This window comes from Erinaceus europaeus, chromosome 7, assembly GCF_950295315.1.
Source record: "Erinaceus europaeus chromosome 7, mEriEur2.1, whole genome shotgun sequence".
Classification (NCBI taxonomy): domain Eukaryota; kingdom Metazoa; phylum Chordata; class Mammalia; order Eulipotyphla; family Erinaceidae; genus Erinaceus; species Erinaceus europaeus.
The window spans coordinates 84,067,674-84,192,738 of record NC_080168.1 but is presented as its reverse complement, the minus strand read 5'-3'; the positions used below and the strand labels follow the sequence as shown (position 1 = coordinate 84,192,738).

The 125,065-nt window shown below is 44.0% G+C and overlaps 2 protein-coding genes and 1 non-coding gene across 6 annotated transcripts; 1 reads left to right on the top strand and 2 right to left on the bottom strand.

The window, feature by feature from the left end:
- Positions 1–4,445: 4,445 nt before the first annotated feature.
- On the bottom strand, positions 4,446–21,363 carry ALG11 (ALG11 alpha-1,2-mannosyltransferase). Of its 2 annotated transcripts, XM_007521571.3 has the most exons (4): positions 21,280–21,363; positions 19,045–19,275; positions 11,820–12,751; positions 4,446–7,142 (listed from the first exon to the last, which is right to left on the bottom strand). In XM_007521571.3, exons 1-4 carry the CDS (start codon positions 21,321–21,323, stop codon positions 6,850–6,852), a joined length of 1,500 nt encoding a protein of 499 aa, XP_007521633.1. In that variant the 5' UTR covers positions 21,324–21,363; the 3' UTR covers positions 4,446–6,849. The 2 variants fall into 2 exon arrangements, with proteins under 2 accessions (XP_007521633.1, XP_060050866.1); XM_060194883.1 differs by lacking the exon at positions 19,045–19,275 and having other exon boundaries at positions 21,280–21,348.
- Positions 21,364–21,640: 277 nt separating this feature from the next.
- Positions 21,641–99,610, top strand: ATP7B (ATPase copper transporting beta). 3 transcript variants are annotated; one of them, XM_060194882.1, is made up of 22 exons: positions 21,641–21,896; positions 22,131–22,236; positions 52,510–53,743; positions 63,291–63,557; positions 64,185–64,348; positions 69,676–69,837; positions 71,938–72,014; positions 75,400–75,574; positions 77,392–77,625; positions 78,630–78,721; positions 79,787–79,914; positions 80,031–80,185; positions 81,718–81,852; positions 85,683–85,877; positions 88,153–88,335; positions 88,807–88,960; positions 90,177–90,320; positions 92,193–92,335; positions 93,975–94,178; positions 94,259–94,376; positions 95,538–95,640; positions 97,541–99,610. In XM_060194882.1, exons 2-22 carry the CDS (start codon positions 22,186–22,188, stop codon positions 97,812–97,814), a joined length of 4,392 nt encoding a protein of 1,463 aa, XP_060050865.1. In that variant the 5' UTR covers positions 21,641–21,896; positions 22,131–22,185; the 3' UTR covers positions 97,815–99,610. The 3 variants fall into 3 exon arrangements, with proteins under 3 accessions (XP_060050865.1, XP_016042966.1, XP_007521632.2); XM_007521570.3 differs by lacking the exons at positions 21,641–21,896; positions 22,131–22,236 and adding exons at positions 34,471–34,616; positions 34,719–34,965; XM_016187480.2 differs by lacking the exons at positions 21,641–21,896; positions 22,131–22,236; positions 90,177–90,320 and adding exons at positions 34,470–34,616; positions 34,719–34,965.
- LOC132539630 (U6 spliceosomal RNA) lies at positions 84,948–85,051 on the bottom strand. The gene has a single exon (XR_009550968.1). It is a non-coding gene; the product is annotated as a U6 spliceosomal RNA (small nuclear RNA).
- Positions 99,611–125,065: the final 25,455 nt, after the last annotated feature.

Below are 125,065 nucleotides of genomic sequence, written 5' to 3'. Positions count from 1 at the left end.
ATCACCAATTTTTTTTCAGAAAGTTTTATTAACCTCTTTGAGCCTCAACTTCTTTCTAAATCAGTGATGATGTCTCCTTAGATATTAGATAGGTGCTACATGTATAAAGTACAAGTGGGAGGAAAAGATAAAATAAATAAAGTACCTGAGGGCAGTGGCTAGCATACAGTAAGGGCTCAGTATGTGGCAGCCACGTTAGTCTTTTTCCTTTCTCTCCTTTAAACACAAGTGCAAACTGGTATTAATGCAATAATAAAATCTGTTGGACATGAGTCTAACTAGACAGAATACTTGAGATTTTTTTTTCAACATATAGTTGTTATCATCCTTAAAAAAAAACTAGACTGAAATAATTATTACAAATTATTAGGGTGAATATGTAACTTCCATGTTGCTCATGTGGGGGTAGGGAGTGGTAAGATAAACCAATTTTTCATATATATATATATATATATATATATATATATATATATGTTCTACAATATTCTGATATCAGAAAGTTAACTTTTTATTATTATTTCAGGAATTTTGAAGAATCTGAAGATGAGCTGAGAAATGAAGTAATTGAGTCTCTGGAAAAACTTGCTACTTCCAAAGAGCAAGAAAATAAAGAAGAGGTTACTGGTTCCTCTGAAGGTGTTGGAAAGTTAGGAGAACAAGAGGGAATAAGCACACAGAAATATGGAGGATTAAATGAAGGGCTAACAAGCATTTCTGCTCCATCTAATGAGAAAAGGTATACTGTTGAAGATCAAGAAACACCAACAACTAGTGAAATTGTATAAGTGTGATTATTATATTTTTCTTCAGGAATTAAGTTAGGGTCTAGTGGTGATAGTATTTGGGTACAAGGCATGTCTTAAGTATGCAATTGTCATCAGTTTTCCAGTAACCTCAAGGATTTGTTAATTTTTCTCTTCTAACTCACATAATAGAACAATGAATGTTTTTACATTTTTCTATTTAGAAATCTCTCAGGTGAGGCAGCACTTTAGATAAAGCATTGGATTCTCAAACATGAGGTCTCAAGTTCAATCCCCAGCAGCACATGTACCAGAGTGATGTCTGGTTCTTTCTCTTTCCTCTTATCTAATAAGCAAATAAAAAATCTTTTAAAATTAAAAATAAAAAATCTCTCAGGTAATAGAAATGGTAAGCAGAGTAATGTGGCTCCCTCTCCCACAACAAAGATGTAAATATATTGTTAGAAGGCAGTAGGGAATTAAGATTACAGATGAAATTAAGACTTCTTTTTTTAAAGCATATTTTATTTTGAGAGATTGGCCAGAGTACTGCTCAGCTCTGGTTTATGGAGGTTATCTTGGATTATTCATGTGGGTTAAATGCATTCATGAGACTGATAGGAAGGAGAGAGGAGGGAAGGGAGAGAGGGAAGGGGAGAGAGACAGAAAGATATGCAATGGCAGAAAAGAGAACAGGACAGATGGCTGCAGACTAAATCTGATCTGATGCTACTGTCTTTGGAGATAAGGGAAAGGGCCATGAGCCAAGGACTACAAGTAGTTTCTAGAAACTGGGAAAGGCAAGGGAATAGACTTTATCCCAAAGCCTGAAGAAGGAATATAGCCCTGCTGATTTTAAGGCTAGTGAAATTCACTTTAGATTGCTGAACTGTGTTATTTTAAATAGTTTTGGGATAACTTGTTAGTAGAGCAATAGGAAGCTAACACAATATAAGACTCACTTAAATGAATGAATCTGCCACTTGATAAGACACTTTGAAATTTCTAAAATTAAAAAACATTTTTCTCGAATCAGACATTGACACAGGAAATTAGGCAATAGAGCCAGGGCAAGGCAAATGATGTTAATTATGCCCTAAATAATTTTTTATGTTTTACTAAATTATTTTAAGTATTTTTAGTACTATAATAATTAATAATAATAACTTAATTACTTTTAGTACTTACAAATTGTATATGTGGTAAACTTTTTGAAGGCAGAAAGATATAGTTTATATCACAATGGTCCTTTTATATATAGTCCTTATTAGCACAGTACCAGAAATATTCCTTTTTATTTATTTTTTTACCAGAGTACTGATAAGCTATAGCTGATCTGCTGGGGACTGACCTGGGACTCTGGAGCCTTAGGCATGAGTCTTTTTGCATAATCAATACGCTATCAATCCTGGTCCCAGAAATATTCCTTGAAAAACTAAATAAATGTAACACAAATAAGCATATTGTATAAATGTAATACCATTTGCTCATTAAGACTACAAGTTCCTTGAGGGAAAAAAAAACTGACTTAAAATTTTTTGTATTGATTTCACCAATCCTGGTGTTGAATATATGCCGAATGTTTAATAGATATTTATCAATTTATTGTGTTTATTACTACAAACAACAGGATATATATTTGCCACCAGGGTTATCACTGGTGCTCAGTGGCAGCACTACGAATCCACTGTTCCTGAAGGCTATTTTTCCCATTTTGTTGCTCTTGGTGTTGCCCTTGTTGTGGCTGTTATTTTTGTTATAACTATTGGATAGGACAGAGAGAAATCGAGAGAGGGGTGGAGACAGAGAAGGGAAAAGATAGACACCTGCAGACCCGCTTTACCGCTTGTGAAGTGACTCCCCTGCAGGTGGGGAGTTAGGGGCTCGAACAGGGATCCTTATGCTTTTCACCATGTGCACTTAACCTGCTGCGCTATCACCCTGCCACCGGTGGTTATATTTCTTTTTTTTTTTTAATTTTTTATTTAAGAAAGGATTAGTGAACAAAAGCATAAGGTAGGAGGGGTACAACTCCACAAAATTCCCAACACCCAATCCCCATAACCCACCCCCTCCCCTGATAGCTTTCCCATTCTCTATCCCTCTGGGAGCATGGACCCAGGGTCGTTGAGGGTTGCAGAAGGTAGAAGGTCTGGCTTCTGTAATTGCTTCCCCGCTGAACACGGGCGTTGACTGGTCGGTCCATACCCCCAGTCTGCCTCTCTCTTTCCCTAGTAGGGTGTGTCTCTGGGGAAGCAGAGCTCCAGGACACATTGGTGGGGTCTTCAATCCAGGGAAGCCTGGCCAGCATCCTGGTGGCATCTGGAACCTGGTGATTGAAAAGAGAGTTAACATATGAAGCCAAACAATTTGTTGAGCAATCATGGATCCCAAGCTTGGAATAGTGGAGAGGAAGTGTTAGGGAGGTACTCACTGCAAACTCTAGTGTACTTCTGCTTTCAGGTCTATATTTTGCAGTATTTTATGGATACGTGTGCACATAAGCTCTCTCTCACAGAAACTGGTGTATATCTAGGTTATGGGACTTTGTTAGAAAGTGAACTACCTGAGATGAAATTAGAGTGTACTATTAAAGGAAAGGTCTCACCCGAGTAATGAAGCTGAAGGGTTGTCATTCCACACGTGAAGTCTCTGGATACAGTCTGAGGTGAAGCATGTTGAGGTGGCAATCGTTGCTTTGGTTATGTTGTGATCGGCGGATGCAATATTATTTGGTTTGGATTGGGAGATGCATATGGGAAAGTGGGCCCTATCGGTGGTTATATTTCTAAGTGGTAGAGTGTTCTATGATACAAATCAGACTAAAATGGCACACTGAGAAGCTGAAAAAGCAAAGATGAGGAAGCACTGGCCAGATTACTTCTAAGGTCTCCTTAGTATTTGTATTTGATATAATCATATTAAGTTCGGGGGGAGGTGCAAGGATCAGGACTCTCCTAACAGTGGAACAGTGAAACAGTCCCCTTCTCTGAGATTGAAAGAAAAAAAGAAATCTGCTACTTATAACATTCTCAGATTCTAAGTGAGTAAAGAACACTAGAATACTGAAACTGATGCTTTTCCCAACCAAGAGTGACATCAGATTTAGGATGAAGAAGGAGGAAAAGAAGCAGAGGAATAGTGGAAGAGGAGGACAAACTATAGGGGCTAATTTGATAATGTGTATTAAGAATGTAAGAAAAATCACTTTTTTTTTTTTTTTGCTGTGCCCACTGATAGATCAGCACACATTTATTTATTCATATTGTAGTGCTGGGGCCTAGTATGCATTATATAATTAGACACAAATATTCTGAAAGTACCCATAGTCACATTGGCCTCTGTTGAAATTTTCATTTAAAAAGGTCTGCTGCGGGGGGTGGTGGTGGTAGATAGCATAATGGTTATGCAAAGAGACTCTCATGCCTAAGGTTCCAAAGTCCCAGGTTCAATCCCCTGCACCACCATATAAACCAGAGCTAAACAGTACTCTGGTAAATAAACACATAAATAAATATATCGACCTGCTGATAGTCTACTTTTCTTGGGTACCACAGCTAAGTCTTGTTTTATCTGTTTATTTTTTTCCTCTTCATTAAAAAAGCACACACACACACACACACACACACACACACGCACACACACACACACACCCCTTGGTGTGTGGAGCTAGCAAATATTACTAAGGATGACACTTCAGGATTGGGAAAATGGATGTTTATTAAAGGCACCCTACTAGGAAAAGAATTCAAGATAATGCAAAACATTTATTTAGATACAAATATTTTGCATTAATTAAATCTAAATCATATTTAGGTGGAAATAGATTACAAAGAACATGTAACTTCCTAGTAGTGGAACAATTCCTTTCTTTTTCTCCTATGTATTTAGTATGTACAACTGGAATTAAGAATGTGAATCACCACTGTTGTGAGTCCAAAGCATAGTGTATTCGGATCCCTGAAAGGCAATGTCTGCTTATCTTTACCAGAGCATTGCTCAACTTTGGTTAATGGTGATTGGGGATTGAACCTGGGACACTTGGCGCCTCAGGCATAAGTCTATTTACATACTCATTATGCTTTCTCCCTAGCCCTTACTTGTTTTTTAACCAGAGCATTGCTCAGCTTATAGTAGTGGGGGGATCAAACCTGGGACTTCAGATCCTCAGGCATACAATTCTGTTTGCCCCAAACTAATCCACACCTGTCCCTGATCCCCAGGCAATGTCTTATAATAGTTACTCAACAGAAGTCCATACAGACAGTAGCTGACACATTATTGGCATACTTTTCATGGCACTAGTCATTAAGAAAACATACATATAACATACAACACATTAGCAACAATGAAAGTAGACATAGATGTAAATTATGAAAATATTTAAGAAACCAACTTTAAAAATGGTGTATGGAATTCCAAGATTCTGCTTCCTTTACTAATACTCTGCTTTTATTCTGTCCATTTCAATTTTTTAACTAATCCCATGCTTTTCTTTAGTTAGATGAGTAGGACAAGTGAGCAAAGACTAGCTTTCTGGTAAGAAAAAAACACTGGGCTGGGAGTCCCCACACCCATTTAAACAGCTTTGTGACACTGAAGGAATCCGAGTTCTTTGATTTGTTCTTGTCTGTAAAGTTGAAAACAAAACCATATGAAAGAATTTGTGGGGTCCTTAGCTCCAGTTTCTACCAGTCTTCTCTAAATTGAATCATCTAACATAAAGCTATGTTGATATAAACCAATAAAATTTGACTAAAAAAAAAAATGACAAAAATGAAACTAACTTCCATCCTCCAATATAAGGAAATGTTAAGGAATAATGAGAAGCCGAGTGCAAATGTACTGATAGCAATAAACAAAGAACTACTTCTCAAATACTAAAAGTACCTTAAGCTTCTACATACGTCCACAGAGAATCAGAATCAATCTTTTGATCAAAGTTTGAGAACATGATTAAACCTGCTTAAAGTTTCATTTTCCTTTTAAAACAATAGTAAGGTATATTCTACTGGGTTTGAGCCCTGGAAAAAACAAAGGCCATTTACAATATTGTTTAGAATTTAAATGCACCTGAATTTTTCTGTCTTTAGTAGGTCAAAACAATTCTAAAGTACTAATGGATTACCAATTAAACACTTCCTTTAGGTTAAAAGAAAATTTTCTTTCCTGGTTACTAAAGTAAAAAGATAGGACAAGGGTGGGGGTATAGCATAATGGTTATACAAAGAGACTTTCATGCCTGAGGCTCTCAAGTCCCAGGTTCAATCCCCCACACTGCCATAAGCCAGAGCTGAGCAGTGCTCTGGTTTAAAAAAAAAAAAAAAAAAAAGTACAAATAGCATTTGAAAAACATGAATTCTTGGGTTCAAGTCCCAGTCTACAACTGCAGTGGGGGAAGCTTCACAAGTGGTGAAGCAGTGCTGTAGGAGTCTCTCTTTCTCCCACACATACTCTCTCCCCCCTTTCACTTTCTCTTTCCTAACAAATAAAAACAATAAAATCTATTAAAAAAATTATTACTTTCCCTTTAGATCTATATTTTTCAGAATTTTAGACCAAAACTAATCCATATATATATGGCATGGATAGATAGCATAATAGTTATGCAAAGAGACTCTCATGGCTGAAGCTCCAAAGTGCCAGGTTCAATCCCCTGCACCACCATAAACCAGAGCTGATCAGTGCTCTGGTAAAAAACCAAAGAAATAAACAAACAAACAAAAAACCACAAAAACACAAGGCTAATATATACATATTAACAGGACAGAGAGAGAGAGATACAACATTCTAGTACATGCAATGCCAGGGACTGAACTTAGGACCCCATGCTTTTAAGTCTAGCACTCTAGCCACTGTGTCATCTCCAGGACCAAGCTACTCTAAATATTTTACATTTAAATTATGTAAGATTCCTTTTACCATTTAGGTGATTCTACCTTTTTTTTTTCCATTAACATAAATAATTTACCTATATTCATAATACTCAGAACACTGTTTAGGTTGACTTTGTAACACCAGGGAAGGAGTTTAGAAAAACATTAAGGTATGAAGGTAATTAACCATGTTTTATATATATATATATATATATATATATATAAAATCTTTAATTTGTACAGACATGGCATTTCTGGAATAATTTCTCCACAGATGACAGGAATGCTACTTCAAACTCCTGATCTGAGAATCTGCTTATTGAGGCACGAGCATTGCTTCTGATTTGGAGTCTCTTTTCAGTTGACATAGAAAGAATCTGAGCCATAGCGTCAGCATAGCCTTCTTCACTTTCAGCCAGAAATCCAGTGATATCTCCTTCGTGGGGAACCACAATGTCAAGCTTTGGGCCCCCTGAATTGTGTGCGAGGATAATTGTGCCAGCTGCCATACACTCAACAACTCCTGAGAAAGAAATAAAAACCATGTCATTTTTTTTTACATTTCTGAGTGTGTTCACAGCACCAGGGTGAGCACAGCCCTTTAATAATTGCTAAGACTCTCAAGAGGTAAATATCCATATGTTTATAAATCTGCACAAGAAAACATTTCATTTTATTTCTTATTGCCACCAGGGTTACCGCCAGGGCTCTCAGTGCCAGCACTTCAAATCCACCAGTCCCAGTAGTTATTATTTTCCTTTTTCCCCCCTTTATTTTTGTTTTATTTGATAGGACAGGAAGAAATTGAGATATGAGGGGGAGATGGAGAGGGAGCGATAAAGATATATACTTGCAGACCTACTTCACTGCAGGTGTGGAGCAGGGCCTTGAACCAAGGTCCTTGCCCATGGTGATATGTGCACTTAACCAGTTGCACCATGGCTGGCCCCAAGGAAACACATTTATAATTTTTTTTTATTTTTCAAAACTTTATGGTTATACTGCTACATTAGTTAAAACAGAATAGAAGATAGTTTATTAGACAAATATGCTGATAGTATGAATGAGGTGCACAGGAGAAAAGCTAGGTTGTCAGGACTGCTAATTTAACACTGGGTAAATCTTTACAGAACAGAATTTTCTGCTAATGCGGAACTATTACTTGAAAAATAGGCCTTAGGGCCCCTCTTCTATACTTCAGATGCATATTAGATACATACACTGACATGTTTCATAGACAATTCAAAAATCCACATGCTAAATTTGTTCATCAACTCCCTTACATCTTGAATGCCATCTCCAGGTGAAGTCATCAGCATTCACACACTTATCAAACTGAAAACCATTGTCCCTGACTCCTTTCTCCTTGATTTAACACAACCAAATAATCATCAAGTCCTGCTAATTCTACTTCAAACTCTCCCTTAAGCATGCTCACCTGTCAAGTTCAGAGTGCCAGCAATAGCCCTCATACCTCTGTTCCTCAACAATCCTCTCATCCTTTGGCAGCAGTAGTACATTTTAGACAACCTTTCAAATCCAGTACTTAAAATCTGTCCATCTGGGAGTCAGGCGGTAGCACAGCAGGTTAAGTGCATGTGGTGCAAAGTGCAAGGACTGGCTCAAGGATCCCAGTTCGAGCCCCTGGCTCCCCACCTGCAGAGGAGTCACTTCAAAAGCGGTGAAGCAGGTCTACAGGTGTCTATCTTTCTCTCTCCCTCTCTGTCTTCCCCTCCTCTGTTTCTCTCTGTCCTATCTAACAATGACAACATCAATAACTGCAACAACAATAAAAAAACAAGGACAACAAAAGGGAAAATAAATAAATATTTTTAAAATATGTCCATCTTTTCCTTCTGGTTTGACAAGTTCATGTGATCTGACCCCGGGTCACCTCTCCATTCTCTTACTCTCTGGAAAGAGAAGGTACCTGTAGCTTCTTTTGTCTCACAAGTGGCAATGCTGCTGCCTCTGCTGGGTAGGCTCCTCTCCCTCCTTTGCACGCCTAACTCAGGTCAGGTTCCAGCTTCTCTATTACCTCATTTCCTGGATCAACTGTTCTCTGACCCCACAGATTCATGGTAGGTATTGCTCTTAGGTACTCTTTTATCACCTGGCACTTCCCTAGCCAAGCACTTAGCACACTGGATAGAAAGTGCTTGTTCAACTTGTCTGTATCACTCACAGAACTGGAAGCCTCTGAATAACTTCTATTTTAGTCTTCAGCTCAGTATCTGCCCAAGTGCCAAGCACAGTTAAGCTCATTAAGTCTGTGTGGAAAGATGGACAGAAAGAGCTGGCTTGGGTCAACAAGTTTTTGGAATATACCTGGGTTTAGTACTACACTACAGAAGGGATAGAGGAGTACAAAAGAAATTAGAGCCTTGATATAAGAAACCTCAGTTACATTTTCTATTTTCTCCTAACACCTTGCAGTGTGAGGCATAAAGGAGGCACTTGAGAAATGTGTTAATCAAATTAGACACAGGATTAGTATTTAATACCAAAAGGCATACATAAACAGAAGTCAGAGTAAAGACAGGAGTTTATCTTGGAAAAAAACATGAAAAGTAAAAGGCAAGAAGACTTATACTGAACACTTATGGTGGGATTTGGCAGAAAGAGGAGGGACAGCCATTCCAATAATGAGCATAGCATAAAAAAATCCAAAGAATTAACTATGAGACACCTGAAGACTGCTTCTTGGCTTTGCATTTATTTATTTATTTATTTATTTCCCCCTTTTGTTGTCCTTGTGTTTTTTATTGTTGTTGTAGTTATTATTGTTGTTGTTATTGATGTCATCGTTGTTAGATAGGACAGAGAGAAATGGAAAGAGGAGGGGAAGACAGAGAGGAGGAGAGAAAGACTTGTGAGTCAACTACCCTGCAGGTGGGGAGCCAGGGCTCAAACCAGGATCCTTATGCTGGTTCTTGAACTTTGCACCAAGTGAGCTCAACCCGCTGTGCTACCACCTGACTCCCTAAGCTTTCCTTTTAAAAAATATTTTATTTATTTATGTTCATGAGAGATAATACAGAGAGATATACAGAGAAAAGAGGAAGGGGAGAAGAGAAAGAGAATGAGAGAGACTAGAGCACTGCTCATCTCTGGCTTATGATAATACTGAAGTTTGAACCTGGAACTTTGGAGCTTCATGCATCAAAGTCTTTTGCATAACCATTGGGCTGTCTCCCCACCCCACCACTCAGCCACCCAAGATTTTGGCAAATACCCAGAGATTCTGATTTGGTCTTTCAGAGGGATTTAGGCCAGGGACTGTGATTCTGTAGCTGCACATAGATAACATAGGGTTAGGGAAAAGAATATGTGACACTTAACAGTAGGACTGTCTGAATTAGAAAGTCCTAATGGGGTGAGGCGACAGCATACTGGCTATGCAAAAGGCCTGTCAAACTGGGGTAGCAAAGGTCCCAGGTTCAATCTTCAGCACCACCGTAAGACTGAACTGAGCAGTGCTCTGGTAAAAATCAATCAATCAATCAATCAACCCATATATAGAAGAAACACTACCTCTTACTGGATGACTGAACTTGGGCAAGTTATATATGCATCTTTATAAAATTCAATAGACTGTGTACATTTAGATCTGGGGACTCAGAAGGGAGAAGGCTGTGGGTTCAGTACATATGGTGGAGAAGGAAGAGGATGATTTGGTGGAGGGTGAGGCAGCACCCCCTTCCACCCATCAGGCAGCCCCTCTCCGCCTACCAGGCCTCCCCTCAGCCTCACACTGGCCCTTAATACTCTCACTCATCGCTCTGTCTTATTGCAGTTCTTTTAAAAATGCCTGCATGATATCATTCAGGTTTCTGCCCAAAAAGGTTTCTATTCACCCCTACACTACTATTCCTCTGACAGAAATGGAGTCTTTTACAGACATTGACCCATTTAAATATGGCCATTAGATAAAAAAGAAAGGGGGAGATATCAGGAAATTGTGAGGATGTGGTAGAGGCTGGCAGGGCTTGACCTGAGGAGTGTGTCTATCCTGTCAGTCTGTCTACTGAGAGGTTGAGCAAGGAGGGACTTTGCCCCATCTTATCAGACTCCCTGCCTCACAAAGCACTGCACATTGCTGATACTATGGTCATTAGATAAAAGGGAGATGTCGGGAAATTGTGAGGATGTTGTTGAGCTTGGCAGGGCTCACAAAGCACCCTGCATTTCTGATACTATGGCCTATCTACATAATCATTGTTGTGCCTGAAAGATCCCCACCCATTCCATTCCTTTGATCTGTCTTCTTTCTACCCTCAAAACCCTCTCTGCCTGCAGGGTATTATTAATCCTACAGTTAAAACCCTCACAACAGTTGCTAAGGAAGTTCCTACCTTTCCAGCTCCTTTTGCCTTTTTCCACCCCTTTCCTAGCCATTTCCAGTTCCGACTTGCCACTTCCGGTCTGCCTTTTAAAAGCCTTGGCTCTCTGATCAATAAAAAATTGCACTGCCCTTCCCAGTTCGATCCCCCGGCTCCCCACCTGCAGGGGAGTCGCTTCACAGGCGGTGAAGCAGGTCTGCAGGTGTCTATCCTTCTCTCCCCTGTCTTCCCCTCCTCTCTCCATTTCTCTCTGTCCTATCCAACAACAATGGTAATAACCAATAATGGTAATAATAATAATCACAACGAGGCTTGTTGAACAAGGGCAACAAAAGTGGGAAAAAAAAAAATTACACTGCCCTGCCACGAGTCTGTTCCTGAGTCATCTCCCTCCCTTCACTGAATGAGCAGCAGCCCAGGCTGGCTCCAGTCGAGTTCTCTCCAACCCAGAGAGTACGCTCTCAGGAAGAGGCACCCCCATGCTAGCCTGGCAGTATACTGACACTTATTTGCGGGAAGTATACGCCAGTGAGAACAACCTTGTAAGTCAATACTTCCTCAATAAAGTGATATTAAGGTTACAAAAAAAAAAAGATGTAATTAAAGGAAAAAATGGAATGAATTAAAGTTCCAATCAAGTAGAGTTTTAGTGAAGATAAAATCAGTACTTGTAAAGGCCTTGAAAGTAACTCTATACAATGAGTAATTAATCAATATTAGCTACTACTGTTCATTATAGGTCTTTTACTTGGTGGAAGACTTAGTGAAACTTCTAGAGTATCTTCATTTTTATCAAAACAACCCCAAATGGATATCTATCTCATGGCAACAAACAAGTGTTTAAAGGACAAACTCACCAATCCCAAAATGCTCATTCCACATCGTGTGCAGACCAATAGTTGCTTTAGACAAATAATTCTTCAACTCCTCAAAGGGAATGTTTATTCTAAATTCCACATGTTCTTGAACACCCAGATCTTCAGAAAGTTTTCTCAGTTGGTCTACCCTAAATTCATCATCTTGGTTACGACAGCCTCCAATAAGGATAAGCTTAAGAGAAGGAAATGACTTAGCCACCTTCTTACTTAGCAATTTGGCAAAGGCTTTGATCTGTAAAGCATGATTCTTTTCAGGTCTGAATTGGCCAATAGAAACCAGTAAATGTCCCGAGGCCATCTTTTTTTCATGTAATGGAATGTCCAGAAATGTTTTCACATCACAAGGTGGATAAACAATGTTAGTGCAGTCCCCAGTCTTCCAAAGCAAGAGGATATGGTTCAGTGTCCAAGAAGAATTGACCATGACTATGTCACTGCAGGAACCAACAAGCCCATAAACAAAAGCAAATAAGTAGTAATAGATGAGCTTGAGTTTGCTGAGGAAAGGGTTTCTAGTAATGAAGGCTGCATTATTAAACCCAACATTTTGATTCTTCACTACAGAGAGCATGTCAGTACTTATAGTAGGGTAATGAACATAGCTTCCAACGTGGCAGCCACCTAAATATTTAAACAGAGGAAGTGTGAAAGCGTATCCCATTGAATCAATGTAAATATCAGGAACACACTGCAGCAGGGCCTCCCAGCCAAGCAAAATGGATCCAAGGCTTTGGCCCAGTAATGTGAAGTGAGGGTAAAGTGAATCTTCTACAAGATAGCGTTTCTTTAAGAAGACAAACTTCACTGGGTGAATTAATTTGATGTTAAATCTTCTGAAAGCACCTTCTAGTATCTGCTGACCACTGACATTAGTATCACCAGTATAAACCACATAAATGGCTCCAGGATACCTAAAATGAAACATCAATAAAATGCTCATAAGAATTAAAGTTCACTGTTATCTTTAAATAGGATAATAAATGCTAGAGCTTTATACAGTATTTTTTACTCAATATTTTAAATCTGAGAACCATAAAAAGCTAGATCCTGTTTTTGCTGCATCACAACTAGATATAATTGTAACAGAAATATGTAAAAGTTTCCTCTTAGAATTTATAATGTTTTGGTCTCTGTGATTAGGTTTATAGTTTTGTTGTTGTTGTTGTTTTGATTCAGAAAATACTAAGTATCCAGTACAAATTACTAGGTTCTGGGGACTCTGGGGAAAGTCTCTATCTTCAAGATGCTCAGTTATATAAACAAATAGCTATAAACTTCATAATCTTTCAATAAAAGATCACCATTGGGACTTCTTTTAGTCCCCAGCAACCAGAATGATTCCTTTGAAATGTAAAATTAGAGGAAAATATAGGCAGGGGCAATTATATATAAATGTAGGCAGATAGTTATAAAGGTGATGGATTGCCCATGTCTACAACTTTAGGGGAAGTGTGGTGGATTGCAGTGGGGCGACTGAAGATTCAGCACCCTGGTGGTGTGAATGGTATGGATTTAAACCTCTACTGAGATGTAATTTTGTAAAATTAAATTAAATTTACATTTAAAAAAAGAAATATAGGCAGTTAACTCTGACAACCCTTCTGATAATAGTTTTTTTGGATCTGATATCAAAAGCAAAGGCAACAAAGACAGAAATAAACAAGTAGGACTACATAAAAAAAAAAAGAAGCTGGGGCAGAGGGTAGATAGCATAATGGTTATGCAAACGGACTGTCATGCCTGAGGCTGAAAGTTCTAGGTTCATTCCTCTCCCCTTCCCCAACCACAAGCCAGAGCTGAACAGTGCTCTGGTAACAAAAAAAAAAGCAGCACAGCAAAGAAAACAATCAACAAAAAGAAAGGGGGGGAAAATACTTACAAATAATTTATCTGATAAGGTTAATATATATGTGTGTATATATATATATATAGTATACCATCTATATGTGTGTGTTTACACTGTTTATGTCATGTTATGTTATATTATACAGCTCAACAGAAAAGTCCAAGCAATCTGGTTTGAAAAATGGGCAGATCTGAATGGATGTTTTCCCAAAGATATATATGCAGATGGCTAAAAAGCATATAGAAAGGTACTCAACGGGAGTCGGGCTGTAGCGCAGCGGGTTAAGCGCAGGTGGCGCAAAGCACAAGGACCGGCATAAGGATCCCGGTTCGAACCCCGGCTCCCCACCTGCAGGGGAGTCGCTTCACAGGCGGTGAAGCAGGTCTGCAGGTGTCTGTCTTTCTCTCCTCCTCTCTGTCTTCCCCTCCTCTCTCCATTTCTCTCTGTCCTATCCAACAACGACAACAACAATAATAACTACAACAATAAAACAACAAGGGCAACAAAAGGGAATAAATAAATAAATAAATAAATTTAAAAAAAAAAAAAAGAAAGGTACTCAACATCCTTACCCAGGAAAGTGTAACTCAAAATGATGTGCTACCTCATACCTGTTTGTATGGGTACCATCAAAAAGTCAAGAAATAACAAGTGTTGAGGATGTGGAGAAAGGAATGCTTATTTACTGTTGGTAGAAATGTAAACTGGTGTCACCACTAAGGAAAAAAAGTATAGATGTCCTTCAAATAATTAAAGATAGAATTTAAAGTACTTAAAAAAAATAGACTATGATCAGTAATGCTACCCCTGAGAATTTATCCATGAAAATAAAAATGCTAACTTCAAAAGATATCTAAACTGTGATGACTACAACATTATTTATAATACCCAAGATTTTTTTTTTTTGAGGGGACATAACTAACCGTTAATTTGTGGATGAATAGACAAAGAAGAAAATGTGGTACTATAGTTAGTTCATTACCTAATGACAGAGACAAGTTCTAAGAAATGTGCTGTTAGGGTTAAGGAGATAGCACACTGGTGGCACATCAGACTTTCATGCTTGAGGCTGGAAGATCCTAGCTTCAATCCTCGGCACCACCTAAGTCAAATCTGTTCAGTCTCTAACTAAAAATAAATATTTGCAAAAATCTATATTTTGTGTCATTGTTGTGCCAGTGTCAAGAGTATATAATTACACAAACTTGGAATGTATCACCTACTACACACCTAGACTATATTGTATATCCCACTGTGACCACTGTATAGATAGTTATTGACTAAAATCCTGCTAAGTGAAGTATGACTGTATGTATATAGTGGAATATCATTAAGCCATCAAAATGAATAAAATCTTGGCATCTGTATTATGCTAAGTGAAGTAAGTTAGAGAAAGACAAACTGCAGGATGACAGTTTATATGCAGAATCAATCAAGTGAATGACTGGATGAAAAGTTTATGTTGAAGATAAAATGATTTTTCCCAGAAAAAAAAGACACTAAATGAAAAGGCAGGGATTTATAGAGCATGATGCTCCTACTTTAGTATGTTAGTTTAAAGTATATGTGAAGGACTGGAAGGGATGAGGAACACAATGTAGGCAAGAGCAAGATGAAAAAAGTTATCTTGGGTAGAGGGTAGATAGCATAATGGTTATGCAGAGACTTTCATACCTGAGGCTCTAAAGTCGCAGATTCAACCCCTCTAACCCCATAAGCCAGAGCTGAAAAATGCTTTGGTTAAAAAAAAAAAAAAAAAGTTAGGTGGTGGCGCAGCTGGCTGAGTGCACATGTTACAATGTGCAAGGACCTAGGTTCAAGCCTCCTGTCCCCACCTACAAGGGGAAACCTTTGTGAGTGGTGAAGCAGGGCTGCAGATATCTCTCTGTCTCTCTCCTTCTCTGTCTCCCCCTTCCCTCTCAATTTCTGGACATCTCTGTCCAATAAATCAATAAAGATAATAAAATTAAATAAAATAAAAGTCAACAAATGTTATCTTCTATGATAGTTATTTAGAGTCTTTTCTGGTAGGTGAGTTAACAATGAGGGCTGAGGAGGAGTATGTGTATGGATATCGTGACACCTGACCACTGTCTACTAGAGAGAGATAATCCAGTTAGAAAGACAAAGCCAATACATACAATATTAAGAAGGGAAGGATAATATGAATTAGTGTGGGAAGGTCTTCAAGGAGGTGGAAATGAAGTTGAGATTTAAGATAATTCTTTGAATTTAGGTAGTTAGAGAAGACGATGGAAGAAATACTGGGTTGTTGGCTGGAAGTCAGGATGGGCCAATAATGAAGACATGCAGAGCTAAGGGAATTATGTGCTAAGTCTTTGGAACTAAATGAAGGGCATGAACCAGTATGTGGAAGAATATGTTTCCTCACAAAATGAGACAAAAAAGAAGCCTACCTGTAATTTTAAGGGAATCATAAATGCTTGGGGGATAGACTGGGAGAATGAAGTAAAACATTAACATCAGATTCTTTTAGACATAGTAACTTACTTAAAACTATCCCAGGCATGCAAGGTTGGTTTAATATATGTAAATCAATCAATGTGATCCACCACATCAACAAAAGCAAGACCAAAAACCATATGGTCACATCAATAGGTGCAGAGAAAGCCTTTGACAAAATACAACATCCCTTTATGATCAAAGCACTACAAAAAATGGAAATAGATGGAAAATTTCTGCAGATAGTGGAGTCTATATATAGCAAACCTACAGCCAACATCATACTCAATGGTGAAAAACTGGAAGCATTTCCCCTCAGATCAGGTACTAGACAGGGCTGCCCACTATCAATCACCATTACTATACAACATAGTGTTGTAAGTTGTAAGTTCTTGCCATAGAAATCAGGCAGGACCAAGGAATTAAAGGGACACAGATTGGAAGAGAAGAAGTCAAACTCTCCTTATTTGCAGATGACATGATAGTATACACAGAAAAACCCAAGGAATCCAGCAAGAAGCTTTTGGAAATCATCAGGAAATACAGTAAGGTGTCAGGCTACAAAATTAACATTCAAAAGTCAGTGGCATTCCTCTATGCAAACACTAAGCTAGAAGAAAATGAAATCCAGAAATCAATTCATTTTACTACAGCAACAAAACAATAAAATATCTAAGAGTAAACCTAACCAAATAAGTGAAAGACTTGTATACTGAAAATTATGAGTCACTACTCAAGGAAATTGAAAAAGACACAAAGAAGTGGAAAGATATTCCATGTTCATGGGTTGGAAGAATTAACATCATCAAAATGAATATACTACCCTGAGCCATCTACATATTTAATGCTATGCCCATCAAGATCCCAAGCACATTTTTTAGGAGAATAGAACAAATGCTACAAATGTTTACCTGGAACCAGAAAAAACCTTGAATTGCCAAAACAATCTTGAGAAAAAAGAACAGAACCGGAGGCATCACACTCCCAGATCTCAAATTGTATTATAGGGTCATTGTCATCAAAACTGCTTGGTACTGGAACATGAATAGACATACTGACCAGTGGAACAGAATTGAGAGCCCAGAAGTGAGCTCCCACACCTATGGACATCTAATCTTTGACAAAGGGGCTCAGACTATTAAATGGGGAAAGCAGAGTCTCTTCAACAAATGGTGTTGGAAACAATGGGTTGAAACATGCAGAAGAATGAAACTGAACCAGTGTATTTCACCAAATACAAAAGTAAATTCCAAGTGGATCAAGGACTTGGATGTTAGACCAGAAACTATCAGATACTTAGAAGAAAATATTGGCAGAACTCTTTTCCGCATAAATTTTAAAGACATCTTCAATGAAACGAATCCAATTACAAAGAAGACTAAGGCAAGTATAAACATATGGGACTACATCAAATTAAAAAGCTTCTTCACAGCAAAAGAAACCACTACCCAAACCAAGAGACCCCTCACAGAATGGGAGATCTTTACATGCCATACATCAGATAAGAGTTTAATAACCAACATATACAAAGAGCTTGCCAAACTCAACAACAAGACAACAAATAACCCCATCCAGAAATGGGGGGAGGACTTGGACAGAATATTCACCATAGAAGAGATCCAAAAGGCCGAGAAACACATGAAAAAATGCTCCAAGTCTCTGATTGTCAGAGAAATGCAAATAAAGAAAACAACGAGATACCACTTTATTCCTGTGAGAATGTCATACATCAGAAAAGGTAACAGCAGCAAATGCTGGAGAGGGTGTGGGGTCAAAGGAACCCTCCTACACTGCTGGTGGGAATGTCAATTGGTCCAACCTCTGTGGAGAACAGTCTGGAGAACTCTCAGAAGGCTAGAAATGCACCTACCCTATGATCCTATAATTCTTCTCCTGGGGATATATCCTAAGGAACCCAACATATCCATCCAAAAAGATCTGTGTACACATATGTTCTTGGCAGCACAATTTGTAATAGCCAAAACCTGGAAGCAACCCAGGTGTTCAACAACAGATGAGTGGCTGAGCAAGTTGTGGTCTATATACACAATGGGATACTACTCAGTTGTAAAAAATGGTGACTTCACCGTTTTCAGCCAATCTTGGATGGACCTTGAAAAAATCATGTTGAGTGAAATAAGTCAGAAACAGAAGGATGAATATGGGATGATCTCACTCTCAGGCAGAAGTTGAAAAACAAGATCAGAAAAGAAAACACAAGTAGAACCTGAAATGGAAGTGGCATATTGCACCAAAGTAAAAGACTCTGGGGTGGGTGTGTGGGGAGAATACAGGTCCAAGAAGGATTCAGAGGACCTAGTGGGGGTTGTATTGCTATATGGGAAACTGGGGAATGTTATGCATGTACAAACTATTGTACTTACTGTTGAATGTAAAACATTAATTCCCCAAAGAAAAAAAAAAGAAAGAAAAAAAAAAAACTACCAATATGATAGCCAAGTAGTTGCTTTAACAGAGACTATTTTCTCCCTTGTTAATTTCTTAATATTTTTTTTTCCCCAGAGCACTGCTCTGCTGTGGCTTATGATGGTGTAGGGGATGGAATCTGGGACACTGGAGCCTCAGGCATAAAGAGTCTCTTTGCATAACAGAAACTATTTTCTGTGTGTCACCACTGATGAAAAAGTACACGATAGCTCTTGACATATTTCAGTTTATTATTCAATCTCTTCTGCATACAATTTCCCAGAGACACAGTTATCCCTCTTAAATTATGCCAGAAAAGGGCAAGTGCTTTCTTTTTATATTATTTTATATTTTAGTTATCTAAATAACTAAAATTCAATAGGATTCTGTTAGGCAGGTTAGCGTAACAGAAAATATTTCCTTTTGAAGAATTGCTAAACAAACTAGCTAAGAGAGATGCATACCTACTTTTTCTGCAGAGCTCTTAAAGCACACCATAAAACTCTTTCTCCTCCACCGCCGGCATTACAGTATGGATGAAAGAACGCAATCACTTTCTGACTTGTCCCATCTTTGCTAGTCGATGCTGACTTTTTCTTTTTCTGTAGCAGTTGCCTGATTCCACAGAGGAGAATGACCAAACACACACATAAAGTTCCACATACAATTAGCCCAGGGAAGAATAATGAACAAAATAACCTGAAGCAAGAGGGAAAAGGTGTCAATCAATATAATGCCCATTTAAACAAAAATAAGACTAAAAATTAAATTATACTTTTACATATCCACTTTATATACATATATATATATATATATATATATATATAAAACACAATACTTCATTATTAAAATTCTAGTGCTGGGGGGAGGGTTCGGATCTTGGAACATGATGTCAGAGGACCGAGAGGGGGTTGAATTGTTATGTGGAAAACTTAGAAATGTTATACACGTATAAATTACTGCATTTTATTTTTTTGTTACTGTATTTTACTGTTGACTGTAAACCATTAATTCCTCCAATAAAAAAAATAAATTCTAGTTTTATAAAATGACTAATGTCAAAAGTGCAAGTCCTTTTAATTCTAGTATCTATAGCATGCTAGCAATTTAAAATTCTTATTTTTTTAGTCAGCAGTAAAAATAAGTGTTGCAGTCTTTGATGTGCTAAAAGGTTAAAAAGAAATTTAATTATTAACCTGAAAAAGACATAGTTAAGAATGAAAAAATGGGTGGCGCAAAGCGCAAGGACCGCATAAGGACCCTGGATTGAGCTCCCAGCTCCCCACCTGCACGGGGGTCTCTTCACAAGCGGTGAAGCAGGTCTGCAGGTTTCTATCTTTCTCTCCCCTTCTCCGTCTTCCCCATTTCTCTCTGTCCTATCCAACAACAACATCAATAACAACAATAATAACTACAACAATAAAACAGGGTAACAAAAGGGGATAAATAAATAAAAAAAAAGATTGACAAAATGACAAATTTATAACCCAAATAAGTCTTCTGAATCATCAATATTCCACTAGTTAAAGGTCTGGTGGGGATAATAAGCCATCTGTCTTGTATCATTTCACCTCATGTTTAGCAATCAGGTATGAGGAACAGTATTTAGATTTCTCCCACTTGATTCCAAGTTCTGTTTTTTATCTGTTTGCATGATTCTAAAATCATTGGTAGAGATTTCTATTTTACTGCCTTTGAGTTGCCAAAAAGGTACAGATGTTCTATTTCATGAAGGCTAGGAAACTTAATTCCAAACATACTACTGAAAAATTCTTTATCACTCTCCCAAATGCTTTCTATTACTAAAAAGTTCTCCGTTACTCTCAGGCCTACCAAAGTTCATCAAAGGCAAAGACCCAGGCTTGCACACCACTTTGTTCCTATGCACAATGCACCATACCTGACACTGAGAAGGCACTCAATACTTGTTGACAAATTCAAGTTCTTGTTACCCCCATTGCTTCTTTTACTGTACCTAAAATATTTTATGCAACCTTACATCAACTAAACAAACAAACAAAAATGTCTACTGCACCAAAGTAAAAGGCTCTGGTGTGTGTGTGTGTGGGGGGGCCCGGTTCAGGTCCTGGAACATGATGGCAGAGGAGGACCTAGTGGGGGTTGAACTGTTATGTGGAAAACTGAGAAATGTTGCATATGTACAAACTGCTGTATTTTACAGTCGACTATAAGCAATTCCCCAGAAAACAAATTTTAAAAAGACCCATGCATAAACTATACTTAAAGTGACATATGTCAGGGACAATTTTAATGCATGAAAAAGGAACAGCTACGACAGACGATTAAAGGAGGGGAGCATAACATATCTGAAGTGAATTTATGGCTCAATTATAAAACTTAAGTGATCAATCTGAGTGAAAATGAGGGATGAGCATGAACAGGCCAATTGGAGAGAGAATAAGTAAAGAAAAAGGAAGAAAAAAAAAACTGAAGCGGGGAAGGGTGTGTGTGACTCGACTCATCAGACAGCAGCGGGGGCAGTTTTAAGCGCTCGCCCCAGTCGGCTCTCGGTGTGTTAGAGGACCCCCAAAGAGAGAAGAGCGATCTCTCTCACTCGCTTTGAGAAGATAGCCCATTTTCGTGACAAGAAAATCCCGTTTTCTTCAAACTTTAGTTGCACTGGGCCGGCAGTACCAATGCGAAACATAAATCGCCCGCCGTCTGCATACCCTGACGCCTCACCTCAGCAATTCGCACAAGTACCAGCTCCCGGTGGCAGCCGCCATCTTCCGCCGACCCCCGAACTCAGGAAGCGCTTTGCTGTCTCTCTTTTCTATTGGTTCCCGAGCAAGAGTGCGGCACACCCCCGACCCGCGAGGGATAAACTCTGTATTTTCATTGGTTGCAGATAGCTGCTTCCCACGGTCTCTTCAGCCAATAAAACCTATAGAGGCGTGGCTTACTTGAGGCGGGGCTGGCATACACAAGCCCCACCTCTGTGGGCAGGACCTTAGCAGGAGAGGGCGTGGCCTGTGATGGACAGCCGGCGCCCCCGGCTTCCCTCCCCTATCGAGAGCCCCCTTTGGGATGCTCCCACCCCCAGCCCAGAGCCCGCCGCCCGCCAGAGTCCAATGGGAGTTCCAAGCGCGTCTCAGGCGAATCTCCACCGAACAGAGCTCAGTGGGACTTGCGGCTGCCGGGAGCAGGGCACTGGGGCGCGGGGAACAGTGCAGAGCGGACCCGCCAGCGGTGGGCGAGCGCTGGGATCTGCATCTGTTGCCCGGGGCCGCGCGGCTCGCCGTCCCACTTCCCTCCCAGCTCACGCCGGGTGCCTAGTGCCTGTAGCACAGCGACCTCAGGTAGAGCATATCAGGAGGATGCGTATCCATCGCGGGTCCCGACCTCGCTGTGCATCGTCTTTGGGTGTGGGTGCGGGTTCGAGGCCCACTGTCTCTTCTAGTGCTCGAGCCAGGGTCGGGAAGGCAAGCGATTCTGAATTAGTGCTGGGACGAGGACTGCGGTTGTCCAGACTGGGAGTGCATGGGGGTTGGGTCGCAGGCCCGGCTTCACACCACTCTCTCCTCCTCCCGCAGGTGACCTTTGTGCTCCGGGTCGCATCGCGGAGGAAAGTGCTTCTTCCGGGGAAGGATGCCTGAGCCACAGAGACAGGTTTCAGCCAGACAAGGGACCAGTCGGAAAGTAAGTTTTCTTCTCCTCCACCCTACCCATGGTGCCGCATGCGGATACCTAGAAGCTTCCAGTTCCCACCTGCCGCCCTGCTAGGTTCCTAGGGGTGCGGAGAGCAAGGTTTCAGGAATGATTTCAAACCCAGAAATTTTCTGTTCATCTTATGCTGGAAAATGAGCTGGAAAGTGACTGTTCAGTTATTAGTTAAAATACCGATTGCTGAAAGCCATCTAATTAGTTACCTAGAAAAGTTTTTTAGACTTGGTGCGCGAATCCCCTCTTTCTTTCTTTCTTTCTTTCTCTCTCTCTCTCTCTCTCTCTCTCTCTCTTTTCTTTCTTTCGACCAGGGCACTGCTCAGCTCTGGCTTATGGTGGTTGAACCTGGGACATTGGAGCCTCAGGTATGTCGAATCCTGCAAATCATATCCCCCCGAAGATTTATTTATTTCATGAACGTGATGGGAGAGTGGGTCACGCATTGGGCATAAGCTGGAATTGAACCTGGTACATCAGACATGCAAACCCAGTGCTCTATCACTGAGTCACCTCCCTAACTACCAGGATTTTGTTTTTCCTAGAACTTTTTGAGACACTCAACAAGTTTTTTAAAAAAAATGCCTTGCCCTGCATGAGGCTCGGGGTTCGACCCCATACCCTATGGGAGCTCCGTGGACAGCACTAAGGGAATTCCATGGGTGGTGGAATGGTGCTTTGGTTTCTTTCCTTCTCTTCCTACTCTTTCTCCTCCAACCCCTTCTCCCTTCTCTGTCTTCATTTCTCTCTAAGAGTATAGAATAAAAACATATTTTCAATTCACCTTAATGTCATCTCTTAAGAATGTAAAAAAAAAAAGAAAAACTTGGATTGACCTGACAATGCCCATTTTTATCGAGGAAGCAATTACAGAAGCCAGACCTTCCACCTTCTGCATCCCACAATGACCTTGGGTCCATACTTCCAGAGGGCTAAAGAATAGGAAAACTATCTAGGGAGGGGATGGTATGCGGAGTTCTGGTGGTGAGAATTGTGTGGAGTTGTACCCCTCTTATCCTATGGTTTTGTCAATGTTTCCGTTTTACAAATAAAATAAAATAAACCCATACGCAGATATTTACTATACAAAGCAGCTTCTTTTCAACTGTAAGCACTTATAATGACTCTCTGAGATGTTTTCATCTCTCAAGTAAAGATTCCTGTATCAAATGTAGAACAAAGTCATCATGTTGAAAGTAATTATTCTGTGACTTAAAGTATTTTATTTATTTCTCTTCTTTTTTTTTCTTTATTTATTCCCTTTTGTTGCCTTTGTTGTTTTATTGTTGCAGTTATTCTTGTTGTCGTTGTTGGATAGGACAGAGAGAAATGGAGAGAGGAGGGGAAGACAGAGAGGGAGAGAGAAAGATAGATAGATACCTGCAGACCTGCTTCACCACCTGTGAAGCGACTCCTATGCAGGTGGGGAGCTGGGGCCTCGAACCAGGATCCTTACACCAGTCCTTGCGTTTGCACCACATACACTTAACCCACTGCGCTACTGCCCGACTCCCTATTTATTTATTTTCATGATGGAGAGAGAGAGAGAAAAACAAAAAGAGAGACAGAGGCCAGAACACTGGTCAGCTTTGGCCTAAGTTGTTGCTACGTATTGAACCTGTAACCTCTAAGACCTCTGGAAGTCTGGTGCTTTATCTCTGTGCTATCTATCCTATCCCACCTGAAAATCATTACTATTTACAAATCTTTTTCTGTGCATGGAATGTTTATTCATTAGGCAAATATTTATTGAAAGTTTTTTATATTTGAGGCAGTGTTGAAGAGCTGAAAATACGATGATTAACAAGCTATATCTAGGTATCTCCAGATATTCTTGGGTTGTATATGTGTGTAGTATTTATTTGTTTGACTAGAGCAGTGCATAGCATTGGCTTATGGTGGTGCCAGGGATTGAACCTGGGACTTTGGAGCCTCAGACATGAAAGTCTTATGTAAACTACTGTGCTATCTCTCAAGGCTTATAATTAATTTTTTTAAAATTTTGCATTAATAAGACTATAGTGTGCTTTCTCCAGACTTTTAACCTATCTTATTCCATTTAACTTCTGCACAGTCTGGACATACCTGTGCATGTCTACCTTTTCTGCTTTTTTTTTTTTTGCCTCCAGGGTTATCTCTGGGACTCAGTGCCTGCACTAAGAAGCCACTGCCCCTGGAGGCTATTTTTTCCCTTTTGTTGCCCTTGTTGACTATCGTAGTTAATTATTATTGTTGTTGTTCTTGCTGTTGTTCTCGTTGGATGGAACTGAGAGAAATCGAGAGAGGAGGGGAAGACTGAGGGGGGAAAGATAGACACCTGCAGACCTGCTTTACCCTTGTAAAGTGACCCCGCTGCAGGTGGGGAGCTGGGAGCTCGAACCAGGATCCTTATGCAAGTCCTTGTTCTCTGCGCCATGTGCACTTAACCCTCTGCACCACCGCACAGCCCCCCTTTTCTGCTTTTAATATGATTTTTCTTTCTCTTTATAAGTCTCCCTGTATTGGACCTCTCTCTCTCTCTGTGTGTGTGTGTGTGTGTGTGTGTTTGTTTTACCAGAGAACTGCCTCAGCTCTGGTTTATGGCAGTATGAGGGATTGAACCAGGGACTTTAGAGCCTCAGGCATGAAAGTCTCTTTGCATATCCACTATACTATAACCCCACCCTTCATATATAGTTTTAATGCTGACTGCTGCCACCTGATCCTTTCTATAGACTAAATAGCTACCCATAGATTGTTGGGTGGAAGAGTAGGCTGTGCCTTTTCTACAGATTTCTGGATTTAATCCACATTCATATTATTGTTAATATTCACATGGTTGGCTGTCCTTTTATGAAATTGGTCTAGGTTCTGGTGGTCTGGCAATGAATAGTAAGTGGGTTAATGAATGAGCAGAGAGGCTGGTTGGCAGGATATTTTTAGTGTGAGGACTAGTTTTGGACTTGGGGGGTTGTTTCTGAAGAGCACTTGTGTGCGCATTGAAAACTTTAAATGTCTGCTATGTCCCACCTTTTTTCCAGAATAAAAAAAAATCCTTATCCTTCCAGATAAGTTCAACCTGCCTCTTCTTTGAAACTGCCTCTGGCCATGTTGACCACACCCGCTTCTGGACTTCTTGATAATAGTATTAGCCAAGGACATTGTATGTCTGCATTCTAGGCACTCTGATAAGCACTTTATTATCCTCTGTGTGCATTGTGACTTAAGTCTCACAAAACCTTTTGAAAGTAGTATTTTCTCGCTATCCCCATTTAGTCAACAAATATATATTATATAGCATATAATGTATGTAACAATATATTATTGAAAGAGATCAAGCACTGCTTTACTGTTTTATGTGGTGCTGGGGATTCAGTTCAGGGCTTCACACAATACAAGACATGCCATGTGCTCTACCACTGAGTTATCTTCCCAGTGCTCAACAATAAATTTTTCAACATCTGCTATATCTCAGGTATTTTAGGCACCTGGGGTTCAGCTGAGACCTGGACCCTGCCCTCAAGGAATTTACCTCCTAGTGGGAGATTGCAGGAGGCAACAAATAGTATGTATCAAATATCACTAAGTGTTTTGAAGTAAATAGATAAGTCAGTATAGGGACATTGGGAATGACATGGGATGGGGAAATCACTATTTTAAGCTGGTAGAGCAGGTGGTGGTCTTAAAGTAGAGATCTGAATGATCAGATTTGGGGTCCATCTTAATGGCTGAGGGGACTAAAGGTGCCAGGGTGCTAAGGTGGGAGTGGCCTTTATGTTTGAAGAGCAGTACAAAAGCTAGAATGGCAGGGGAACACAGGAATGAGTAGCCCCTGTTCCCTGGTAACTGACAGCCATAGGAGCTAATTCACAGGCAGGGATGGCGACCTTCATTGGCAGAAGCTGAGCATTGGAGGGAGAGAATTGGTAGGCAGAGCCCAGATGTGAGAGGTCCAGGGAATGGGACCCTCAAGTGCATCTGTGGGGACTCTAAGTGGCCTGGGCAGACAGAAGAAGTAGTTGTGGAAGACTCGGGTTTCTAGGCCAGGGCTTTGACCCTATGACACAAAGTGCTGGGTGATATTCCTGAAAGGAAAGAGTAAACTGGCATGGAGCTGCTGGAGGCTAGCTTGAGGTTACTGATATTGATGTCCCAGGTTCCCAGATTCCACACAAAGGACTGAAAAACCTGGAAGTTAAGGCTGTTCTGCCTGTATAACTGTTGTCTTCACAGCTATAACAGGGAACTTGCAAAAGCCACTGGCCAACAGGCTGCAGACATGGGACAGCTGGATTATGAATACTTCCTTGTCTGATTTACATCTCATACTTCATTGATGGGACTGAGAGGACCCAGTGATATGATTACCATTCACTGATACCATAGCACAGGTATCAAGGAAGTATCTTTGCTCAAGTGTGTACAATATACTATTATTATTTAAAAATATTTTTAAATTTATTGGATAGAAACATATGGAAATCAGTAGGAAAGGGGAAGGTAAAGAGGGAAAGAGAGACACCTGCAGCACTGCTTTACCATTCATGAAGCTTCCCCCCACAGGTGGGGACCAGGGGCTTGAACTGGGGTTCTTGCACATTGAAACATGCACTCAACCAGATGTGCTACAGCCTGGCTTCAATCTTATTTTTAACCTATAGGACGGAATCATTGCCAAAGTAAATTCTGGATGGTGATTATTTTTGTTGTTGATATTCAGACTTAAAGATGAGAGGATATTTACTTATTTCATAAGTGAGATTTGTAGGTAGACAGACCAAGGCTGGAACACCACTCTGGCATATTCAGCAATGACGATGAACCCCAAGGCCCCCATGTGTGTAAGTCTTATACTCTCTCTGATGAGCCACCTGTCTGTCTGCCAGACTTTTAAAAAATAAATAAATTGATTAAGTTAAAGGAAAAAATCTGAGTAGATCAAGAGTTGATGAGATAAAGTAGAGAGCAACACATAGTAGCTTTTTCTTGTGATATAAGTAACGTAGCAAAGAGGGTTTTTAAAACACCACCAGTTGTGAAATCTCTGGTTTCAGAGTGTAGCACTTTTACTGGAGCCTCAATTCCCTTCTAGAAACTAAAACTTCTTCTGTTTTGGGCATTAGAAACTTTTAAAACTAAAAAAAAACTATGATAATAAAAGCTATTTGACTCTATAGCAAAAGTTGGCAAATAGAGACCAAAGGGGAATATTTACTTGTATTCCTACCACCCTTTGGATGATTGTTGAAGGCATAATTGTTAACTTCTTTCACTGTTCTTTCTGTCTCTTTATTATAAAAATTAATATCTTGTTATTAATTTTAATTTTTCATTTAATTTTTTAAAATTTCTACTAGAGTTATTGATGGGACTTGGTGCCTGCACAATGAATTCACTGCTCCTAGTAGTCACTTTTCCTTTTATTTATTTTTTTCTTTCTTTTTCATTTGATAGGACAAATAAATATCCTGCTAATGCTGTTTATTTGTTCTCTGTGCACTCGCTTTTGTCTGTCCATTCTGTTCCTCCCATTAATCTTTAAATGTGACTCAATGGGGAGGGGCCTGAGTGGTGGTACATCTGGTTGGGCACACATGTTATAATACACAAGGACCAGGATTTGAGTCCCTAGTCCCCCCTACAGGGGGAAAGCTTTGCTAGTGGTGAAGCAGGGCTGCAGGTTTCTCTCTGGCTCTCTCCTTCTCTATCATCCTCTTCCCTCTCGATTTCTGGCTGTCTCTCCAATAAGTAAATGAAGATAATAATAACGAAAGAAAGAAAGGAAGGAAGGGGAAGAAGAGGAAGAAGGAAAGAGATAGAAAGGAAATAGATGCCACTAATCACTGGCTATGATTTTCTTTAATTTTTTGCTGTTAAAATGAAAAATCATCCAAATAAATTTACTTAGACACAGGGACTGTCCCATCTGGCATGTCTCAATAGAAAGGCTATGTGATGTATAAGAAGTGGAAGGCTTTTATAGTCTGAAAGGGGTGGGGTGAGGTTATTAGCAAAAGAAAGAAAGGTGATTTCAAATGGAGCTTCTTTCCCCTAGAGCAAGCAGAGGAGCCTCATAGAAGCTGATTGTGCACTGCTGAGAGAGTACATCAGAGAGCCAGACATTGTCACTGGCTTTGCAAGAAGCGAAAGGCTTTATTGCAGTCCAGAATGGGAAAGCAGATGGAACAGTGAATATTTATTTACATGAGTAGTAGAAGGGGGGGGGGGAATAACCCTTTACCATGTCTGTTTCTTGAAAAGCAGGAACTAAGTCTCAGGATGAATAGGATGGAGATCTTGAGAACATCAGGTAGTCCTGTTTCCAACAGTGATGTGTTTTCTGTACATTTCTGTCTACCTAAAAACAGAAGTTGGAACTGGTCTTGGGCTCTGTTGACTCTTTAGAAGGTAAAAGACACGTAGGAACATAAGGAATGAGTTAGTTGTCTGAGTTTCTTCATGTTATTTCCTGTAAAATAGATAATGTAATAGCTACTGCTTCTGCAAAGCATTCCCTGTCATTTAGAGGGCAAAAGCATTACCTTTTGTCTATATTTATCAAGGTCTAGTAGCTTTTCCCTTTAGGACCTTGTTAGGCAGCCTCTTTTCTAATGTCTTTCATTCATTTCTGATTCTAGTAATTTGGGGCCTTCTTTCTTTTTCTTTTTTTCCTTTTTATTTATTATTGGATAGAGACAGAGAGAAATTGAGAAGGGGAGAGGAGATGGAGAGAGAGACAGACACCTACAGACCTGCTTTACCACTCATGAAGCTTCCCCCCTATAGGTGGGGGGGGGGGCTTGAACACTGTAATGTGTGCCCTCAACCAGGTGCACCACCACCTGGCCCCAGGACCTTCTTTTTTCCTCCTTTCTTTCTTTCCTTCCTTTTTTTTTTTTTTTTTCCCTCATTCTAGGTATAGGTTTGTTATTTTTATGAGCTTTAGGTTTTGGTAATTTTTCTGTTAACTTTTTTATTAATTTATACTCTAAACATAAGTATTTTCTTCTGTTATAAGTTAAATTGTGGTCCCCCCAAAGCTATGCTAAATTCCAAAGCCTGTTGAATGTGATATAGTTTTCATGTTTTTCCTATGCAAAAATGTGCCATGACTTCTACAACCCAATAGTTATTTAAGAGGAGGTACCCAAAAGCTATACTGACGTCCAAAGCCTGGTGAATGTGATATAGTTTTCATGTTTTTCCTATGCAAAAATGTGCCATGACTTCTACAACCCAATAGTTGTTTAAGAGGAGGTGTTGTGCCGGGATAGCCTGAGGGTACCTCTTTCTGAGCACGTGCTCTCTGGGTTGGAGAGAACACTACTGGAGCCAATCTAGGCTGCTGTGTGGGAAAGGGATCAGGAACTTGTGTTGGGCTAGTTTTGCAGGAGATAAACTCTGGGACTCTCGGAGCCAGAAGGCAATCCAATGTGTGTTTAATCAGAAAAGAAGATTCTTTTATACATCCCAAGAAGGAAGTGGTAGGGTGTGACTAGGAGAGGGGGTGGAGTGAAAAGAGAATGCAAACCAGTGGGATTAAATGGTGGAAAACAGGGTGTGACTAGGAGAGGGGGTGGAGTGGAAAGAGAGTTAAGCGGTGGATAATAGGAGAGGGGGTGGAATGAAAAGAGAGTTCGAACCAGTGAGATTAAACCAGTGCCCTGCAGGCACGGCGGGTCTCAGGTAAAACAGTGATTATGTAAATAGACCACAGCGTTAAGCAATGGAGCAGGGGGGAGCTGGCGTACTGCCCAACATCGTTGGATAGTGGTATGTCATAATTCCTGTCTATGAAGTTCTTTTAAGAGCATCATGTGAAGATGCAGAGATATAGGTGGGAGTAATGCTTTTGTAAACCAAGAAATGCTGTCTACTGCCAGAACCCATCGGATGTGAAGAGAGAAATGTAGCAGGATTCCCTTTCAGAGCCACCCGGCAAAGGAACTTTTTAACTTTCTAGGCTCCAAAACTGTGAGAGGATAAATTTCTATTGTTTAAAACCATTTAGTTTAGGACCAGGAAATAGCGTAGTGATTATGCAAAAAGACTTATTTTTTTTTCATTTTATTTTATTTTAATGAGAGAGATGGGAGTGGGGTGGGGAGAGACAGACCCCAGAGCTAAAATAATACATAAATAAACAAATAAGAAAGAAAAAGATAGTTGCATGAACAAAACAAAGAAAAAAACCCACTTTCTGATATTTACTATATTCCTAGCAATCCTAGGAAATAAATGTACTTTCCTTCCGCTTGCTTTGGTTTTCGTTTAGTCTTTCCTTTTCCCATTGCTGCTTAAGACAAAAGGTTAGATCATTGATTTGAGATAAATTACTGAAGCGTGGAGTCTGGGATTTGCTGGCCATAGGAGACAATTCTGCTGAACTGCAGTGATGCCTCAAGAGTGAGTACAGACCAAGAGGACATCTGCTAGCTGAGCCACTCAGCACTCAGACATGATGGGGGGGGGGAGGGGTGGGTGAGGGTGGGGGGTGTGCTGTCAGGCTCTTGTGAAGCTTCTGAGGAGCTTTGGGAGGTTAGGAGGAAAGTCGGGAGGGTAGCACTAGTGCAGTCAGTGGACTTTGGTTTTTGCAGATCTCTTCCCATTGCTCCTGCTAGCTCGCTGTAACCCAGAGTGAGCATGGGGTGGAAAGTGGAGAGCAGAGGCCTGAGGAGTGGGGAAGATGCTCTCTAGGGAGGAGACAGCAAGGGGACAAGGGAGATCACTAGACTGTTGATGGCACTGTCACTGAGGTGAGTGTGCTGTTTTCACGGCTCACATTCTCTTTATGGGAACCTGAGGACCCACCACTTCCCAGCCTGCAGCTTAGTGTCAGGTTCTGGACCTGCCACCTCTGCTAACTCCGAGCTCAACCCAGGATTTTTGCTGAGAAGCCCTGCCTGGTGTGAGTCCGAAGCTGGGTGGAGCAGGTAATCTTTGTGAGTGCAGGAGCATTTGAACCTGATGTTCCTCCTCCACGTAAGGGGGCCTTTGTCCTGGAGGCTCATGGAAACATGAGCTGCCCATCTGCCTTTGGGCCCAGGTTTCTCAGGTTGCAACAGGATTGTTTAGAATCCCAACGAGGGTTTTATTTCTATTAAAAAAAGAAGAAGAAGAAAGAAAAGAAAAGAAAGAGAGAGAGAGATCCATAGAGACTGGGAAGGAGACAAAGTGACTTTCATTTTGGAAAACAGCTAGTAAAATTTGCACATGTGGGAGGCAGAATAATCTCATGCAAAGCGACCTTTGAAGACCTCTTGCTCTAGAAAAAAAAAATCTGTGAGAGGCTAATAATCTGTCCTTGGTGTTATAAAAAGGAGGCAGAGCACCACGACATTCTCAGGACAAGCACATTCTTCCTTCTGCAGTTCAGCTCAGCATGTGTTTGTTTCACAGCTGATATCTGTTGATCATCTTGATAGCAGGCATTAGGTGTGAGGGAAGATAAGAAGTAAAGGCCCTGACTTCCAGAAAGCCATTTCTTTGTTGAGCACATGCTAAATGCCAGCTCTAAGTATGGGCTCACCCAAGAAGAGTTGTCTTCTGCTGTCACAGGTGACCTGAGAATTCATATCTGTGGGAGTCAGGCAGTAGCACAGAGGGTTAAGTGCACGTGGCGCAAAGCGCACGGACTGGCTCAAGGATCCCAGTTCAAGCCCCCGGCTCTGGCTCTCCACCTGTAGGGGAGTCGCTTCACAAGCAGTGAAGCAGGTCTGCAGGTGTCTATCTTTCTCTCCCCCTCTCTCCTCCTTTCTCCATTTCTCTCTGTCCTATCCAACAACAGTGACATCAGTAACAACAACAATAAAACAACAAGGTCAACAAAAGGAAAAATAAATAAACAAACAAAAAAAAAGAATTCATATCTGCAAGATGACCCTGAGCGATGGACAGGGAATGTGTGTATGTGTGTGTGTGTTGAGGGTGTGTGTGTGTGTGTGTGTGTAAGGTGTCTGACTTAAAAGATGAGGAATTTTAGGAGTAGCCAGGGGTCAGGCTTCAGGATAGGGGAAGGAGCCAGAAAGTGTCTGGGAAAGTGACTTGTGCACAACTGCTGGGTAAATCTCTTAGATTCTATGGAAACCGGAGAATCTGCCGTTTTCACTCAGATTCATGCTCTTACCTTCCCTTCTCACCTCTGTTAGACTCCAAAGGCTGCTGTCATCCTCATGTCCTTTCTGTGCTGCCTGCTGTGGTCACTTGCCACTGAGCCTGAAGGCCCTCCTCACTGTTTAATCCCCTGTGCTTAGTTTTCCTGCTCTTTGTAAGCCTGCAGTCAGCCTGCCTCTAAGTCTGCCTTCTCATCCTCCCTGAATGGAGTTTCTAAGCCACCAAATCACATAGGTCTTCTACTTAAAATCTCCAGGTGACTTTCATACCCACCATCCATAAGACAAAGGCAGCACTCTTTCTAGTCTGGTCCCACCCTCTTCTGCTGCTGTGTTTTGAGTCTGAGTGATTGCTTAGGAGAACTAACAGTATCTTACAGTGTCATAATTTTCCACAACCCATGGTGCGAATAAGATAGACTATTCAGAAGCTAACAGATGCTAATAGGATAGAGTATTCAGATAGACTATTCACTCTGAACATATGGTTTCTACATACTTTATTGGTCATCAGTAATTATAACACAGGAGCTTTTTATTTATCATGACAGCTTATAATCAAGGAAATGTTGAAGTGCGCTTGGTGAATCATTTTAAAAGGCAGCAGGACAGTAAATGGCATCTTTGGAGATTTCTACCCCAAATGGCTAAAACAGAAGAAGAGGAGAAGGACAAGGGGAGGAGGAGGAGGGGAGAGGAGGAGGACCTGGTGCCTACATGGGTATGGACCTCTGTGCATGGATCCTATACATGGAAATACCAGGCTCTCAGCCTTGGAATGGGACCTGCTTCTCAGAACCTGCCCCTGTGAAGAACCTGGTTTGGCACACCCCCTTAGGGTGCTCAGTAAGCCTCCCAGCAGTCAGAGGCAGATCCCAGTAGCCCCTCAGAGGCAGAAGGCTGTCAATAAACTCAAGTGGCCCTGAGAAATCTGCTCTAGGCTAGTCTTCAGAGGTGCCTGCATGCATGGGGCTACAGCCAGAGGCTCCAGGCTACAAAATATCATCCTTTCTGAGTCACCCATCTGAACAGCATTTCTTAGAAGTAGAGGCATTTCCACCCATCTGAACAGCATTTCTTAGAAGTAGAGGCATTCTCCATGTGATAAGAAGGTAACCCAGAGGTGCTTTGGAGTAGTGTTTCAAGGATGGAAGCAGACAAGCACTCTTGAGTAAATGACAGGCAGGACTCCAGCTGCCCTCCCTCAATGTAGGCAGATCTTTTAGCCAGGAGTTCTTGGGGACAGTGATGACAGTTTCAAAGGAGTCCCTGTGGGCAGCCCATGGAGAGGCAGAGTCCTTCTGCTGAGCTTGAGCAGAAGAAACTGTCTCCTACATGTTGTCCTTGAATGCATACCCAATGACAGGCCAGTGGCACATCAGCCTTGGTGAGCAGTGTAGAACAGAGCAACTGTCTCACTGATTTGGTTTGGTCTGCGGTGTGGACACACACTTGCAGTGCGAGGGGCTGCCAGCATCAGTGGCTGTGGGAGCTGTTTCTGCCTTGGAGGATGTGGCTGCCTCTTTCCTCCATGGGAGTAGGGAGGGGAGGGAGCTGCCCAGATTACCACACCATTCTGTGTCTCCTTTCACTAATCCTCCCAGGGAACAAGGGCACCTCAGGAGCTGAATGAACCTCATGTGTGCTGCTTTCCTGCTGCTCTGCCACAGGCAAGAAAGATGAGTCTTGCATCCAGAGCCTCTGCAACTAGTTGCTGCTGAGATCAAGCCTTGGGTCTCAGAGAAAACAGGGTTGCAGGGAACATGGGACTATCTTCTACCTTCTTGAAAATGCAAGTCATGTCTCCTAGAAAATACTCCTTTTCTCTCCTGAGGGGGCTGTGGAAGCGGCAGTGGATGCTATTCCAGGAATGCACTAGAAGTTTGTTGGTGAAAGGAAATGGCACTTCACTGCTTCTGGGCTGGGTTTCTGGGAGTGCAAAGGACTTGGAGGAAACCTGGCTCAGATTTGGAAGGCGATTGTGTGCCTGGTCCTGACAGGCTGTCAGGGCGTGTGCAGAGACTCCCAGCACTGAACGCAGAGTAAGAAGGTGCCAATTGGTTGGAAGGATGTAGATAAACAAGAGCAAATATATATATACACAGCGTGTGCAGCCTGCCTGCGCTCCTGACGCTGGCCGCTGGCCTGAAGCCTTGGCTGACCGCCTCTCCCGGGCTGGCTAAAGAACAGAGAGGAACCTGCTGGACAGAGAACAGCCTCGAAGGGGGACACTTTGAAAACATTTCCTTCTCAGGACCAAACAATCTGGTGTGTGTGTGTGTGTGTGTGTGTGTGTGTGTGTGTGTGTTGGGGTGGGGTGGGTGGTGGGGGCGTTGTTGATTTAGTGGCTAAAAGTGTGACTCTGAACAGGGTCATGGAGAAGACCCAGGGTGAAACACCCCTTGGGAGACTGGAGCAGACCTTCCTGGCAACTCTGAGTGACCCACAGGTGACTCTGCTGTCTGTCCACAAGCGGCTGTCCTTCAGGAGGAGCCCAGGAGCTGGGGGCTCTGCCAGGCCAGTGTCCTCAGCGGAGGAGGAAAACTCTAGGCCATCGGAGGAGGGAGACATCTCACTGAAGGTTTTGAATGGAGAACCAGGGACTGGTTCCAATCAGGTCAGTGCCACTACAGGAAGGCTAGGAAACCCAGAGAGGGGTGACCTGGCTCACAGAAAGAGGTTTCTCCCTTGTCTTTACTCTTAGGGGCCCAGGGCAGGGATCTAGGGAACCGGTCTTATTTGGAGAGTGAGGGCATGAATGCAACACAGCGCCAGGAAGCAGAATTAGTTTTCTAGAGATTAAGTCTGTAAAGCCTCGGTTTTATTGCTTCATATTTTCAGAAGGTCTTGTAACCCTTCTGAAAGTTTTCATGGAAGCAAAAGTCATACAAAATAAGGATTTCCTCCCCTTTGCTTTTTTTTTTTTTTTTTTGAAGCCTGTACCTGATTTTGTTAATTACCTCATTTTCTACTAAAAGAACACTTGGGAAAGATTGCTGCAAAATGAAGCTGTTCTTCTTAAACAAATGGAGTGTAGTTAATGCAAAAATTCAGAGCAGGGCAGTTTATGAAAATGACACCTTTCAAAAATATTTCTGGGGGAGACGAGTGGTCTGTGTGGAATCTTTCTCATTGACATGGGTGAATGGAAAAATACTAATTAGATATAAAAGAAAGCTTTTTAAAATGCTACTCATATACATTTATTTATATAAATATATTTCTCCATATTACAGTAACATAAACTGAAATTAGTAATAGACACTTTTGAATTTTCTCATACAAGCAGTAAATAACTATGTATATAAATCAGCTATTGAGAAATAATACTTATGTTTCCAATTTGTATATATATATATTGTTACTTTTAAGGTTTATGGTCTAAAAATTAAGAAAATTTTTATATGCATGTTGTTAAGAAATACCACAAACTAAAGGCAATTGTGTGAAAAGCACTTTTTGAAATTTTAACAGGCACAATAGTTTTGTATACAGAAGGCTCATGTTGAAAATATAAACTTTTAGCCAGGATATAATTCGTCCCTGAGCTAGGTACTTATTTGACAACAATAAAAATATATTTAGATATATTGAATTTGTGGAAAATTCCAAGAGACTCCTTCAGAGTTTTTTTTTTCTCTAGGCAAATGTAATAACAGGAAGTCTAGGATCTTTATTCAGTGGCTGCCAGTTTGGGTAGCTTTTATTCAGATTCAGATTAGAGTTTTGTGGGGTTTTTTGGGGGGGGTGGGGTGGGGTGGAATTTTGGTGGCTCTTCTCTTGAGAAGAGCCAGGTGTAGTCCAGCTAACTGTGTGTTCTGTGCTGTTTAATTACATCACTTTCTTTTTAAAAATATTTATTTATTTACTCCCTTTTGTTGCCCTTGTTGCTTTATTGTTGTAGTTATTGTTGTTGTTATTGATGTCGTCGTTGTTGGATAGGACAGAGAGAAATGGAGAGAAAGATAGACACCTGCAGACCTGCTTCACCACCTGTGAAGGGACTCCCCTGCAGGTGGGGAGTTGAGGGCTCCAACCAGGATCCTTATGCCCCTTATGCCGGTCCTTGTGCTTTGTGCCATGTGCGCATAACCCGCTGTGCTACCCACCCCCCCGGACTCCCATCACTTTCTTTTTTTAAAAAATATTTATTTATTTGATAGGACAGTGAGACATTGAAGGAAAAGGGAGGTAAGGATAGAGAAAGAGAGACAACTGTAGCACTGCTTCACTGCTAGTGAAATTTTCCTCTTGCAGGTGGGGACTGGGGGTTTTTACGCAGGTCCTTTTGCACGGTAACGCGTGTACTCAACTAGAAGCACTAGAAGCACCACTGCCCGATTCCCTAATTGGTTTGTTTTCTAGAGCAGGTGTATAGTTTTCATCTTTGTTTCTTTAAGCTACATTGAACAGGTAGTGACTGAGATAACTTATTAAACCTTAAAGATATGCAATAACAGCATTTAATCTGGCTTCATTGGTTGCTCTTTTATGCAATACAAGGTAATATATCTTTTGACTGAGTTCAAAATGACAGATTTTTAGAGGATATGCCTTAGTATATTTCTTTTTAAATGTTCAAACTATTTACAAAAACTAGCCTATGTCTTTGATATGTGACTGTGAAGTGTCTTGCTGATTTATAGTGGCCAGTGCCAATCTGAGGGGAGGAGGGTTGCACCCTGAACCCAATATGGGGAGCCCTTCAGAAAGCAGGGTAGGGGTGGGACATGGCAGCTGGCATTGCCACTAGGTCTACTTCATGCTCTGAGAATGCCAGACTGTGGCATCTGACAGATGAGTCTTGGACAAACTGAACCTCAGATTCCTCATTGCAGAGTGCAGTGATGAGTCCTGCTTCCTAGGACTTCGTAAGAGTTGGAGAGAGCTACATCATCACAAAGTGGTATTTCTCTGCCAGAATTGTGACTTTCAGTGGAATTCCCAACACAGAACTGTTATATATATATATATATATATTTTTTTTTTTTGCCTCCAGGGTTATTGCTGGGGCTGGGGGCTGGCACTGTGAATCCACTGCTCCTAGAGGCCATTTCCCCCCCCATTTTTGTTGCCCTTGTTGCTCTTGTTGTTATTATTTTTATTGTTGTTATCTACATCATTGTTGTTGGATAGGACAGAGAGATGAGAGAGGAGGGGAAGACGGAGAGGGGAAGACACCTGCAGACCTGCTTCACCGTTTGAGCCGGGGGCTCAAACCGGGATCCTTATGCTGGTCCTTGTGCGTTGCGCCAGTGTTTTATATTCTATAATAGACCTCTGCAACTCAGTTAACCTATCTAAGCCCAGTAGCATCTTTTTTTTTTTCTTAAAACTCTGGTTATAAATGTATACCTAATCGTTACACAAGACAAATTTAGGATGGGACAAGAAAGATATGAAGTGAGAGTAGAGAGATTGCATAATGGTTATGCAAAAGACTTATTCTTAAGGGTCTGAGGTCCCAGGTTTAATCCCCAGAGCATCACCATAAGCCAGAGAGCTGAGCAGTGCTCTGATATCTGTCTCTCTTTCTCTGTATCTGTCATTAAAATAAATAAAATTAAAGGAAGGAAAAGTATAAATTCTAAGAAATGATGAAATCTTTGCTTTTGCTGAATCTTGGATAGAACTTGAAGGAATAATGTTAAGTGAGGTAGTCAGAAGGAGAAGGACAAGTACCAGATGACCTTAGTCATAGGTAGAATTTAAGGAAGAAAGAGAAAACACAGGGTGAAACCTAACTTAACTGTGGTCTGTTGCCTCAGAGTCAAGAATGCTTCGGGGGAAGTGGGAGTGAGGTTTGAGGGCTTTGGAGGGAGACTTAAGTTGATAGCGGGAGTGAGCAGTGTATAAAAATATTCTACAACCAAATAAACACCTAATATTTCCTTTCCCCTTTGAGAATACAGGTAAGGTCATTTTTAGCCTAGGAATGGATATTTGTATGCCTATGATGATCTCACTAATGACAGTGGCCATTTTTTTTTTAATGTTTTGATAGAAGATGAGAAAGAGAGAGAGAGAGACTTGCAGCATTGCTTCTTTGCTCTTGAAGCTTTCCCCCTACAAGTGGAGACTGGGGGTCTGAACTTGTGTCCTTGTGCATGGTAGCTTGTGTGCACCACCTTTCAGACCTCCCTGAAGATTATTTTAAGTAGCAAATTTCTATTGTGCATTTATGAGTAGCATGAGTTATAAACTTTAGCTTTATAGCTAAGTCTTTCAATGGGGATATGTTTGTTTTATTGTATACAGCTGGTCATACCTATAATTCTAGGCAGAAACTACTACATTTACTAGTCACTATAGTATAAATTTTTGTGTGACAAAATATAAAATACCAACCACATTATACTATCAAGTTTGTCTATATGTAGTGTTTAAACAATAAAATAATCCCAAGAGGCTGGACAGTACACACCCAGTTGAATGCAAATGTTACAGTGCCCAAGGACCCAGGTTCAAGCCTCTGGTCCCCACCTGCAGTGGGGAAGTTTCACAAATGGTAGACCAGTGCTGCAAGCCTCTCTCTCTCTCTCTCCCTCTCCCTCTCCTTAATTTCTCTGTGTCTTATCAAATAATATAAAAGAAAAAAATGTGTGTCTGTGGTGTGGAGTGGGGAATGGCCGCTAGGATTGGTGGATTCTTGTGCAAGCACTAAGCCCCAGCAATAACCTTGTTGGCAATAAACAACAAAACAAAGCAAAAACAATAAAAATAATCCCAAATTCACTGACTTTGCCTATAGTAGGACTTCCTGAATTATCTTTGATTTGACAGTTCTTCTAACCTTTCACTTATCTAATGTAGAGCTTAGGCTTAAATTCTTACTTAGATTTTTTTTTCATTAAAATATAAAACGTTGTCTAAGATATTGACAACTGCTTCATAGTGACAGGGCAGTTTTTTTTTTTTTTAAGTTTTTGTTTCAAAGACATTTGAGATAATATCAGAAGCTTGGAATAATGTCAGAAGATTCTAAAGCAGAAGAAAATACTGTTGTCTGATAAGAGTCTGCTGGAATAATTGTTAAGGCATAAGTTAAAAGCAACAAAATCCTTTGGATTAGTCTTTAATACAGCTAAATAGAATGATCATCAATGGATTTTGAGACTATTGTGACATGCTTCTTGGAGGGGTTTTATAGTTTGTGGACTTCTAAGTTTTTGTTTGTTTAAGTGTAGAAAGGAACATACTGAACTGTGGAGATAATGTAATAGTTATGCAAAGGAACTGCCATCACTAAGGTACCAGCAGTCCTAGGTTCAGTCCCCAGTATCACCATAAGCTAGAGTTGAGCAGTACTGTGGTAAGAGAGAGAGAGAAAGAGAAAGAGAGAGAAAGGAAGAAAGGAAGGATGAAAGAAAAAACTGGATGGTGGTACACTTAACCACATGTTATCATGTGCACATATCATCATGCTCAAGGAACTGGGTTCAAACTCCTAGTCCCTACATGCAGGGTGAAAGCTTCACAAGTTATATAGCAGTGGAGCATATATCTCTTTGTCTTTTCTCTCCTCTCTGTCTCCCCCCTCCCTCAATTTTTCTCTGTCCTAGCACATAAAATAAATTTTTAAAAAATTAAGAGAGAAAGAGTAGAAAACAACGTACTGTTATGTCTATGTACTGAGACTTGTTCATTTTAATCACTTATTTCCCCTGGGCAAGTAAGTAGTGGCTCTGCTATACCCAGTTTCTCTGTAAGGGTTATTCTTTTTGTGTGCTGTAGTCAGAGAAGCGAGCAGACAGCCTAGAGTCATTTGTACAGGACTTCTCAGAAAGTGTGCCTCCAACACCCGGGGTGGGGCTGGGGTCCCTGCAGGGCAGAGATCACAGACAGGGTCACATATGTGCACGGCACAAGCTAGCTGTAGCCCTCCTGTGTGTCTGAATGAATCACTGAGTTCTGGTCACCTTGTTTTGTCAGTAGATAGAATTTAAGTGATTACTGTTGAAAGTCCTTTTTGAACCTTTGTGAAATAATACTAAAGGACAGCCTAGAGGGCGAGGTGTGGAGGCTGGGTGAGTCCGCCCATAGGCTTCAGTGATTATCTATCCTTTATCTGGAAAACAGTGGCAAAAGTTAGCTTCCAGCCCACTGCTGAAGACCAGGTGAGGCAATGTTTGTCCCCAGAGTCATTTCTTTCCAAATATTTGTCATGTTATTGGCCTTTTAAATCCTCTTAGCTCTCCCTACGGACTATAGGTGAGCATTGTTATTTGCCTTGTTTTATTACTTTAATTATCACACTAAAAATTTTTATTAGTGATTTAATAATGATTGACAATATTGTGGTATAAGAAGGGTACAATTCCATACAATTCCCACCACCAGAGTTCCATATTCCCTCCTCTCCATTGGAAGCTTTCCTGTTCTTTATGCGTCTGGGAGTATGAACCAAAGGCCTTTATGGGGTGCAGAGTGGGAGGTCTGGCTTCTGTAATTACCTCTCCACTGGACGTGGGCATCGACAGGTCTATGCATAACCCCAGCCTGTTTCTATCTTTCCCTAGAGGGGCAGGGCTCTGGGGAAGTGGGATTTCACGACACATTGGTGAGGTCATCTGCTTAGGGAAGTCAGGTTGATGTCATTACTTACCACATTTCACCTAAGAATATTGACATATGCATTTGCTCAGACAAGTCAGAAATTCACAGTGGGTAGGAAAAGAGAGCTGTTTAAACAAAAATATGTGAAACCATTATTTATAAAAATCAAGGTTGCATATCATCAGTTCATCATTTTTTAAAAAAGATTTTTTAATATTTATTTATTTCCTTTTTTGGTTGCCCTTGTTTTTTATTGTTATAATTATTACTGTTGTTGTTACTGATGTCATCGTTGTTGGATAGGACAGAGAGAAATGGAGAGAGGAGGGAAGACAGAGAGGGGGAGAGAAAGACAGACACCTGCAGACCTGCTTCACCGCCTGTGAAGCGACTCCCCTGCAGGTGGCTTCATAGGGATCCTTATGCCTGTCCTTGCACTTTGCGCCACCTGCGCTAACTTGCTGTGCTACCGCCCAACTCACTCCCAGTTCACCATTTTTATCATCTTTTTTTCAATTATTGTATAAATGTTTATATTGGCATGGCTTAACAACACATTTTCTTCCTTGCCTTAGGAAAAACCAAACAATCGTGCACATTTGTTTCCTGTGTAAAAGTATTACTTGCTTCCTAAATAAAAAAGTAAAAATAAAAAAATCTCTGTTATCATTGAGACTTCATAGCTATACATTGACTTTTTCAGATTGAAACAGAGAGGTGAACTCACCACTGCACTGAAGATACCCCCAGTGTGGAGGTGGGTGGTGGGAGGAAGGGAATCATGAACCTGGGTCCTATGCATGGCAAAGCAGGCACACAACCAGGTGAGCTAATTGCTGACCCTCTAAATTGAAATTAAAAAAAAAAAAGAAAACATATTGCAGTTCTGCCAAAATAGCATACTTGGACACTTTGCAGGCTTTGTCATGTGCTTGACGTTGGTCCGTGCCTGTCCCCCATCACACTGGGAATGTCTTCAGTACTGTGGTTTCTTTTATTTGTTTGTTTGTTTGTTTATTGTATAGAGACACCCAGAAGTTGAGAGGAAGGGGGAGACAGAGAGGGAAAGAGGCAGAGAGACACCTGCAGCACTACTTCACCACTTGCAAAGCTTCCTCCCTGCAGGTGGAGGCTGGAGGCTCAAACTCGGGTCCTTGAGCACTGCAACATGTGTGCTCAACCAGGTGCACCACCACCTGGCCCCAATACTGTGGTTTCTTTCCCTCTCTCTGTCTTTATCTGTTTCTATCTGGAAAAGGTGAAGAACTGACGATGACCAAAAAATGAAAAGAAAGAGGAAGGAAGGAAGGAAGGAAGAAAGGAAAGAGGAAGGGGAAAATATATTGCAGACAGTCAAAGCCAGAATTTTATAGCTCACCCAATGATCACCTTGGTCTTGTGTATTCTTACTACATAAGCATATGCTTCTGTAAATCTGTCTGTGCATAGGTTCAGTATGCAGGTATTGATTCTTCATCAGTTGGGGTTCTAGAAAACTCTGGTACCCCTCTCCCAGGTGGTACATGCGGGGTTTTTTCTGAAGGCAAACTGTCCTTTTTTGTCCTCTGTGACTCTGACATCGAGAGAATTCTCAGGTCAAGCCCCCTGGCTAGTCAGACGGAAACACACACACACATACACTGGAGGGAGAATGTGGTTCAGGAACACACACACACACACACACACACACACACACACACACACACACACACACACACACACACTGGAGGGAGAATGTAGTTCAGGAACACACACACTGCAGGGAGAATGTGGTTCAGGAACACACACACACACACACACACACACTGGAGGGAGAATGTAGTTCAGGAACACACACACACACACACACACACTGGAGGGAGAATGTGGTTCAGGAACACACACACACACATACACTGGAGGGAGAATGTGGTTCAGGAACACACACACACACACACACACACACACACACACACACACTGGAGGGAGAATGTAGTTCAGGAACACACACACACACTGGAGGGAGAATGTGGTTCAGGAACACACACACACACACACACACACACACACACACACACTGGAGGGAGAATGTGGTTCAGGAACCTCTGCTGCCTGTGTGTGGGAATAGTGAACCAACCAGCTAGTGCTGACATTTTGTTCTATTCTTCCTGAAGCTCCGGGGATAGCTAGAGGTGGCAAACACTGAAGACTCAGACTGGCCACTGCTCTGACCTGCCTGCAGGCTCACTCACCCAGATGTTCAGGTGTTACTTGGCAAGTCGATGTGGTTGCTTTTTTGTGTTTTCTGCATTGTAGCTTCTCCTTGTAATTAACATAGCTAAAAAGAAAAATAGTCATACATTGCAGGGGTAGATAGCATAATGGTTTTGCAAAGAGGTTCTCATACCCAAGGCTCCATAGTTCCAGGTTCAATTGCTGCACCACCATAAACCAGAGCTGAGCAGTGCACTGGTGGGGGGGAAAAAAAATCATAAAAAGTCTTCTGGGTGCGGGTGTTTGGATTTGGGTTTTTAAGCAGAGAATCTGCTGGACTTTTGATCTGCATATTTAAATACCAGCTCTGTTATTTATATTGATTTGTGATCTCAGCTCAACCTCTGAGTCTGTATCAACAGTCAAACGGAGATAAGAATACCTGCTAGCAGAATTACAGTGTCATCCTCATAAAACAACACTGAGAATCATTAACCACTTGCTATTAATGGGTCTGTATATACAAAAAGAGAAAAGAAAGAAAGAAAGAAAAAAAGAAAGAGAGAAAGAGAAAAGAACCAACACTTTTTGTATATCCATGAAAGTTCAGATATACAGAGTTGGATGAAATGGAGTTAAGCACTGGAAAAGTTGCATACATGCAGTAGTAGCTTTTGCCTCATAAGTTAAGGGTGTTACATGCCCTTTGAAGTAAAAGAAGTCTCCAGGATGGATGGACAAATGGCATGGGATCTAAGAGACGTCAGGAGAGTCTGGTACTCTTTCTGCTGTCCATAGTAGGATCACTCTTTCATTCAAAGATAGTCTAAAATAAAAATAATATGCCTAAGGCATATTATTTTTATTTTAGACTATCTTTGAATTATTTTATTTAAATGCACCGCTAATACCAGATTGGCAGTTTGTATTCTTTTACCTATCTCCTTTTCCCCTCTCCCTTTCCCTTTCCCTCTCCCTCTCCCTCTCTCTGTCTCTTCTCTGGGCTCCAGGCTAGCTTTTTCAAATAGAAAGACAGACACAGAGAGTGAAAAGATACCATAGTGCTGAAACTCCCCCCCCCCCCCACCCAGTGCTTTGGGTGCAGGACTTAAACATGGCTTGTTGACATGAGAAAGCAGGTAGACTCTGCAGGGGAGCTATCTTGCTGGCCCCAAAGACTGATCTTCATTAAAGACATGCCCTCCCCAAGTAACTACATGCATGTACAATTAAAAGCAGCGACAGCTCCTAAGTCACCAGATACTCTGGTGTTTCATAAAGCTGTGTTATTTGCAGAACTCAAACTTCTCTACATTCTTGTCCTTAGAAACCTGCTTGACTAGAAGTTGGGGAGGGGCTCTCAATATTCTTTTCTACAAACAAATAGCTTCTATCATTTCTTCAAACCCTCTTGGCAGGAGCATAGAATCAACAACCAGGGATTAAGAACCAGCATTGTGATTAGGGATTTTGGTGAGCTGTACTGGTAGCTTGGACCAAGAAAAATAAGTTGGGTAGTAAATCATTAAGTATTTGTTTTTCCAACAGACATATGTGATTGAGGGTTATGACTTATTATAAAGAGGCAATTTCTGTTTACTAAGATATAATAGTCAAGTGAATGTTCTTAAATGTCTTTTTGTTTTTCCTTTATCCTGTCAACTAAACAAGTCTTTAATTGATGTCAGCTATAATCAGGTTGCTGCTCTGGGTCTCTTTACTTACTGCTGATGTTACTTTGTTTCAGTTTTTGAGTCACTTGTTTTATAATTTGGTAACTCATGTGCATTGCACAATAAATTGTGAGGTGAAAAGTGACTCTTGTTCCTTCTGTACTCCAACCACCCATTCTCCCCAGACTCTTTACCAGTTTGTAATACAAAAATACCAGAGGTGGGGCTGGGTGGTGGTGCACCTGGTTGAACGCACACATTACAATGCACAAGGACCCAGGTTCGAGCCTCTGGTCCCCACCCGCAGGGGGAAAGCTTTGCTGGTGGTGAAGCAGTGCTATAGGCATCTCTTGGTCTTTCTCCCTCTCTGTCTCCCCCTTTCCTCTCAATTTCTGACTCTCTCTATCCAATAAATAAATAAAGATAATAAAATAAATAAAAAAGAAGTACCAGAGGTAATTTGTGCATAGACAAACATCTGTGTGTAGAATATTCTCCCCCCCACACACACACACATAGTATTTGCATACTGTGATCATCTTGCCCTGCCTGGAACACTTCCTTCTCCTCATCGTCCCCCCCAACACCCCCCCAACCTAAACATCCTTGTGTTCAAGTCCTTGGGTAAGCCCCTGCCATGTTGGTTGAGCCTGGCTCTGTGACTGACTTTGGCTTTTGCCAAAGGTGAATTAGCAAATGTGATGTAAGTGGTAGTTTCATCACTGTTTCAGACTGGGATTTGTTCTCTGGGAATGCCCACTATTGTGACACTCCTCTCAGAACCCTGAAGCCATCAACTGGGGGATACCCAGCCTAGCCACACTGAGGGACCACATGTAAAAGAGCCAAGGTCCCTGCCGATTTCCATTTACCAATCTGAAAACCATCTTAGAGCTGAAACTTCTAGCCCTCTCTGGGTTGCCCCAGACAATGCCATATGGAACAGAGACAACTCTTCTTTCCCTGGTAAATCAGATCCAAGCTGAGCAACTGTGAGCTATCTTTATGAACCACTAGGTGGGGCAGAGGGTAGATAGCATAATGGTTATGCAAAGAGACTCTCATGACTGAGGCTCCAAAGTCCCAGGTTCAATCCACTGCACCACCATATAAGCCAGAGCTGAACAGTGCTCTGGTTAAAAAAATAATAATGATAAACCACTAGGTGTAGCTTGTCATATATCAATATATAACCAAAACTTTAGACATTGTACCTTGCCTTTTCAGCAAGCATGATGCTAGATGTCAATTTATTTCATTCTTTTAAGGGCTGTGTAGTATTCTACTATGTGTCTGTATAGTAATTTAGCTATTTAACCTCTTACTGATGGGCCTCTATGTTGTTTCCAATCCTTTGAGACACTTAATATCTTTGTCATATGCTTCTTTTTGCACATCAACAAATAGGTTTATTGAAAACATTCTTAGAACAATTGCTGGTACAAAGACTGTTTGCTTGTTGGTACCCAAGGTCAAACCCAGGGCCTCATACATGCAAAGTGTATGCTCTACCACCAAGCTGCTTCTCTAGCCCCAAATATGTCTTGTCCTCAAATATGTAATAAAGCAGATTTGTTTATTTATTATTCATGTAATTGAGAAAATGATCAGAAAACTACTCCAGGGGCATCCTCTACACAAGATCTCACACACTACCCACTGAGCTACCTCTTGTCTATTAGATGTGTGATTTTACCGATAATACCAAGTTATTCCCAGAGAGTCAGTGGGGCCAGCATGACTGGTGGAGGCTGCAGGCTAGTAAGGTTGAAATACTACATTTTTCTTTTGATACTATGTTTTCATGTATTGAAAAGCTATTTGTATTTCTTTTTTTTTAACATTTTGTTTATTTATATATTTATTTACTAGCTAGAGATAGAGAAATTGAGAGGGGAGGGGGAAGATAGATAGAGAGAGAGAGAGAGGTGGGGGGGGAAGAGAAAGACACCTGCAGCATTGCTTCACCACTCGTGAAGCTTTCCCCTTGCAGGTGGCGACCAGAGGCTTGAATCTTTGTCCTTATGCACTTTAACATTGAGTGCTTAACCAGGTGCGCCACCACCTGGCCCCTTGTATTTCTTTCTTGATGAGTTGTTTCCTTTTTTCCCCCTGTTTGATTGTTGCCCTTTGTTTTAGGAGGACCTCTTTTTATATTATGGAAGTCAGCTATCTGCATAATGTGAAGCAAATCCACCCCCTTCCCAATTTCTTCTTTATCTCTAGACTTGACTTGAACAGACTTTATTTTATTGTGGTTAGATGGGTCTGTCTAATATCTTTTTTAAGTCTCATTTTACTTGACTTTTAAAATTTTATTTATTTATTTATTTATTATTGGATAGAGACAGAGAGAAATTGATGGGGGAGAAAGAGAGAAAAAGAGACAAAGAGACACCTGCAGCTTTGTTTCACCACTCCTGAAGCTTTCCCCCTTCAGGTGAGGAACAGGGGCTTGAACTTGGGTTCTTGTGCACTGTAATGTGTGTGTTTAACCAGATGTGCCACTGCCTGGCCCCTCAGTCTTATATCTTATAGCTTCTAAATTTTTAAAATTTATTGTCACATTTAGCTTTCTCTACTCTTTGATAATTATATTCTATTCAAAGCATTTTTCAAGTTTGCATTCCTGTCTTTTTAAATATTATATTTATTTTAATGAGAGAGAGAGAAACTGCCTCCCTGCTCACGTCTGGTTCATGGTGGTGCTGGTCATTGAACCTGGGACACCAGAGCCTCAGGCAGGAAAGTCTTTTGTATCACCACTATGTTATTCTCTTCATCCCATATTCAGTATTTTTATCATTGCATTTTTTTTTGCCCTTGTTGTTTTTCATGGTTGTTGTAGTTATTGTTGATATTGATGTTGTCATTGTTGGATAGAGAAATGGAGAGAGGAGGGGGAGAGAAAGACAGACACCTGCAGACCTGCTTCACTGCTTGTGAAGTGACTCCCCTGCAGGTGGGGAGCTGGGGGCTTCAACCGGGATCCTTATGCCGTTCCTTGCATTTTGTGCCACATGTGCTTAACCTGCTTCACTACCACCCGACTCCCTTATCATTGCATTTTTATATATTTATCTTTAACTTAATTTGAAATGCTTTTGATATGTGGATTCCAAGTTTATATTTTTGCAAATAAGTGCCTCAGGTGGCCTTTGTCATTCACTAGTTCTCTTACACATGCCACCTCTTGTTTTTCCCTCCCCCTTTCTATTTAATTTGATAGGACAGAGAGAAATTGAGAGGGGAGGGAGAGGTAGAAAGGGAGAGGGGAGGGAGAGGGAGACACTGCATCATCTCTCGTGAAGGGTTCCCCCCTGCAGGTGGTGAGCAGGGGCTTGAACCCAAATCCTTGCACATGGTAACTGGGTGTGCCACTACCTAACCCCTTCACAAGCCATTTCCATATATAATCTTCATTTACTTATTATTGGACAGAGCTAGAGAGAAATAGGGAGAGAGAGACATACACATCTGCAGCCCTGCTTCACCACTCATGAAGCTTTCCCCCTGCAGGTGGGGACCAGGGCCTTTAACCTGGGTCCTTGTGCACTGTGTGCACTTAACCAGGTGCAGCAACACCTGGCCCCACCACTTCTTATTATCACATACTGTATTACAAATCTATGCCAGATAATTCCAGCAAATTTACTTAATTCAACAAACTCAAAAATATTTATTTAGGGAGTCGGGTGGTAGCACAGTGGGTTAAGCGCACGTGGTGCAAAGTACAAGGACCAGTGTAAGGATCCCGGTTTGGGCCCCTAGCTCCCCACCTTCAGGGGGTCACTTCACAAGTGGTGAAGCAGGTCTGTAGGTGTCTGTCTTTCTCTCCCTCTCTCTGTCTTCCCCTCCTCTCTCTATTTCTCCCTGTCCTATCCAACAACGATGACAATAAGAATAACTACAATAATAAAACAACAAGGGCAACAAAAAGGGAATAAATAAATAAATATTTTAAAATGTATATTTAGTTAGTTAATGAGAGAGAGAGATTGAAAATGAACACCAAAGCATCACCTGGTACACTTGCTGGGGACTTGAACTGGAGACCCTATGCTTGCTAGTCCAAAGTTTTACCTTCTGCTCCATCTCCCAGGCTGCCAACTCAGCAAACTGTTTTGAATCATTATCCATAAATTAACCATTCCTCCTTGCTCTACTGTTTTAGGAAACTCTATAGTGAGTGTTCTCAAAGACATTTTGTTTTTGTAATTATTCACCACAAACTAGCTTATGACTTCCTGTGAGGCCTATTTTTTTAGTTATCGGAATTTTTAACCTTTTTTTTTGCCTCCAGGGTTATTGTTGGGGCTCAGTGCCTGCACCATGAATCCACTGCTCCAGGAGGCCACTTTTTTTTCTCTTTCGTTGCCCTTGTTGTGGTAGCCTTGTTATGGTTATTATTGTTATTGATGTCATTTGTTGTTGGATAGGACAGAGAGAAATCGAGAGAGGAGGGGAAGACAGAGAGGGGGAGAGAAAGAAAGAAACCTGCAGACCTGCTTCACCGCCTGTGAATCGACTCCCCCACAGGTGGGGAGCCAGGGGCTCGAACCCAGGATCCTTACATCGGTCCTTGCACTTTTTGCCACGTGCGCTTAACCCACTGCGCTACCACCCGACCCCAATTTTTATCCTTTTGAGCTGCTTAAAAGTCAGACTCGGAAAGCTCTCTTGTGTCTTCACATACAGGCACACAAAGACAGCTCACACTGTTGAGTCCCACTGCAAGACAAGATGGTTTGTGTGGGTCTGAAGAGTGTTGCGAGGGGTCAGGCAGGCAGTGGCACACTGGATTAAATGCACATAGTATGAAGCACAAAGACCCATGTAAGAATCACAGTCGAGCCCCCTGCTTCCTGCCTGCAGGGGGGTGTTTCATAAGTGGTGAAGGAGGTCTGCAGGGGTCTATCTTTTTCTCCCCCTCTCTTATCTTCCCATCCCCTCTCAATTTCTCTCTATCCTATCCAATAAAACTGAAAAAATGACCACCAGGAACAGTGGATTCAAAGTGCAGGCACCAAGCTCCAGCAATAACCCTGGAGGCAGGGGAAAAAAGTGCTGTGCTTTTTATCATGGACCACACGTAGGTCTGCACCAGGCTTCTGCAGTGTGTAATAGTGCTGATGTGCTTACTGACACAACCCAGGGTGTTGTGAGTCTGGGACCTTGTGAAAAGATGGTTCTGTCTTGTTAATAGAGTAGTCAAGGACACATCATTATGGCAAGCAGTCAGGAAATTATGTGTGTACTCTGGTGCTTTAGGAAAATGGTGCCCTCAAATTTGGTGATGCTCTTGTAATTTCAGGTAATGACAACTTTCCTGCTGGCCCAGGAGGCAGTGACACTGTGGAGGCTGAACTGAGAAATTCTGTGTGAACCTCAACTTCCTGTTCTTTCAGTTTTTTCCTCTCCTGCCCTCCTCAGCCCACCATTCATGCTGGCAACCCCAACCCCACCCCCAAGCAGCGCACCTTCCAGCGTACAGGTGGCTAAGCACACGGGATGCCTGCCAGGAGAAAGAAACAAACACTCCCAGAAAGACACACAGCGCTCAGGTGTTTCCTGCTCTACATTTTTACTTGGCAGCAAGATAAACAAAGGGCTATGATTTGGGGGTGGGGGGGACTTCAAATATCATCTATTGCTGGGAGAGGCTCCCTGGGCCTGTACTCTACTGTGGGCCCACTGTACTCTCTGCCTCTGCCCAGAGGCCTGTCCCCAGATACTGGAGACTATATTGTTTCCACCTTCCCTACAGAAACCTCCCACCCTGTGAGCCTTTGGAGTAAGAGAGGCATTTCATTCAGTGGGGCACTTGACCCAGAGTCACAGGCTGCTAGAGCTAAAGGAAACCTGCTCAAACCCTTCTGTTTTGTCTTGTCCTTCCTTTCCCTTCCCTTCCCTTCCCTTCCCTTCCCTTCCCTTCCCTTCCCTTCCCTTCCCTTCCCTTCCCTTCCCTTCCCTTCCCTTCCCTTCCCTCCCCTCCCCTCCCCTCCCCTCCCCTCCCCTCCCCTCCCCTCACCTCACCTCCCTTCCTCTCCCTTCCCCTCCCCTTCCCTCTCCTTTTTTTTTGACATTTTATTTATTTATTTATATAGAGACAGATATTGAGAGGAAAGGAAGAGGTGGAGAGGGAGAGACAGTGTGCTGGGTGATAAGCTTGCCTATTTGAGCACACAGGCTACCATGCGCACAGACCCAGGTTCAAGTCCACACCTGCATGAGGGATGCTTCACAAGTGGTGAATCAGGTCTACAGGTATTTCTCTCTCTCTCTCTCTCTCTCTCTCTCTTTTATATCATTTTTTCTTGCCACTAGGATAATTGCTGGGACTTGGTGCTGGCACTACGAATCCACTGCTACCCATGGACATTTTTTCCTTTTTTCTTTCTCCCTCTATATTCCCCCATCCCCTCTCAATTTCTTGTTGTCCTATCAAATGAAGAGAAAAAAAAAAAAGAAGACAAAGGAGAAGGAGAAGGAGAAGGAAAATAATGGCTTCCGCGAGCTATGGATTTGTTGTGTAGGCACCGAGCTCTAGTGATAACCCTGCTGGCAATAAAAAAAGAAAGGAAGAGAGACACCTGCAGAACTGATTCACTACTCATGAAGACCTTCCCCCTGCAGGTGGAGACTGGAGGCTTGAACCCTGGTCCTTGTACACTAATGTGTGTGCTTACCCCGGTGCACCATCATGTGGCTCCATATCCAAACCTTTCCGCTCTTGACAGTCATTTTTTCCTTTTTTAGAGAGAGAGAATTTGAGAGGAATGGTGGTGATAGAGAGGGAAAGAGACAGTCACCTGTCGCACTGCTTCACTGCTATAAAGCCTCTCCCTTGCAGATGGGGACCAGGGCTTGAACCTGGATCTTTTTTTTTAATATTTATTTATTTATTCCCTTTTGTTGCCCTTGTTGTTTTATTGTTGTAGTAGTTGTTGTTATTATTGTCATCATTGTTGGATAGGACAGAGAGAAATGGAGAGAGGAAGGGAGGATAGAGAGGGAGAGAGAAAGATAGACACCTGCAGACCTGCTTCACCGCCTGTGAAGCGACTCCCCTGCAGGTGGGGAGTGGGGGCTCTAACCGGGATCCTTATGCCAGCCCTTGCACTTTGCACCACCTGTGCTTAACCCGCTGCGCTACCACCAGACTCCCCAACCTGGATCTTTAAGCATGGTAACACGTGTGCTCTACTGGGTGCATAGTCCACCCTCCCCCAGCCCAGTGTTCTATACTTTAGTTTTGTAACAGAGAGTGGGAACCAGGCCAGAGAGGAGAGACACTGTAGCATTGCTCCACCATCCGTGGAAGAGCCCTAGTGCATCCATAGTGCTCCTGTGTTGTGCTGAGGCTTAAACCTAAAGCCACCTGTGAATGTGGAAAGGTATATGTTCTAGCAGATGAACTGTCTCCTGGCCTCCATATGGCTTTCTTTCCCTGCTTTCTTAGTCCTTGCATGTACTCTGGGGGGTATTTGACATTCTAACTTGGCTTTCTGTTTCTCTGCCGCCAGACACACTGAGATACCATAGAAGATAATGAGATAAAAAATGTTGCGTGGGCGGGGGGGGGGGGGTTTGATAGCATAATGGTTATACAAAGAGACTCTCCTGCCTGAGGCCCTAAAGTCCCAGGTTCAAGCCCCCACACCACACCACCATAAGCCAGAGCTGAGCAGTGCTGATAGAAAAGAAAAAAAAAAAATGTTGTGTATTTTTCCCTTTAGGTCCCCTCTCAGGGGTCTTTGCCTGCTCGAGCCTGGGACCCAGCGATGAAGCAGAGTTTTGCCTTTGACAACATTGGCTATGAAGATGGTCTGGACAGTCTATGCCACTCACAGGTGGCCAGCAGCATTCTCAGCATCCTGGGCATGACCTGCCAGTCGTGCGTAAAGTCCATTGAGGGCAGGATTTCCAGCTTGAAAGGTGTCGTGAGCATCAGGGTCTCTCTGGAGCAGGGCTATGCGACCGTCAAGTACATACCCTCAGTCGTGAGCCCACAGCAGGTTTGCCGGCAGATTGAGGACATGGGCTTTGAGGCGAGTGTGGCAGAGGGCAAGGCCGCCTCTTGGCCCTCCAAGGCTGCGCCTGCCCTCGAGGCCGTGGCCAAGCTGCGGGTGGAGGGTATGACTTGCCAGTCCTGTGTCAGCTCCATCGAAAGCAAAATCGGGAAGCTGCAGGGTGTGGTGAAGGTCAAGGTCTCTCTGAGCAGCCAGGATGCCATCATCACCTACCAGCCTCACCTCATCCAGCCCCAAGACCTCAGGGACCACATCAGTGACATGGGCTTTGATGCCACTATCAAGAACAAAGTGGCCCCCTTGAGCCTGGGACCCATTGACATTGGACTGCTGCAGGGTGCCCACCCCAGGATCCCATCATTAGCTTCCACAAACCAAAACTGCAACAACTCAGAGAGCCTGGGAGGGGCTGGGAGCCAGACAGCTACCCTGCAGCTGTGCATAGACGGTATGCACTGCAGGTCTTGCGTCCTGAATATCGAGGGGAATGTGGGCCAGCTTCCAGGGGTCCATAGCATCAGTGTGTCCCTGCAGAACAGAACAGCCCATGTACAGTACGACCCTTCCCGTGTGACTCCAGGTGCCCTGCAGCAGGCCATTGAGGCCCTCCCACCTGGGAACTTCAGAGTGACCCTTCCTGATGGGGCAGAAGGGAACAGGGAAGAAAGCAGCCCTACACCGGATCACTTGCCTGGCCCCAGCCAGGGGCCTCAAGTGCAAGACGCTTGCAGTACTGTGACGCTTGCCATTGGGGACATGACTTGTGCATCCTGTGTCCAGTCCATTGAAGGTCGGATCGCCCAGAGGAAAGGGGTCCGGCAGGTACTTGTCTCCTTGGCTGAAGGGACTGGGAGGATTATCTACAACCCTCTTGTCACTAACCCAGAAGAGCTCCGAGCTGCAGTGGAGGACATGGGGTTTGAAGCAGCAGTCATTTCTGGTACGTAGCTGATGTGTGTGATGTGCACTTTGGAGTCACCCCCTTTCTTTGTGTCTCTCAACGTGATAGTCACAAGTTGGATGGGTGGCCCACGATTCTTCTCTCACATGTCCACTGTAGTGGTGAAATTCTCCTGTGAAATAATATATCGTTGGTCATTTGCCTATGAGAGGTTTTCTGACAGATTGAGAACCCTGACTTCAGGGCCCATCCTAACATTTACTCCCATTCTAGATATGTCGTGATAGAATTTTTAAGTTTTGGGAGTCAGGTGGTAGCGCAGTGGGTTAAGCGCACGTGGTGCAAAACACAAGGACCGGCATAAGGATCCCAGTTAGAACCCCCGGCTCCCCACCTGCAGGGAAGTCACTTCACAGGAGTGACTTCTTTCTCTCCCCCTTTCTGTCTTCCCCTCCTCTTTCCATTTTTATCTGTCCTAACAATGACGACATCAATAAAAACAACAATAACTACAACAGCAATTAAAAAAGGGCAACAAAAGGAAAAATAAATAAATACAAAAAAATTAATAAAAAAAAGAATCGTTAAGTGTTTAGATTTTGCCTTTCATGTAGGGAAACTAGCATGACAAGCTCAGATGTTCGGCTTCTTTTCCAAAAAGAATTATGATTCCTTCCCCCCACTTTTTCTCCTTCCCTCCTTCTCTGCCTTCCTTCCTTTCTTCTATTCTTCCTTCCTTCCTCCCTGTTTTATGGGAACATCATATTTTTGTTTTTGTTGTTGTTTTTATTTTTCCTCTCTCCAAAGGAATCGTTTCTCTGTTAAGCAAAACAAAAGATCTGTCTGGGGTCTCACCACCCCAGAGCCTATTCTGTTGAAAGTAGGACTTAAAGAACAGACTTGTATTTTCAGAGCCAGAGCTTTGTCCATGTGTGAATTCACTGCTCCCAGGTTGCTTTTTCTCATTGGAGGTATGTGTAAGGGGGGGAGAAGACATCAGAGCAGCAGAGCTTCTCCTGGTGCCTGGCACTCCTGTGGGGCTTGAGCCTGAGGCACACATGTCGCAAGGCATGCATCCTACTTTGTGAGCTAGCTCTCCAGCTTTAGGGTAAGAATTTGAGGAATGTTTCCTGACCTTTTTTTTTTTAATCGAATTTGAAAGAGACCATAGCGTACAAACTCCCTCCGATTTGATGGATGGCCAGGCTCCGTCTTGAATCATGTGCATGGCAAAGCAGCTCACTATCTTAGTGAGCTATATCCATGGCCCTCTTGACTCCCCTAACAGCTGTGAGATGAGGGCTGGTATGATGTTGTTCGTCAAGCCCTGTGCCCACTGAGCTGGGTATCTCATCTGTCACTAGACACTTTCCATGGTGATGGCAGTCTCTGGCCTGCTAGCAAGTAGCTGGTCACTTGCTACTTTCCCTGATTAACTCACATTGTGAACTTGTGTTGTTGGGACCTTAGCAGTGCACCCAGGTGGGGGATGCTGAGCCATCCATGGAGCTGAGTAGGGTGAATAGGAATGAGCCCTTGAGTGGCAGGGTGAGGCTGCCAGGAGCTTTGAGGACCCAGGATACAGCACTGAGGAAGCCGCATGGGGGGGTGAGAGGGGGGTGTCCCCCTGAGTGTGAAGATTTGAGGAAGAACAGTGAGTGGGAGGGCTGGGGAGATAGTATAATGGTTATGCAAAAAGACTTTCCTGCCTGAAGCTCCAAGATCCCAGATTCCGTCCCCTGTACCACTATAAACCAGAGCTTAGCAGTGCTTGCTCTCTTCCTCTCTCTCTCTGTCTGATTGCTCTTGCATTAAAAATAAATATTAAAAAAAAAAAAGAACAGTGGTTGGATAGGATAGTCAGGTGAAGCTTTCATGTCAGGCACAGGGTAACCACTGTGATTTTGATCAGAGGCAAAGCACACCTGGTTTTATTTTAGAAGGATCATGGTGTCAGGTGTGGTGTAGATTGAATCAAGGAGGCCAGTGAGAAGGCTGGGTGAGAAACCCCATGAGGTAGAAAGCAGGGCATGGATTTGGAAGATGTCTCATAGGCCAGCTCCATTGAGCAGTGCTGGATCCCAGGCATGTGTGTGACAGGGAGGTTCACCAGGGCTTTTCAATGGGCCTCTGGCTGCAGTGCACATTGGGAAACCCTGGCACATGAATCTCAAATTCTGGAGAAAGTGGGGCTTAGTGGGAGCCTTGGGAAGTGACAGCAGCTGGGAAGGGGCATTGGAGAAGGGGAAGGAACACAGGGTGGTTCTCTGGTGTGAAGGAGGAGGAAGACTTCACCCACCAGCAGTGGGGCTAATGGGTGGAGCCTGGAAATAAAGGAAGATACCTCAAGACCTCAGTTTATAGGGTCAGGTGGTGGCGCACCTGGCTGAGCACACGTATTACAATGCACAAGAATCCAGGTTCAAGCCCCTGGTCCCTACCTGCAGGGGGAAAGCACTGCAAGTGGTGAAGCAGTGTTGCAGTTGTCTCTCTGTCTCTCTCCCTCTCCCCTCTTGATTTCTGACTGTTTCTATCCAATAAATAAATAAAATGATAATAAAAATTTAAAATAATAATTAAAAATAAGCCCTCTGCTTATTTCACTGCAGAGGCCTGGGGTGAGCTTGGAGGAAGCCACTGGAGGCTTGGCAGTAAGAAGTGAGCCCAGGACGACAGTGAGGAGGTGCAGGCCTACTTTACTAGCTTAAGCCAGCAAGGGCTGGTGAGGGCAGGGAGTAGACAGGGATGGTGAGAGAAGCTGAAGGAGAGAAAACAGGCCTTTTATGAGGGGTAAACATGTGAATGGCAGCAGTAAGCTATTTGGATCCAGGTCAGTATGAAGCATGGCCTGTTTCCTCAGCCTGCAGGCTGGATTTTAACACTGGAGCAGGGCAGCCAGCCTGGCACCAACAAGAGCTCATGGGCCAAGCCCAACTGTGAACTTCCACTGGCAAAGGAGATAAAGTATATCTGTTTGAAAAGTAAGCTCTGGGGGTGGGTGGTGGCATACCGGGGTTAAGCACACATAGTACAAAGCTCAAGGACCTGCTCAAGAATCCCAGTTCAAGACCCGGCTCCCTGCCTGGGGGGGGGGGGGTCTGCTTCACAAGCCATGAAGCTGGTCTGCAGGTTCTATCTTTCTCTCTCTCTATTTCCCCCTCCCCTCTCAATTTCTCTGTCCTATCCAATAAAAAAAAAGTGAGGGGGAATGGCCTCTAGGAGCAGTGGATTTCTAGTGCCAGCAATGAGCCCCAGCGATAACCTTAGAGGCAAAAAAAAAAAAAAAAAAGTAAGCTCTATTGTGATACTTTCATGCACACACTACTTGAGGTAGTGGGTGAATATGTGGTGTGGCATGGAGGCCCAGTTCTGTACTTTGTATTTTATACCATGTTTCAGGATCCCCCCACCCCACTTTTTTTTTTTTTTTTTTACAAAAATCTATAGGGAAGACACAGTGTAAGAGTGAGTCTTTGTGCAGAGGAGATAGTTTAATGGTTATGCAAAAAGGCTCTCGGGGTCAGCCATTGGTGCACTGGGTTAAGTGCACATAGTACAAAGAGCAAGGACCCATGTAAGTATCCCAGTTCAAGCCCCTGGCTCCCCACCTGTAGGGGGCTCACCTCACAAACCTTGAAGCAGGCCTTCACATGTCTTTCTGTCTCTCTCCCTCTCTATCTCCACCTCTCCTCCTCCCCTCTCAATTTCTGTCTGTCCTATACAATAAAAATGAAAAATAGCCGCCAGGAGTAGTGAATTTGTAGTGCCGGCACTGAGCCCCAGAGATAACCCTGGAGCCAAAAAAACAAAAACAAAAAAAAACCTCTCATGCCTGGGGCTCTATGGTCCCAGGTACACTCTCCCACACCACATAAGCCAGAGCTGAGCAGTTCTGGTGCCTCTTCACTTTCTCCTCCTCTGCTTCCTCCTCCTCCTTCTTCTTCTTCTCTCTCTCTCTCTCTCTCTCTCTCAGCAAAACAAACAAGCAAACAAATAGTGACTCTTGTACTTAAAAAGATGAGAACAGCATAGAATGATCCTCTGCTGTAGTGTGAGGTCTAATGGTGGATCATTTGTGTTGAACCATGTAATGAGACTGGGTGTGACTTAGTCAGCCTGGAAATGAGGAATGCTTTTTATTGGGCAGAGTTATTACTGTGTTTAAACCAAGACATATCATGGTATCATACTTAGCAAATGAAGGTATATGAAAATATAGGACATCTCATTAAATATGAATTTCAGATAAACAATAATGTTTTCATATATATCTCATGCAGTATTTAAGACATACTTATCCTAAAGTATTTCTAAGTTTAACTGAAATTTAAGTTGTTGAGCTAAAAGTCTTGTGTTTCATGTGAAAACATTTTGTTCCACCTGCAGGGACACCGGTATGATCCCACCACTTTCCAGTGGACTGGTTTTTCCCATTTTAATTTCAAATAAAGATAAGGCGCGGGGGGGGGGGGGGGAGTAAGAGAGATACCACAACCGCAGGACCTAGCTCCACCAGTCATGAAGCTTCTTCTAGTACTGTACATAGTGCTTCTATGTGGTGTTGGGGGATTGAACCTGGGTCCTCACTCCAGGTAAAGTGTGTACTCTTCCAAATGAGCTATCTCCTGATTCCTCATGTGATCACCTTAGTTTAGGAGCAGCCTGTTTGTATTTTGATGATTATCTGTTATAGCCTCTTAAAAAGGCATTATTTGTATATTATATTGTTTGCACATCATATTTTACATTTATATTCCCTACACTTATATTTGTATTTCATCTTTATAGTATTTATATTGTATATTATATTCGTTGTATATGATGGAATATAATGGAATAACTAGGCATTCCATGTGCTTTGTTTTATCTTTAATTCTGGAGCATTCAGCACATAGTAGCCTTTTAAATGTATCAAATATTTATAATAGATTCATTTTTTGTTGTGAGAGAGAGAAGAGAGGCCAGAGTGCCCTGGTAATATGTGGTTTTGGGGATCAAACTTGGGGTCTCATGTATGCAAACCATATACTCTGTCCACCAAGTCACCTCTCTGGCGCTGTGGTGCGTTTGTGAAGGAAATGAAAGAGAAAGAAAATAGTGAGCTCTGAGAGGTGGGGTCTTGGAGTAGCACTAGAGGGGTTTAATCAAGGGAGCTATTTATAGAGATGTTAAGTAAGTAAGAAAATTAAGAGGGTCCAGGTGGTGACACACCTGGTTGAGCGCACATTACATTGCACAAAGACACAGGTTCAAGTCCCTGGTCCCCACTTGTAGGGGGAAAGCTTTGCAAGTGGTGAAACAGTGCTGCAGGTCTCTCTATTTACCCTCCCCTTCTCGACTTCTGACTGTCTCTATCCAATAACTAAAAATATTTTTTAAAATAGAGAAAATTAAGTAAGAAGCCAAACTGGGAATGGGAAGGAAACCCAGGAGATTAATAAGTAGTAGCACAGGATGGGGCTGTGGGAAGTGGGAGCTGAGGTCTCCTTGTAGGGCTGCACCCACTGGCATGATGAGGGGGAGGCCAGGAGCTGGGCTCACAGTACATAAGTGGGTGGACACTTGGACTTTTCCCTCTTTCTGCTCTGTCCTTTCTCACCTGTTACTGCTCATGTGACAAATTTCACCAAAAATCAGCTGACATGGGAACCTGGGAAATGTAGTTTGTTGGGTCAGTCCCCTGTGGTCTGGGAGCAGAGTGAGTGAGGGGCCATCAGAAATAGAATTTCAGTTTATTTGACAGTTAAAGCATATTCACTCTTGGGTTTATCTGGAGGGCAGCTCTGCATTTGTTCACTGGCTTGCATGATAAGTTTTTTTTTTTTTTTTTGATGAATGGGTGAGTATATAGATGCAGTGTGAGGAAAAGATATCTGTTTAATGTAACATGCTCCCCTCAGGCTGGTAGATAGGCCATTCCCTCCCAGCAGTCCTCTCCCCCTAGTGCATGTTGAGGGTCTTCTGGATTCCTGGTGTACTGCAGGCAGCCGTGAGGCAATAGGAGGCAGCCCTGTACCTGTCTCTGTGTGAAGACTCTATAGGGAATCAGGGCGAGTGACTAAATACCCACGACAGGTTAGAATAAATGCAGCAGAAAAGGTGCAGGTCATCTGGGAGCCAGAAGGTAAGGGAAAAAGCCAGCATGTGGTGTTTTTTGTTTTTTCCCTGCATCATTTCACCATTCCCGGCAGACTAATTTTTCAAGATCAGATAAAGAGGAATAGAAGAGAGAGAGACAGAGAGAGAGAGAGAGAGAGCAAGAGAGAGAAAGAGATAGTACTACTCTTCTGCTCGTGAAGCTTTCTCAGCAGGTGCTCCCATGTGGTGGCCTGGTGACTTTAAACCCAGTCCTCACACTTTAGGTACAGAGTGTCCTCTACTTGTTGAACCATCTCCTGACTCACAGACTAATTTCTTCTGACCCATTTCTTAATTTCTAAAGTGGCAGTCTTTCAAGTATTCACCACATGGAGCCATTTTAAGAATTAAAGAAGGCCCCACAAGTATGCTTGCGCAGTGCCTACTGAGTTGTTACTGTTACCATCTTTATCTATTGAGAGCATCCGTACAACCAGAGCCGTCTATTCTCATTTGCCTGTAGTTGTCTCCCTCAGTGGGGAAGGAGAGACAGTGACAGAAAACACCAGTGCTCATGTAACCTCACTAAAAGTTTTTGTCTGAGTATAGTCGAGCTTGAGCCTTCTGTTCTGGGGTAGGGGCGGAGGGGCAGAGATTATATTATGGGACCAGTGGGTGACACACCTGGTAAAACACATACATCGCCATATGAAAGTACCCTTGTTCAAGCCCTTGGTCCCCACCTGCAGGGGAGAAGTGTGAAGCAATGTTATAGGTCTCTCTCTCTCTTCCTCTCCCTCTCTCTCTTCCCCCTCATCTTTCTCTCTCTTTTCTTTCATATTTCTCTCTCCCCTTTCAATTTCTCTATCCAAAAAAGAAAAGGAAAAGAAAGAAATAAAGATAGAAAATGGGGAACAGGCAGTTGTGTACCTGGTTAAGTACACACATTACAGAGCATAAGGACACAGGTTCAAGCCCCTGATCCCCACTTGCAGGGGGAAAGTTTCACGAGTGGTGAAGCAGTGCTACAGGTATCTCTCTATCTCTTTCCCTCTTTATCTCTCACTCCTATCTGTTTCTCTCTGTCTCTAATATAAATAACAAACAAACAAATAAAAATTTAAGAAAGAAAGAAGCCCCCAGGGAAGACGTGAAACTCTAGTCTTATCACTATTTAGTCCTATCAATAGCAATACGACATGTGGGAGGGGTGGATAGATTTAATATCTTAAATTCCCCAACTGCCTAGACTATAACGCTAAGCACAAATACTAGCTCTTGCTAGTAGTTATTTCTGCTAATAGTTATTTTAGATTTGCAAAATGATCATACTCTGATAAGGGGATTAATTGTTTATGGATCTCTAAAAATGTATAGGAAAATAAAGTTCTGCAAGCATCTAAATCAAATACAGCTTTAGGCCAGATAGGTCAAGACCTTTTGACCTTGTAAGTATTTAAAATACGAGGAAGTTCGGATACCGCTAGAAGCATTCAGATCATAATGAAGTCAAGTATAATAACACAGGTACTTAGCCCCCCAACTCATCTGGCTATAATAAATAGTTAATTATATTTTAACTTTCTCTAAGACTGTAAGAAACCCCTTGCATCCTCTTTAAGACCTGCATTTCTCCTAGTCCTGGTACCGCTAGGATATGCCCATACTTCTTGAAATTCCTTTTCTGTGATTCCTTACTGCCATACCAACCCTGCCAACTTTAACCAAATTGCTACTGGTGTTGCCACCCCGCATTATGCCTCTATTGAAATCCTACTGTGGACTGTAACCTGAGATACCAGCCTGAGAAGTCAACCTAGCAACTCTTCAAATCTGGTGCCCTACTCTGACACCATTCTCTCAGACAATATTCTCATCCAACCTCAGCTTAGTTACCAAACTCAAGCAAAGCTATTATAGTTGTATGCCCCCAGGAACATGCCTAAAATGTTTTCCCTAGCTTTCTTCTACCCTAAAATCCCTAATCTTATCTGCTCTGATTCTACTTTCTGGCTGCTGTTCATTAACCATCTTGTCTCAACCTAGGTCATACCACCTTCCAGATACCAGGCTGCAGATGCTACCATGACTCCACCCCAACTTCTCTGGACAGATGATCTCACCAGTGTGTCCTGGACCCTTGCATCTCCAGTGCACTGGTCCACTAAGGAAAGATAGAAACAGGCTGGGGCCCCAGATCACATCAAATCGATGGGGTTCACAGTCAACAATATTTATACCCCTTTCCCATATTTGGGAGCTACTCTCTTCCCTGATCCAGCTTTCTGGTCCTTTTTCCAGCCATGATATCATCTCCCCAGACAATAACTTGGATCCACCTGCATATCAGATGTCAGGCTCAGGGGAAAAAAGAAAAAAAAAACTAGTATAGCCACAGGCCCTTTGGAATATAACTAAAATATGCCTACTAGCTATCTACAAAATGGAGGACCCCCCCCCCAACTCTTTATCTGCACTATTCCAGCCTTTAGGTCCATGATTGGTCAACAATTCATTTGGCTTTGCATGTTAACTCTTCAGCCACCAGGTTCTAGATGCTAGCATGATCCAACCAGACTTGCCTGGACAGATAACCCCAATGTGTCCTGGAGCTCTGCTTCCCCAGAGCCCTTCCCCACTAGGGAAAGAGAGAGACTGGCTGGGAGTATGGATCGATCAGTCAACAGCCATGTTCAGTGGGGAAGCAATTACAGAAGCCAGACCTTCCACCTTCTGCATCCCACAATGACCTCGGGTCCATACTCCCAGAGGGTTAAAGAATAGGAAAGCTATCAGGGGAGGGGATAGGATACAGAGTTCTGGTGGTGGGAATTGTGTGGAGTTGTACTACTCTTATCCTATGGTTTTGTCAATGTTTCCTTTTTATAAATAAAAAATTTAAAAAAAATAGGCAGGGGTATGGAACAACCTGTTAGTGCCTATGCTCAGTGGAGAAGCAGCTACAGAAGCCAGAACTCTGACCTTCTGCTCCCCATAAACAACCTTGATCCATACTCCCAGTGGGGGTGAAGTGACAGGATGAAGATAAGGGGACTCTGCACTCCAGCTCCATCAGCACCCAGAGAGAGAGAAGGAAAAGGAGAGGGACATATGGAGGTAGCTTTGATGTCATGAGTGGTTTAGAGGGAAAGAGAGAAGTGAATCAGGAAAAGAAGAGGTAACTTTGTATAAATGTGGACAGATAATTGTAGAGAAGATGGTTGGCTCATGTCCACAACATTAGGGGAACTGTGGTGGATTGCAGTGGGGAGAGTGAAGATTCAGAACTCTGGTGGTGGGAATGGTGTGGAATCAAACCCCTGTCGATATGTAATTCTGTAATTTAAAAATATAAAAAAATAATAAATTTTTAAAAAGAAAGAAGGAGGCCTCCAGGAGTGGTGGATTTGTAGTGCAGATACTGAGCCCCAGCAATAATCCTGACAGCAATTTTAAAAATCTGTTAATTTATCTCTAATTTGAACAATTTCTGACATTTTTCTTCTAGAAAACCGTCCTAGCAACCAGGCTGACAAGCATAGTTCGGGACATTCCATGATGCAGACCACAGCTGGCACATCAACACCCCCACAGGCGGTGGCTCCCCAGACTCCCCAGACAGGGGACTCCCCTAAGAACCAACACCCCAGCCGCTCCTCAAAGGCCCCACCAGCCTTGGCTACAGTAGCCACTCAGAAGTGCTTCCTTCAGATCACAGGCATGACCTGTGCATCCTGTGTGTCCAACATAGAGAGGAACCTGCAGAAAGAAGCCGGTGAGTGGTCCTGGGGATCTAGTGGCAAGTTCACTCTCTGACAGTGTGAGCCATTATCTGGTTGGCATGGGTCCCTGACAGTCTCTCTTCAGAGTAGCGTTTTGTTTGTTTGAGATAAAATGTGACTGAGTCAGTTAGAAACACAGTGTAAAGGTCACATTCCATGGGTAGTTTCTGTAATTAACTTGACCTACATGTAGTTTTTCAATCCCGGCAACCTCTCACTATGAAATTAATAGCTGGACCCTGCTTTGGTGACCTTCCAATTTAAGATGCACAGTCCTGTTGTACCTACAAACTAGAGTGTTGTCGAAATGGCAGTTGGGTGGTATTTTTAACTCCAACAGTGATCCTCACCTGGCTTGGCTGTATTTTAGCCTCAACTGGGAACTTTTGAAGCATTCGTAGTGCTTATCCTGAGAGTGTGATGAAATTTATCTGAGTTAAGCCCCTCGGAGCCCCTGGTAGACAGTACACTTTACCATGCTTGAGGGCTTGGGCTCAAGTCCTCAGCACCATGCACAGCACCAGGAAGCTTCTGGGGCAGACATCTTTATTTGTCAGGTTGAGCTTGTCATCCCAGAGACCTTGCCTAAAAATATTCAAGCTGTGGCCTGGTGGTTTCAGGTATTGTCTCTGTGCTGGTGGCCTTGATGGCCGGGAAGGCAGAGGTTAAGTACCACCCAGAAGTCATCCAGCCCCTTGAGATAGCTCAGCTCATCCAGAGCCTGGGCTTTGATGCCACAGTCATGGAAGACTATGCAGGCTCAGATGGAGACCTGGAACTGATTGTAAGTATGACAGTGGGGCTGGAGCTGGGGGCCAGCATGCTGTATGTCTCTTTACTTCTCCTTCTCCTCCTTCTCCTTTTTTTTTTTTTTTTTCCTCCAGGGTTATTGCTGGAGCTCAGTGCCTGCACTCAAATCCACTACTCCTGGAGGCTATTTTTCCCTTTTTATTGCCCTTGTTTATTGTTGTTGTTATTGCTGTAGTTGTTGTTGGATAGGACAGAGAGAAATTGAGAGAGGAGGGGAAGAGAAAGTTAGATGCCTGCAGACCTGCTTCACTGCTTGTGAAGTGACTCCCCTGCAGGTGGGGTGCCAGGTGCTCAAAGCGGGATGCTTGAGCCAGTCCTTGTGCTTCATGCATGTGCGCTTAACTCGCAGCACTACAGCCCAGTCCCCCTTCCTCCTTTTCTTCCTTTCTTCAAATTCACTCTTTTTTATCTTTTATTATTTTATTTCAGTTTTTTTAACATAGAGACAGAGAGGTAGAGAGAGTAAAAGAGACCACAGCACTGAACTTTCTTTAGTGCTATGGGGTCTGGGCTTGAACCAGGGTCATGCACATGGCAGGGCAACACACTATCCATATGAGCTATTTCTTTTTTAAGAAAAAAATTTTTAACTTTTAATTTTATTTATTTATTTATTACTGGATAGAGACAGAGAGAAATTGAGAGGGGGTGGGGAGATAGAGAGGGAGAGAGACAGAGAGGCAACTGTAGCCCTGCTTTACCACTTGTGAAGCTTTCCCCCTGCAGGTGGGATTAATTTTTGTTGTTGTTGTTGTTTTTACCAGAGCACTGCTCCACTCTGGTTTATCATGGTTTGGGGAGGATTGAACCTGGTACCTTGAAACCTCAGTCAGGAGAGTCTCTTCGCATAAGCATTATGCTCTCTACCCCCTCGTGTGAGCTATTTCACTGGCCCTCTTTCTTTTTTTCCTTTTCTTACTCTTCTTCTTCTCTCTCTCTCTCTCTCTTTTTTTTGTCTTGTTTTTTTCTTTTGTTGTCACCAGGACTTCACTCTTTGGGCTTACTTTTTTCAGAGACAGAGGGAAAGACACCATAGCATTAAGTTTCCTCTAGCATGGTACGAGTCGGGGTAGAATGTGGGCAGCAGGTACTGGAGCCAGGCAAGCAATCTTGCCAGCAGACCAGGGCCTCTTTGGTAACCTGCAGATGCATACTGGCAGCTGCCTTGTCTGCAAGGGGTGCTCCTTCCTTGCTTCCTTATATCCTGTGTGCTTCTTTCTATATCAATAAAGGGAGCCTTAGAAGAAACCCACAAGGAACTGAGTAACACCATTTTACTGAGATGAAAAGGCCTTCTGTTTTCTTTATTGTGTGTAGTCACTGCCATTAGTGGTGAGTAAATGTTTGAGGAAAAGATGTTGAGGACATGAGTGGCACTCTGTGCTGTTGATAAGTGGTGCTATTTGTAGAACCAGCCCTTGGTGGAGGGTGGGCCTCCATGGGAGCTCAGGGACCACGGGGAAACTCCCATCCAGATGTGACCACTGCTACCTGTTCAGACCATTATCATGTGAAATATTACTGAGAAAGGTAAACCCTACTTTTTTTTAACAATATTTATTATTAAGTGTGCTTTTTTTAAAAAAAATCGTAAGTGGTATCAGTAGTTAATATTGTCATCTGCTGACTAGGGATTTTATTAGACATTTAAAAATACTTATTTTTTTGGATAGAGACAGAGAGAAAACTTAGTGGGGGAGAGAGAAAGAGACACCTGTGCCACTACTTTACTGCTCAGGAAGCTTCCCTTCTGCTGGTGGAGACTGAGGAGTTGAACCTGTGTTCTTCTTCCGGGTAACGTGTACTCTATTGGATGCACTACCACCATAATGATCTATCTCTCTGTATATATTTTTGCCATTTTTTTTTTTCCCTATGGCTCTGTCTTCTCTTCCTTTCTAAGTCATACCTACACCTGTTACTACTTCCAAAGGTCTTCCTTTTTTCCTCTTCTCTCTCCAGGTCCTGCCTCTGTCATCTTCTATCATCCCTCCCCTGCCTCACATCCCCTGATATGAGTATAGACCACAAATGGATTTGGGGGAGCAGAAAGAAGATGGGGGTTCTGAGTTCTGTAATTGTTTCTCCACTGGACATGGACATTAGCAGGTCGATCTATACCCCCAGCCTATTTCTGTTTTTCTTTAGTGGAGTAGGGCTCTGGGGAGGTGGTGTTTTGGGACACATTGGTGAGATCGTCTGCCCAGGGAGTTCAGGATAAAATCTTAGTAGCATCTGCAGCTAAGTGTCTGAAAGGCAGTAAGATATAAAGCAGGACAAAATGTTTAATAAAGAGGAACCAGGAAGTAGGAATAGAGCAGGCAAGAATAGGGATGTTAGGGTGGTAAGAAGCTAGGAAATCTATTTTAGGTAAATACCTAGATTTCTAGGGGTCCATGACTTTAGTAATTTTTGCTTGAGTTTGATAGTTAATGTGGAAGTGGACTAAGAATATTGTCTTGGAAGATGTAGTCAAAGTTGAGAATAGAACTAGAAAGTGGAATGAAGGCAGAGAGAAGCTTCCAAACCTGAAGAGAATATATAAATACAATTAACTATTTACTACATCAGTCTGACTCAGGGCCCATGTATTTAGCACAGTAACCTGTATAACTATAACTCTGTCAGTCTGAGTTAGCAGTTGATGATCACAGCACCCACCCCCTTTTTTAGACATTTGATGACTGTGTTTCATTAGTATTTAGGAAATACTGACCACTGGTCACTCACCAGAGTGAATTGTCTGGTTTGCCCAGTGCACATTACAGGGATGGCCTGTCTCACATTCAGTCCCCCTTTTTCCCATCAAGATATGCGCAAAAGAGTAACGAGTAGTTTCGTGGGGCTTGAGTTCTGACCCTGAAGCTGCAGGGATGCCTCTTAGCCAAAGGGCCCACACACCACACTCACAGAAGTTTTGAGTACTGACAGGAGCCAGGCCACCAGGTTCATCCCAGCTCTGCCCTGAGGGAGTGTGACTCTGCAAATGTCCCCAAGCCCCTCAGTGCTGCAGTTTCTGAGCCTTCTCTCATGCTGCCGGTGCAAGCAGCAAAGTACTTGCTTGGCACACTGCAGATGTTCACTAGATGTCACTTGTTATTACTTACTGCCCTGTGTATGGAAGTGAGACAAGAGCTTGGGAGCTTTGTGGCCTTTATGATGTTCTGTTTGCATCCCTTCCAACCTCCCAGTGGGTATGCTTTTCCTGTGTGTGGTCACTCTCTCTGCCATCTATCTCCTCCTTGAGTGCCCACCCTCAGACCATATGGGCGACGGCCTTTAGACCAGAGCTCCCCTCTCCTTCCTACTTGATTCTAGGTGGAGGGCTCCCTAGCTCTTCTAATACTCCATTCTGGAATAACTGACAAAGACTCTAGGTGCAGTTGTCTTCTCATTATTCTGACACCCATTACCCTTCAGGGGCTTCCTGTCACTAGCTGATTTTTTTTGTTGCCTGTTCAAGAACCTTCATGTGGACCCAGCCTTGTGCATTCTGTGCTCAGCCAAGCCTGGATATTGCTGCTGGCCTGACTTTTTTTTATTGCCACTAGGATTGTTTGAGCTCAGTGCCTGCATAACGAATCCACCACTCCCGGTGGCCATTTTTCCTTTCTCTCCTCTCCTCTCCTCTCCTCTCCTCTCCTCTCCTCTCCTCTCCTCTCCTCTCCTCTCCTCTCCTCTCCTCTCCTCTCCTCTCTTCTCCTCTCCTCTCCTCTCCTCTCCTTTCCTCTCTTCTCCTCTCCTCTCCTCTCCTCTCCTTTCCTCTTCTCTTTTCTCTCTTCTCTTCTTTTCTCTTCCCTTTTTTCCCCTCCCCTTTCCTCCCCTCCTTTTTCCTTCCCTTCCCTTCTTTTCCCTTCTCTCTTCATTTCTTTTTTTAAATATTTATTTGTTTATTCCCTTTTGTTGCCCTTGTTGTTTTATTATTATAGTTATTGTTGTTGTTATTGATGTCATTGTTGTTGGATAGGACAGAGAGAAATGGAAAGAGGAAGGGAAGACAGAGGGGGAGAGTAAGATAGACACCTGCAGACCTTCACTGCTTGTGAAGTGACTCCCCTGCAGGTGGGGAGCTGGGGGCTCGAACCAGAATCATTATGCCAGTCCTTGCGCTTTGCGCCACCTGTGCTTAGCTTGCTGTGCTACCGCCCGACTCCCCTCTTTTCTTCTTTTTTATTAGATAGCACAGAGATTAAGAGGGGAAAGCAAAGATAGAGAGACCAGCAGCACTGCTTCACCATTTATGAAGCTTCCCTCCTACAAGTGTGGTTCAGGTTCTTGACTTTGGGTCCTTGTGCATGATAGTGTATACATTAAACTAGACATGCCGCTGCCCAGCCTCTCTGACCAGTTTTTCATCTTTCTTAGTGCCTCTCCCTCTGTAGTTCATTTTCACACCTGCCACACCTGTTAGACCTGTCATCACCCCTGCTTTGTGAGTGTCTCAAGTCCCACCTTGCTCAGGCACTCCTAAATCCTTTCCTGCTGTTGCTAACAAAGTGTTGACATTAGCACCTTTGGGGCAAGCATAATCCAGGAGTCTGGGAAAACATTAACCATAGCTAATATTAGCTCCTTGGCACCAGGGAGAATCTTTCAGGCCCTCAAAGTGTTGGGGGTTGCACATCCTTTCTCATTTCAAGTAGAGAAGATGAATCGTTATTCCCTGGCACTGCTGGTGATGAAGACTGAGACCATATAGAGTGGCTCATAAAAGCCCATCATCGGGAGTCAGGCGTTAGTGCAGCGGGTTAAGCACACGTGGTGCAAAGCACAAGGACCGGCATAAGGATCCTGGTTCAAGCCTCTGGCTCCCCACCTGCAGGGGAGTCCCTTCACAGGCGGTGAAACAGGTCTGCAGGTGTCTTTCTCTCCCCCCTTTGTCTTCCCTTCCTCTCTCCATTTCTCTCTGTCATATCTAACAACAACGGCATTGATAACAACAACAATAATAACTACAACAACAATGAAAAACAACAAGGGCAACAAAAGGGAAAGTAAATTAATAATAAAAATTTTTTAAAAAGGCCATCATTGTCGGACCAGGAAGCCAAGTTTCACCTGCAGCCATCATCTTAATGGTGGGCTGCATCCCCTGTGCTGTGTTGGGGAAGAAGCACAGTCTATATCCCTGAAAGCCCTGGGGAAGTGTTGGGGGTGCCCACTTTGCACACAGGGTGTGGAGTCCAGAGTCTAGGGAAGAGTGCAGGTGTGTCTGTAGGCACAGCAACTGAGGAGCCCTCGACATGCTCCACTTGCTCTCAGGTGAGTGGAAGTTTGTTTTTTTTTTCTCCTTTGCTGCAGATCACAGGAATGACTTGTGCCTCCTGTGTCCACAACATTGAGTCCAAGCTCACGAGAACAAAGGGCATCACCTATGCCTCTGTGGCCCTTGCCACCAGCAAAGCCCACGTGAAGTTTGACCCTGAGATCATTGGTCCGAGGGATATTGTCAAAGTTATAGAGGTAAGCTATTCATTAAAGCAGTTACACTGACCTGGGTCAGGTGGTGGCAAACCTGGTTAAGCGCACACTTTACAGTGCGTTAGGACCCAGGTTCAAGCCCCTGGTCCCCACCTGCAGGGGAAGAGCTTCATGAGGGCTGCAGGTGTTTCCCTGTCTTTTTCCCTCTCTATCTCCCTCTCTCCTCTCAATAGCTCTCTCTTTATCCAATAATAAATAAATAAAAATATTTTAAAACAATGATACTGACCTTAAGAAGATAGTGGCATGTCATTATTGTAGGAAAGAGGAAAGGTAACTATGCAAAAAAGAAAGAAATGAAAGGTACCTAAAATCCTTACTACGATGATCCGTTACCTATGAAGAAAATGAATCATTTTAAAATTAGTTATGAGAGTATGTCTATATCACATTATTGAGGGGTGGGGGAGGGGGCCAGTGAATGTTTTAGAAAAAGATGGGAGCAGACAACATCATCATTTCAGATATTCCCAAGGAAAATCAGTACTGTTAAGATAACTAGTGCATGAGTTCAAATTGCTTAATGGTAATTTAAAAATACTATTTAAGTCTGTATCAAATATCTATCAGCCAAAGTGTTTTAGTTTTGGAACTAATCACTGTGCTTTGCCTCTATCCTAAGCTTGCTTTATAAATAGGGAGTTTGGTTATCTCAGCTATAGTAAATTAACTATGATAGTTTCCATGTACTCCCTGAATGGTTATAGACAGAAAGGACAAGATGAAGGTGTGACAACTAATGGTGAGGATAAGTAAATTTTAACCGAGGCTACCACTTAGGAAAGGAAACATCTGGTAGCAGACTTGATTCATGGGGGTATGGGAGGGGGTGTCTGAGTGTTCTGTTTGGCCTCCCAGAGCTCTTTGACTTGCAAATGTGCTGCTCCAAAGCTTTGCTGCTTGGAACCCAGCTAGCAGGTTGGAGAACTTGCACCCAGACCTTACACCTCCAGGCTCAGCAGCCTTTCTGTTTCCATCCATCTGTTGCCCATCCATGGCCCTTCCAGAACAGTAGTGAGATGAGGTGGTCCTTACAAACACACCTTACCCCACCCCCACCCCGTATTGGTAACACCCTGGCCGGCCTTCCCCCCAGCCCACTGAGCTCAGCACAGTCCCCTTCTGTCCTTACTTGAGGGCTGTCATAGTATCTTACTCCCACTCTTGTATCTCTGGGGTATCGTTTTTCTAGTGCAGTTAAGTCATTATTAGTTGTGAAAGGGCTTGTCTCTAGATAGTCTTAGATGCTCTGTCTTCCACCTCAGCTTTAATATTTGTGTAAAATCTCAGTTACAGAGTTTGGGGCCCCTTCTTGATGCTGTACTGGCTGACAATTTTCCTGTGTGGGTTCAGAAAGGATCCTAGAGACTCAGATGGAATGAGACAGAGAGGGAAGCGGGGCAAGGCAACAAAAGATGTGCCCAAGGTATCTGCTAAAAACATCAAGGACAGAGGCCCGGTCTCCCCCCGGCCTCAGTGACAGCCCAGGCTTGCAGATGTAGGAGTTAAGCTCTGCTGGGTGGGAGGTAGCCAGGGCACTGAGCCTGGGGGGCTGAGCCTCTGAGCCAACCCTCCTGACAACCCTGGGGCACCAGGAAGGCTCTAATTCACATTCTGACCTCAGTGTTGTCAGGCAGGGAACAAGAGCACCTCATCACTGCCTGTTTGGGATTCCTGAACTTAGAGATTCTGCGATCATCAGTCCCATTGATCCTCCTGGGGGCCTGTGAAGTTTATGTACTAGCACCTGTTGCCTTTGCCGATAGGGGGAGCCAGTATCTCCCTCCAAAGTATTTCCTTAGGGGGATGCAGCTGTTGACTGGCTACGGAAGAAGGGCAAACGCTAGAAGAAGGGGGATGCAGCCTCTAAATGTAGCTTGTGCCCATCTTCCCACAGGGCTTTTCAGGCAATTGGGTAAAGAAACCATGAAGGGAACAGGGTGCAGTCTTCTGGGGTCATCCAAGATAAGTCTTCTGATGTCTGAAGGTGTCAAACACTTTCTAACAATGCATGTATTGACTGTGCACCTTCCTTCCTGTTTCTCTCACCTCTCTCTTTTTTTTTTTTTTTTTAATAACAAGGAGATCGGCTTCCAGGCTTCCCTGGCGAAGAGAAACCCCAACGCTCATCACTTGGACCACAAAGTGGAAATAAAGCAGTAGGTGGAACAGAAATACTCTCCTTCTCCTAGGCCCAACTCTGTCTCACTCTGTGCTCTTCTGAGCCCCTGCTGCTTGATTCCTCGGGGCCTTCCACTCAGGCTCATTGCCTTTGCCCTGTAATGTCAGCCCTCCAGGGCAGTGCTGTCCAGTAGAACTTTCTACAGCGGCGTGTTCTGTCTCTGCACTGCCTAGTATGGTAGCCACAGCTACTAGGCACTTGTCATGGCAGCTGGTAGAACTGAAGCGCTGTATATACAATGTCATTTAAATTTTTTTATTTAAAAAATTGTATTAACTTTTACTTTTCTTCTATTTGATAGAGACAGAGAGAAATTGAAAGGGGAGGGGGACATAGAGAGGGACAGTGAGAAGAGAATAAAGAGAGAGATGACTGCAGCATCTCTTCATCACTCATGAAACTTGCACTCTGCAGGTAGGGACCAGGAGCTTGAACCCAGGTCCTTGTGCATGGTGGCTTGTGCACTCAACCTGTTGCACCACTGCCTGGCCCCCGGTATCATTTAATTTTAACGAACGTCAACTTAAATAGCCACTTGTGGCTGGTTGCTAAGATACTGGACAGCATTTAAGTTGGGTGGAAGGAAATGTAGATTTTTTTTTCTCCTCTCATACTGTTTTGACACTTTATTTGAATGGGTCCTAGAATGAAGATCTGAGTGCATAAATAATGGCCAAGTGGAAAGAAAAGGGCCTCGGGCACTGGAGGCTCAGATTCACTCACTGTTTCCGACATCACTTATTCAGTCAACAAACAAGCTGCTGTTGTGTGCAGGGTGCTGTGCCAGGAGCCAGGGATGGCTGAAATGGCATCTCTATATAGAGAGACCCATTCTCTGGGTAAGGGTGAGGGGGTCCTGGGAGGTTGGGGGACTGACAGGCAAAGGACACTTGACTGGACTGTGAGTGCTCTTGCCAGGCTGAGGATGGGGTGGTGTCAGAGACTCCTGTGATTTGCTGAGAGGCCAGAGAGGAAACAGGAACCAAGTGCAGGCCTGGGGCAAAGGCTGAGTTCTTGTAGAGTGTGGTTTTCAGACCACTAGGGCTTCCACACAACTACTGGGCTGGAATTTCATGGGTGCAGAAGCTACTGTGAAACCACAGTGGTCTACCAGGACCCATGATCTCAGGTCCTAGTGTTCATCAGGACAGTTTTGCTGTCCTTACTCGCTCAGTTTTCAGTAGTAGTACTTTAAAACTGACTGTCTACTTAAGTTCATACTAATAAAAGATGGCTTTCATCTATTTTTTTTTATTTAAGAAAGGATTAATTAACAAAACCATAGGGTAGGAGGGGTACAACTCCACACAATTCCCACCGCCCAATCTCCATATCCCACCCCCTCCCCCGATAGCTTTCCCATTCTCTATCCCTCTGGGAGCATGGACCCAGGGTCATTGTGGGATGCAGAAGGTAGAAGGTCTGGCTTCTGTAATTGCTTCCCCGCTGAACATGGGCGTTGACTGGTCGGTCCATACTCCCAGTCTGCCTCTCTCTTTCCCTAGTAGGGTGGGTCTCTGGGGAAGCTGAGCTCCAGGACATATTGGTGGGGTCTTCAATCCAGGGAAGTCTGGCCGGCATCCTGATGACACCTGGAACCTGGTGACTGAAAAGAGAGTTAACATACAAAGCCAAACAAATTGTTGAGCAATCATGGACCCAAAGCTTGGAAAAGTGGAGAGGAAGTATTAGGGAGGTACTCACTGCAAACTCTAGTGTACTTCTGCTTTCTTACTTTGGTGCCATACTCCAAACTCAGTCAATTTCTGCTTTGCGTTTCTACTTCTTTTTTTTTTTTTTACATGCATAACATTCCCCAGATTCCCATTTAACAATACAACCCCCACTATTTCATTCATCATTTTTCATGGACCTGTATTCTCTCCACCCACCCACCCACCCCAGAGTCTTTTACTTTGGTGTAATACTCCAATTCCATTTCAGGTTCGACTTGTGTTTTCTTTTCTAATCTTGTTTTTCAACTTCGGCCTGAGAGTGAGATCATCCCGTATTCATCCTTCTGTTTCTGACTTATTTCACTCAACATGATTTTTTCAAGGTCCATCCAAGATCGGCTGAAAACGGTGAAGTCACCATTTTTTACAGCTGAGTAGTATTCCATTGTGTATAGAGACCACAACTTGCTCAGCCACTCATCTGTTGTTGGGCACCTGGGTTGCTTCCAGGTTTTGGCTATTACAAATTGTGCCGCCAAGAACATATGTGTACACAGATCTTTTTGGATGGATGTGTTGGGTTCCTTAGGATATATCCCCAGGAGGGGAATTGCAGGGTCATAGGGTAGGTCCATTTCTAGCCTTCTGAGAATTCTCCAGACTGTTCTCCACAGAGGTTAGACCAATTGACATTCCCACCAGCAGTGCAGGAGGGTTCCTTTGACCCCACACCCTCTCCATTATGAGTCACTACTCAAAGAAATTGAAAAAGACACAAAGAAGTGGAAAGATATTCCATGTTCATGGGTTGGAAGAATTAACATCATCAAAATGAATATATTACCCAGAGCCATCTACAAATTTAATGCTATCCCCATCAAGATCCCAAGCACATTTTTTAGGAGAATAGAAAAAATGCTACAAATGTTTATCTGGAACCAGAAAAGACCTAGAATTGCCAAAACAATCTTGAGAAAAAAGAACAGAACCGGAGGCATCACACTGCCAGATCTCAAACTGTATTATAGGGCCATTGTCATCAAAACTGCTTGGTACTGGAACATGAACAGACACACTGAACAGTGGAATAGAATTCATCTATTTTTAATATTTTTTTTACTTTTATTTATTTTATGTAGACACAGGAAAATTGAAGAGGGAGGGAGGGAGAGAACAAAAGAGACACATGTAGCACTGTTTCACTGCTTGTAAAGATTGCATGTGAGGACCAGGGGCTTGAACCCAGGTCCTTGAGCACTATATGTACACTCTACCAGATGAACCACTGCCACGTCCCAACTTTCATCTATATTTTCAAATTCTGGTAAGACTGAATTTGGGCGAAGTGGCAGTAGACAGCTTTGGACTGGGGATATTCAGACATTGTGGGGCTTGGTTCTCAGCCTCTGACCACAGCTGTTTTCCTTTATGCTGGAGGAACTTCCCAGCCTTAGGGCTGGCTCTCAACATAGACAAGCATCCTTGCAGTGATATTTAGACCTACTAGTGGTTCCTTACATTGCTATTAACTCAGAGAGAGAGAGCTTGCTTTCATTTTAGTCCTTGCTACTCTGTTTCAAACATGTGATAAAGTCAGTCGTCAATTGAGTGCTCAGGTGGGATCTAGCCTATCATGTGTGTTGCAGGCGGTATCTAACATGTGGGTGTTGCTGCCTTGCTTTCCAGGTGGAAGAAGTCTTTCCTGTGCAGCCTAGTGTTTGGCATCCCTGTCATGGGCTTGATGATCTACATGCTGATACCCAGCGACAAGCCCCATGAGGCCATGGTCCTGGACCAAAACATCATTCCAGGACTCTCCATTCTCAACCTCATCTTCTTTATCTTGTGCACCTTTGTCCAGGTGCGTAGCAAAGAGAGGCATTCCTGCCCTTCATGTCTGCGTGTGGCCTGCAGGACCTCTATCTTGGGCCAGGCACAGTCTTCCCACTTGGTGGAAGTGGTGCTCTCTTAAAACTATTTCTCCCTCTAGAGATCTGCAAGGGTGAGGATGACAATGTCTTCTAATGCTAGGTGCTAAGAAAGACTTGGTTTCACTGCTCTTCTTGGGTGATCAAACTCTACTGTAATAGCAGCCACTTTGCTATAGGGATTGTTGAATGAATCTATTTGTGTACTCACCACTTTTTTTTTTTTTGTCTTACTTATTCAGCTTAATTTAGGCTTATTGTTAGAGATAGTAGCTAGACCAGCCTGGAGCTCATGCTTCCCTTTAGGGTCCTGTCTGTAATGACAGATGTGTGGTCTGAGGAAATTAGGATTTGAAAGAGACAGGTCCTATGGAGCCCGTGTTCCATATGAGGTCATATTAAGGGCCAGTGTGTCTGGTGGGCATTGTGGACTCCATGTATTTGGGAAACCAAAATCAAGCTTCTAACAGTGTTACAATGTTTAGTTTAGGGCTGTCTGGGGGCAAGTATTTGTAGACTGAATTTTATAGTTTTATTTTTACTATTTTTTATTTTATATATTTTATTTTTTAATTAAATATATATATTTAATAGAGACAGAAATCAAGAGGGAAGGAGGAGATATATTTCTGTTGCACTGCTTCACCACTTGCAAAGCTTACCCTCTGCAGGTGGGGACTGGGGGCTTGAACCCCAGGTCCTTGCATACTGTAGCATGTGTGCTTAGCTGGGTGCACAGTGACCTGGCCCTTTTATTTGATTTTTTAAAAATTATTTGTTTATAAAATGGAAACACTGACAAGACCATTTATTTGATTTTTTCACTGTGAAATTAATGTAGATTTGTAGAGAACAATTCAAGGTACACTGGAATATAAGAAGAACAGGAAAAGGTATTCTTTCATGCGTTGCACTTTGCCCTCCTCTCCATCTCATTCTCTAGGGCTAACTTAGTATTATTACTAGTTGGGTGGGTAACATTCCAGATCTCTATGTATAGGGAAAGTACATGTATTTTTACATGTATAGCTCTGTGCACATGCTATTTCTTTGAAATTGGATCGTACTATGATCACTTGACCGTGTGCTGGCCATTATAGATGCAGCACATTCTCTCTCTGGAGATGCAAAGCATTGGCCACAGTGCAGAAGAACCAACAGATGAGCATGTAGATTGTGTATGCCAGATGTTATTTTATTATTGTTTTATTTTATTGAGGGAAGAGATAGAAATGGAGAAGAAAAGGGGAGTTAGAGAGGGAGGAAGAGACACCTGCAGCCTTGCTTCACCATTCATAAAGCTTCCCCTTTGTAGATGGGACTGGGGACTTGGACCTGCATTCTTGTACATTGTAACCTGTGCACTACCACTCGGCCCTATTTGCCAGATTTTTAAGGACTCCCTGCCATTGATTATCTGTTCTTATAGTCCAGTAGACCTTTGTTGTTGTTGTTTTGTTACTACAGCACTGTTCAGCTCTAGTTTATGGTGGTATGGGGGACTGAACCTAGAACTTTGGAGCCTCAGGCATCAGCATAAGAGTCCTTTTGCATAACTGTTATGCTATCTATCCTCCACCCAGTCCAGTAGTCCTTTAAATCAGGAAATATACTTCAAAAAAAGCCAGCTTCAAAGGAGTAAGTCATGGCACAGCTGTGTGTGAGACTTGAGCATTTGTCACGTTCAGCAGCTTCTGATGTTCACTGAAGGCCTGCCTGCCACCCTGTCCCTGTCCTCCCTGTCTTCCAGTTTCTCGGTGGGTGGTACTTCTATGTCCAGGCCTACAAATCTCTGAAGCACAGGACAGCCAACATGGATGTACTCATCGTGCTGGCTACCACCATTGCCTATGTCTACTCTTTGGTCATCCTGGTGGTGGCCATGGCCGAGAAGGCAGAGCGGAGCCCGGTCACCTTCTTTGACACTCCCCCGATGCTCTTTGTGTTCATCGCCCTGGGCCGGTGGCTGGAACACGTGGCAAAGGTAACCAGCAGTCTCGGGTGGAAAAGAGAGCTGCTGCTTTAGTACTGCTGATGCTAATTCATCTGAACACCGAGTTTAGAATTACTAATTACACATGATCTAGAGAAAGAGAGAAATGTGAGACCTAATTAAGCACTGTGATCACTAATCTCCAAATTGACCACTACTTCTGAAATCCCAGCTAATCTATTTAATTATTTAAGCCTTTGTTCGGGCATTTGGTGTAATTGAAAGAATCTTGGATTTCAGGTCAGAGTTCACACTGCCTGAGTCTACAGCTTATTAGTCTATAAATCTACATTTCCCCCATAGAATCATGCCGTTGTTAGCACTCTGCATTGTACCATTGTTAGTTATCTGCATTGTACCCACTATGTTGATGTGCCCCATAAAAGAAAGAGACTCATGGTCCAAGTGCCTATTTCACCCTGGGTGTGATCCCCAGTACCACATGGGAACACCACAGACAACTTCAAGAATTTCTCTCAATCTCTCTCTCTCTGGTATAGAATGAAATAGAATAGAATAGGATGAAATAGAATAGAGTAGAATGAAATAGAATAGAATAGAATAGAATAGAATAGAATAGAATAGAATAGAATAGGATAGAATAGAATGAAATAGACTAGACTAGAATAGAATAGAATAGAATAGAATAGAATAGGAAAGAATAGGAAAGAATAGAATAGAATAGAAGGACTCAGGCCCTATAAGAAATTAGGTTGACCTTATAAGAATACAGTCATTGGGTAGATTGTTGTTGCTTTTTCAACCTGAAAAGCAATTCATAGAACTTAGTGCTGCTGCACATTCCATGTGGTGTGACGTGACTGTGTTGTGTCATGGTGGCAGGTGGTGAGTGACACCCATCCCAAGAGAGCTCATAGCCTTGGGGGGTGGGGGGGAGTGCAGTGATAGTGATCTTCTGAGGCCCTATGACTGTCACTCTGGTTTGCACAGGCCAGCTTACAACAGCTCTCATTTGATCTTCTGGTTCTTTTTAGAGCAAAACCTCAGAAGCCCTCGCCAAACTCATGTCACTCCAAGCCACAGAAGCCACTGTTGTCACCCTTGGTGAGGACAACTCCATTATTAGGTGAGTGATTTTTACCAAAAGTCCTTGGTTGCTTTATACTAAGCTGTGATAGGTACAGGACATTACACTGGATCTAGTGAGGGCTGAGAGACAGCTACAGTAAGAGCCCTCCTTTCAGTCTAACCAAATAAAGCAGGCATTTACATTCTAGAGGCTAAGCAATTCTTTGGGTCTGGGTTGTATGCTAGATGGCAGATGGTGAATATGGCAGAAGAGAGAGGAAGAAGGCCTGTGGTGGTAAGGGAATTCTCATGGATGATGTGGAATAAGAGTTGGACCTTCTTGCAAGATCTGGAGGATCCAGACAGGTACAAAGATATATGGGTCTTAACATGGCAAAGAATAAAGATAGATACAGTATTTTTCTTCTTTGTAAGGTTGACCTTACTATCATCAACAACAATAATTATTATTTGCTGGAACTATGTAGTTTTACATACTTAGCAGAAACATTTTCAACTTCTTTGTTTTTTGTTTTTTTTTTAAATTTATTATCTTTATTTATTGGATAGAGACAGCCAGAAATCAAGAGGGGTGATAGAGAGGTAGAGAGACAGAGAGACACCTGCAGCCCTGCTTCACCACTTGTAAAGCTTTTCCCCCTGCAGATGGGGACTAGGGGCTCAAACCCGGGTCCTTGCACATTGTAATACATGCGCTCAATCAGGTGCGCCACCACCTGGCCCCCTTCAACTTCTTTGTTTTTAATCTAACCAAATAAGAAAGAGAGAGGAGAAAGAGGGAAAAAAAAGCATCATCTAGAAAGAGCTGTTATTACTTTTATTTTATAAATGAGGAAACTGAGGCTCAAAGAGGCTAAGCAACTGACCTAAAGTCACACAAATATTAAGACGTGAAATAGAGCTTTAGCCTAGGATCAGTCATTGCACAAGAGGCACTGGCTCGGTCTGTGCAGGCTTGGGAAGAGTGAGTACTACTGCTTGGCATAAAGCAAGTATGTGGAACCAGCCCAACAGTTTGTCCGGAGCCTGACATAGGTGACAGCCCCAGCAGGTGGGTGCCTGTGAGTTAAGGGTATGTGACTTGGAGTGGCATTTGTTGCAGAGAAGAGCAGGTTCCCATGGAGCTGGTGCAGAGGGGTGATGTCATCAAGGTGGTCCCCGGGGGGAAGTTCCCAGTGGATGGGAAAGTCCTAGAAGGCAACACCATGGCTGACGAGTCCCTTATCACAGGTGAGGTGTCCCATTCCACATTCCCTTTGGGTGGGTGGCACAGCCCTGCTCAGTTGTGGGAGTGCTGCATGGTTCAAAGTATGTGATGGCTGGCCTCTCTTCCCCCACACCTCCAGGAGAAGCCATGCCTGTCACTAAAAAGCCTGGGAGCACTGTGATTGCCGGGTCCATTAATGCCCATGGCTCTGTGCTCATTCGTGCCACCCACGTGGGCAATGACACTACCTTGGCACAGATTGTGAAACTGGTGGAAGAAGCTCAGATGTCAAAGGTAATGACGAAACCTTTAAAAACCAAATAACTGGGAGTGGGGTAGTACAGCGGGTTAAGCACACATGGCACAAAGCGCAAGGACTGGCATAAGGATTCTGGTTGGAGGCCCTAACTCCCCACCTGCAGAGCAGTCGCTTCACAGGCGGTGTAGCAAGTCTGCAGGTGTCTCTCTTTCTCTTCCCCTCTCTATCTTCCCCTCCTCTCTCCATTTCTCTCTGTTGTATCTAACAATGACGACATCAATAACAACAACAATAATAACTACAACAACAATGAAAAACAACAAGGGCAACAAAAGGGAAAATAAATAAACAAACAAATAAATAAATATAAAAACCATATAACTTGGGCTGGTGAAAGAACTCACTTGGATAGTGTGCTGCATTGTCATGTGCATGTCCCAGGTTCAAGCCTGGTCCCTGCCATATTGAAGGAAGGAAGCTTCAGAGCTGTGGTCTTTTTCAGTCCCTCTCCCTTTCTGCCTCTCTGTCTCTGTCTTAATTTTATTTTGTTTTGGTATTAAAAAGAAAAAATATAATCCCCCACACCACCATAAACCAGAGCTGAGCAGTGCTCTGGTAAAAAAAAAAAAATTAATTAACTTAAAAATTAAAAAAAACAAAAACATATAACTTTACCTCCCTGGGGGCTGCGTAGTGGCACACTTAGTTGAGCTCACATGTTACAATGCACAAGGACCTGAGTTCATGCCCCCCTAGTCCCCATCTGCTGGGGGAAAGCTTCACAAGTGGTGAAGCACAGCTGCAGGTGTCTCTCTGTCTCTCTCCCTCTCTATCTCCCCCTTCCTCTTGATTTCTGGTCATTTCTATCAAATAAATATAATAAAAAATTAAAAATAATTTTACTTCCCTCATTATAGAAATGATGCCAAAAAGTTCCAGAGAAGGGGCTAGGTGGGGGTGCACCTTGCTGAGTGTACATTTTACAATGTGTAAGGACCCTGGTTCAAGCTCATGGACCCTACCTGTAGGAGGATTCAGGAGTGAATCAGTGAAACAGTGCTAGAGGTCTCTGTCTCTCTCTCTTCCTCATCTACCTCTCCCTTCCTTCTCAATTTCTCCGTCTCTATCTTATATAAATAAATAAAATAGAAAATAGAAAGAATTCCAGAGGTTTAGTTAAATTGAATAGAGACTGACTAATACACACACTTAATGAGAGAGATAGATGAGAATTTCAGCCATACCTGTGCTTGTCAAGTTTCATGTTAGTATTTACTTACTTATTTTTAATATTTTATTTATTTAATTTATTTTCTTTGATAGGACAGAGAGAAATTGAGAAGGGAAAGGAAAGTAGAGAGGGACACAGATAGACTGACACCTGCAGCACTGCTTCACCACTTGTGAGGCTTCCTACCTGCAGATGGGGACCAAGGGCTTGAACCTGGGTCCTTGTGCTTGGAAATGTATGTACTCTTATCATATGTGCCACTACCTAACCCATCAGGTTTTATTTCTTCATGAATTGAAATTTAATTTCCCATGATATGGTATTTTATTTTTACAGGCACCCATTCAGCAGCTGGCTGACCGGTTTAGTGGCTATTTTGTCCCTTTTATCATCATCATTTCAACTCTAACGTTGGTGGTATGGATTATAATCGGTTTTATCGATTTTGGTGTTGTTCAGAAATACTTTCCTGTAAGTTGAATGCGTTGGATGGTATAGTTGTTGTGTTTTAAATGATCTGTTGCCATCAGTGCTATTCTTTTATATTTTGTACTCATTGGGCTTTACCTACCATTATATATGTTTATATATACATGGGTAGGTATAGTTACATATGCTGATTTCATCTAAGCACAATCTTAGCCAGGGTAGGAGTAACTGGTCACTGTATTCTGTCGATTTTATTAAAGACATTCTTTACTTTCCAGTTAGATAATTTCAGACTCTTCAGCTGTAATCAACTCTGAGTTACAATGCTAAAAACATTTTTGGGGTGGTGTAGATAACATAATAGTTATACAAAGAGACACTTATGCCTAAGGATCCGAAGTCTCAGGTACAAGTAGAGATGAGCAAAATCATTTTACTCAGTATTGACCATTTTTTGAGATTTTGAAGCAGACATAGAAGATAGCTCATAATATTATGAAACAGACTTATTTTGTCACTTTATTGGGAGAAATGGTTATTTATAAGACAGTTATTGTCATAGGAGTATGATTTTTATAGTATGTATTTATTTATTATTGGATAAAGACAGAGAGAAATTGAATAAGGAGGGGAAGATAGAGAGGAAGAGAGACAGAGAGAAACCTGCAGCCATGCTTCACCACTTGTGAAGCTTTCCCCCTGTAGGTGGGGACCAGGGACTTGAACCTGGGTCCTTGCACACTGTAATGTGTGCACTTAACCAGCTGCACCACCGCCTGGCCGCAGGAGTACAATTTTTTATCTCCCCATGATAGTTCTTGCACACCACACCCACCACCGTCTTTCTCCACCATCGTGCACTGGACTTTAAGACAAAGTATTTTTCACTCACTATCTTCTTCTTCTAGCGTTTGCCCTTCTTCCGTAGCCAGTCAACAGCGTCAGGTTGAGCCTGATGTAAAGTTTCGAGACCTCCTTTGAATCTGGAGAGGTGGCAGTTGTTGACTATGTGGGTCATAGTCTGTCTGTAGCTGCAGGGGCAGTTCGGGTCGTCTCTGGCTCCCCAGCTCACTGTGTTCATCTGTGTCATCGTCAGTCTTACAGCTTCACAACCAATGCTAATAGGTTCTTAGTAATTGCTAAACATTAGATATGAGGCAATAGAATATGCATTTTTGAGATAGAAGTGAGGAAAACTCTTAGGAGATAGTTTATCTCCACCTTAAAACTGTAGACAATACAGAGAAACTTTTCTGCTTGAAAAATAAGAAATCCGTACATCAGTGACTCTCGGGAGAGTGACTTTGCTACCCAATGACATTTGGCGGCTTCAGTAGACATTTTCAGTCAAGGTGACGATGTGGATGCTAATGGCATCTAGTAGGTAGACCCAGGGATGCTGCAAACCTAAGACACTGGACATGTCACCACAGCAAAGCATTATTTGGCCCCAGATGTCAATATTTCTAAGGCTGAAAATTTTAAATAGGAAAAGCTAATATTTCACTTGGTGTATATTTGATAGCTTCCCAATGAGTGGAACAGTGATTTACCTTATTGTACTATATTCGTTTTCTTAATTAAAAAATAGCTGTTAGCCTATCCTATTGTATATCTTCCCTTAGAGTCATAGAATAAGAAACTGAAAATACAGCTACTGTGTGCTTTAATAAACTTCTACCCATAATTAAAAGCATGCTATATATTGTTGGGGTGCACACCATCTACAAAAATGTAATTTTTTACTCCCTCAGATTTCTTATTTTTTATATGAAAAATTGAAATACTTTCTGTCATATGAGGAGATGCGTATATAAAAATCAACTATGGTTGCACCCCAAGAATTTCCCAGTTACTGTTGCGACCCCTAACTGCCTGAAGTGATCTGCTTTTGTGGGAAAGCAGCCCAATGGCACATGACTCTGGGAAACCTTTGTCCTAAGCAAGTTGGAATGTTGGCTCTCTGCTGTTCCCTGCCTTTCCATCTTACTGTGGCTTTTTTTTTTTTTTAATCTGCAATATCAGGGAGGATGCTGGCAAATGAGGTACTGCATGTTCCTTTAAGATACTGTTATCATTCTGCTATCAAATCATTTGTAGGGGCAGCATTTGTGTCAACTTCTGGAAATCCTTTCAATCTCACCAGAATATCAGGTGTTACTTTGACAAGAATTAGTATTTTTTTTTAACCATACAGATTTTGTCTCTAAGATTCATGTATTGCCTTAAACATGTCCTTCTGCACAAATCCAACTGTTTCTGTGAAAATTAAGTCCTCATATATGAATATATCCTACTTTAAAATCTTATTTTTAGATTATTTTTCTTTTGCTTTTTCCACCAGTATTATCACTGGGACTCAGTGCCTATAGGACTTCACCATTCCTGGTGACCATTTTTTTCTTTTCTTTCTTTTTGATAGAGGTGAGAGACAGAACAAGATAAGGAGAGAGACAGAGAGAAGTAGAGACAGTTATAGCACTTCTCCATTGCTTGTGAAGCTCCCCCCGCCCCCATCCCTGCAGGTGGGGGCCAGGGGCTTGAACCTTAATTTTTACACATGGTAATGTGTGCACGCTACCAGGTTTACAATTTTTAAAATAAAAAAAATCAAAGACAGATAGAAGTTAAAGAGATTGGGGTCTGTTTCCTTGATTTAAAAACTTCTTTTAAACTGCAGTTGAATGAACATAGTGTCTCTTAGTTGTACTCTAGAAACACTAGCTTAAATATGAAAAACCAAGCTAACTCAAGATGGCAAAATGCAGATTATAATACCAGGATGTGCCACAAAGTAACTGAAAACATGACCTGCATTTTTGAATTTACAAAAACAAAACAAAGCAAACAAACAAAACCCTAGTGAAAAATAGAAGAAAATAAAGATGACTCTAAACCCATTCCTAGAGTAGTTATTTTCCTCCCTTTGGTGACTATCTTTCTCTTATTGTTGGAAGACTATCTGTAGATAGAGGCCGATCACTCTGCACACATTAACTCACATGCATGCTATTTTGTGCTTGCTTCTTTTTTATTTTTTTAAAAAAACTCAGTAATATCACTAATATATTTCCATATCATTAAGTATAGAATCATTTCAACTATTGCATAATATTTCATGATGCACACCATACCACAATTTAATGAATCCCCTCTCACGAATTTTCATGTCATCCTTGCTCGGGGACTGTGCTAATCTTCTCTGTATCAATTTTAGTATATATGCTGCCAAAGTGAGCACATGAATCCCCTCTCAGTTGCTTCTAGTTTTTTATTACTACGAAACCATCACGATGATAAATATCCTTGTATCTGTTTCCGCTCATATGGTTATCACCATAGGGCAGATTTGCTGGAGACCCATCATTTTTAAAAGTTTGCATAATAATAAAACAGTAAATGCTCTAAGAGTTACATTTCCTTAGAAACCTCCCCCATGTCAGGTATTGTAGTATGTAAACTTGTATGTGTCATCTGTATATTATTTCACTCTCTGAGCAACAGCTTGGGGATGGGAATTGTGATCTTCAGTTTGAATATGAGGAAATAGGCAAAGAGAAGGTAAATCAGTGAGTCAGAAGCTATATAAATATGATACATTTCTAGAGTCTTATGTCGTTTCCCCTTGCAGGGACTCTTATATGAGTCTGCTCTCAGATGCCTTTATCTAAGGAAAGTATGGGATCAGGCTGGAAAATCAGGGTGAGAAACGATCTCGTAAAGCATATCCTGCACAGCCAAGGACAACCCTAAGCCCACCCATCCTGCCCCCTTAGGTCCCACCACCCTCCTATAATGACCCTATATGATTAGAATCGGTTGTATTGGCTTCCTGAAGTCTCCCCCGGTCTCTGTCTCCTCCATCTTTCCAGACCTACAACAAGAACATCTCCCGGGCAGAAGTGATCCTCCGCTTCGCCTTCCAGACGTCCATCACGGTATTGTGCATCGCCTGCCCCTGCTCACTGGGCCTGGCTACCCCCACAGCGGTCATGGTGGGCACTGGCGTGGCTGCCCAGAACGGCATTCTTATCAAGGGAGGCAAGCCACTGGAGATGGCTCACAAGGTGGGCTGTCTGGGGTGTAGCGGGATGATGATGATGGTGATGGTGATGATGATATTTATTTGTTTTAACTTCAGAGTTCAAATCAAAACAGTGGCTATTTAAATGTCATGTTAAGAACCCCAAAGAGGCTTCACAAGTAGCCCTGTTAAGCAAGCAAAGTGAGAAACAATGACAACTAGCTGTTATAGGATTAAACACTTTTAAAATATGAATTAATTGGGAGTTGGGCGATAGTGAAGTGGGATAAGCTCAGGTGGCGCAAAGCACAAGAACCAGCATAAAGATCCCAGTTCGAGCCTCCAGATTCCCACCTGCAGAGGAGTGGCTTCACAGGCAGTGAAGCAGGTCTGCAGGTGTCTGTCTTTCTCTCCTCCTCTCTGTCTCTCCTATCTGTCTTCCCCTCCTCTCTCCATTTCTCTCTGTCCCATCCAACAACAACGACATCAAAAGGGAATAAATAAATATAAAAAATTAAAAAATATATGAATTGAGTTTATTTTTAAAGGCATTTCTTTTAATATATATATATATGAATGACAAGAAAAGAAGAAAAATTGAGGGGGGGATAGAGAAGAAGAGAGAGGGGCCGGGTGGTAGTGCACCTGGTTGAGCACACATGTTACAATGCAAAAGGACCTGGGTTCAAGCTCCTAGTACCCACCTGCAAGGGAAAAACTTTGGAAGTGGTGAAATAGTACTGCAGGTGTCTCTCACTCTCTCTCCCTGTCTGTCTCCCCCTTCCCTCTCCATTTCTGATTGTGTCTATCCAATAAATAAAGATAATATAAAAATTAAGTTTAAAAGAGAAAGAGACACCTGTGGACCTGCTTCACCCCCATATCACTCATCAAAGTGGGGTCTGGGGCTTAAACCCAGGTCCCTGAACATGGTAGCATGTGTGCTCAACTAGGAACACCACTGCCTGGCTCCCAAATTGTTTGCATTTAATCAGCAACTAACAGTAGGAGGAGGACACTGAGTAACTGCCTGAAGCCTGAAGTGAATAAGCTAAGCTGTACACCCAGATGGTCAGGCTCTAGAATGCAGAACAAGCCCTGCCCCCCTCCCCAACCCATGATTAGCAGGATGTCCTGTCACTGTGGGGAATGAAATAGTGGGCAACAGTGTTTATGAAGGATCTTCCTTTTGGTCCAACCTTCCTTCCATTTGTTTACCTGGAATTTATTGAGCATTTATTACAGGTGATCTGTGCCAGCTCTGGTCACAGCCATCGTTACTAATAACTTATAAGAAGGAAAAACAGGACAGCAGACTGGTGCTTTGAGAGATATGGTACCATGTGTAGAACTTAGCAGGAGGTCCTCACTTGTGTGGGGGACTGGAATGAGCAAAGGAAGTTGTTGATAGTTCCCCTGAGACCTGCGAGCAAAAAGGCAAGCAGAGAGCAGTCGAGGGTGGGGTCCATGTTAGAGACTCTGAAAGTTTGGAGCTTCTGAACTTGTCCCTCACCAGTGTGTCCCCAGTATCTTGCCCAGTCCCTGACACATTGAAAGCACTTTACAGTTGCTTGTTGTATTAATATGTGGGACTGGGGTCAGGTGGTGTGGCACACCTGATGGTTGAGTGCCCGTGTTACTATTAACCTGGACCCAGGTTCAAGCCCATGGTCCCCACCTGCAGGAGGAAGCTTCATGAGCAGTGGAGCAGTGCTGCAGGTGTCTCTTGCTCCCTTTCTGTCTCCCACCCTGTATCTTGGAAAGGTGATAACTTTTAGTAACTGTTTCAATTTCTTTGGCTGTGATTGGCCTGTTCATATTTTCTAGTTCCTCTTTATTTAATTTTGGAAGTTTGTAGGTGATTTGTCTTGTGGCCAAGGGACAAGCCCTTCCTTCCTTGAACTTGGAGAACTCTGTTTTTGGCAGGTGTCCTCACTATACACACACCACAGAAAGTGCAGCCTGGCTGGGCAGCTGGCAGTGGACAGGGGGACGAGACCCAGGTCCTCCTCCCAGCCAGCATAGGCAAAAGCTGCAGTGTTACTGTCCAGTAGCATCAAAGAGGGACCTCCTACTTCACTAAGCCCTGGTATGGGTGTTTTTGTCTGGCTGGAGAGGGAAGTGGTGTGACTACAGTAGGAACACCAGCCTGGGATGAGTCGCCAAGGACTGTGGTACAGCCAGGAAGGATGCCCTCTGCCATGGGTGTGGGTGACACCTCAGGGTCATGTGTCCTCAGCAGCATCTTCCCGTCTGTGTTTGTGGTCACTGTAGCATGGTTGTCTTATTTTTTTGTTTTTGTTTTTGTTTTTTTATAGATCAAGACTGTGATGTTTGATAAAACTGGCACTATTACTCATGGGGTCCCGAAAGTCATGCGTGTTCTCCTGCTGGTGGACATGGCCACACTGCCCCTCAGGAAGGTTCTGGCAGTGGTGGGGACAGCAGAGGCCAGTAGCGAGCACCCCCTTGGTGTGGCGGTCACCAAATACTGCAAAGAGGTACGTCCTCAGCTGCACTTGTAGCCCCTCCCCACCAAATGTAGATTGGAAGTTCCTTCCTCCTCACAAAACTAATAAGCTATGATCTCTGCCCTCTAGAGTTCAATTCTCAGTGAGAGAGACAGCACAAACTGAGACCTTTATGCATACTCCCTCCACAGGGGCGTGCAGGTGAAGTGGAGTGGGGCTGAGTGGGGAGAATCCACTGGACTAGGGAGCCCTAGGGTAGAGCCCAGTGCAGGGGATTCTTGGCACAGTTTCTGAGGAAGTATTCTTCCTCAGGAGACATCATATTCTGATGTCTGTATCAGGTCAGAGAGACAGGCTTTCTGAGTTCGGACAGGTCTTTCTGCCTCTTCTTTCAGTTCTGCTTCCGTCTTTATTCCTGGCTACTGCTGCTGCTGCCTCACCCTCACCCCATCCCTGCCCTGCCACCTCTCAACCTCACCTGCTTTCTGACCCCTTCCCCAGGAGCTTGGGACAGAGATCCTGGGATACTGCACCGACTTCCAGGCAGTGCCAGGATGTGGGATTGGCTGTAAAGTCAGCAGCGTGGAAGGTGTCCTGGCCCCCAGCGAACGCACTGCTCACCCAAGCAGGGTTGGCCACAGTCCCACAGAAACAGGTGCTCTTGCTTTTATCTCTGCACACAGTCTGTGGGGTGGGACAGGGCGGAGCTGGGTCAGGTGGCGGTGTGCCAAGCCACAGAGAGCACTGTACTGGGCACATGCGTCTTCCTACAGTGGGAACACTGACTCACAGCAGGTGTGTTCCGCACTGCCCAAGAAAGCTGGTAGTCTGTCACTTGTGTCTTTGAAAACAACCCTGATTTCACACTAACAACAGACAAAAAAATTCGGTAGTTTATTGTCTCACTTATCTGCTCCATAATCTGGGTAGCTCTATCCTTCTCTCTCTCTCTCCCTCCCTCTTTCTCTTTTTAATTCCCAGACCACTGCTCAGCTCTGGTTTATGGTGGTGCAGGATTGAACCTGGGACCTTGGAGGCTCATGCATAAAAGTGTGTTTGCATAACCATTATGCCGTTATGCTATTTCCCTCACCCAAGGTTCCTCTCAAATCAAGTTCATCTCCCTTCTTTTTTTTTCTTTCTTTTTTTCATCTCTCTCTTTTTTTTAATATTTATTTATTTATTCCTTTTTGTTGTCCTTGTTTTATTGTTGGAGTTGTTGTTGTTATTGATGTTATTGTGTTGGATAGAACAGAGAGAAATGGAGAGAGACGGGGAAGACAGAGAGGGGGAGAGAAAGAGAGACACCTGCAGACCTGCTTCACCGCCTATTAAGTGACTCCCTGCAGGTGGGGAGCCAGGGACTTGAACCGGGATCCTTAGGCCAGTCCTTGTGCTTTGCGCCACGTGCGCTTCACGTGTGCTTAACCCGCTGCGCTACCGCCTGACTCCCTTCATCTTTCTTCTTAAGGGTACAAAGTGGGGAACTGGTGAAATAGCTCACTTGAATAGTGTGCTGGTTTGCCATATTCCTGACCCAGGTTCAATCCCTGCCATCACTGTATTGAAGGAAGCTTTGGTGCTGTAGGCTCTTTTACTTTGTCTCTCCCTCTGCCTCTCTGTCTCTATCTAAATATTAATAATAATAAAGTTAAAAGTACAAAATGGGCAGATGGGAAATCTTTGCTTCTTCAGAAACAGGAAACCTCCCATGTGGGAGAGCCCTGGTCCTCTGAGAGGCATGTACTGGGTGTTAGTTTTTTGGAATGGATCGTGAATGTTTTGCTGTGAGAAAGGATCATGTGACTTCTCAGTTGTTTCTCCCAGTGAAACGGGGCTGTCTGGGAATAACCATGAACTTTTCTGGACAGACGCAGCCCCCCACACTTTCTCTGTGCTGATTGGGAACCGTGAATGGATGAGGCGCAATGGCTTCACCATCTCCAGTGACGTCAGCGATGCCATGACAAATCATGAGATGAAAGGCCAGACCGCCATCCTGGTGGCCATTGACGGTATCACTTGTCCCCTCCTACCTTCTGAAGTTTCTTATAGATTACAGTCAAAAGCAGAGTCTTCTGAAGAAAGAAAGAAAGAAAGAGAGGGAAAGAAAGAAGAAATAAAACTTCTCTCTGTTAACTGTTTCCTAAAAGGTTGGCCTGCTGTCTCCATCTCTTCTCCCCCTTTGCACTTTCTCCCTCATTCCCCCAGAGCCAACTCTGTTCTGGCATCCTCACCCCTGAAATTCTTTTTTTTTTTTTTTAATCCATGTTGAAGCATGACTCAGCAGAATCTCTCTTTTCTCTCTCTATCTTTTGAGTTTATCTCATTGCATGAGTATACCACCTTTTTCCCCCCTTTATTGGGGGATTAATGTTTTACATTCGACGGTAAATACAACAGTTTGTACATGCATAACATTTCTCAGTTTTCCACATAACAGTACAACCCCCACCAGGTCTTCTATCTCCTCTGAAATTCTAAGCCGTCTTCATCATTGTTTCTGTTCAGACGGGCCATTCAGAGTCACCCTTTTCATCCAACACTGCAGGTAGCACCACAATTGACCTTCTTAAGAGGCTTAACTATAGGTTACTTTTCAGTAATGAACTCTCTTGAAACTTTTCACTCATTTAGTTAATTTATTCATTTTTTACCAGAACACTGCTCAGCTCTGGTTTATGGTTGTGTTGGTGATTGACCCTTGGACCCCAGGGCCTTAGACATGAAAGCTCTTTTTAAATAGCCATTATATTGTCTCCCGGACAGAACTGCCCATGATGACCTGTGGCTGAGTGTTTAGATTCTGTCTTCGAGCTTTATAACTCTACATGAGATTCAAACCTTGTTTTGTTAGTGTTGCTTTCTGCCAGAAGTAAATGCAGTTGCATGTCAGAAACAATACATGTATTGCAGTATTTTGAATGTGCTAGTCAAATAAGTTCCCTCCCCCCCTTCTGTTTCCACCACCATGCTTTTTTCCTAAGTACTTTTTCTTTCTTTCTTTCTTTCTTCCTTTCTTTTTTTTTTTTTTTTTTTGTCACCACAGCACTGCTCATCTCTGGCTTACGGTGGTGCGGGGGATTAAACTTGGGACTTTGGAGCCTCAGCCATGAGAGTCTCATTGCATAACCATTATGCTATCTCCCCCCACCCAAAAAATTACTGTCTTTTTAAAGGGAAAGGAGAAATTCCCTCTTTTTCTTTTAATTATCTTTATTTGCTTATTGAATAGAGACAGCCAGAAATTGAGAGGAAGAAAGAGAGATACAGCGAGACACCTGCAACCCTACCTCATCACCACTTGTGAAGCTTTCCCCCTGCAGGTGGAGGCCTGGGGCTTGAGCCCAAGGCCTTGCACATTGTAATGTGTGTGCTTAAAACCAGGTGTGCTACCTACCACCCGGCCCCCTTTTTCCAAAGTTTTTATAAACTCACACTCCTTTCAGCTTATCAGAGCACTCAACCGGAGGAGCCCTCCTCTCCTGCACACCGCTTGCCCTTTTTCTGTTCTCATCACACTTCATCCTAGAGAGCCTTCTGTTTCAGTACCTGCAGATTTCCTACAGGGGCTGGGAGATAGCTCACACAGTAGAATGCCCACCTTGCCATGCAGCGGGTCTCATTGGATTTGAACTCTTGTACCATATGGGAGTACAAGGGATTGTGCTGGGTGTCTCTCCCTTTCTGTTTCTTTGAAGTAAAAGGCAAAAGGATGTTATTTGTTCTCTAGTCTGCTCAGTGCTCTGCTGACTTGTGTTTACCTGTGGGTATTTGCTACAGGTGTACTTACCTGTGTGCTTAGCCATGAGTGTTGATGTAGTTGTGTTTACTAGTGTACTTTCCTATGGGTATTGCTGTGCATTTACCTTTGGCTGTACCTGCAGGTGTGCTGTGTGCCATGATCGCCATCGCAGATTCTGTCAAGCAGGAGGCAGCCCTGGCTGTGCACACGCTGAAGAGTATGGGCGTGGACGTGGTTCTGATTACAGGGGACAACCGGAAGACAGCCAGAGCCATTGCCACCCAGGTAGGAGCCCAGGGTTAGGGACCCAGGACATCATCCCCCTTAAAGACATGAAGACTTTAAGTCACACAAGCAGTTTGGGGAAAAGGCAGCAGCATGTTTGGGGCTAGTTTTGCATCTGTCCCACCCCGTGTCCAGTGCTTTCTCCATGGGCTCTGTGGGCTCCAAGCCCAGAGCTCACTTCAGTCTGCAGCCCTGTGGAAAGAAATCCCAATTTTCTCTCTATCCTAAGCAATAAAAATAATTATTCTCAGCAATTTTTAAAAAGGGGAATGATTGGAGAGCCAAAATACATGACTTTCTAACCTTATGTTAAGTGGAACTTTGGCTGCTTGATCCTCCTCACTTGTGTGTGCCAGGTCTGTGCTGGCTTCCAAGCAATGCTCAGTGGGCCTGGTTTTTTTTTTTTTTTTTTTTTTTTTTTTTTTTGCCTCCAGGGTTATCCCTCGGGCTTGGTGCCTGCACTATGAATCCACTGCTCCTGCAGGCCATTTTTGTTGCCCTTGTTGTTGTTATTGTTATTGCTATTTTTTGTTGTCATTATTGTTGGATAGGACAGAGGGAAAAATCAAGAGAGGAGAGAAAGATAGACACCTGAAGACTTGCTTAACCACTTGTGAAGTGACCTTGTGAAATGACCCTGCAGGTGGGGAGCTGGGGGCTTGAACCGGGATCCTTACATGAGTCCTTGTGCTTTGCGCCATTTGCGCTTAACCTGCTACACTACCACATAGCCCCCTGGTCCTGGGTTCTGAGCCTGCGCTGTGGTGACATCACCATGCCTGCCTGCCTGCCTGCCTGACCCTGCACTTGGCTATGACTCCTGACAACTCAGTACCTACCTTCCCTTCCCCAAAAGCCCTGTGATTTTGAAAACGAAATTCCTGTGATGCATTTCACAGCAGCCTCTGTCTGGGAGGCCTTCCTTGCTAGCACTGAGCCTGCAGAGTTCCCTTTCGCTCAGCAGCACTGACTAAGCCTGTGAACTCATAGGCTGTGGAAAGGACCAGAGAAAACACCTTCCTTGAGAGGTTCATGGTCAATTGGCTTGTCACTGTGGGTCTGTGAGTGACCAAGTACAGAGCTGTGTGCTCACTGCTCCAACAGAAAGAAGTACAAAGGACATCCAGAGGCTCCTGTCTGTCCCTCCCCACAACCCAGTGTGGTCTGTGCCCTCTTTCCAGGCAGGGTATGCCTGGAGCCTAGTGGTCAGCTGCAAGGAGGAAGAGCGGGAAAGGAGAACTGGCCTTCCCAGTCTGGATGTCTGAGTGCTGCTGGAGAGGCCACAGAGCTGAATGGTGCAGGGTTTTGGGTAGGCCTGTAGGGGCGGCAGAGCCAGGTGGAGGGGAGCTTGGAGAGCAGGCCTGTCCCAAGGGCCTTTGGAGGACTGTGAGCAGGAGAGTTGTGTGCAGAGGAGGTTATCATTTGGGAAGACCACTTGGGAAGAGCTGGCAAAATGGATGTGGGCAGATAAGCCCCACTACGAGGACTATATTAGATTTGGGGGTGGGACAGGGCAGCTTTGCCAGACTGCTTGGAATCAGGGAGCTGGTGGCTAACATCCCTTGCAGGACCTGGCGGGATGGACTGACTCCCCATGTTGTGCATGCACATTTGAATGGCCATCTGACTTTCCTCTCAGGTTGGCATCAACAAGGTCTTTGCGGAAGTGCTGCCTTCTCACAAGGTGGCCAAGGTCCAGGAGCTCCAGAGCACAGGGAGGCGAGTAGCCATGGTGGGTGACGGGGTCAATGACTCTCCCGCCCTGGCACGTGCCGATGTGGGCATCGCCATTGGGACAGGCACGGATGTGGCCATCGAGGCGGCTGATGTGGTCCTCATCCGAGTAAGTGTGACCATGAGGCCTGGCTTCAGTTGGGTGGGGTGTAGGCAGCACCCAGGCTCATCCCTGCTGTCCTCCTGCAGAATGATCTGCTGGATGTGGTGGCCAGCATCCACCTCTCTAAGAGGACCGTCTGGAGGATCCGACTTAACCTGGTCCTGGCGCTCATCTACAACCTGGTGGGGATCCCCATCGCGGCAGGTGGGTGCCTTGTCTGCCCTATGCCTCTGCCTGCTCCTGCCAGAGGGCCCCTTTTGCCCACGGGTTCCTGCTACTCAGCCAGCTGTTCTCACACAGGCTGGCTGGCTGGCTGGCTGGCTGGCTGGCTGGCTGGCTGGCTGGCCAAGAGCTTTTTGGAAACATTGGCTTTATGTTCTCTGCTTTTAAAAATATATATATCTGAATGGGGGCATGGCTCACCCAGTAGAGCTCCCTCATTGCCATGTATGAGGACCTGGGTTCAAGCCCCCTGGCCAATACATGGGAGGCAACTGCAAGGGGGAAGATTCATAAGTGATGGAACAGTGCTACAGTCTCTCTCTTTCCTTCCCTCCCTTCCTTTCCCTTTCACTCTCCCTCTCCCTCTATCAAAAAGAAAAAATATCTGCCAGGAATAGTGGAGTTGTGCAAGCACTGAACCCCTGCTAATAACCCTGGTGGCAAAAAAAAAAAAAAAAAAGAGGGAGAAAGTTGCCGAGATTGGGACTGGGCAGTGGCACACCCAGTATAATGTGTACAATACCAGTTGCAGGGACCTGGCTTCAAACCCCTGGTTCCCACCTGTAGGGAGGAAGTTTCATGAGCAGTGAAGCAAGACTATAGTGTGTCTCCTTCTCTCTCCCTATCTCTCCCTCCCCTCTGAATTTCTCTCTATCTCTGTCAAAAATTATAAGTAGCTGCTGGGAGCAGTGGATTTGTCATGCAGACACCAAACTCCAGCAACAACCCTGGTATCAATGAAAATAAGTAAGTTGCAGGTACAACCCAGATTGCCACCCACTTGGGTCATCACTGAGAAACTGGCCAAGATGCCTGATTACTTACTGTAACTCCATTTTCTGAACTATTTATTAAGACAGAGTCTGACAGGCAACCATCACTGGCAGTTCTGGGGCACCTGCCACATGCCAGTGGAACTCCTCTGATACCCTTGGAACTCCTCTGATGCCACCACTGGGCCATCTTGGGAAAGTCAAGTTGGGGGAGACCCTAGTCCTCTGACAGTGCTTGGCCTGCCCAGCAGTGAGATAGCCCCCCTGCAGTTGGAGTGTGGGAACCTCCTGAGGAGGGGCCCCTGGTAGTGGGCAGCCCAGGGAGGGGTCTGCTTCTTTGAGCTGGTTTGAATACTGCCTTCCCCTGCAGGTGTCTTCATGCCCATCGGTATCGTGCTGCAGCCCTGGATGGGCTCGGCGGCCATGGCAGCCTCCTCCGTGTCAGTGGTGCTCTCATCACTGCAGCTCAAGTGGTAAGTCCCTGTGTGGTAAGAGTGGCCGCAGGCAGTAGTGCCCAGGCCCCAAGACCCTTTCTCACCTCACGAGCACTCTTGGAGCTGGTGCAACCCAGGCTGGGCGCAGGTTCATGATTTGTTCACTTGAAGGACAGTGTTGAGTGAAGCCAAGAGAGAGACAGAATCTGTCAGCATTGCAAGCAGGTAGTTGACCTCTTCAGTCAGCACACATGGGGCCATAGTAGTTCATCTGGACAAGGTGCATTGCTATAAATATATAGGTATAAGATCACTTTGTTTTACTTTTCTTTTATGTATATATGTTTTTAAATATGTATTTATTTATTTTCCCTTTTTGTTGCCCTTGTTGTTTTTTATTGTTGTTGTTATTATTATTATTGATGTCATTGTTCTTAGATAGAACAGAGAGAAATGGAGAGAGGAGGGGAAGACAGAGGGGGAGAGAAAGACAGACACCTGCAGACCTACTTCACTGTCTGTGAAGTGACTCCCCTGCAGGTGGGGAGCCAGGAGCTCAAACCGGGATCCTTACGCCGGTCCTTGCACTTTGCACCACATGCGCTTAACCCGCTGCGCTACTGCCTGACTCCCTTTTTATATATTTTTTAAAAAGATTTTATTTATTTATTAATGATAAATGATAGGGGAGATAGAGAGAAAAAACCAGTCATCACTCTGGTACATGTACTGCCAGAGTCTGAACTAAGGACCTCATGCTTGAGAGTGCAGTGCCTTATCCACTGTGCCACCACCCTGACCACTGTTTTACTTTTCCTTGGCTGTTTTTTATGTCTATTATTCTTTTTTAATATTTATTTATTTATTCCTTTTTGTTGCCCTTGTTTTATTGTTGTAGTTATTATTATTGTTGTTATTGATGTCATCGTTGTTGGATGGGACAGAGAGAAATAGAGATGGGCAAGACAGAGAAGGGGAGAGACAGAGAGACACCTGCAGACCTTCTTCACTGCCTGTGAAGTGACTCCCCTGCAGGTGGAGAGCCGGGGGCTCAAACCGGGATCCTTACGCTGGTCCATGTGCTTTGTGCCACCTGCGCTTAACCCGCTGTGCTACACAGCCCGACTCCCATGTCTATTATCCTTAAGAGGTTTTTTGGGTTTTTTTTTTACCACCATGGTTATCACTGGGGCTCTATACCTGCACAATTTCTACCACTCCTTGAGGACTCTTTAAGATAGAAGTTGAGAGACATAAAAGGAAAGAGAGAAAGAGAGAGACCATAGCACCCCTCCACTACTTGTGAAGCTTCCCCATGCAGTTGCTCCCATGTGGTGGTTGGGGGCTCAAACCTGGGTCCTTATGCCAGGTAGAGTGTGCACCTTGCCAGATGAGCTATTTTCTTACCCGTTAACTTTTCTCTTTTTTTTTTCCTCAATATTGATTTATTTGATTTGATAGGACAGAGAAACTGAGAGAATAGGAAGATAGAGAGGGAGAGAGGAAGAGAGATACCTGCAGCACTACTTCATAATTTATGAAGCTGCATCCTTCTCTAACCCCCCCCCCCACCTGACCCCTACCACAGGTAGAGATCGAAAGCTTGAACCCAGGTCCTTAGGATTGACAACTATGTACACTCAGCCGGGCACACCACCACCTGGCCTCTTACTTTTCCTTTTAAGAACTATTTAATTATGCTTTCATTAGTGAGAGTTAATCCCAGCCTCCTGAGTGTTGAGCATCTAGACTGTCAACTTCTATATCAGGTGAGCTTAGCCTGAGCCCTGGGAGTCCAGTATCCTTCCCTTGAGAACCCCCCAAGGGTTGGGTCCTACATGTTAATGAAAGACTTGGAGGGGAGCCCTTCACCAGGCTCCCCAGGGAAACCCATATCTCCTGACCAGCTCACATGCTCTTGGATCCTTGCCCCCCCCAGCTATAAGAAGCCCGATCGGGAGAGGTATGAGGCCCAGGCCCACGGCCGCATGAAGCCCCTGACCGCGTCCCAGGTTAGCGTACACATCGGCTTGGATGATCGGCGCCGGGACTCACCCAGAGCCACGCAGTGGGACCAGATCAGCTTTGTCAGCCAGGTTTCTCTGTCTTCCCTTAAGTCTGACAAGGTGCCTCGGCACAGCACAGCAGCAGAGGACAGTGGTGACAAATGGTCCCTGCTCCTGAATGACAAAGATGAGGAGCAGTATATCTGACCACTGTAGGTGCCTGCAGACCCAAGAGCTGTCTCTGAGCTGCTGGCCTGGCCCTGCGCACAGTGGGGATCTAGGCTGCCTGCCCTGGACATCTCTATCCTCTTCCCTACCACCCCCTGGCTCACCTGTGTCCCTGGAGACCCTGCTGGGCTCTGGGGGAAGAGAGGACAGTCCTCCCTCTCACAGACCTCTGAGTCAGTGTTGGGATGCCTACCAGAGAAACGAGGGCCATCTCATAGGGACTAGCCTTTCCATGGAACTCAAGAGAAACCTTGATGTTGGGCCCTTTTCTGATGACACCCACATTCACGTGTGTTGCATTGCCGAGACCACAATGACCTCAAATGAACTTGCTGTTTCCTATATGCACGAGCTCTCTGTCTTAAGTCTTCAACACTGGATCCCCGTCATCATTGGGGCAGGACAGACGCCTCACACGGGGCCCCTCCCTCCACTGCTCTGTGGTGCTTCTTGTGTGTGCCTGTGCAAGTGCCCCTGCCCGGGTCTGTTCAATCTTGCCGGCCTCTCTTCAGGCCCAGCAGAGGACTGGCTACATTCCTTAGGTGCCACCTCTATGGAATTGTGGTTTTTCTCTCCACACCACACAGGGTATAGCTGCCCGGCTGGAGTGAGGGCCTGAGGCTTGAGAGACAAGTATCTGAGGAGCTAGAGCGAGGGGAGGCCTGTGGTTCTGGGAGCAGGAGTCCTGTGGGAGAAGTCTGCATTCAGACATGGCATCAGGAGCCTCAAGCCCATGGCCTGCTGTGTGCTGCCACCTCACAGAGTCCAGTGGTGCCCTCCTGTCTACAACTCAGAGGGAGTAGTTAACAGTTGAGTAAGGGTGGGAGGGGAAGAGGTGATCACAACCTCTTCAGGAGCCTTCTATCCCTGCATGGAGCTGGTGCTTCGAGGAGAGATGACCCCCACATCCAAAGGGAGTGTCCATCACTCATGTTCATGACCATATGGCCTTGTAGCAGGGGGATCAGCCGGTTTTAGACTGGAAAGCAGTGACAGTTGACAGAATCACAATAGAAGCAAACCCATACAATCCAAATAAACTCTTAGGTGAAACCCTGCCACACACACAAGTTTTAGTTATTTATTGAGTGTCAGTGACGCCAGGGGCAGAGTAAACACTTTGTCTAGGTTACTTCTAATCCTTCCAATAAACCAGCACAGGAGATAGATATTCTTAGCCATGTTTTTTTTTTTTTTTTAAGATTTTCTTTTTAATTTATTATAGAAAGAGAAAGGAGTTAGAGCACCACTCCAGTACATGCAGTCAATGTAATCAAGCCAGGAACCTTGGGCATGATACTTTACTAGTTGAACTATTTCCCCAGCTGCATGACCATGTTTTACAAGTGGAAAGAAAGCGGGCTTGAGAGGCCAAGTACCTGCCCAGGGTCTCACAACCAGAAGCAAAAGCAAGCCCCAGAAGGGCCCCAGACTCATGTCTGTTAACTGTGAAGCCTGCTCTGACTTTGCTGCCGCCCTGATTGTCAGTTTGCCTGAGAGGAAAAGACTACAGAAAGGCCCCCTGCTCCTAGGAAAGCAAATTCGCCAGGGTTTCCTTGTGTCTTCTGGTTTTCTGTCTCCTCCTCCCCAGTCCCAGCACCTCCTTCGTGCTACCACCCCTCAACCACCCATGGTGTCTTCTCTTTACCTTGGATGTGCTTGGAGGTATGTATGTTCATTGCCTTCTAACAGGCTAATAATCATTGTCTAAAGAATCTCATTGTGCTGATTTTTCAGGAAGCATTTGAACCATAAATAAATTGTGTTTATCTGGACATGAATGTATTTTTCCAAGTGTACAGAAAGAGAACCTTTTAGACATTCAGAATCTAAGTGTGTGGGGGGGGGAGGAATTGGTTAGAAGCCGGCCATGATATCTGGACATGAATGTATTTTTCCAAGTGTACAGAAAGAGAACCTTTTAGACGTTCAGAATCTAAGTGTGTGTGTGTGTGGGGGGGATTGGTTAGAAGCCGGCCATGATTCTTAGAATAAAGGTTCCTTTGATTTGTCTACAGCTCTGCCCTTGACTCTGTGTGCAAGCGGGGGTGTGCTCTCAATAGCACCCAGCAGTGGAGTGAGCACCTTTCCTGAATACTAGGCCTGCCTTCTGTGGGGAGACCTACAGCATAGCCTCCCACAAAAATACCTGTCCATACTCCCTCGGGGTTAAAGAATAGAAAAGCTATTGGGGAGGGGAGGGGATACAGAGCACTGGGGGTGGAAATTGTACCCCTCTTATCCTATGGTCTTGTCAGTGTTTCCATTTTATAAATACATAAATTAAAAAAAAAATACCTGTCCCACTGGGCCAAGCACTGCCAAGCCAGATGACCCTAGGATAAGATTGGACAAGGACACACTTGTCTGGTCAAGGAAGTGTGACTGGACACACTTCCTTGGTGAAAGTGACTCAAGCAAAGGCTTTTCTCAGATGCACACATAGTGATCCAGAGGGCTACATTTTGGGCTCTTTGGCCTGTCTGAACTGTGGGGCTTTGCTGGGAGGCCTCTGAGGACATATGATAAGTGAGCTGTACCAGGACAAGAGAGGACAGTGTTATGTGCCACCCAACTAGAACTCTTTATTTTTTGCCACCAGGGTTATCACTGGGGCTTGGTGCTGGCATGATGACTCCACTCTTGGGGCGGGGTAAAGGGGCTCTTTTTCTTTATTTTCTGGTAGAGACAGAGAAGGAGGGAGAGAGAGAGATGCAATACCACTCATCAGCCTGAGTCCTTCTGCATGGTAACATGTGCCCTCTACTGGATGCACTATCGCCCAGCCCCTAGGGGGTTATTGCTGGGGCTTGGTGCCTATACTATAAATCCACTGCTCCTGTGGCATTTTTTTCTGATTTTTTTTTTTTTTTTTTTTTTTTGGATAGGGCAAAAAGAAATTGAGAAAGGAGGGGAAGATAGAGAGGGAGAGAGAAAGCTAGATACTTGCAGACCTGCTTCACCTCTTGTGAGGCTTTCCCCCAGGGAGTTGGGGGCTTGAAAGAAGATCTTTGTGCTTCGTACTATGTGTGCTTACCCTGGCACACCACCACCTGATGTCCCCTAGGATGTGTTTATTATTTTCTTGGATGGAGACAGAGGCATGGAAAGACTGAAAGAAACAACACCAAGGCTTCCTTCAATATGGTGGGGCCTAGCCTCGAACCTGGGTTGCACATATAGCTGAACAGTGTACTACTAATACCTAAACTAGCTATTTTTCCAGCCCTCCCTAGAATGCTTTTGAATAAAGAAGGGAGGGTGGGAGTAGGAGATAGCTGGCCTGGCAAAGCACACACTTTTTTTTTTTTTATCCAGGTAAATCAAACTTTATTGAAAACAAAACATGTTTCAGCTTGAGAGAGAGATGGAGAGATAGAGAAAAGGTAAATAAACTTACATTGTGGTGGTAGTCTCAAAAGAGAGAAAGCCCCCCCGAAGGTTAACCCCTTTAAAGCCAAAGCCCCGCCTATACCTGTAACCACTCCTATTTCTGAGTGGTACCTTCTCTCCCTCAATAGTGCCTCCTCTAAGAGTATGGACCTAAAATTCTTGATATATATATATGTAACATTTTTATGTATAAAAAGGTAACACTGACAAAAACCAGTGCCCTCAGCAGACCTGGAGGCAAACTTAACAGGGCCCCTAGCTTAAATTAAAGAAAGAAAAAAAGAAAGCACCTGGAAGTTGACACTGTTAGAAAACAAATCCTGTGTGTTTTTCTATTGTTATTATTTTAAAATAAGAAATAGCGACAAGACCACAGGACAAGAGGGGTACAATTCCACACAATTCCCACCACCAGAGTTCTGTATCCCATCCCCTCCCTTGAAAGCTTTCCTATTCTTTTTTAAAAAGTATTTATTTATTTATTCCCTTTTATTGCCCTTGTTGTTTTATTGTTGTAGTTATTATTGTTGTTGTTATTGATGTTGTTGTTGGATAAGACAGAGAGAAATGGAGAGAGGAGGGGGAGAGAAAGATAGACACCTGCAGACCTGCTTCACCGACTGTGGAGCAACTGTCCTGCAGGTGGGGAGCCGGAGGCTCGGAACTGGTGTCCTTGCACTTGGTGCCATGTGCACTTAACCCACTGCACTCTGCCCAACTCCCAGCTTTCCTATTCTTAATCCCTCTGGGAACATGGACCCAACCCAGGGTCATTATGAGGTGCAGAAGGTGGAAGGTCTGGCTTCTGTAGTTGCTTCTCCAATGAACATGGGCATTGGCAGGCTGATCCATACTCCCAGCCTGTCTCTATCTTTCCCTAGTGGGCAGGGATCTGGAGAGATGGAGTCCAGGGTACATTGGTGAGGTCCTCTATCCGAGGAAGTAAGTTTGGCATCGTGTTAACATCTGCAACTTGGTGTCTGGAAAAGCATTGAGATAATAAAGCAGAACAAATGTAAAACATTAATCCCCCAATAAGAGAAACAACTTTAAAAAGATATAAAGCAGAATAAATTGTTTAATAGTCTGGAACCTAAAGGCAAGTTTGGTGTTGGAGAGCTTTGTGGAGCTGCTAAGAGTGAAACCTGGGGCAAGGACATAAACACCATTGTTTGGGTTCATTCCAAAGGGAGATGTCTACTTATCTGCTGTTCTCTTTTGTGTGAAGACAATGATAACAGTTGAAATTACAGGATAGAATATGAGAATGTTAAACAGTGCTGCAAAATCCCAGGGTCTCCTTTATTCTGTTCAAAAAGGTGAATAAACAGATATAAAATTATTCAGAGCATACGATGAAAACTAGAGTTGATGCAAATTTAGCCTTTTTCTCCTTTGAGAGAGAAATGACTATTCCACCCACCCACCCCTTTCCATTTTACCAGAGCACCAGAACACTGCTCAGTTCTGGCTTGTGGTGGTGCTGGGGATTAAGCCTGGAACCTTTGCTGCCTCACTCATTAAGGTCTTTTTGCATAACCATTATGCTACCTCCTATTTTTCCCACTACCACTGGGGATCATTGCCTGCACAACTCTACCATTCCTGGTTACATTCGAGATGGTGAGAACTAGTGGCTTGAACCTGGATCCTCACAAATAGTAAGGTGTGCACTCTACCAGCTGAGTTGCCACCCAGCCCCAACTATTATCCTTAACATAAACACAATACCTGCTAGTAGTAAACAAAACAAAAAAAAAAACCCTGAAGCATATGAAAACATATAAAGGAGGGGAGGCAGCCATAATACTGCACGCCCCAAAGGAAACCCTATGAGCATGATTTTGTGGAGAGATGTCCAATGGAAGAACAAAGCTTTCTGCACATGGGTGGCCCAGTTTGGTAACCAAACTGATAGGTAGTGTAATGTAGTGGACCCCAGGATGGTCCTGCTAGGTGCCTGGGTCTCTGTAAGGCTAGACTGCAGACAACCTTCAAATACTGTGAGGGCTGAGGAGACAGCATAATGGTTCTACAAAACTTATGCCTGAGACTCTGAGGTCCCAGATTCAATTCCCAGCACCTCCATAAGCCAAAACTAAGTAGTGCTCTGATATCTCTCCCTCCCACCCCCTCATAAAATATTTTTAAAAGAATAATAACCTGAGCAAGGATACTGTAAACTCTGTGTCATGATCTATCTTCAGAGATAAGGAAACTAACCCCAAGTGAGACTAGGAATGGACTACCTAGAGGCAGATTATGGATCCAGGTTCAAATACTCTGCAATGGGAAAAAAGCCCCTACTCTATGGTGCCCCCTTGTTCTTGTACCCTGCGGTCCACAGGCCACACTGCTAAGCAGCAGAGACTTGATGTCCCCTGTCCTGCTGAACTCAGCTCGAGAGCAGTGCCCTTTAGCAGGATGGTGTGGTTGAGCTCGGGAGCCACCAGGTGTCTCTCTGACCAAATCAACCTCCTGATCTGTAGCCAGAAATATTCTGGATGCACCTGAAAGTTCACAAAAACATTATCTTAGGGAGTTGGGCGGTAGCACAGCGGGTTAAGCGTGTGAGGACCAGCGTAAGAATCCTGGTTTGAACCCTGGCTCTCCACCTGCAGGGGAGTAGCCTCACAGGTAGTGAAGCAGGTCTGCAGGTGTCTTATCTTTCTCTTCCCCTCTCTCTTCCCCTCCTCTCTCCATTTCTCTTTGTTCTATCCAACAATGACAACATCATCAATAATGATAACTACAACAATAAAACAACAAGGGCAACAACAACAACAAAAAGAATAAATAAATATTTTTTAAAAGAAACATTATCTTAATGGAAATGTGGGGGCTGGGGCAGAGTGTGAGGCTGGAGTTCACACCTCATACCACCACCCCCAGTCTCAGTGTGTCTGTACCTGGGCTTGCTATCCAGGGCTTCTGAGCCCCTCAGATCTTCACAGATCTGCACAGAATACATTGCTGGGCTCCCTCAACAGTAAATTTCCTTCAACATGTGCACTTGAGCTCCTTCCTTCCTCCCTTCCTCCCTTCCTCCTTTCCTTCCTTTCTCTCTTCCTCCCATTCTTTCTGCCATCAGGGTTATTGCTGGGTCTCAGTGCTTGCATGATGAATCCACCACTCCTGGTAGGTTTTTTTTTCCTTCCTTTTTATCTTTTTCTTAAAAAAAAAAAATATATATATATATAAATATAAATATATATATATATATATATATATATATATATATATACTGAGGAATTGAAAGGGAAGGGGAGATAGAGAGGGGAAGAGGGGCACCTGCTTATACTCCTGAAGTTTTCCCTGCAGGTGGAGACCAACTCAAACTCTGGTCCTTGTATATAGTAATGTGAGCACTCTACTGGGTGTACTGCTCTCCCCCCCCCAGCCCCTGGTACTATCTCATTTGTATATATTAAAGAATTTTAAATAGTTCAGTGATTATTTATTTATTCTACCAGAGCACTGCTCAGCTCTGGTGGTGTGGGGGATTGAATCTGGGACCTTAGAGCATCAGGCATAAGAGTCTCTGCTTTCTACCCCTGCCCACCCAGTGATTTTTTAAAATTTTTATTTATTTATTATTGAATACAGATAGGGAGAGACAGAGCACTCAACAGGTATGAGCTGTTCTTATTGTCCTCAAGAGTGATACTGAATTCTAGGAGGAAAAAACCCAACTCAGCCTTTCCACCCCAAGGAGGAGCCAGTCATTAGAGCGCCCCCTGGCTGGGCCAGAGGAAGTGCCTGCTTTGGGGTCTGCTTCCCAGACCTCCTGGGCTGTGCAGTTTGCTGTCAAAGGGGTGGCCTCTCTCCAGCTGCTGATCACCAGGCTGCACTGTCACTTCTCTGGTCTCCCAGTGGGCTCAGAGTAGGAGGCTCCATCACACTGTAGTCATTTCTGCTATCCAGTGCACTGTACAGATTGAGTGACTCATCCCTCAACCCCACTCCCGCCTGCCTTGTGTGAATGTGGATACATGCCTGAATAAGAACAGTTATTTTGTGTAAGGATCCCAGTTCAAGCCCCTGGCTCCCCACCTGTAGGTGTCTATCTTTTTCTCCCCTTCTCTGTCTTCCCCTCTTCTCGATTTCTGTCTCTCCTATCCAACAACAGCAGCAGTGACAACAATAACAACAACAAAGGCAACAAAAATGGAAAAAAATGGCTGCCAGGAGCAGTGGATTCATAGTGCAGCCATTGAGCCCCAGCAATAACCCTGGAGGCAAAAAAAAAATTATTGGGCCTTATCTTCCATTCCTCCTGAGTATTAAAAGTTAGCCGACTGCTGAGCCGACAGCATTTTCACTCTTTAAAGCAACACTTTTCTTCCTGCAGATTCCTCACAGCAGATAGTGAGGTGAGTGGCTTATGTCTATTACTCAGTGAAGCAGCTATTCCCTGAGATTCCAAGAAACGCTGGCTTCTCAGTGACTGGTGACTGAGAATCACTGGGGTGCTGGCAGCTGGGTTTAGCCCTGGGCTGAGTGAGAGCGGCAACTGCTTTGTCTTGGTTGAAAAAGGGCCACGCTAGCCCTGGGAGGGACTCCAGCAGCCAGACAATTAAAAGAAGCTGATCACGGGCTAATCTTCATGGGGATTCAGGGCCAGCAAGGTGCAGATCCTGCACCTAGAAGCATGGGCAGGGGAGACCCCAGGTGCACACACGCTCGTGTCAAATGGGCAGAATGAGAGCCTGTGCTTTAGGAAAGAGAGTTGGGGAGGAGAGTCCTATGTGAGGAGGAGGGTAGCATTTGAAGTGTGGGGTTGTGGCTTTCCAAGAGATTAAGAAGGACCCAAGGGGGCAGAGAGACAGACACTCAGTGGAAAGCTAAGTAGCCAGCTTGGTTGAACAGGGTTGCTGGGAGGCAAGGTGGCCCTCAGAGGACCCAAGTTGGAAGTTGTCCTAAGACATATGCCCTGGGATCCTAGGACCTGATCTGACCACTGAAGGACAGAATAGGGAGAATGCCACCCCTTGGCAAGTGGCTAGCAACAGAACTGATCTTCCCACAACACCACGGGGTATGCCTGAGGGATCTTGCCAGGATCTTACATGAAACTTCTCTAAGAGGTGAGCAGGGATTGCTAGAGATGAGAGGGAGTGTTTGTTCCAGCCAGGGAGAGGCTGGACAGTCTGAGACCGGGGAGCACCACTCAGGCAGGATCAAGGGAGGCAGTTGAGAGCTGGATGTGGGCTTCTTCCTCTCTTTCTTCCTCTGAAGAGGGACACCCAGCACCTGACCTCACCCCTTTATCTCAACAGTGAATGCAAGAGTGCAGATGAAAGGGGGAATTTCAACATTGGCCCCTGTGGTCTCAGTCCCACTAATGACTCTCAACAGGCTCATTGCTCCCTCCCCAAAACTGGTATGGGGAGGGGCTGTTAGTAAAGAGAGTGTGGGGGCCAAGCAATGGAGCATCCGATGGAGTGCACATGTTACCATGTACAAAGACCTGGGTTTGAGTCCTAATCCCCACCTTTAAGGGGGGAAAGGCTTCTAAAGCAGTGAAGTGGGTCTGCAGGTGTATATCTTTCTCTCTCCCCCTCCTTTCTCAATTTCTCTCTGTTCTATCCAATAAAATGGAAAAACTGGCCACCAGGAGCAGTGGATTCATGGAGCCCCAGCAATAACCCTGGAGGCAAGAAAAACAACAAAAAAAAAGGCTACTGAGAGTAGTGGATTCATGTTAGCACTGAGCCCCAGTAACAACCCTGGTGGCAATAAAGAAAGACAGAGATAGAGGCAGAGACAGAGAAAGAATGTCTACACCACATGTTGAGTGGCTCCACGTGGCAGAAAACATAACAGGCAGCCAGCAGCTGTGATGAGGTGTATGAAAGAAGCAGCCACCTCTCTCTGGGTCTAGGACTGAGGAGGGTATGCTTTCCACCCACAGAACAGAGCTGACTCCTCTCCTTACCCAGTCCCCAAGCTGGTGGTTATTCCTTACATTTAGAGGTGGCTCACTGAACCCCAAAGGTGGGAGCATACCCAAAAGCAGCTCCCCCACCTGAGAACAGAGGACCCAAACATATATCTGAGCTGGAGTTTGTGTTTGGGAAGAAAATCTCCTGAAGTGAACTCCCAAAGTCTGCCAGCTCCAGAGGAAGGACCTCTCATCTCCACAGGAGGGTTTGAGGGACTGAAGGGCTTGGACGGTTCTTCTTTCGCCGGTCCCTGCGCTTTGTGCCACATGCGCTTAACCCACTGCACCACTGCACCACTGCCCGACCCCGGACGGTTCTTATTTATGTCCCTTCTCTCTTCCCTCCTTCCTATCTCACCTTCCCCCTCCATGATGTTGGGGGGGGGGGTTACTGGTTTATAGTATAATTACTGACACATATGTACGGCCTTTCATCTCCCTGTATTAGCTATCTATAAGACATTCTCCCAGCGTAGGTCCCCTTCTACCATCATGCACCAGGACACTAGAGCTCCTCCATCCCATCCCCCTTCCCCCTTCCCGGAGTCCTTTGCTTTGGTGCAATACCCTCCTGTCTTTCTTGCCTCTTTCTCTTTGACTGGTGGGTTTAGAGCTGTTTGCCTCACCAGGGTTGCTCAGTCCTGGTTCTCAGCCTCTGAGCGGTGGCCGCCACTAACTTCCTAGGGGCCTCATCCTGAAGGACAGTGAGGTTGAGCCCCAAGACACTTCAGCTGCTGCCTGTTGCCTCTCCAAGTCCACTGGTAGGTCTGGCACAGAAGGTCTGTCTTGACCTTCACAAGCCACTGATAGCAGTGCTGCCCTGAGAACCAGAGCATCACTGGCACAACTGATACCAGGGAGCAAAGCAGGACCTCATTCCCACCAGTCCAGCATTGTTTCTCTGCCACACCGCCTCCCAGATTGCTGACCTGTCTGTCCATCTGATAGCGTCCTTGTGCCTGGTCTGGCAAGGCAGGTTGCCCAATGTGTGGCCCTAAGTCCACTCCCCAGAGAAGCTGAGCCCTTCTCTCCAGTTTTGTCTCTTCTGACATATCTGACCTGTCCCTGGCCCCCCTCATGCACAATGTTTGGGGTGCCCCACAGGCAGCTCTATCCACCCTGCTGTCCAGAACTCATGCAGCTCTAACGCTCCAGTTCCCTCATGTCAGGGGACAAACGTGTAGAGGTTCCCAACAGACCTTCCTACCCAGCAGAGTCTGAGAGGAGTGGCCCCAAACCAAAGCACCCTGACTGCCAGCCAGTCCATGATGACCCTTCCTCATACTCTCTCCCCACTTAGAGCCCACCCAGTTGTGTCTGACCCAGGGGAGAAGCTAAGCATTTGTTTGCTGAATCACCATCCAAAATCTTGTCTTTCTCCTTTTCTAGTCCTGGGCTTAAAACAATGTAACTTTTCTTCATGTGGAAAAAATAACACCAGGTAATCCATAAGTGGTTTTTATCAGAAGCCTGTTTAAGCACTGCTGCAAAAACAGAGGCGGCAGAGCTGTATCTTTCTATTAAGATGTCAAAAGCATGCTGAGAACATGCCCTTTGATCCCCATCCTATAAATCTCAATTAAAACACCTTTCTTCCGGGAGTCGGGTGGTAGCCCAACGGGTTAAGCACACGTGGCGCCAAGCACAAGGACTGGTGTAAGGATCCCAGTTCGAGCCCCTGGCTCCCCACCTGCAGGGGAGCCGCTTCACAGGCAGTGAAGCAGGTCTGCAGGTGTCAACCTTTCTCTCCCTCTCTCTGTCTTCCCCTCCTTTCTCCATTTCTCTCTGTCCTATCCAACAACGACAACATCAATAACAACAACAAAACAAGGGCAACAAAAGGGGATAAATAAACAAATATTAAAAAAAAAATCAGAAAACACCTCTCTTCCTCCCAGCCGCTGACTTTGTACCTGGATTCTCACATAAGCAAGCCAGTAGCTGTTTGATGCAGTGATTTTGGTCCTGCCAGGAAGGTGAGCTCCCTCCTGTGGCCTCCATGCTCATCCTCAGAACACTGGGTGTGGAGTGTGAATGGCACAGAGGTGAGGTAAACATTCTCTCTACCAAGGGGGACGCTGTAGAGCAAACAGCACAGGGAAGCCTGGCAAGGCAGTGGTGGGTGGCATAAAAGGAAAACAATGTAAAGAGTTTCACTGTAAGCATGCTGCACAGGAAACAGCCGAATGAACACTGGCAGGGAAATGAGTAGGCACGCTGGGTCTCTCACCAAGCGAGACACTGCTCACCATTCAAGATGAGTGAGCGGCTGGGAGGTGGCATAGTGGGGAAAGCGTCCGAGCTTCAAGCACAGGATCCTGAGTTCAATCCCTGACAATGCATATGCTAGAGTGATACTCTAGTTCTCCTCCTGCCTCACCCTTTCTTTTTCAATAAGTAAATAAATAAATATTTCAGAGTAAAAAGAGCAAGTGACTCAGATCGACATGTAGCACATGGGGACTTTCAAAAGCACAATGCTGAGTAAAACAAAAGATGTCACAGACAGACACAGATAGTGAAACTGCTTTCTGCAAACAAAGCAAAAACGGTTCCTTGTGTCGTGTTGTCAGCACAGTTCTTCTCTTTTTCTGTAGTCAAAGTTCACGGAGCTTAATCAGTGGTTGACTGTGAAGAGTAAAGGGGAAAAAAGATACAGGGGAGTCAGGGAGATCTCTGAGGGGTACACTAGGGTCTCCAGCTATACATGTAACGTGTCATTTTTAATAGCATGAAGCAAGTATGCCAGAATGTCAGAAGTCGTTAAATCTGGGTGGTGGGGACACTTTGTAAATGTATTTTTAAATATTTTATTTTGGATAGAGACAGAAATTGAGAGGGAAGGGGTGGAGGAGAGAGACACCTGCAGCACTGCTTCAGCACTCATGACACTCCATGCCACTCCCTGCAGGTGGATACAGGGGGCTTGAATCCTGGCTCATTTGTACATTGTACCGTATGAACTCTACCAGCTGTGCTACCACACAGAGCCTATTTTATGTATATTCAGATATGTCTAAAACACATGTGGGTCAGGAATTGGGGGGGTGGTTAGACTTGCATTGCAGAGCAGGGTTTGTGTGGGGAGTAGAGGGGCTGCATGTCCTGGGCCCTGCACAGTCATACCAGGAGAGGGTGAAGAAGGAAAAGCCAGAGCTAGGTTCAGGAGGGGCAAAGGAACAGACCTAGGACGATGCAGATGTGGGGATCCAGAAACTAACTTCCTTTAGTTTTTTAAAAAAAAGTCAGCTGCTTGGTATATAGAAATACTAGCACACCCACCACCCACTGGCCCAGGAAGCTGCATATCTACCCTCACCACAGGGTTTGGGTGGGTGGGATGGGACACAGTCTTTTGGTGGTGAGAATGGTGTTTATGTACACTCCTAGTAAAGTGTAGCCATATAAATCACTAGTTAATTAATATGAGAGGGGGAATATTAATTGTATGTCTTGAAGTTTTTAAAACACAGACTGAGCCTTTTTAATATATAGGCTGTGTATTTGATATGCGGACTCTCTCAAAAGCCTAGACCGAGTAGATCAGAAGCAACCAATGGCACAGCTATATACAAGATACTGGGCACTATACCGCAAACCCTAACAAAAGGACTTTTCAAAGTTAACCCAATTACCAAATAATGTGATGATAACATTAACTATCCATTGTCTTTTTGAACCCTAAGACAGCAGGAACCTCACATCTCCACTATAGAGCCTATATATCCCCCAGTCCTGGAACCTTAGGATAGGGCCCACTTTCCCTCATGCCCCTCCCAATCCGTATCAAATAATACTGCATCTGCCGATCGCAACCTAATCAACACAATGATTGCCACCTCAACATGCTTCAGTTCAGACTGTGTCCAGAGACTTCACATGTGGAATGACAACCCTTCAGCTTCATTACTCGGGTGAGACCTTTCCTTTCATAGTATTCTCTCATTCCATCTCAGGTGGTTCACTTTCTAACAAAGTCCCAAAACCTAGATATAGACCAGGTTCTGTGAGAGAGAGCATATGTTCACACGTATCCATAAACTAGAGAAAAATATATACCTGAAAGCAGAAGTACACTAGAGTTTGCAGTGAGTACCCCCCTAACACTTCCTCTCTACTATTCCAACCATTGGATCCATGATTGCTCAACAATTTGTTTGGCTTTGTATGTTAACTCTCTTTTCAGCCACCAGGTTCCAGATGCCATCAGGATGCTGGCTAGTCTTCCCTAGACTGAAGACCCCACCAATGTGTCCTAGAGCTCAGCTTCCCCAGAGACCCACCCTACTAGGGAAAGAGAGAGGCAGACTGGGAGTATGGACCAACCAGTCAACATCCATGTTCAGCGGGGTAGCAATTACAGAAGCCAGACCTTCCACCTTCTACAACCCACAATGACCCTGGGTCCATGCTCCCAGAGGGATAGAGAATGGGAAAGCTATCAGGGGAGGGGGTGGGATGTGGAGATTGGGTGGTGGGAATTGTGTCGAGTTGTACTCCTCCTACCCTATGGTTTTGTTAATTTATCCTTTCTTAAATAAAAAAATAAATTTAAAAAAAGAAATACTAGCACAGTGAATCCTCATATTTTGGCTCTGAATTAACTCATTGTCAAGATTTCCAGCAACTCTCCTCCCCATCCCCCTTGGGATTGTCCTCAGTGCTGTATGTAGCCCCAGGAGAAAGAAGCAAGATGTCACAGTTTCATGGTGACAAATATAATCTAGCTAACCTCTGCTTTTCTGGATTCTCCACCTTTGAGAAAAAACACATGAGCATCATTTCTTGTTCATTAAATAGACTTAATAGGAGATTTATGATGATTAAATCAGGCATGATGTGACCTGGGGATGTGGTTGCTGTTGGCCTTTGGCTAAACTGACCTTGGCAATCAAGCAATTACTCCAGGCAGCACTGACAGCCTGCTTCCCTTCATCCAGTATGTGTCTGGGAACACCCCTCCCCACACACTCACCCATACACACACCCACACACAGAGGGCTGAGCAGAGGCTCAGGGCTTGGTGGCTGTCCCTTGGCACATGTCAGCTTTGCCAGTCAGTCTCTTGTGGTATGTTTGCAATTGTGCAGCTGGCAAGCAGCTTCTGGCCTTCTCTTCCTGTCTTACTTCTCCCACATGCATCAGAAGTCCCATCCGAGATGCCTGGTGACCACAGAACACAGCTACACAATGCAGTCATTTTGCATGTTGCTTCTGGAGCCTGTGTTGCTTTTTTTTTTTTTTTTAGAAAGATGTGAAATGTTTGTCCTGTCAATGCATTATGCCAACAACTGGAGAGCAGGCTGTGCTTCCTACCTGTCATAATTATCAGGAGGTTTCTGTTCATTAGTATCCCCTTCTCCCGCCAAGGGTTACCCCAAGGACCGCAGACCAATACCAGGGAGAGCCCTGTAGCCCAGAGGCTCTGGTTTCCATAGCTTGGTGCAGCTTGGCCTGGATGTGGGTTATTTTAAGCCTCCCCTGCAATGCAGCTACATACCCAGAGGAAGAGGCTCCTGAGACCTGCTCAGCAGGGAACAGCTTGCTAAGCGAAGAGGGTTGCTGGCACAGGGAACTGGCAGGCTCTATCATTACAGTCAGTCCAAGACTCCTGCTGGATTGTCCCTTTAGGGGCCACTCCTCCCATTCTTTTTTCTCTCTCTTTTTCTTTCTTTCTTTCTTTTTTTTTTTTTTTTTTTTACAAGAGTTCTCTGTTCTGGCTTCTAGTGGGTGGTGCTGGAAATCAGACCTGAGACCTCCAGTGCCTTAGGCCTGAAAGTCTTTTTGCATAACCATTATGCTATCTCCTCATCCCTTATTTAAGATTTTATTGCCACCAGGGTTATGGCTGGAGTTCAGTGCCTGCACAATCCCACCATTCCCAGAGGCCATTTTTTATTTCCTTTTTCTTATTCAGTAGAAACAGAGAGAAATTGGGAGGAAAGGGGGAGATAAAAAGAGTTAAGAGAGGAAGAGAGAAAGATATCTGTAGCACTATTTCACCACTTGTGAAGCTCCCCCCCCCCCAGGTGGAAACAGGAAGTTTGAACCCAAGTCCTTGCACATGGTGTGTGCACTCTTACTGAGTGGGCCACAGCCTGCCCCCTTACAACCTTCTCGTTTCTTTTTTTAAATTTTTTAAAAATTTATTTTAAAAAGGAGACATTAACAAACCCATAGGATAAGAGAAGTACAACTCCACACAGTTCTCACCACCAAATCTCCGTATCCCATCCCCTCCCCTGATAGCTTTCCTATTCTTTATCCCTCTAGGAGTATGGACCCAAGGTCATTGTGGGATGCAGAACCTTCTCATTTTTTTTAGTGCCAATGTAATGTTTTTTTAAAAAATCCCACAGGTACAAGCAAACTGTTTCATCTGGCTCTTTGGTTATGTGTTAAGGATTTTGTCACATTAGAATTCTTTCCTTTGGCCCTGCCCTTTGAGGAAAGACCAAGAGTAGAGGAAAGATATGACCCCAACCAGATTCCATGTGAATCTTTAGTTTCCGAACAATAACAGAGCAGACAGCCTAGGGATGCAGAGTCAGCTACGTAATTTGAAGTCTGACTCAGGAGGTTTCAGGCATGAAGAGGAGAAGCAGCAGTCGTAAAGTGACATTTCCAGAAGATTTTTGCTTACAGGACCCGTTAGTCCTGAGAGTCAGACAGAACTCTGGGCTCAGGAGGGTGAGTTCTATCATCTGAAGCTCCTTCTCATGAGCATTCCCATCAACCTGACTGCACAGCTCCCAAACTGTTTTTCTTTTCCTTTTATTTTCCCCTTTTGCTTTCTTCCCGTCTCTCTCTCTCTCTCTGTCTCTCTCTCTTCTTTTTTTTTTCCAGAGCACTATTCAGCTCTGGGGATTGAACCTGGGAGACCTTTGCTGCCTCAGGGACAAGAGTCTTTTTACATAACAGTTATGCTGTCTCCCCAGTCCTCAAACTATTTCTCCTGCTTCATTTATTCATACACTCACTCATTCATTCACTCCCTGTGAATAAGACTGAGTCCCAGTTCTTTGGCCTCTGCTGGTGTGGGGGCAGGGAGTAAGTCTCCTTCCACAGTTGGTTCCAGTGTGGAAGCCTGGTTGGATGTGGGCCCAGGAGCCCACAGGGACTTCTTGTCCTTTCATAGGAGGGCTGGCCTGGCTCTGAGTTGTGGGTCTCACAGTACTTTGTGACCTGGCACCCCAGGAAAAGACTGGTCACTCCGGCAGGGAGCCCACATCTATTTACAAACTGAGTGCCTTAGGGTCTGGCTCCCCTGTATTCTGTGTATTCTCTCTCTCTCTCTCTGTGTGTGTGTGTGTGTGTGTGTGTGTGTGTGTGTCTCTGTGTGTGTGTCTCTCTCTCTCTGTCTCCTCTCTCTCTCTAGCACTGACAACCTGCTTCCCTTCATCTAGTATGTGTTAAAGAGACTGCGACTGTGTTAAATACAAGGGCATTTGGGAACACCCCCACCCCCACCCCCACACACAGAGGGCTGAGCAGATACTCTGTATTGGAATGGTAATGCATGATTATAGTACAGTTGTTGACATATGGGTAAAATTTCTCATATTCTCAAAGTAAGTGACTGCAAAACACTCTCACCTCCAACTTGTGTCTTTTTCCACCAATACACACCCAAACTCCCACCCCCACCCTAAGTCCCCTCTTTTCCTGCCCTCCCCAGAGCTTCATGCTCTTTCTTTATTTTATTTTAATGAAAGAGAGGTGCAGAGAGAATGATAACTACTCAGCTCTGGGATTGAACCTGGGACCTCTGAGCCTCAGGCATGAAAATCTTCTGCATAACCATTATGCTGTGTCTCCAACCAAACCCCCCCCCCATCTCCATGCTTTATATTCTTATCATTAAAGTAACCCTAGAACTTCACCCATGAAAGAGCAAATGCTAAAAATACCAGTTAATGTTGCTGGGCCTATAGTAGCAAGCACAGCCACGCACTTTAGGATTTTTCCCTCTATGAGTATTGCTGATCTCAGTGTTGGCACTAGGAATCCACGGCTCCTATTGTGTATTTTTTTTTCTTTTCATTTTATTGCATAGGACAGAGAGAAATTGAGAGGGGAGAGGGAGATAGAGAGTGAGAGAAAAAGACCGACCTGCAGACCTGCTTCATTTCTTGTGAGGCATCTACCCTGCTGGTGGGGAGCCAAACCCGTATCCTTGCACTTAGAACTATGTGCACCACCGCCCCCCTCCCAGCACTTTCTCAGATCTTTATTTGTCCTCACTGTCATTGATGCTGCAGGATCTCAGAACCTGCTGGAATATCTAAGTTGCTGTAGGAGCTGCCTCCGGCCTACATGTGAGGCTACTGGAACCCTAAAATCTTCCTTCCCATCACATGTGCTCTAGTGAGGCACTTTTTCTCCCACAACCCTACTGGTCAGTCTGTTTACTCAGTTATTTCTTCCTTTGAGTCAAATGCTTCAGAGAGCCCCATCAGTTCATGGAGGAACCAGCCTTTGCCAGGAAGCTCTGTTGACACCCTTAGCTATAAATAGCCCAGTATTTGTTCTGGTGACCCCAGCCAGGCCTGCTTTTTGCTGGGCAATTATTTCAGTCCCCTGAGCACACACAGCCTATGGAAAATCAGAGAGACTCTCCAGCCCAGATGTGGAACCCACTGCTGGGGTGCACTGCATGGCCTTCTGGGGTGCAGGGATAGGCTTCACTTACTCTGCTCTGGGGTGCAGGGATGGGCTTCACTTACTCTGCTCCTCAGAGCCTGAGCTATAAGCCCACCTGTCTGCTGCAGAGTCCCAACCAGCAAAGCTACTCCTTTCACTCAGGTTCTGTAAAGGAAAGCTGAGTCATTCATTAGTGAGTTGTCCTCAGACACTCAAGGAAGGTTTCTGTTTCTCTGAAAACCAGACTGCAGCCTTTAATATTCATTCATTCATTCATTCATTCATTCATTCATTTTTCCATAAGGGTTATTTCTAGGGCTCAGTGCCTGCACAACTCTATACTCTTGAAGGCCATTTTTCCTTTTTCTTTTGATAAAGGGTCAGAGACAGAGAAGGAGAAGAAATGAGAGTTTAGAGAGAGACAGAAGACTGGATGGTGGTACACCTGGTTGAGTGCATATGTTACAATGTGTAAGGACCCAGGTTCAAGCCCCTGTCCCCACCTGCAAGAGGAAAGCTTCACAAGTGGTAAAGCAGTTGTGCAGGTGTCTCTCTCTATCTCCCCCTTCCTCTCAATTTCTGGCAGTCTCTATCAAGTAAATAAAGATAATTAAAAAATAAGAATTAAATAAAGAGAAAGACCTGCAGCACTGCTCCATTAGTCATAAAACTTGCCTGCTGCAAGTGGGGACCAGGGGCTTGAACTCAGGTCCTTATATATGGTAACATGTGCACTCTACCATGTGAGCCAGCACCGGCTCCCTGAGTGCACTCTTTACATGTTGTATGGACTATGAGCTCACCATCCCTCCACCTTTTTTGAGAGCCAGGGGGCTTCTGGACATCATTGGTTTTCCAACTGATTCTGTGCAAGATTTGTCCCCGGGTCCTCAGCCCTGTCAGCACTCCCTTTGCGAACGTATGAGCCAGAAGAAAGGCTCAGATTGCTGCTGACTCCAGGCTTTCCTTTGAATGCCTCCAAGAAGCTGCTGTGCAAATATAAGGTCCCAAGAGGGCAAAGAGGGATCTCCTTGGCAGTGGGGAAGAGTCAAGTGCCGACCTCGCAGCACACTGCAGCTTGCTGGACAAGTTTTAACTACCCAACCAGATGATACTTTTTTCTTTTCTCTTTTCTTTCTTTCTTTCTCTCTTTCTTTCTTTCTTTCTTTCTTTCTTTCTTTCTTTCTTTCTTTCTTTCTTTCTTCCTTTCTTCCTTCCTTCCTTCCTTCCCTTCCTTCCTTCCTCCCTCCCTCCCTCTCCCTTCCTTCCTTCCTTCCTTCCTTCCTTCCTTCCTTCCTTTCCTTTCCTTTCCTTTCCTTTCCTTCCTTCCTTCCTTCCTTCCTCCCTCCCTCCCTCCCTCTCTCTCTCTCTTTCTTTCTTTCTTTTCTTTTGCCTTCAGAGTTATTGCTGGGGTTCAGTGCCTGCACTGCTCCAATGGCCTTTTTTTTTTCATTTTTTGGGGGCCAGAGAGAAATTGAGAGAGGAGAGGAAGATGGGGGGGGGAGACCTGCAGACCTGCTTCACAATTTGTGAAGCGACCCCCCCCTTGCAGGTGGGGAGCCGGGGGCTCGAACCATGATCCCTGCACAAGTCCTGTGCTTTGTACTATATGCACTTAATTGGGTGTGCCACCACCCAGCCCCCCAGGTGTGAGTTTTTCCCCCCCCATAGAGAGAGAGAAAAACAGAAATGCCATAGCACTGCTCAGCTCTAGGTTTATGGTGGTATTGTGGTTGAACCTGGGACCTCAGAGCCTCAGGCACAAAAGTCTTGCATAACCACTGTGCTATCTCTCCAGACCTCCAGCTGTGATTCTGCTGTATTTACGGGCCGACTTTATTCCCTCACATGTTTAAAAATTCAACATGCATAATCTCAACAAAGAATTGAGGAGAGAGCAGGATTTTCAAAAACTTTAAAGTTTATTCCGGAAAACTGAGAACATTCACATGTTAGGATGAGAGAGAAGTGCCCCCTTACATCTTGATGGGGTGTCACCCAGGCAGAGAGGCAGAGACAAGCCATGCCCACAGGTCTAGTTTATAACACCCAATCCCCACCTTCACCTTCCAGGTCACACTTGTCATCACTCCCATTTCCTGTGCAGCAATTTCCTTCCCCCAGGCACATCTGTGTGCATTGGAAACATATGTTCCTGTACAGTGCAACAGTTTGTGTCCCCCAACATACTTTCTGTTACTTCTGCCCTCAACACTGCTGCATAACAGCTCAGTTCTCTTTTGTGGTCTCTGCAACTCACTACCTTTGTACAACTGCCATGGGCTTATCGGAGCTAAAGCTTTGATGATGGCATCTGTGGCCTTTGTCAGCTTTGGAGAGATGTGTTTTCATAATTTGTTGTGAAGTCTTTAGATTCTACAGTAACTTTCATACTTCATCTTAATTTTAATCTCTCACTGTATTATTTGATCTTTTTTTTTTTTAACTTTCCAGTTGTCATGAGCAAAGTTTAGAAATTGTCTCTACCTTTGCCCACCAAATTCAGGGTCTCAAATGTCTCAACACAGGAGTGAAGGAGCTTCCCGGGGCCCCTGCCTCCACACGAGACTGGGTAGAGTGGGCTGGAGTGGAGGTGTGTGTCTAGTGGAGAAGCCACAGAGCCTATGGTGACAAAGGAGGCACCATCACCACAGTGCAGTTTCCTTCCCTCCCTCACCTTCTCCCTGGGCCACCTCCTGCCACCCACCACACACTGAGCAATGAGTTATGAAGTATTACACCTGGAGGCAAGACTGGAATAGCAGTAAAAGACAAACACTGTAGTGGGTCAGCATTGATCATCTCAGTGTGTGCTTCAGACATCTGGAGCGTTGTTCTGGGTCTAGTTAGTAATAACTAAGACCTCTGGATCTCCGTGCTGCTTCTCTGGGGCACTCACATTGCAATCCTGACTATGTGCTTCCTGGTCATGCAAACAAAGGTGGGTGCTCGGAAGTCAGGCGTAGCGCAGCGGGTTAACCGCACGTGGTGCAAAGCGCCAAGGACCAGCATAAGGATCAGGTTCCAGCCCCCGGCTCCCCACCTGCAGGGGAGTCGCTTCACAGGTGGTGAAGCAGGTCTGCAGGTGTCTTTCTCTCTTCGTCTCTGTCTTCCCCTCCTTTCTCCATCTCTCTGTCCTATCTAACAACAATGACATCAATCACAACAATAATAACTACGACAATAAAAAAAAACAAGGGCAACAAAAGGGAAAATAAATAAATAAATAAATAAATATTAGAAAAAAGTGGGTGCGCACAAAGAAAGCAAGATATTTCTGTGATCACATGTGTGTGCACTCAGAGAGCTAGTAGAAGTCCATTTATGTTGTTATTATTATTTTAGTGTTTACCTGTGTGATAGGACAGAAAGAAATTGTGAGACAGCAAGCCCCTAGCGAGCTAGAAAGAGGGAGGTATGAGGCTGGGAGAGTCTAAAGCCTTGGGCTGAACCTTTGGTCTTTGCTTGGCTTATCTCTGTAAGACCACAGCTTTCTGACCTGGAATTTTTTCTTCTGCTGCTGCTTTCAGTTGAGGGAGATTGAGCTTTTGATACATTTGATATAGGCAAATTCTTTTAAAATGACCAAGACAATAAGATACAGCTTAAACATTCTCCTGAGCCCCTAGGCAAATATTTGATGACAGCAAAGCAAGCAAATTAAGCTAATCCCCACTCAGGAAGGTGTTCCTTGGTGGCCTGGCATGCTAGACCATTGGAGAAAGGGCGTCTGGCACCCCTTCCCACTGGGAACTCAAACCCTTCTGCAAAGCTATGGGTGTTTGCAATTTGAGAAGGAAAGGCAGACATTCACTGCCTTTCAGGGACTAGAACGAGATATGAACAAATTAATTGAGGCCATTTAGTAAGTTGATCCTGGCATTTCAGTTTGCGTGCAATTCAGTCAGGAATGCAGATTCAAGGGCAAGAACACTGTTAACAAGAATTTAATACAGGAGCAGGCAGGGAGATAATGCAGGGGTTTATACCACAGGTTTTCATGCTTCAGGCTCTTAGGTCCCAGGTTTAGTCTCTGGCACCACCATAAGCCAGAGCTGAGCAGTGCTCTGGTAGTAAATAAATAAATAAATTATAAGGGTGTTAGAAAACATGAAACCTGAGGAGTGTGAGGGAACCCGGAAGTTAACAGCTGCTGAAAGCCACTGCCACTCCTTGGATTGTCAGCACTAAGGGAGGAACCTGTCTAAGACCTAAGGGATGGAGGCTGGTGCTATATGGAGCAGGGGCTGTGTAATAGGCAGCAAGACCCCCATGGCTTTAGCCACCAGATAGTTACAACCTGGGTGGAAGATCACAGGGCAGGGAAGCAGCTGCATGCAGGTCCAGGGCTAAGAAGAGGAAGCAGACTGCTGCTGGAGATGCAGCCAGGGCCCCGGCCAAGGCTGGCAGGGGACATGGTTAGGTTGAACTGGTGCAATGCTGGGTTGGTTCTCGATCCTTCCACCTGTGCTTCCTGCTGGCCTGATTGAACAGCAAGCAGCTGGCCACAAGACTTGTGGGCTGTAGTCTGTAGAGGGTGGCCCTTAAGAATCTGAGTAGAGGGAGTCAGGCGGTGGTGCAGTGGGTTAAGCGCACGTGGTGCCAAGCACAAGGACCGGCATAAGGATCCCTATTCGAGCCCCCGGCTCCCCACCTTCAGGGGAGTCGCTTCACAAGTGATGAAGCAGGTCTACAGGTGTCTGTCTTTCTCTCCTCCTCTCTGTCTTCCCCTCCTCTCTCCATTTCTCTCTGTCCTATCCAACAACAACAACATCAATAACCACAAGAATGTTAAACAACAAGGGCAACAAAAGGGAAAATAAATAAATAAATATAAAGAAAATTAAAAAAAAAAAAGAATCTGAGTAGAGCAGGGAAAAGGGGTCTGAAAGGCAGTGTGCTTGTGCCCTGACCACTTATGCCAGCTGTCTCCCTGACATGTGAGTCTGGGTGTGTTGGGGGCTTAGCAGATGCCCCCATGTAGGTTAGATGATGGTGGTAACTTAAAGCATCTGGAAAGCCTGCTCCTCCTCAGTTTCCCCAAACAGAGTGAGGCAAGGACTTCTAGCTCCTCACCCTTCTTCACATTGCATTGAGCCAGTCCACCTCTGGGCATAAAAATAAAACTGTAAAACAACAGAGGCCTGTTGTAGGGCCTCTGACCACTGCCAAAGAAACCCACTCATGGGCACACCAGCGTTTGCCAAAAGGAATAGGGAGACTCCTATTCGAACATGCAGCGGAGACAGCATTGTGACTCAGAGTTACTCCTCCCTCTGCGTAGAAAGAGAGCATTTATTTGTACAGGATTTGTATATGTAAAAGGATGGAGGGTGGTGTCAGAACTGAGAGGTGATCAAGGTGCAGCTGAGACCTTCAGATTTCTTGCCTCCTAAAGTATGGATTCCCTGGTCACCATGAGTCTTCTGTGAATTTGTTGCCAAAATGAAGCCTATTCTCAGTCTTAACTGTTTTTCATTATTTCAAAGGACAAGCATATGGGGGTAGTGGGGGGTGGGTTGGGGTGGGGAGAGGGATATGACTGCACTGCCTTTTTCTTTTCCAAATTCCCCTTTAATATATGAACTACTGGCTAAGGAGCAGTTTATCACTTTCGAGAAACCTCCCTCCCCTTCCCCCACCCCCACCCCCATGCCACATAGCCCTGTCCTTTTGGGACCATGGCTTCAATTCATATATATATATGTGTGTGTATATATATATATATACACACACACATACATACATACATACCATATTATCACTAGAGGAAAGCAAAGTCCCTAAAAACTGACTTTACATCCACTGAAAATTCTCCTGACCTTCAACTCTTTAATCAGTCCAAGATTACAAGTATGTTTTGCAAAAATCACAAATGTTACAGAGATTTTTCTCTCTTGCTTCCATTCTATTGATTATCCACTGCTTTACTCCTCAACAAAACTCTCCCCCTCCAAATAATTTTTTCTTTCTTTCTTTCTTTCTTTCTTTCTTTTTTTCTTTCTTTCTTTTTTTTTTTTTTTTTTGCCTCCAGGGTTATCGTTGGGGCTCGGTGCCTGCACTATGAATCCACTGCTCTGCAGACATTTTTAAAGAATATTATTGGATAAGACAGAGAAATTGAGAGGGGACGAGGAGATAGAGAGGGAGAGAGATAGACACCTGCAGACCTGCGTCACTGCTTGTGAAGTGATCCCCCCTGAAAGTAGGGGCTCTAGGGGCTCGAACTGGGGTCCTTGCACTTCATGCCACACTACGCAGCCACTAAATACTCTTTCTAGAAGCATTCCTTGAACATTTACTAAGCACTAGCATCCGGGTTTTCAATAAAGGAAATGACACTGCAGTGTCTAATTGAGGAAAATAGTACACAACTGCCTCAACTTCTCACTCACCCCACCCCCACCCCCAGTCCTCAGCCCTCTTCTCATTCCTTTTGACCTGGAAACCCTGAGGTACATCATTGGCATCTCGGGGCCTTTGCAAAAGAATTTGAAAACTCCTGCTGCAAGGCAATCAGAACAAGAAAAAAGACTCCTTAGCAAATCTTCTGGGAGACAGAACATAAATTAGGCTTGTCATAAAATTTGCTCTACCTGGCAGATGTCTGTGCCCTTTGGCAAACAGGAGTCTGACAGCCAAGGAGTAATACCCATGCATGTGACAAGGCTTAGCAGTTAAAAAAAAAAAATCGTGAGTTGGGCTGTAGCGCAGCGGGTTAAGTGCAGGTGGCGCAAAGCACAAGGACCGGCATAAGGATCCCGGTTCGAACCCTGGCTCCCCACCTGCAGGGGAGTGAAGCACAGGCGGTGAAGCAGGTGTCTATCTTTCTCTCCCCCTCTCTGTCTTCCCTCCTATCTCCATTTCTCTCTGTCCTATCCAACAACGACGACAACAACAATAATAACTACAACAATAAAAACAACAAGGGCAACAAAAGGGAATAAATAAATAAAATAAAATATTTTAAAAAATTAAAAATAAAAAAATAAAAATAAAAATAAAAAAAATCAAAGGAAATCATCAATTTGAAAGTGGTTTGTGAATCTTTTTCTTTTTATTAAAATATCTATTTATTGGACAGAGACAACCAGAAATCAAGAGAGAATGGGGCAGATAGAGAAGAGAAAGACAAAGAGACACTTGCAATACTGCTTCGCCACTCGCAAAGCTTTCCCTCTTCAGGGGGGTGGGGTGCGAAGCCAGGCCCTTGAGCACTGTAACATGTGTGCTCAGCCAGGTGCGCCACCACCTGGCTGCTGGTTTGCAAATCTTAAACACAAATATTAAGGTTTTTCTTTTGGTAATTTCCCTTCCTTGACAGAAATATCCAGGAAGATTGAAGAGAATGAAAGAGCCTTGTTGTGGGGGCTTTTCTTCTGATTTAAGCTAACAGAGTGCTCACTGCTTAGACTTTTCATGTGCACCCCAAACACAGACCTGCTACTCAAGTTCATATCTGGCTACTTCTTTCATTATAGCTGAAAAACAGCCCTCCCCCAAATCACTGTGTCTTGATGTCTCTGCAGACATAGGATTGTTAGCATGGAAGGGGGCAGAGGAGGAGGGCTGGAGAGTTGGCTGCAGTTGCATTGAGTAAAAATACATTTCTAGTAGGATCATGTTTTTATCATTTCTCTAAAACAATAGGAGTATAATGTATGTTGTTTTCAAAATTTTTTTATTTATAAAACGGAAGTATTGACAAGATCATAAGATAAGAGGGGTATAATTCCATATAATTCCCACCACCAGAACTCTGTATCTAATCCTTTCCCCTGAAAGCTTTCCTACTCTTTGTCCCTCTGGCAAAATGGACCCAAGATCATTATGGGGTGCAGAGGGTGGAAGGTCTGGCTCCTGTAACTGCTTTCCTGCTGAACATGGGTGTTGGTAGGTCGATCCATACTCCCATATGTTTTTAAGGTAAAGTCAAAAGTGATAAACTCACATCAGTCCCAGAGAGCTAGAACTGACCAGGCATTATAGGATTAAGAGATAACCTGGAGAAAATACAGTCAGAGAAAGGGCAGCTCACCACTGTCCTGTGCTCAGCTGTGCTCTGTTTCCCAGTGACCTGAAAGCCTCCAAAAGTAGGAACTACAGGATAAAGAACCCGACCAAAGGAGATCATCTGGGACCGCAACAAGGCAAGACTAGACCGACTTCAGGAATCCATAAAACATCAGTGAGTGCAAATACGTGTGGCTCATGGACAGAGAGGAGCCTAGGGAGAGATTAAGTGGCTGGTAATAGTCCGGCAGTTTACTAGTTGAGGCACCACCTCCAGTCTGTTTTACCAACAAAAAGACCGCTGAAGGGAGGAGAGGACTCCCCTAAGAATCACCAAATGCAACTGTGAGTCTCCATTGCTACTACCTTCAGAGGCTGGAGAAGCAGGGGGGAGGCCCTGTGTTGACACCAAGGGACAGAAAACTAACCAGGAAACTCAGGAGAAGATCTATACCTTGGTGGCCTAGCAGTAGGGCTGTGTGGTGGGAGTCTTTCCATGTTGTTCTCCTGTTGAAAACATAGTGAATAGTTGCCTCAGAATACAAACAGGACTTGTTTAGAAACTCACAGTGCTGCCTGACTTGGCAGAGAAGCTGAATTGAGCCTGGAGCTTTGGATCCTTGGGGTGTGAAAGTCTCTTTGCATAACCACTGTATTATCTCTCCCCCATCCTACTTTGTCTCTTGGTCAGGAGTGAAGGATTAAGCCAAGAAACCTACTTATAGTTTAAAAGTCCTCAGGCTCCCATAGCCTACAGGGAAGAAAAAGAACAAAAGAGGCTTTTAAAGCCACTGTGCTCCAATTCAGGGATTAAAATAATATTGAAACAACTGTCAATTTCTACAACTGTGAACCCTTTAAGTACCTTATTTAGACAAAAGTCAATCCAGGCATGAGTGATCAGTAATTTGAAAACTACTGAGAGAGGAACTCATAATATACTATATATAATGGTGAAACCAACAAGAATAAATATTGAAGAAATAAAACAGGACAAGAGTCCAGCTAAAAGCCACCAAATGTTGAAGCACAAAACAGTGAGGTCAACATCCAAACACTAGTTAAGGAAATAATCACAGGAGTAAGTAAAGAGTTTGAAAGAATTGTCATCAGAAATGCAGAAACAACAAATGAGACTCTGGAAGAAAACACTAGTTATCTCAAGGTTATTAGAGAGCTGAAAGCTGAAATAGCTGAGCTAAGAGCACAACTAACTAAACAAGCTAAAACAGTATCA

Bases quoted from the DNA above. Each gene is read 5' to 3' on its own strand.
- ALG11 (XM_007521571.3), bottom strand. From the start codon at position 21,323: ATGGCGGCTGCCACCGGGAGCTGGTACTTGTGCGAATTGCTGAG. The intron at 19,276-21,279 runs GTGAGGCGTCAG...CTCTTGCTTCAG, and splicing joins TACTTGTGCGAATTGCTGAG to GTTATTTTGTTCATTATTCT. The intron at 12,752-19,044 runs GTAGGTATGCAT...GTTTCATTTTAG, and splicing joins TTAAGAGCTCTGCAGAAAAA to GTATCCTGGAGCCATTTATG.
- ATP7B (XM_007521570.3), top strand. From the start codon at position 34,723: ATGGAGAAGACCCAGGGTGAAACACCCCTTGGGAGACTGGAGCAGACC. The intron at 53,744-63,290 runs GTACGTAGCTGA...TTTTTCTTCTAG, and splicing joins TGAAGCAGCAGTCATTTCTG to AAAACCGTCCTAGCAACCAG. The intron at 94,179-94,258 runs GTAAGTGTGACC...GTCCTCCTGCAG, and splicing joins CTGATGTGGTCCTCATCCGA to AATGATCTGCTGGATGTGGT.